Genomic DNA, 144179 nt, shown 5'->3' on the forward strand with positions numbered 1-144179 from the left:
CAGACAGAATGAAGTAATATAGACTAAAGCAGAAATTGAGTCAGGATTGACTCGATGGCAACGGGTTTGGGGTTTTGTGGGGTTTAGAAAAGCAATTGCAAAAATTAATAAAACTAAAACTTGGTTCTTTAAAGAGATAAACAAAACTAACAAGGCTTTAGCTAAACAGATGAAGAAAATCAGTTGAGAAGACTCAAATTACTAACATTAGAAACGAAAAAGGAGGCATCATTTTTGTACTTTACAGGACACCATCAAAAAGTGAGAAGATAATCCACAAAACTGGGTTTGCAAATCATACATCTGATAAGGGAGTTGTCTGATAAAGAAGGTAATAATAAAAATACAAATATCCACATTTAAAAAATGGGTTAAGGATGTGAACAGACACTTCTCCAAAAAAGATATACAAATGACCAATTAGCAAGTGAAATGTTGTTTAATATCATTAGCCACCTGGAAAATGCAAATCAAAATTGCCATGAGATATCACTTCACTTGTACTTTGTTGTTGTTAGGTGCCATCGTGTCAGTTCTGGCTCATAGCAACCTTACGTACAATAGAACAAAACACTGCCCAGTCCTGCACCATCCTCGCAATCATTATGCTTCAGCCCATTGTTAAAGCCACTGTGTCATTGAGGGTCTTTCTCTTCTTCAGGGGCTGATTCCTCCTGATAACATGTCCAAAGTACATGAGATACAGTCTTGCCATCCTTGCTTCTAAGGAGCATTCTGGCTGTATTTCTTCCAAGACAAATTTGTTCATTTTTCTGGCAGCCCATGGTATTTTCAATATTCTTCACCAACACCATGATTCAAAGACGTCAATTCTTCAGTCTTCCTTATTCATTGTCCAGCTTTCTCATGCATGTGAGGTGATTGAAAATACCATGGCTTGGGTCAGGTGCAGCTTAGTCTTCAAGGTGACATCTTTGCTTTTTAACACTTTAAAGAGATCTTTTGCAGCAGATTTGTTTGATTTCTTGACTGCAAATTCCGTGGGTGTTAATTATGGACCCAAGTAAAATGAAATCCTTGACAACTTCAACTTTTCTCCATTTATCATGATGTTGCTTACTGGTTCAGTTGTGGAGATGTATGTTTTCTTTATGTTGAAGTGTAATCCATACTGAAGGCGGTGGTCTTTGGTCTTCATTAGTAAGTACTTTAAGTCCTCTTTACTTTCAGGAAGCCCTCACAGTACAACAAACAGGTGAGTGGGGGTCATAAGTACTAGGATGACTATAATCAAAAAGGTGGACAAAAACAGATGTTGACAAAGAGAAATTCAACCCTTACACAATGCTGGTGGAAGTGTAAAATGGTACAGTACCTTTGAACACAGCCTGGAAGTTCCTCAAAAAATTAAACATAGATTTATCATTTTATCCAGAAATCTCATTCCTAAGTTTTTACCAAAAAGAAGCAAAAACGCATGTCTACACAAAAATCTGAACACAAATAATTGCAGCATTTTGCATAATAGGCAAAAGGAGGAAACAACCCAAGTGTCCCTCAACTGATAAGTGGATTAATATGGTATAACCTTACAATAAAACATTATTTGGCATCAAAAAATGAAGTTCTGATACATGGTATAATATGGATGAACTTGAAAGCGTTATGTTAAGTAAAACAAGCCAGACATAAAAGGCCACATGCTGTAGAACTCCATTTATGTGAAATGTACAGACTACAGAAAGTAGATTAGTGGTTGCCTAGGACTGGAGTAGTTAGGGAGACTTGGGAGTGACTGATAATAGGTACCAGGGATTTCTTGTGGGTGTGACTAAACATTATAAAATTAATTGTGTGGTAGTTGCAAAACTCTGTGAATTTACCAAAAACCATTTAATTGTATACTTTAAATGGGTGAATGCTATGGTATATGGATTATACCTCAATAAAACTGTTATGAACAAGAAGAGGAAGAAGAGGAGAACGAAAGGAAAAAGAGGGAATAAAGAGGAGGAGGCAAAGAAGCAGCAGCCGCTGCCCAGGCTCCTTAGCCTGGCATGTTTACTGCTGAGTCCATTTATAGAAAATCTATGGATCCCCTAAATCATGGAAGTTTCTAAATGGGGATGTAATTTACATTAGTCTCCTTTACAGCTTTGGCCACATGGATAGATTGGAATAGGTGCTCCATTATGCAACTTGTGAGGATAGGTAATATATTTTTCCCAGAAAATCTCCTGGGAAGTCAATGAGTTGCCTTTGGAAACCCATTTCAACTTAATCCTGTGAGATTATAGAAGATCTGTAGCTATTCTATCAAAACAGTTGTACCCTGTACAACTGTTTTGAGAGAATAGCTCATGGTCTTTGGTTGGTATCCACGTATACAACAAAATCTTGTATCTGAGAAGAGGTTATTTCTGTTGGGAAAGGGAAATGAATACAACAGTCATATTTTTTTATTTGTTGAAATAAAAGCCAAACAAAATGTAATTTTTTTTAATAAGAATTTACTTTGGTTATGTAATAATGTGATTTCTATTAGTTTTCCAATTACTAATGTTATTTGTAATTTACTAGACTGTCACTTATGTATTATTATCTTAACCTTAGTCATATTAGAGGAAATGCCTTTGAAATAGTTTTATCCACCCACTAGTTTCGAACCATGCTGGAGATGGCATGATAGAATTTTGCAATACCAACAACTTATTCATTGCAAATACCTTTTCTCAACAACATAAATGGCTGCTATACACATGGACCTTGCCGGATGAAATACCCAGGAATCAAATCGACATCTATGGAAAGAGACAATGGAGAAACTCAATATCATCAGTCAGAACAAGGCTAGGGGCTGACTATGGAACAGACCAGCAATTGCTCAAACGCAAGTTCAAGTTGAAGCAGAAAAAAAATTAAAACAAGTCTACGAGAACCAAAATATGACCTTGAGTATACATCACCTGAATTTAGAGACCATCTCAAGAATACACTAGTCATGTGGAACACTAACAGCCAAAGACCAGATGAGTTGTGGTATGATATCAAGGACATCATTCATGAAGAAAGCAAAAGGTCATTTAAAAGACAGGAAAGAAAGAAAGAAAAGACCAAAATGGATGTCAGAAGAGATTCTTAAACTTGCTCTTGATCACAGCGTAGTTAAAGCAAACTGAAGAAATGATGAGGTAAAAGAACTGAATAGAAGATTTCAAAGGGCAGCTCGAGAAGACAAAGTAAGGTATTATAAACAAATATTCAATGACCTGGAGTTAGAAAACCAAAAGGAAAGAACACATCTGGCATTTCTCAAGTTGAAAGAATTGGAGAAAATATCGAAGCCTCAAGTTGGAATTTTGAAGGATTCTATGGCCAAAATCTTGAATGATGCAGAAAGCATCAAAAGAAGATGGAAAGAATACAGAGAGTCACTGCAACAAAAAGATCTAGTCAACGTTCAACCATTTCAGGAGGTAGCAACTATCAGGAACCGATGGTATTGAAAGAAGAATTTCAAGCTGCACTGAAGGCATTGGCAAAAAACAAGTTTTCAGGAATTGACAGAGTACTAATTGAGATGTTTCCACAAATGGGTGCAGCACTGCAGGTGATGGCTTATCTATGCCAAGAAATTTGGAAAACAGCTACCTAGCCAACCGACTGGGAGAAATTCATATTTGTTCCCATTCCAAAAAAAAGTGATAAAACAGAATGTGAAAATTATCAAACACTGTCATAATATCACACACAAGTAAAGTTTTGCTGAAGATAACTCAAAAATGGTTGCAGCAGTACATCTACAGGGAACTGCCAGAAGTTCGAGCCAGATTCAGAAGAGGACATGGAAAGAGGAATATCATTGTTGATGTCAGATGAATCTTGGTTGAAGGCAGAGAATACCAGAAAGATGTTTACCTGTGTTTTATTGGCTATGCAGATGCATTTAACTGTGTGGAGTATAACAAATTATGAATAACATCATGAAGAATGGAAATTCCAGAACACTTAACTGTGCTCATGCGGAAGCTGTATGTAGACCAAGAGGCAGTCATTTGAACAGAACAAGGGAATACTGCATGGTTTAAAATCAGAAAAGGTGTGTGTCAGGGTTGTATCGTTTCACCATACTTATTCAATCTTTATGCTGAGCAAATAATCCGAGAAGTTGGGCTATATGAAAAGAATGTGGCATCAGGATCAGAGGAAGACTCATTAAAAACCCGTAATATGTAAATGACACAATTTTGCTTGCGGAAAGGGAAGAGGACATGAAGTACTTATTGACGAAGATCAAAGACTACAGCCTTCAATATGGATTGCAACTCAACATAAAGAAAACAAAAATTCCCACAACTGGACCAATAAGCAATATCATGTTAAAGGGAGAAAAGATTGAAGTCATAGAGGATTTCATTTTATTTAAGTCCACAATCAGCGCCCATGGAATTAGCAGTCAAGAAATCAAACAATGAATTGCATTGGGGAAATCTGCTGCAAAAGATCTCTTTAAAGCTTTCCAAAACAAAGATGTCACTTTGAGGACTAAGGTGCCCCTGACCCAAGCCATGATATTTTCAATCACCTCATATGCAAAGAAAAGCTAGGCAATGAATAAGGAAGACCAAAGCAGAATTGATGCCTTTGAATTATGCTGTTGGCAAAGAATATTGAATGTACCATGGACTGCCAGTAAAACAAACAAGTCTATCTTGGAAGAAATACAGCTAGAATCCTCCTTAGAAGTGATTATGGAGAGACTTTATCTCACATACTTTGGACATGTTATCAGGAGGGACCAGTCCCTGGAGAAGGATATCATGCTTGGTAAAGTAGAGGGTCAGTGAAAAAGAAGAAGCCCCTCAATGAGATGAATTAACACAGCTCCTGCAACAATGGGCTCAAACATAGCGAAAATTGTGAGAATGGCGCAGGACTGGGCAATGTTCCGTAGTTGTGCATAGGGTCACTGTGAGTTCGAAATGACTTGGTGGTACCTAACAACAACAACAACAACAAGTTTCAGACAGGCTTATAAAAATGTGAAATATGTCATTGTATACAAATTAAAACATGTAATTGGAATGAGATTTTTTTTTTTTGGAAAAAATTGAACAGAGAAAAATTTGTTGAGCAGAGAAAAATTTAGGACACCAGAAATGTCAAAGCCAGTGTAATCCATTTAGAAATGTGACTTCAGAAAAATACACTTTCCTTAGTCAAATTCTCTGAATCGCCCTTTAAAATGCACTTTTTTTTTTTTTTTTTTTGAGATCTCTCTCAAATAACTCTCTCAGGAACAACCAAGGCACTTCTTACCACATGAGGGAATGTTATTTTGGTATCTTGGTAAATCTTGGTAAGGTATCTTAAATTAGTGAGGTAAGGAAGTGTTTCAGTACTTTCTAACTAAATAGCATTTTCTTATTTTGAAAAGTCCATTTAAATGCCACCGTGCATCCAGTTTTCATTCTAAAACTTCAGTTGAGCAAAAAAAGAAAAAAAAAAATAAGAAAGTTTGCAACTCGGAACACTTGGCCTGAATGCAAAACTGGTAAACAGCCTGCTAGGTATCTCTCAAAGATAAGCAGGGTTATAATTGACTGGAAGTATGTAGCTCCCAAGAATCTCATTTGAATTCATATTTCACGTTTAATAGAATCACCTTAATGTGATCTAGGTTCCCCCTCTTGCAGCATATGACTGCAAGGCCTTCCATTTAAGTAAACGAGTAGGCTTAGTTTTCAACAGACGAAGATATTTTAATTTTCAAATGTTATAGACTAGAAAGAAGAAACATTATCTTTAAAATCAGTATAAAAGAGGGATTGAATAAATCTATACAACCCCTTGATATGGCATCAGCACTCTGCAATGAGAAACAGTACTATCTTTGTTATTAACCCTAACATCCTTATTTTTTCTGACAATGGAATTTGACAATTCAATATTGTGTGTCTCACTAGCGCCACCTACTGAGTGCTAGTCACATTTCATACACTGCAGTTGGCAATTCAAGGGTTGTAAACACAAAAGGAGCAACATCAAAGCAACAAATAACCAAAAATACAAAAATAAAACGATTGTGTTTCCAGAACTTTCTTTTAACCCATCCTGTTTGAGTGCAGTGACCAACGAATGAATGTCAAGCAGGGAAAAAAGTTAGTTTTAAGCTTTATCTCGAAAACTCACAGCCATCGAGTTGATTCGTATTCATAGGACCCTGTAGGACTGAGTAGAACTGCCCCATAGTGTTTCCAAGGCGGTAATCTTTAAGGAAGCTGGCTGCCACATCCTTTTCCCTTGGAGTGACTGGTGGGTTCAAACTGCTGACCTTCTGGTTAGCAGCCCAGCGCTTTAACCACTGTGCAACCAGGGCTCCTCAAACGTTATTTACATAAACATAATTTGATTAAAAGAGGTTTTACCCGGACAAAAGCAAATATCACTACAGTCATACCTGCCTTATCTATCTCACAGATTTACAATAAAAATTACATAAAATAATGCCTCTCAAAAAAAGCTTTATAAAACACTAAAACGGAAAAAAAATTATACAATTCAACCTAAAAACAAATATGACTCGAGCAAAGCCGCTGATTAGGTTCAACTGATCTAAGCATTTGGAAAAGCTTTGTTACATAATCTCACTGAAAGGAGATTTTCTCCAGTTGATGGTTTAGAACCTTCTTTCTTATTGTCTTCTCATTTGTGTAAGTTAAGGGGTAATTTTTATACCCTAAAATCACTTATTTTTCTGTTCTGAGAAGGGACTGAATCATACACACTGCACATGGCATACGAAGACTTCATTCACGAAAGTAGAGTTGGTCCAAACTCCTGATATTTCTGAAACTACTGAAAGATTTCATAAAGTTTCCAAGGAATTTAAGGTGGTGAAGTATCAAGTTCATTGACATTCAGCTGCTGATGAATTTTATAAAACCAAATTATTCTGCATTAAAAAACTCCTCTCACAAACTTTAGATCTTTCACCACCTTTCTTCAGATCTTCTCTGAATAAAATAATAATAAATGAGAAAACAACTTAAAATGATAATAAAATTAAAAATATTAAATTCCAAATATCTGACTAAACACATTCATTGCACTTATTTTTTTCTACCATACATATCATGCAAGTAGAACTCCAGTTTTGAAGGACAAATCAATGTTCATATTGCATGTTTTCTTATCCATGGTATTAAATTGTATAACAGATTAAATTTGTAAGCATTTACAAAAAAACACTGAATATATAAAAATGTTTAAATATTTGTTATAAACATAAAAAATTGCTGCTTAAGATACCTCCCTTTCACATGGAGGCTTTGTTATTTTGTAGATGTAAACGTAGTTAAAATACTGAAGTCAACTACACTCTCCATATGCAAATATATTAATGTTTAACGGAAATCACCCTCTGGCGCAATTCCCTCCTACATTTGCGTCTTCGTGGTTGTTCTTGCTGATCCCCCAGAGATTTCTCGGCATGAAGAGCCCAACTAAGAAATAGGAAAAGCCTCGTTCAAAGCCGAGACATGCAGTTGCAAAGTGCTCTGAAGAGGTTAAAAGACTGATATGAGTTTGGTCCACTGAATATAACCTGCAGCGATACTGCCAGAGAAGACAAGAATTTGAATGAGCCTAGGTTGGAGAAATAAATTACCTTGTCGCTTCTGAAGACAATCTCCATGGGTCAGAGCTAAGCAGTTTTTCTTTGATATTGTGTGGAGAATCATCTCGCTGTTTTTTTCCCAGGTAACTAGGCGAATTTGACATTTTTGTGGTCGGTAATCTGATATTTTATCAAAAATTGTCTCACAAAATGGAAATTGTCCTCATTTAATTGAATGGGAGTAATTGATCATACTAACAAATGTCTCTGTTAAAATCCATCATAACAGTCAATCAATGTCAGGATGTTAATAAGACGACCGCCTTCCTTATATTTATTTTCTCTCTCTGGGTTCATATGTCTGTGTGTGTCTAGCTAATAATACCAACATGAAAATATCCACATGGTTCAAGAAATGCAGTGCTGCTAATATTTACTTAAGAGGTACAGCCTTGATAACGATTAACAGTAAACGTTTCATTCAAAAAACAAAAAAATGCATTCGTGTCTGCAAAGATATATAATTTCCACGCCAGAAGTTTTAACTCAAGGAGAAAAACAGACCAGACTTGAGTGTAAGGGTGGTAACATAATGCATGATAGTTAGAGGGGCCAGCACAATTTACTGATTGGGATTTATGGGCTAGCTATCTGGCTAGGCAAATTGCATCCATTACCTCATGTGACATTCGTAGAATGCTATGAACTCCATATTATTATTACTGTTTTATAGGTGAGAAATCTAAATCTAAAGAAGTGAAATAACATTTTCTAGGTCACCCAGTTAGATAGTGGCAGGAAAGTACTGAAATCTAGCTGATACATAATTTGGTAAACCCTGTACTGTGGCAAGGAACCACATCTGCAAGGATTAAGGGCATTTTTTCTCTAATTCAGAAGTTCCCTGAGTGGTGCAAATGGTTTGTATTGGACTGCTAGTGAAAGGTTGGTCTTTCCAACCCACCCAAAGGCACCATAAAAGAAAGGCCTGGCAATCTGCAACCCAGAAAGATTACAGCCAAGAAAATCCTATGAAGTAATTCTATTCTTTGATGTTTACCTGAGTTTTATTGACTATGCAAAGGCATTTGACTGTGTGGATCGTAACAAATTACAGATAACATTTCAAAGAATGGGAATTCCAGAGGTCTTAATTGTGCTCATGTGGGCCTGTACATAGATTAAGATGCAGTCACTGGAACAGAACAAGGGGACACTGCCTGGTTTAAAGTTAGGAAAGGTGTGCATCAGGGTTATATGCTTTCACCATACTTATTCAATATGTATGCTAAGCAAATAATCCAAGAAGCTAGACTACATGAAGAATGGGGCATCAGGATTGAAGGAAGACTCATTAACAACCTGTGATATGCAGGTGACACAGCCTTGCTTGCTGAAAGTAAAAAGGACTTGAAGCATTTAGTGACGAAGATCGAAGCACAGCCTTCAGTATGGATTACTCCTCAACATAAAGAAAACAAAAATCTTTTCACAACTGGACCAATAAACAACATCACGGTAAATGGAGAAAAGATTGGCGATGTCAAGGATTTCATTGTATTTGGGTCCACAATCAACATCCATGGAAGCAGCGTCAAATCAAATGACGTATTGCATTTGTGCAAATCTGCTGCAAAAGGCTTCTTTAAAGTGTTAAAAAGCAAAGATGTCATCTTGAAGACTAAGGTGTGCCTGACCCAAGCCATGGTGTTTTTAATTGCCTTATATGGATGTGAAAGCTGGACATGAATAAGGAAGACTGAAGAAGAATCAATGTTTTTGAATTACAGTGTTGGTGAAGAGTATTGAAAATACCATGGACTGCCAGAAGAACGAACAAATCTGTCTCGGAAGAAGTACAGCCAGAATGCACATTAGAAGCAGATGGCAAGACTTTGTCTCACATACTTTGGACATGTTATCAGGAGGTACAAGTCCCTAGAGAAGGACATCATGCTTGGTAAAGTAGAGGGTCAGCAAAAAAAGAGGAAGACCCTCAGTGAGATGGATTGACTCAGCAGCTGCAACAATGGGATTAAACATAGCAACTATTGTGAGAATAGCACAGAACCAGCAGTGTTTCATTCTCTTGTACCTAGGGTCACTATGAGTTGGAACCCACTTGATGGCACCTAACAGCAACAATTCTATCCTGTAACACCTGGGGTTTCCATGAGTCAGAATTGGGTCCATGGTAATGTTTTTTTTTGTTTGTTTGTTTTTTCCTCTAATTCACCCAAAGTCATAGTTTGTTCACCAAGCTGGGTACCTATGGGACTATCTGCCCCAATGGAGTGACATTTTTTTAATTTATACAAAAGTGTCAAGTGCACTGGTATTACCCTATGTGTTGCCAAGTGCTCCAAAAATTCAGAGAGAAAAGTTTGCTTTTAGTTCACTTAATCAGAGATCAGATCATAGTGATAAGAAATTAAAGTTTAGCCTGGATAATGGGTAGGATTTTAATAGGGAAGATGGGAGTATAATAGAAAAGATCCATGTATGGGAAATAAAAGTCACATTTGAGGAACAGGATATAGTCTGGAGAGACTATCTGGAAGGATGAAAGAAACAGGAGATAGCCTGAACAGATTATCTAGAAGGAAGACAGAAACGGGAGATAGTTTGGACAGTCTATCTAGAAGGATGTGAGATGAGACTGAAAAAGACAAAAAAGATGACTTGTGGAATATTCGGGATGCTAAATTAAGGCCTGGGGTCTGTGGTCATCAAGCCTTAGGGAGCCAAAGAAGATTTTTTAGTGAAACAACAAAGCCGTACATAGAATTATTATTCTAGCACGGGGTGCAGAAGTTTTTGAGCAGCTAATATGACTATAAGAAGTAGACAATTGAGAAGTTACTAGGACCAAAGAAATTATTCCAGTGCAGAAGTAACAGAAATGGAGAGAAGGGGAAACTATCAGTGGAAATATATTTATCGTTTTTTCTTCCTGTGTACATTAGTTGTTTTTCAGTTCATACATCTAATATTTGTCCGTATGGGCATCAAAACACTAAAATTGCTTGGAATTTGCCATGGAGTAGAACTGTCCCATAGGGTTGTAAGGCTGTAATCTTTATGGAAGCAGGCTGCCACATCTTTCTCCCACAGAGTGGCTGGTGGGTTTGAAACACTGACCTCTTGGTTAGCAGTCGAGTGCTTAACCACTGTGTCACCATCACACCTTATAGAGATAATAATTGTGAAGAAAAAAATCTTAAAGACCTTAAATTGCGATTTTAATAGAAATATTAAATTAAAAAAGGAACTTTGATGTCCAATGCTCTTAGCTTCAAAAAAAAAAAAAAAGATACATGTATCCAAATGCACATAACAATACCTACACAAAAATCTCTTCAGCCCATGGGATGTGTACAAGTTATTAAAGTCTTATTTGGACACAAAGGCCTTCAAGGAGTTCTATTTTCAGAGTCTTTTTATGAAAGATTCGAGGACAAATTATTAGAGCTACGCTTTCACTAATAACAGTTTTGAAACCCTACTAGGATGCTTTTGAGTCCTGACGTATCAAGAATCAAGGGAAGGACCCTTTGTCATATCTATGATACCATTCAATTCCAAATTGTTCTGTCCATCAGCACCAGAGGATTCATTCCAGCAGGATCTTGTCATTTTACAAGATCCCTTTGTGTCGTTTGACAACTGATAAGCAATTTTCAGCCAGCTTTCATTTAGACACATTCTTTATATTTTCTTAGCCATTCAGGTTTACATTCATAGTTGAGTTACATATTATTTTCTAACATAACTAACTATTGGCATAAAATCGTCTTTCAGCTTATTATTACTATAAATTTTATTTACTTCCAAATAACCCACAGCTATTATCTTCAAAATTAATATAATTGTGTTTAACCAGCTATGAATAACTACTAGTAAGTACCACCATGATTAATAACATCATCGTGATTAATATCATTAGAAAGCTGCTGCCTTACCTAAAATAAGTTAAGTTTTATATACTTCTTATAGATTGAAAAAAAAGGAGCCCTGGTGGCACAGTGGTTAAAGCACTCAGCTGCTAACCAAAAAGTCAGCAGTTTGAACCCCCCAGCTACTCCTCGGGAGAAAGACATGGCAGTCTACTTCGATGAAGATTTACAGCCTTGGACATCCTATGGGCAGTTCTACTCTCTGTCCAGTAGGATTACTATGAGTTGGCATCAACCCAACAGCAGTGGGTTATAGGTAAAAAGTGTCATTAGAAACTTGTAACACATAAACTCAAGTGTTAAACTTACCTACATGCATATATATTAAATATATATATTTTATCAATTCTAGTTCTCTGAAGAGCCCTGAGGGATTCATATCCATAACATATAAAGCTGGAAAAATCATTTCTTCTGAAACTAGTAGAACATATGTGGTGGTTTGAGTTCATATGATTCATAAAACTCAAATTATAGTCAGTAGCAGATTAACGTAATCATCTCACATATGGCTTCGTATTTTACCAGCTTCAGTACATTTGCATCTTGGATCTATAGTAACATTTTGAAGATAAATTAGCACATCCTAATACTTATTAAATAGGAATTCATAGAAAAATGGACATTAAATTTTTCTTATAAAAGGGAGCAAACGTGGTTTATAAATTAGGTGTTCATAACAGGAAAAGGCATTAACCAGGTTTAAAAAGCTAAATTTGTCTCAAACTCATTGTTATTCAAAGCAGTGAATTTTCCCTAGTAACATGTGACAAAGGGAATAAGAAATGAAATTTCTAATGATAGCCCAGCAATTAGCATGGTGTTTTAATTCAGTAATCTGGAGTTTATGCACATAAAACTGATTATATGTGCTAAAGTTCAATTCTACAAGCATTTCTTAAAACAATGTTATGTATTTCAATAGTACAAAACATGGTTTGATATTGTCTTAGTTATCTAGTGCTGCTATAACAGAAATACCGCAAGCGGATGGCTTCAACAAACAGAAGTTTGTTCTCTCATAGTCTAGTAGGCTAGAAGCTCAAATTCAGGGCTCCAGCTCCAGGGAAGACTTTCTCTGTCAGATCTGGAGGAAGGTCCTTGTCATCAATCTTCCCATGGTCTAGGAGCTTCTCCACGTAGGAACCCCAGGTTCAAAGGACACACTCTGCTCCCAGCAGCTTTCTCGATGGCATGAGGTCCCCCCGTCCCCCTGCTCTCTTCTCTGTTTAATACCTCAAAAGAGATTGACATAAGACACGACCAGTCTTGTAGATTGAGTCCTGCCTCAGTAACATAACCGCTGCTAATTCCACCTTATTAACATCATAGAGATAGGATTTACAACACATAGGACAATCCTGTCAGATTACAAAATGGTAGACAATCACACAATACTGGAATTATGGCCTAGCCAAGTTGACACATATTTTTAGGGGATACAATTCAATCCATGAAAAATATATACTGAAATTAAGAAGTAGTTAAAGTATACTGCTTTAATAAACATGCAACAACCATTACTTTTTCCTACACTAACATGTAACAGAAGTATTTACAATTTCTCATTATGTCCAACATTGTAAAGCTACAACAAAGTGATGAATTATAGAACTTGTATTGATAAAAGTTGGAATGAAGTCAAGGATAAGCACTGACAAAAAGGAGTACCAAGCATGGGTTTTCTGAGTTTAACTCTATAATGAGTAATTTCACAAAAACCATTGCTACTGCTGCTAGCCAAAAGGTCAGCAGTTTGAATCCCCTAGCAGCTTCTTGGAAACTCTATAGGGCAAATCTACTGTCTTGTAGGGTCACTATGAGTCAGAATCAAGTTGATGGCAACGGTTTTGGTTCTTTTCATACAGATATTTCAACGTCCCTGAGTGATGGAAACAGTTAACATGCTCATTGCTAACCAAAATGTTGGAGGTTAGAGTCCACCCAGAGACACCTCAGAAGAAAGGTTGGTGTGGTGATCTACTTCCAAAAGATCAGCTATTGAAAATCCCATGGAACACAGCTCTACTCTGAAACACATGGGGTCACCATGAGCCAGAATCGACTAAATGGCAATTGGTGGTTACAGATACTTGGTTCCTAGGAAAAAAATAGAACTGGGCACATAAAGTTAAACATTCAGTATTTTTTGAAAGATGACTATAATCTTCTAACCCCAAAATATAAAGATCCCAGTTATGGTGGCATAATGTTCAGTTACTCCTTTGGTGTTGATGTAACTTGAAATAACATGAAGACTTGAGCACGCTGAACTGCATATGCTAAAGCCCAATTTCTTATATACTCATATTTCTGTTATTGATAGTTGCTATTGAGTCAATTCCAACTTGAGGCAACTCCATGTATGCAGAGTAGAACTGTGACATAGGTTTTCAAGCCTGTGACCTTTTGGAAGCAGAACACCAGACCTGTTTTCCAAGGTACCTCTAGGTGGGTTGGAACAGCCAGCCTTTCAACTAGTAGTCAAGTGCCTAACCATCTGTGCCACCCAGGGACTCCTCCTCATACATGGTCTTCACTAAATTACTACCAGGAATATTAAACATGTATACACAGCCAACCCTAATGTCTAAATTCCTCATTTGCTAATCATGGTTTGTGAAAACTTCAGAAAAGAGGCCCACAAAGTTAGGTTTATACGATGCAGGTTGTTCCTAACAGAAGAATTTAATTGTTAATTGAATAATTACCGTAATACCTCTTCAGGTTTGCCTAGAAAGCACTTTTAGCAGACATGTCCATCTCTGAAGATCTTTTAGAATATGTGGACTGTTCAAAAAGTGTGAAAGTCAAGAATTATTCCATCTCTGATACACCTGAAGGACAAACCTCTTGGCTGGCTCCTAGAGCTATATCATCTCTTGGCCTTCAGAAGGAAATGTACTAGTTGGCCTATTTCTTCCCTTTCTATACTTTCTATATATTTTCCCTTCCTCTTTAAGCTTATGAGCAGCAGACATGAAATGGATTCAGGAACAGATACACCATAAAGGTATTTCAGTTTAAAATTATAAAATATTTTCAGATTCATTTACGTGATAGAAGTCTGTTAAGAAACAAAGGAATGGAGGTATGTGCATAGGAAATAATCTTAGCAGTTATACAACAACTCTTGATCATAGTGCTTCTAATTCTGTCTTGGGAAGAGTAAAAGCAATGGATTGTCTTCATTCAAAACACAACATCCTCTCAAGTAACCTTCTCATTTGTGAATGGTTCATTTTCTTGCTCCCAAAGCCTCTTAGATTGGGTTCCATGGAAACAGATTCTGAGATGATGAGCTGTGTGCAGAAGGTTTATTGAAGAGAACTCTCAGAAGCTAATCCTATAAGTGAAAAAGGCAGAACTGGCAGAGAAAGAAGCTGACTTTCAATGTGTTTGCAAATGAAACTGTAGTCAATCTCAAGGAGAGCTCTGGAGCTCGGATAGCCCTTTAGAGTTGTTCCAAATTGGGGTGCGGGACATCTTTTAGTACTGCATCAGCTTAGTACTGGCCACATGTTACCTTCTTAGAAGAAACATAACCTTGGCTAAGACTGCAGGGCTATCCTCAGCGAAGGATGTAGTTGTGAACTGTCAGCAGCCAATATTCCCAGTAGCTGGGGGATGGTGTATAGGCAAGACACCAAAGCATTCATCACACTAAGAAGGGAGATCTGACAGGGTTAGGTTATCACCCTCCTAGCTAGGAGCAGTTCATTAGGCTTGGCCAACTGCATAAAGTCTAATCATGGCTGCCATTTTAAGAGCTGGTCCAGTCAGTTGCGACCAGGTAAATTTTCTGTTTCTCTCCCAAAACATAAAGCACAAATAATCATCAAGGATGCTTGGCATGGAAGGTACTTAAAGATTTGTAGACGTACATCAGTACAGCAAATGACCAACTTCTCAATAACAATCACAACAACAATATAATATTTTATGCTTATTTGGTGTTTACAGTGCTGGGTACTCTGTTAAATACTGTATGTGATCTATATCATTTAACCCGAAAAGCAACCCTACCGGGTAGTGTTATTATCTTCATGTTGTAGATGGGAAATTGAAACTCAGAAGAATTAGGCAATGTATCCAATATGTACACAACTATTACATTGTACAACAGAGTTTCAGAGTACTTCCTCTTATGCACTACAGTAAACTACCTACATAACCTGACTTAGTACTGGTCATGTACTACCTTACACTTGGATAGAACTCTGTTAACTTGTCAATTTCAAGCATAAAGTTTGATGTACTGCATTACAAATGTTGCTACATTGACATTATATTTATTTGGAGGTCAAATATCCCATGATCTTAACTCTTCAGAAAATTTTTGAGAGCTATGAAACAAGTTTAAAGGAATTTTGGGTTCTGACAGAAAAGGAATAACAGGGATTGGATGATCTCTTTTGCTTTAAACAACTAGAAGCTGAACTAAAAATATTGGAATACAAGCAGCACAAGACTACAATCCCTCAGAAAAGGAAAATAAATCAGGTGAACTCTGACTGCATCCTCTCACTGCCTGGAGGCAGTTTTCAGGCCATCAGTGGGAAAAGGAAAACCCTAATAGAGTCTCGTTGAATTGGGAGTCAGAGTTTCAGGAGGCAAGTTGACTAGAATTTGCAGGCAGAGTACTGGAGAGGAGAGAGCTAAACAGAGACAACTCCCAAGTTTTTCAGAAGGGTCCACTCAAGGTTTTGGCTGAGGACTCATCTGCTGATGCGTGAGAAGAAACTGCCCAAGGCAAGAGAAAGGACTCGTGGACAAACAGGGATGGCAATAGTTCGTGTCTTCACAACCAGAATGGGAAGATAATGTAACACATTTGCGTCTCATAGGCTCTTCAGAAGTGTATCATTTTATCAGGTTAATTTTACCACATACTACGAGCTGCTTTAAACTCACCCCAAAAAAGCTTAAAACAAGTCTCCAATTTAATCATTGGAGATTTGTAGACTTACATCAGTACAGCAAATGACCAACTTCTCAATAACAATCACAACAACAATATAATATTTGTTGTTTACAGTGCTGGGTACTCTGTTAAATACTGGCACCATACAAACTGCAAAAGTAAACCTCAAAACTAGTACAATAGCTCCAAGTACGGTTATAAGACTTAGAATCATAAAACAGAATTGTGAAATAATTTACAGATTGTAGACTCCAATCCTTTCCTTTTGATAAATGGAAACATAACCCAGAAGGTTAAATTATTTGCCTAAAATAACATTATTGGTTATTGACCCTTCTACTGAGCCATCCCCAATCCCATTCCATAAAATATAAATTATTTATGCAGAAAGACAAACCCAATTCTGCTTGGCAAGACAGAGATTTCAGTGAGATGAAAATTGGTTAAGAGTTGTGATTTATGAATCTAGGCAGCTATCCAGATTGCCTTATCCCAGCTGTTCTTCTGTGAAACATAATACGGTGAATACCTAAATTGACTTCTATTCCATTCCATTCAACAGCCATTGGGTTTCTCTTGGGGAGAAGTGTATATTACTGTGACACAATACAAAATACTGAGAATAAATGAAAGTTAGAGAGAAAACCTGTATTAAAGTCATTTCCCCTTGTTTTCCAGATGTAAAATAAACCAAGATAGTTCATGATTCTAATCTGAAAGATTAATTATAGCTTGCCTCACTTTAAAAAAATTCTTAGCCAATATACACCTCAACCACAAACATACATATATATGTACACACATACCAAAAAAAACAAACAGTGCCGTCGAGTCGATTCCGACTCATAGCAACCCTATAGGACAGAGTAGAACCGCCCCATAGAGTTTCCAAGGAGCCCCTGGCGGATTCGAACTGCCGACACTTTGGTTAGCCGTAGCACTTAAGCACTACCTCACCAGGGTTTCCATGTACACACATATGTACATGTATATACATATACAAACAGCACACTTGGTTCTGTGAGCCCCATGAGATTAAATGTGTTTAATCCTAACACATTCCCAGCACCTTGCCCAGTAGCTGGTATAGTAGGTACTCAATACATATTGAGTGAATCAAAAAAAAAAAAAAAAGGATAAGCTCACATCCATAGAAAAGCATAGCTTTACAGCAGTACATGTAATGCACTTTTGAAATACTAAATTTAGAGCAGGTGCTAAGTACTAATAATAATGAAAAAATTATGGGTTCATTTTCATGTATGTAGCAGTCATTTTGTGCGTGCCCTTTCCGCACTTTCGTTTCATTCAATCATGTCTTGAGTTCTGCACAAAATTCAGGGTGTATTCTCTCTCTGGGTTAGATTACACAGATTAAAATATTTTTCACCTCAGGTAGAAAGGTTAGGACCCCAAAAATATCTGTCAAAAGATTATACAGGACATTCATGGCTTAGATTAGTAAGAGCACATAATGATGGTCAATTAACGTCAGTACCTTCTCTTCTGCTTAATCTGTAGTGGTGGTAGTGGCCGTGGTGGTGGTGGCAACACGAGCAGTGGCAGGAATATTAACGGTTGTAGTAGATCTGAGCTTACCTTCACTTGTCTCTCTGATGTTGAAAACTTTAAGAAAGCTTGCACCAGCAAACTGGTACTCTTGTTTCCAATTTTAGGCTGTTTACCCAGGAAATTGGTGGAGACGTCCTGGTCCATTTTTTAAATATTTGAAGCAACTTCCGTTTTTCAGTCCAGCATGTAAATAGCTTGAAAGTCATCGCTCCCATCCTCACAACAAGACAAATGCTGAAAAACTGAAAAATCTACAACTCTTTTTAGATCTATCAGAGAATTGAGGTCACTGGGCAAACCAGCATCCCCAAATCTGGAGATACAGATAGATACAGAAAATCACAGCATACCAAGATCAGAAACAGTCACTGGACCCAGCATCAGATAGAAATACTTAAAGATCAATTGACTAGTTGCTAGAGACTGAGCATGGACTAGCTTGAGAGGCAGACATTCCTGGAGGCTCAGACTTAGGTGCTAACTGCTTGCCCCACTCAGGGACTCCCAGGTTCCCTAAATTGACCGTTTTTATTTTTTCAATCCAATACAGCATTCACATTCAACAAGGCCTCCACCCCTTGTCTACTGGTTACAATTATATGTGTTATGCAGTCACTTCTCCACTTGCTGGAGAACAATGAAGTTGTTTGGAGTTACAATGTTCAACAAAATCACAGGCAAAGGAAAGATGAGAAAGGCAGGTGAAGAAAGCAGATATGACCCAACAGTGACTGTATGGCATTATAGGTGGATGAAAGATAGCAGAGGTATCAGTTAGAAGGGAGTTACTTGTCTGTCTTGGTTGTCTCTGTTGATCCTCAGCACTCATAACAATGCCTAGAAGGTAATGTATTTATTGAAGGACAGAAAGGTAGGGGAAGAAAGGGCTGTTTATATGATCTATGCTTGGTCCTCATCTTATCTTGAATAGCAGTCCTCCATCTCTTTCTTTAGAACAGTAGACCTAACTTCAAATTTTTCCATGCCTGTGGCAAGCATTCAGCAAAAAGTTATAGTTAAACATCGGTACTATCCAATGATGTAATAACCATCATAGCCAGCGTTATAATTTCCTAGACTTAGCTCCCCCTTGCTGTCAAGTCAATTCTGACTCATAGTGACCCCATGGGACAGAGTAGAGCAGGATACACCTAAATGGAAGCAAAATAAAAATAGGAAAGGGGAGAACAAGAAGTCTTCACTTAGGTGGCAGTGAGCTTCTGCTAAGGGTGATGGAAAAATTTGGAAATGGATAGTAGTGACAGTTGCCAAGCATGACGAATATAATTAATGTCACTGAATTGTGCATGTAAAAGTGTTGAAACGGCAAATGTTTTGTTATATATATACATGTATATATATATAGATATATATGTTTAAAAAACCAAAACCAAACCCATTGCCGTCGGGTAGATTCTGACTCATAGTGACCCTTTAGAACAGAATAGAACTGCCCCATAGAGTTTCCAAGGAGTGCCTGGTGGGTTGGAACTGCCAGACTTTTGGTTAGCAGCCGTAGCTCTTAACCGCTACGCCACCAGGGTTTCCATATATATATTTATATAACTGGGATATTTTAAGAGAAAATTCCAAGCTGAAGAGTCCACTGGTTTAGGCAATTCTCATATGGGCAATTCTCAGGTAATTTCAGAGACATTGAGTGCTCAGGGCCTGTGTCAGGCTGGCCTCTTGCTTTGCTGGCACTCTTGTCTGGCTGTCTGCTTGCCATGCTGACAGTGTAAGTTAAGGGATTATTAGGTTGGCTACATGCCCTCTGCTTTTGTTTCTTTGTTTTTGTTTTCTTTGGGGACAGAAATTGGAAAGTTGACTGGGGCCCCAGAGATTTACAAAAGAAAAAAAAATGTCAGGAAGAAAAGTAGGAGGGGAGAGAAATTTGCAGCAATAAGTGTTTTCTGCTATAAGAGCTATTAGAGAATAGAAGATTCCGGTGAGCAAATTGGCAATGTGGGTCAAGAAAGAACCCACAGTGATGCCAGGATAACATCTCCTGAGACATGTCTCTGAATTACATCAAGAACTTCTATGAAGGATGTGTAAGTATTATACAGATAAATCAATTGTATGAGTCTTGTCCGTGTATTTTAGACTGACTTGAATGAAACACTTATGCACTCTACATCTATGGACTATAATGTAAATATCAACTATATACTTCAAAATATTCAGAGTTTAAAACTATAAATAAAAGAATTCAGGAAGTACTTTGGTACTTTAAAGTAGCTTCCTCTCTCAAGTCCATGAATAAGATGCAGAAAATGCGCTGTAGTGACAGGTAATACTAGAGAAATATCACTATGTATATACTAATGGGTTTAACATTGGGTTTGTTATGTAATCTTCCAAAACAGTTACTAGATAATCTAAGATTCTTATGATTTTATTGCAAAAGGATTACACAGACACCCACACCCTATTGCCATCGAGTCGATTCTGACTCATAGTGACAGGGGATATTAATTGGATTAAAATTTTTTCAGATTTTTCCAAAATTACATAGTTGATTAGAAAGATGTCCCTTGTGACTGTTGCATTTTATATTTTATGAGTGAAAAGAGGGATGAGAAATCTCTTAATGCAGGAATTGCATTTGGTTTGAAGATCTCTAAGGGTCTATCTTGCTTTAAAATTTCATGAATTCTAAATTTTTTAAATATAATAATGAATACCTGGTTTAAAAATGGCCTTCTGAAATGCTTGTTTTCATTCCCCACCCCCCCCCCAAACCGTAACAGGTAAAGCCTCCAACAGTGATTGGTCAATTCCACACCCTTTTCTTTGGATCCGTCCGAATGTTCTTCCTTGGGGTGCTGGGCTTTGCAGTCTATGGGAATGAGGCTTTACACTTCAGCTGTGATCCAGACAAGAGGGAAATAAATCTCTTCTGTTACAATCAGTTCAGGCCAATCACTCTACAAGTAAGTTTTCGATACACACTGAAACTTTACAACCGATTTTTTTTTCTTTTTAAATGTAAAATAATGTCATAATAAGGTGAGGAACACCCTAACAGATATTATTTCACAAATTATTTTAATTTTCCTCTAATTAGCTGGATATACCAGGTAAATGAATCTGATTTGGTCAAGAGTTTCTTCCAACACCAGCATCCTATGATATATTCATGTTAGTAATTACATAAGTTTAATAAATAATAGTTGACATTACTATCTTCACTAACTTTATTGCTTATTAGAATTGTATTAAACTTAAACAGTTTAGGTTAACCTCTTTGAGAGTGCGTAAATTTTTTATTGTATTTTTTGTTACATGTTGATTGATTCGACTAACATATTTCTGACATATGTTAGGTGTTCTGGGCATTACAACTAGTGATCGTCCTGGTTCCTGGAGCTATTTTCCATCTTTATGCTGCAGGTAAAAGCATCAGTCAAGAATGCATTCTTCAAAAGCCCATTTATACTGTGATTTATATCCTTTCTGTTTTACTAAGAATTAGTCTAGAGGTCATAGCATTTTGGCTTCAGATTCGCCTCTTTGGTTTCCAAGTAAAATCTCTTTACCTGTGTGATGCTAGATCTCTTAAGGGAAGAAATAATATCATAACATGCATGGTGCCAGAACACTTTGAAAAGACCATTTTTCTCGTTGCAATGTATACATTTACTGTCATCACAATGGTATTATGTGTTGCTGAGATTTTTGAGATCATATTTAGAAGATTATGCTCTCTAATTTAGAAATGACCAGAGTTGATTACCTGCTGTCATGCTGCTGTTATTTATCAATATCTTTTGCTTAAAGCAAAAACCAAACTCTCTGCCATCAAGTTGATTCCTATGGGACAGAGTTGAACTGTCCCATAGGGTTTCCAAGGCTGTAAATTTTTACAGAAGCAGACTGCCACATCTTTCTCCTTTGGAGCAGCTGGTGGGCTTGAACCTTTTGATTAGCAGCTGATCGCTTTAACCAGTGTGTCACCAGGGCTCTTATTTTTTTGTTTCTTTTTATCTTACTCAGTAAGAACCTCAAATTCAAATGTATATGTCTGTTTTTTAAGCTACTTCAGTGTGTCCAAAATTTATATCTAGTACTAAGTTCTAAGGCAGATTATGGAACGAACATTTCATTCTATTTTGCATTTGTCATTTACTTCATCAGAAAATACATATGGAACTAATGTTAACTCATGTTTGAATAGCACTTTTACAGAGTTTTCTCACTTACAACATCTTTCTTGATCATAGCATTTTGTGGCCAGAGAAGCTTTTAATATCTCTTTTTCAGAGTGGAAAATTGAGGCTCAGGGAGGTTAATTCCTGTGCCCAAAGTCACACAACTGGGACTCAAATCTCCTGACTATAAAATCATTTCTCTTTCCACTGCACCATACAGCCTTAACTTTGTGGATGGAGTTATTAATAAAAAAAAAAAAAGAATTCTTTTTTTTATAACTTAAGCACAACAGTTGTGAATTAATTGTTAAGTCATTCTACAGTTGGATCACTAATTTGAAGAAATAGAGCAACACATTTTTAATATTTTACTCATTTATACTGTTTCTTTGAAAATTTTAGTATTAAATGATATGGAAATAAACAATGTTTTAGAAAATATTATGCTTGCTTCTTGTTGAAATAAAGAATCCTCTGTGCCCAGGGAGATCTTATCATTACAGCTTCTGTATTCAAGATTACTGAAATGGAAAATTACATTTCAAACTAGACTTCCTCAATATCTGTGAAATTATTTCAAAGACATTTTAAATAAATCCAGTGCATTACTTTTTATCAGTCTGCCATGCCAAAAATCATCTTGATTTGTTATCATTTTGAATCCTCATATTTTAACCGTCTTATACAGTTAAAAAAATTTTTTTTTTTTTTATACAGGTGCCTTATTAGGGAGCTAAGTATAAAACAAAAAACAAAACCCACTGCCATCTAACTCATACCAGCCGTATAGGACAGGGTAGAACCGCCCCATAGGGTTATCCAAGGAGTACCTAGTGGATTCGAACTGCCGAATTTTTGATTAGCAGCTGTAGCTCTTAACCACTATATCACCAAGGCTTTCAACTTCTCCTTACGTTTTTTTCAGCCTATGTTTTATATGATGACTTTCTGGATTTACGATTTTGAAAATCACTGAGGATTTGTCCATATGAAAGCACAGGAGAAAATCCAATTGTAAATTGTTAATCACTGTACACATATGAAACCAATAGATTATTCTTTCACTAAAATGTAACTAGTCAGTTCAAAAGAAACTTTCAGTTTTCTTTAAAGATAATGTGGTTAGTGTTTATGCTTAGAAAACGCTTGGTTACTTTATCCAATGTGTCAATATAGAAAAATGTCATTTAAAAATTCAAACCTATCATTCTCACCGCAGGCAAGAATTGAATTTAAAATTTCTAAGATCAAAAAGGCATCTATGGACACGATTAATATCAGTTGGGGGAACTGTAACTGACAATTCCTGAATGCTGCGAAAAGCAATTCACGCCTTCACCATTCCTCCCAGTTACCAGACATTCATTATTTCCTTCTTGCCCTTCATTTTTTTACTCTTTTGCCACAAAAGGGGGGAGGAGGGGAGCAAAACAATACGCTCTTCTTCCTCCAACCAGCAGAGAGCGCTGGTGCCATATGCGGCAAAAATGCCAACTAGCTCGGCTTTCTCCGGGGTCTAAATGCCACGGGGCAAGCAAGCTGAGGTTGTTCCTACTCGGAACCCGTAGTTGGCTTTCTGTCGCCAAGCAACGAATAGTGGGCGGGATTTGCCGTGCGCGCTCTTGTGCGCGACCTCGCAGAAGGAAGCGGAAGTGTCGGTGGCGCGCGAGTAGGAAGTGGTATTCCTAGTGCAGAGATGGCCGCGCTAGCTCCGCTGCCCCCGCTCCCCCCCCAGTTTAAGAGCATACAGCATCATCTGAGGACGGCGCAGGAGCATGACAAGAGGGACCCTGTGGTGGCCTATTACTGTGAGTCTTTCCGAGTTGCCGGGTCCCTTCTTACCCAGTTACACTCCGGGGCCCACACACCATCCCCTGGGTTCGTGAGGCCGCCCCGCCCCCCGGGTTTACACCTGAGCTTTGACCTCTGCCCCGCCCTGGGAACTCCCTAGGTCCCCGCCCTGCTCTGGGCACGGACCCTCTCCTCCCCCTCGGAGGTTTCAAGAAGGCAAAAATCCAAAAGCACCATGGTGGCCGCTGCTTCTCTTGTCTTGTGCTTATGTATTCCTGAACTCCATGAACGCAAGAATTCGGAAACAAACTGCTGAAGGTTTTCCTTCTATGTGTATAAAATAAGAGCCTCCTCTCTCCACAAGGGATTCTTGAAAATAACCTGGGTAGTTGAGTAATTGAGTTGTAGCCAAAACGAAGGTGAATGTCTGAAAGATGTTAATGCTGTGGACAAAAGGAAGACTATTTGAAAAATCTTAAGTGCGGGTTAATTATGACAACATGTAGTCCCATTCAGAAACGCAAATGGAGATCATTTATTACTAAAGAAGCAGTTGAAGACTGCTATTCCCTCTTCTGTACTCAAACTGCTGTCTCCCACCAGTAAGAGTTTTAGTCTTGACTTCTTTGAATAATACCTGGGGTTAAGACATTTCAGAGCAGTATTCCCACTTTGGTCAATTAAGATACATAATCCACAGCTGGTAGAAAGCACCGTTTAAATTTGTTAAGATTTTGTTTCCTTCGAGATGACAGCAGCAGTTCCAGTAGTTTTAAATAAATTTTATATTCCATAATATTATATCTCTAACTTTACTGCAAATAAAACAAGTGAAAGAACAACTATAACTTTTCTAAAAAGGATTTGTAGAGTTGAGAAGCCCAATATAGTGTGCCCTCTGGGGTGGATGTTGAAAGATTAGCTAAAGCCTGGTCCACAGCCTCTTCAGTGTCATTCTTGACATATTCTGCATGCCCCCCATTTTCATTTATCAAATGTGCAAAACCCTTTCACATCTCCACGTTCTTCACTCTTTGGGAATGTTCACCTCTTTTCACCACCTGGCAACTTACTATTCAAGATCCAGCTCAAATGTCACCTCTTCTGTAGCAGGATGTTGAACTGGAGAGAAGCAGTTTGAAGCCTTGTTCTGTAGACAATAGTTTCCTTTGTGCATTTACTTCATTTTGTTCAAACCGAAGAGCATTATTTCCATTATCCCTCTTCAGGTTCATCAAGTAGAGACCAACTAATCATTTATTAAGTATATATCGCTCTTCTACCATTACTAGGCACTGGGGCTACAGTTCCCGCGTTCATGGAGCTTACATATAATATCACGGATGGGGCTAAACAATAATAAGTGTATACTGTGTAGAATATTGGAAGATTATTGCTATGAAGAAAAGTAAAGCAGAGAAAGGGATAGCGAATACCAGGACTAGTGGTGATAGGGAGTGCAGAGGACGTTTCAGAATCATAGTGGTCAAGGGAGACCTCACTGAGTTGACATTTGAGTAAAAACTTGAAAGGTGAAAGGCCTTGCTGTCAACTGGGGAATAGTACTGTAGATAGAGGGAATAACAAATATAAAGTCTTGAGTCAGGAACTTTCTTGAAATACTCAAGGAGGGTCAAGGAGGCCATCGTGGCTGGAGTGAATAGAGCAAGAAAGTGATGAAATAAGGAAAAACAATGCAAGAGGAACCCATGCCCCTCTCTATTAACTTATACCTATTCATGGGCACTGTATTCTGTAGACCCTTCCTGACTGCTCAGGGACCAAGCTATGTCAGTTATTCCTTTCTTTCCTGTGCCATTATCTTCTCCTAGCTATTTCCTTCTAAACTTCCACCAGTCTCATTTATGTTAAAAAAAAAAAAAAAAAAAGTTTCTCACTAAAATATTCCCCTAAAGTTGCACCCGTCTGCCCAATTTGGTAGGTACATTTGAACTAGTGTGTAGTTGACTTCCGTGTATCTTAGAGCCTCATACCTGTTGATAACACTGAACTTGCTCTCACCAGAGTCATAAACACTTCCATTGTTAAATCCAGTTGGCCCTTTAAAAACATACTTTTTACCAACAAATACAACAAAATTTTTTTAAAAACCTAAAATATATGCATATTTTTTATGAGACATGCATATAAAAACTTGATGTATGTGCAGAGTTTAAAGAAGAAAAATGAATTCTAATGACACCACCACATTGGATATTTTTAGGCTTTTTAAGTTTTTGCTTATCTGATGGGCGTGAAATGGTGTCTTTGGAGTGAAATTTGCAATTCCCTGATTCTTAATGAGGTTGAGTGCTTTTTCATATGTTAATTAACCATTTGATTCCCTTTTTAAATGCATATTAATTTCTTTTGTCTGTTTTTCTATTGCACTGTTTTTTTCTTAATCTAGATACTAATCCTTTGTTTTGAATGCCTTCTTCCAATTCATCGTTTGATTTTTCACTCAGTGAGTCTTTTGATGTTCAAGTATTCTGAATTTTAAAATGCAGCCACTTTAATCAGTCTCTTCTTTAACGATTTACATTCGGATTTGTCCAGACCTTGATTTCTTTTTGTGTACCTTGCTTGACATTTGGGCTTCCTGAATCCATAGATGGGTGTCTTTCATCAGTTCTGGAAAATTCTCTACTACTACCTTTTCAAGTATTATTTCCATTTTATCTCTGTTCTTTTCTGAAATTTTTATTACACCTGTATGACACCTTTCCCCTGTAAAGTCATTCTCTCTCATTCCTTTCACATACTTCACCTCTTTGTTTCTCTGTACTACTTTCTATGTAATTTCCTTAGGACTATCTTCACCCTTGTGTATTCTGTTGTTCAACCCATTTGTTGAGTTTCCACTTTCAGTTTTTATTGCTGGGTGTTTTCTGTTTTCATTTTCAAATGGGTCTGGCCATTTCTGATAGTCTCTTGTTACTAGTGATATTTTTTAAACATTCCTTTCTTTAAGCATTTTGAATATATTTATATTCTCTACCTGATAATTCCTGCAGCTGCTGCATTTGTGGGTCTCTGTTTAACAGAAGATTGCTCATGGTAATTTCTTTCTCTGTATATCAGCTCTAGTCATATTGAAGCAGTGCTCTTCAAACTGGGGTACGCAAGTGATTCCAGATCTCACCTTTCATATGTTTTCATTGCTAAAATTGGTCTTCCTGACAAAGCTCCTGTGGTGTCAGGGTGGTAAATTAATGTGTTGCTTCTTGTTTCTCACCATCCTTTCCTCAGTTGCCTTTCTCCTACTTTAAAAAAAGAATACTCTCACCCATCATGAATATTTTTACGGTGTTTTGCTATGGAGGAGAAGGTGGAAAACCCCCCAGGATGTCCAGAAAAAAGGGACAGTTCAAATTACTGGTGTTAGTGAAGCCTCCTTTAATTACGGTATTAGGCAGAGCTTCATGTCTTTACCTGTCTTACAGGGAAGAAAATTAAAGCAAAGAATAAGCCTTTATTTGAAAATCCCAGGCTTGGGGAAGGAGGGTGCAGTTTTTTGAAAGGGGCAGGGAGAGCTTGTGGAGTTTGTCTCCTTTCAGGAATAATTGGTCATGAGTGGCTCTCAGAAGAAGGAGGAATTGTTCTTGGAGCTTAGCAGCCATTGTTTGATCTGCTTGGATTTTATCAAGAGGAATGCAGAAGGACAGTTTGGGGCTGAGGTCAAGTGCGGGCGAGGGGGATAGGGAGGACTAGCTGTGGGGACAAGGACATGGAAGGGGCACATGGAACATTCTGTCTTTCAGTGCCTTCTACATATATCTGTTAAGGGTAATGCCAGGTTTTAAAAACTGACCTGTGTTGCAGTGTTTTGAATTCCCAAAAGGATAAAAGTTTTCATTAAAGCAATAAGCTCGTGCATGACTCAGTGTCTTATGTCAGTTTTATGATTAGAATACAGAAATGAGATAGGTTATAGGGCAAAATAGATTAACAAGTTTATTTGAATTGGAAAATCATAGTTTTCTGGAAAAAAAAAATGTGGTTTGGCTGATTGGTTTAGAATTAATACTTACTTTTGCCGGTTATTTAATATGGTAGACATTCTCCTTAAATGAACTAAATCTTCAGCTAAGAGGTGTTTTGTTTTGTTTTTTAGAAGTATATTTAAAACACATGGTAATGTTTAAACAATTTTTTTTTTTTTTTGCAAAGGGGTGTTACAATTAATATTTCAGTTTTTCCGATCCTTTCCCATTATCTTATGATAAACAACCCCCCCCGCCAAAAGAAAACATTGCTGTCGAGTTGATTCCAACTTATAGTGACTCTATAGGACACAGTAGAACCGTTCTGTAAGGTTTCCAAGGGTGTGAATCTTTGCAGAAGCAGACTGCCACATCTTTCTGCCATGGAGCGTCTTTGGGGTTCAAGTCACCACACCTTTTGGTTAGCAGCCAAGCACTTAACCACTGCGTCACCAGGGCTCCTTTATGATAAACGAGAAACTTCTATTTGAAACAAAATGATGAATCTTGGTAAGACCTTTTCTATACTTCAAAAGAATGGCGAAAATGAATGACTAATAACAAATCTGTAGTTTTTAAGCAAATTTTGAAGTAGACCTAAGTGAATTGTCAGCCAAGAGATTATTAAAAATATTATTGGATGATAGGTAATATATGATATTTTAGCCTATAACCCAGAAGGAATTTAATGAACTCAGTGATTTTGCTGCGACAGAGCTCCATCCATTGTTATATACTACTTTATGCGAATGAAGTTTCTCTAGCTTTTAATTCATAAAAATGAAAGGCATAGAATTGACACTCTACCCCAGCCCATCATGACGGTAAATCATACTGACTCATGGATGTGTGATCTAACTCATTATAAGGTGTATTTCCAAAAAAAAAATTTAGTTTTTATATTTAATGGTTATTAAAATATATGTTACTTAAGATGGCGTGATCAATTGTGTGTTAACAATAATTGCGTTAATAATAATTTCAGAAGAAACATTTTAACAGAAGTTTCATAAAAATTTAAATTTCAATTGTCATAGACTTTTTGTTGCAGAGAAGTATGGTAGGATAAATCAAGTGAGGATTTTTGAGCATACAGATGTATCCTTTCATGATCAAATTCTAAGAAAATGGAAGTATGAGTTAAAGAACAATGTAAAATGTCTGGCTGTTAATTATATTTTAAAATAAATTATCATAGATACTAAATTGCTATGGTATTAGCATATACCACATGAAATGTCAGTTTTTCAAAGGAAAGTAAAAACATCATACCTTGAGATGAAACGAATTTATGTAATAAAAATATGCTCCTTTATGTTTAATTGTCTTGTGCCACCGTGCTGTTACAGTATATATTCCTCTTTTTAAAAACTTCATTTTTTGAGATTGTAAACTGCTCAAATGCTTCAACTGCAGTGTCTTGATTTGTGAAAGTTTATAATGTCTGAACAATTTCAAGCGTTTGAAAAGGTGATAATCCCTTGGGGAGATGTCAGATGAGTAGGGTGATTACAGCAAAATCTAATAACCCAGCTCCCTTAATTTTCAAAGAGTGGTTTGAAGAAGTGTGTGGTTGTGAGTTGTTGTGCAGCAGACTTAGTCCGTTTCTGTTGAACAGTCTTGGCTGTTTTGATCTCAGGTTTTCGTGCATACTATCAATTTCTTGACAGTATGAGTTTGCCCTGGTGATTGTCCTTGTTACGTAAGAACAATGATTATGCCTTTTGCAAACCACCATACAATCACCATAACCTGTTTTTGGGTGCAGTGGTTGTTTTGGGTAATGGAGACTGCTCTGCCTCTAACCATTGCCCAGATCGTTTATTATTGCCAAACAGTATCCGTTTCTCCTCACAAATAATGATACATTGTTTAAAAAAAAAAAAAAAAAAAGGCTCACATTTGTTGCAGGCTAGCAGTGCTAAGCGCATCTCTAGATGTCACCATTTCTGATTTTCTGTCAATTTGGCCAGAACCCATGTATCCAACTTTTTCACATTTCCGATGGCATTCAAATGGCAGGAAGTAGTCGTAGGAGATACTCCCAACTCTGCTGCAAAATTTTAAACTGTTGTTTGAAGGTTGATTGCCACCAGTTCTTTCAGATGGTTTTTGTTTATGATGGATTCTGGTTTTCCTCGAGGCTCATTTTGAAGGCTCTCGTCTCCAGAGCAAAATTCTTGAAACCACCCCTGTATCATCCGCTAGTTACTAACACCTTCTCCAGATGCCAAGTTGATGTATTTCTCGGCCTCAGTTGCATTTCATGTGTTAACTTGAACTTATATAAAAAAAGTAGTTGTGATTGTTCAACAGTCACCATATTATTGAGGAGCAAAAAGTCAGTGCTTACAGAACAAGAACCACCTAGAACATGAAGTTAAATGATTATGAAAGGAAGCCTAGTAATACGAAGTAGTGTAACCTAATAGCCACTTAGCCTAACATGTCTAATCAGGATTCAAAAACGTCTCCTCTCAAATCCAGCGTCTCATGCCATATACCCTAATATTTACGTTTGATTGGGTGAGATAATTTTAAGATGCCAATATTTGCTGTAGTAGAGAAATCACATTTTTGTACCTGTTTAAACTTCTAATGAAAAGTTGTAAATATGAACCTGAAAATGTGGGACTTATGGGAAGGGCTGTGTCTCTGTTATCTTAGAGCAAGCAATTTCTTCAATTCCCAAAGAATTTTTTTCTCAGCAAAAAAATATATTCGGTATTTTTTTTACTAGACCACTTGCTGATTAATAAAAGTACCATATTCTCTTTCACTTCTGGGACGTTCGGTGCACTGCTCTCTGCCTGGGATTCCCTTCTGATTTCCTCTTAACTTGGTAAGGCAGATCAGTCAATCAATCCAACTCAATTCTATTCCGTCCTACTTCCTCTCTGACACCAGCTGTTCAGTAATTTTTCCTCTGACCTTAACATCAGAGGTAGGTCAGACCTTACAAGTTAAAGGATACAATCTTCTGGACTGCCAGGTCTGCCTAAGACTTCAGGGCTTGTAGGGAAAAAAACATTCACAAAGTTTAGCAAAGCAAAAAGAAAGTTTTATTTGGCATATATTCAGAAAGGCAAAAGTGGGAAGCCGACAAGAGTGCCACCAGAGCTAATGTCTGCCCGAATCTGAGGGAGGATACAGAATCATCAGTATATATTAACATCACAAAAATGGGTGAAAGCTTCACTTTTTTACAGATTGGCTAGAAACTGTGGCCTTATATAACTTTGAATTGCCTTTCTTAAGGATCATTGGTATAGGTTTCAGGAACCCGACAGTCAGGAGGGTCTTCACTGGTGTAGTTTTAAGTAACCCAACAATCAAGAGGGTCTTCATTCGTCCAACAAATTTCTATTCACTAAATGTTAATAGAAAAAGATAGGGGCGAAAAAAGTCATTTGTTTGGCTTTATGTGAAAAGTTTCCTAAAAATATTTTTTCTTCCTTAAAAGATAATTTCTAAGATTGTCCCATCTATTGTCTTTATCTCAGGGCCCAGTCAATGTGTCCTTTTGAGTCTTTGTGGGCCCAGCATCAGCTGGGTCACATCTCTCTTTGCTCAAGGACAGGCAATAATAATTCCAATATTATTTTCTAAATCACACGTCAGCCACAAGCTTGGGAGCCCCCAATCTTCTGTTACTTCTGACCTACTGGCTTCGACTGCTTCATAGGGTTTGGTGATTCTCTGGGACAACTCAAGACCTCAGGAAAGTGCTACACTTATGATTACAGTTATAATATAGCAAAAAGGATACAAATGAAGAGGTGCATTAGGCAAGGTCTGCCAATAACAGTTTCTCTCTGGCCTTAATGGGGATCACTGCAGTGTAGTCTTTAGAGATTGCCACCTTCATATTCCTATACGTTTCTAAGTTTTTGGTCCTTCGGTCTGTTGTTTTCTTTGTAAATCAGGGATGGATGTTGAAATATATCAGATAACTTGTTGACTATCTATGGAAGTGATAGTATGCGTTTTCTTTTATTTCTTTGAACCTTTTAATGTAGTAAGTAATAAAATGGTTAATTTCCTCATTTTTGAAACATCTCTTCTGGAAAGATTCCCACAAGTTTTTTTTTTTTTTTTTTAAATGCTCTTATTTTGAGATAATTACAGATCCACATGCAGTTGTAAGAAATTATGTGGAGATATCCTGTGTGCTTTTTACCTGGTTTCACCCAGTAATAACATTTTGAAAAACTAGTTCATCATTACAATCAGAATATTGACGTTGACACAGTATACCAATCTTATTCAGAGTTCCCCAGCTTTACATGTGCTCATTTGTGTGTGTTTGTGTATTTAGTTCTTTAAGCACTTACCCCATGTTTAGGTTCCTGTATCCACCAGTCAGGATGCAAAACTTCCATAAGAATAATCCCTCATGTTGTCCTGTTATAACCATGTGGCATTTCTCCCTCCTCTCCCTTTCCTTATCTTCTAGCAGCCATTAACCTGTTCTCCATTTCTAAAGTTTTCTCATTTTTTAAATGTTATGTAAAGAAAATATGTAATTTTTTAAGATTGGATTTTTTTGCAGTAACAACCAAAAAATATGTGAGTGGTTACATAGATGGATATGTATGCATATATGTGTATAGGAAGGCGATATATATGTGTGCATGTACAGGTGTGTCTGTAGGTGTATGCATATACATGTTTGCATGTGCAACATATACAGGTATTCCCCAACTTACGTCGAAATTCTGTTCCAATGACTATCTTAAGTCAGTTCTGAGATAATTGGAACACCTCATCTTTTTTTTTTTTTTTTAAGTTTTCACAGTTATTGCTTTTTATTATCAATATTGATGCCTTTGAATTATGGTGTTGGCAAAGAATATTGAATATACCACAGGCTGTCAGAAGAACGAACAAGTCTGTCTTGGAAGAAGTACAGCCAGAATGCTCCTTGGAACAAGAATGGTGTGACTTCGTTTCACAGTTCAGACATGTTATCAGTCCCTGGAGAAAGACATCATGCTTGCTCAAGCAGAGGGTCACCGAAAGAGAGGAAGACCCTCAGTGACATGGATTAACAAGATAGCAGCAACGATGGACTCAGGCGTGGCAGTGATTGTGAGGATGGTGCAGTACCAGGCAGTGTTTTGTTCTGTTGTACATAGGGCCATTATGAGTCGGAACTGACTCCATGGCACCTGACAACAACAACATTATCAGTAGTTTTAGAACTCTTATTTATATATGTCTTTGGGGGTTGGAAACATTACATAAAAACTTATATATATATTTTAATATATACATACAAAAAAATACACATCCACAAAAAAATGAATGATGTTGGCATTTTGTCAGTTGCGGTAATAACTTCACTTGTGGAAGGTTCTAGATCATCAGATTATCTATTCCTGAGGATAGGGATGCCATTTCCAGTCAGAAAATTAGAGTTGTCTGCATATGGTCCCTTTACGAACTGCAACATTGTACACAGTACGTACTAGTAATAAGATAATCAAAAAAAGAAGTCATAATTGTGGTTCATTATAAAAAAAATATGTTGTAAGTTGGGGAGTACCCGTATATTCATATATGTAATAAAGCACATAGGGGGCAGAGTCACAGATACTTCCCAGACATAACTGGGTTTGAAGGCTTAGGACTATAGTCTCGTGGGACAACTTGGTCAGTTGGCACAACATAGTCCATAAAGTCTATGTTCTATGTCATAATTTGGTAAGTAGCGTCTGGGGCCTTAAAAGCTTACACGCAGCCATCTAAAATAAAATTATTAGCCTCTACTCATCTGGAGCAAAAGAAAGAGGGAAACCAAAGACTCAGAAGAAACTAGTCTGCAGGACTAATTGCCTACATGAACCATGGCCTCATCTGTTCTTAGATCAGAAGAACTAGATGGTACCCAGGTATCACTGCTGACCTTTCTGACATGGTCCCACATAGAATGGGAGAAAAATGTAGAACAATACTTGAATTCTTAACAAAAAAGGTCAGTTGTCAATTGTTCCTTTTTTATTGCTGAGTAGTATTCCATGGTGTGGATGTACCACAGTCTGTTTAACCATTTACCCACTGAAGAACAGTTTTGGCTATTACAAATAAAGCCTCTGTGAACACAAGTTTTCATTTCTCCAGATAAATGCCCAAGAGTGTAATTGCCAGATCGTATGGTAATTGCATATTGCATATTTAGTTTTATAAGAGACTGCCAAATTGTTTGCCAGAGTGGCTGTACCATTTTATTCCTGCCAGCAGTGTATGAGAGATTCATACTCTCCACACCCTCACCAGCTTTTACTGTGTCGCTGCTTCTTATTTTACATATTCTGATGAGTGTGGTGATATCTCATTGTGGTTTTAATTTTTATTTCCTTTTTTTTGATGATTAATAAGTTGCATACCGCTCCACATGGTTATGAAATTTCTGGTCACAGCTTTTGCCTTTATCTTATGGGCATGACTTCCTGTCTTTTGTTTGATTTTTATTATTGAGTTTGAGAGGTTTTGATATATTCTAGCTCTTAGCCCTTTGTCAGATAAGTGATTTGCAAATATTTTTTCCCAGTCTGTGACTTGTCTTTTCATCCTCATAACAGGGTCTTTTACAGAAAAAAAGTTTTTAATGTTGATGATACCCACTTTATCAGTTTTCCCTTTTTTGCTTTGTGCTTTTGGTGTCAAGTCTTTATATTGTACTGTATTATTATTTTAATGTCCTAGTTTATTGTGCTTTCTCTGTTTGTTTTTTTCCAAAAAAAATTTCTAAGTGCAAGTAAAACCAAACCAAATCTGTTGCAGTCAAGTCTCTTCTGTCTCATAGTGACCCTATAGGACAGAGTAGAGCTGCCCCTAGGGTTTCCAAGGAGCGCCTGCCAGACTTGAACAGCCAGCCTTTTGGTTAGCAGCGGAACTCTTAACCACTGCTCCACCAGGGCTTCCTTCCAAGTGAGAGTAGTCAAGCCTTTTTTTTTTTTTAAGTGTTACCGTTTTTAATAACAGTGTTATGCTTTAACATTGTTGAGAAGATTCCTTCTCTTTATCTTATGTCTGAGATGGTTCAAAAGCAGCAGATTTCTTTCTTTTTTTAGATTTCAAGGGGGAAAAAGTCCTTGATAAAGCAAAACCTTGTGCTTTTTCTTGAAGGTCTTCTATATATTTCTCAGTTTCTTCCATTATTAAAAATTTTTATGTGAGCCATTGTTGATATGTTTTCTGGAATATCTGCCACTTCTGCCAGATTTTCAGATTTGTTAGTGAGAAATTAGAATTTCAACTTCCCTTCCTTCTCTCACTTATAATCAGCCAGCCATCAAGTTTTTTGTTTTACCTCCTTGATTTTTCTGAAATCACTCTCTGACTTTACACCTAAGCTGTTGTTAGAACGTTCTAGCTCCTGCTTCACATATAATCTTTGTTGCCACGAGGAAGATCTGCTTAAAATGCTTAGTGGAAAAAAAAGAAAAACTCAAAGTAAGAGTGATAGATTTGACTCTTTGAACATTCAGAAATTCTGTGTGACACAGTGTAAATTAATTTAGCAAACATTACACTAGGGAAAAACATTTCCGATAGATGAGAGACACAGGGCCAATATCCATGATATATAAAACACACGTACAGATCCATTAAAAAAAATAAATGGACAAAGAACATGAACGTACAACTATTGAAGGAGGGAGTATTGTTAACATTCAGCCTAGTTAGTAATAAAATGGTATACTATTTTTTTACTGTAAAATTATAAATTGGTTCAAATGCGTATTGTGGTGAAATCTTTATTGAAATGACTGTGGATTGGTACAAAGTTTTAGAAAGGATTTTGGCAAAATGTATAGAATTGTGAAAGTATAATCCAGTAATTCCAGTTTTGGAAAACTTGTGTTGAGCCAAGAGTCACAGATATGGTAAGAGCTTTATGCATTTTAAGAAACTCAAAACAGCCTAAATATACCTTATCATGGAAATGGTTAAGTAAATTATGGTACATTAATGGATGGAGAGTAATGTACTTGTTTAAAAATTATAAACCTTTTATAACATGGGCAAAAGCTTACATGAAAATGCAGAGTCCAAAATTATATCTGTACTATCATCTGAATTTTTTGAGTATATGTGGTTGGAGAAAAAGATCGTGGTTTTTAGGTTCATGAATAGTGTTTTTTCTCTTATTTGCCTTTTTTTTTTTTTTAATGTTGCAGTGGGTTTATTTTTTATACATGGGTGTATTTCAGAGAAGTCCTTGTGCAGTGGTTAAAGTGCTTGGCTGCTAACTGAAAGGTTGGAGGCTCAAACCCACCAGCCACCACTCCACAGGAGAAAGGTAGCAGTCTGCTTCCGTAATGATTTATAGCCTTGGAAACCTTATGGGGCAGTTCTGCATTCTCCTACAGGGTCACTATGAGTTGGAATCGACTCAGTAGCGGGTTCTGGTGTATTTCGCACCAGTATTTCATACCAGTAAATAAATAAGGAGCCCTGGTGGCTCACCAGTTAAGAGCTTAGCTGCTAACCAAAAGGTCGGAGATTCAGACCCATCTGGCAGCACTGAGAGAGGAAGACCTAGTGATCTACTCCCTTAAAGATTACAGCCTGGGAAACCCTATAGGGCAGTTATACTCTGTCCAATGGCGCCGCTGAGTTGAAAATTGACTTAACAACACCGAATAACAAGAACAGGTAGGCAAATAACTAGTAAAAGCTTTATTAAAAGAAAAAATCCTACCTGTAGTAGGTCCATATGTCTTATCAGATAAAATTTAAATATTGTTTGTGGCCTCTAATGATTTGAACTCTGAATCATCTTTTGTGGCATCAAATTGAATTTCATCCCATTGCTGGAACATTACTCACTGTTTTTGTCTCCAAGCGTTTCAGCATTTTATTCTCTCTGCTTTAATACCACTTCTCTCTTTCCCATCCCGAATCTATTTTTATCGTTAAAGTACTAGCTGGAGTCTCACTTTTTCTGGGAGACCTTCTCTTAAACTCCCTGGTGTTTAGATGCTCATTTTCTGTGTTATTATCGTATCTTGTACAGCTTTACCCTAATTTTTTCTCCTTTCGAGTCTTTTAGACTGTAAACTTAACGGCGGCATGGCTGCTTTTGAGAGCTCTTTATTCATCTATTGTGACAGGTAGTGCTTCAAAACCTGTTGTTATCAAGTTGATTCCGACTTGTAGCAACCCTGTAGTACAGAGTAGAACTGTCTTATTGGATTTCCAAGGCTGAAGTCTTACGGAAGCAGACTGCCACATCTTTCTTCCACAGAGTAGCTGGTGGGTTCAAACCACCAGCCTTTTGATTAGCAGTCAAGCGCTTAACCACTGCACTACCAGGACGTCTTACAATAAAGATAGATGTTCAAAAAAGTTTGTCAAATTGACCTGAATTTAGGCAGTAGTGGTCCTTAGAACTGTGGCGATGCAGTTGTCACTGAATAAAGGGGCCCAGACAATTAACATTTCTGTAGCTCTTTGGACTGGTAAAAATGCTTTCTTTCAGGATCTCTGATTTGATCCTCACAGTCAATCCTGACCCTTCTGTTAGTAAGAGATGAAACCAGGACCTGAATGCCTGAGGCCAGGGGAAAAATAGCTGGAGATGGTTGAATAAAGTGTTGTTGGCTTAAAAAAAAAAAAAACCATTGCCATCGAGTTGATTCTGACTCATAGTGACCCTATAGGACTGCCCCATAGGGTTTCCAACGAGCAGCTGGTGGATTTGAACTGCTAAACTTTTGGTTGGCAGCCAAGCACTTAACCACGGCAGCACCAGGGCTCCAGTATTGTTGGTACCGAAAAACCAAACCAAACCGGCTGTGGTCGAGTTGGTTCTGACTCATAGTGACCCCATAGGAAAGAGTAGAACTGCCCCATAGAGCTTCCAGAGAGCACCTTGTGGATTCAAACTGTTGACCTTTTGGTTAGCAGCTGTAGCTCTTAACCACTACACCACCAGGGTTTCCATATTGTTGGTAGAAGGTAGTAATTAACGAGCCAGTTGTAGAGTGAGTGAGGGTAAACGGACAAGTGAAATTGGTGACAAATGAGGGGAGATCAGTAAAATAGTCTGGTAGATTCTTAAGTAAAAAAGTAGAGGGCACAAATAGAAGAAGACTATGTTATAAACCTGTCTCTGAGCTTCTTATAAGGCTCTTTTTATTTTTTTTTTCTTTAATGAAACGAACATATTTTAGTCCTTACTAAGAGCAGGACACTGTATGATAAAGATTTTGACTCTACTAGGTTTGGGACTGTAGGTAAAGCTAAATTGAGAAAGATCTTTCCTTAATAAGGTTGCTGTAAGTAACCGGATATAGTTTCAAATTTAGTTTTTTGTTTTTTTAATTTCCTCTAGGGGGTGACATTGTAAAATTAATAGACTTTCAGTGAAAGCGTTTAAATGTTCTTAAGATTTTTTCATTTATTTTTATGATCATAGAAAGATTATGTTTGTTTAGGAAGTTGCAAATATGAACGGTTATTTCCCCCAATTCTGAGGTGTTACAGAACACATAGTTAGAAAATTTTAATTTAGTATAAGTAAAAGGTAAATAAATGCTACAATAAGAATGGAACTGGAAACATCCCAAGTAAAATTAGTCAGTCATAAAAGGACAAGTATTGTATGACCTCACTTATATAAAAAGACAAGAAAAGATAAATGTATAGAGAGTAAAGTTTATCAGTGATTACCAGGGGTAGGAGCAAGGGGGAAAGTGGGGACGAATGGTGAAGGAAAGAGCACGCTGAATAAGGGTAGGATTGCACAGCCAACTCTTACAATTGATGTCAATAAGTCATACACCTATAAAAAGCCGAATTGGCAAATGTTGTGTATAGATACATTTACAACAATAAAAAAAAAAAGTAAAAGCAGTTACTAAGGCTACTTATGTGCAACCAAAAACCTCATGGATTTTATTTCTTGGTTTGGAGATTCAGGGTCATGGTTTCATGAGACATCCTAGTTAATTGGCCTAATAACATGTTTAATGCTTCTGTTCTACCTCCTAGTTCATTGGCTAGTGCCTTAAAAGCTTGCAAGTAGCCACCTAAGGCACAACAATTGGTCTCTATTCGCCTGGAGTAGCAGAGGAAGGAGAGTCAGGAATAGGAGGAGAATATGGAATGTGTAGCTGATTGCCTCCATGAACAATTGCCTCCTTTGCCATGAGACCAGAAGAACTGGATGGTGCCTGGCTACCATTACTGAACGTTATGCTCAAAGATTCTGTAGAAGAATCCTAAGCAAAAAGGACCAAATGCGGAACAGAATTTAAAATTCTCATGGATTCCAGACTTCCTAGAGCCATGAAAGTTGGATGAACTCCTGAAACTATTGCCCTGAGATAATCTTTAAACCTTAAACCAAAAATATCCCCTGAAGTCTCCTTAAAACCAAACAATAGTTTAGCTTAACTAGTAAAAAATGTCTGAGCATTATGCTTCTTTACGAACTATACCTATATATATGAAGATCAAAGACTACAGTCATCAGTATGCATTACACCTCAACATAAAACTCCTCAGTAATGGACCAATAAGCAACATCACGATAAGTAAAGAAAAGATTGAAGTTGTCAAGGATTTCATTTTACTTGGATCCACAATCAGCACTCACAGAAGAGGCAGTCAAGAAATCAAATGACGTTATTACATTGGGCACATTCGCAAAAGACCTCTTTAAAATGGTAAAAGCAAAGCTGTCACTTTGAGGACTGAGGTGCAACTGACCCAAGCCATATATGCACTTAATGCATGCAAAAGCTGAACAATGACTAAAGAGACCGAAGAACTGATGCCTTTGAATGATGGTGTTGGTAAAGAATATTAAACATACCATGGACTGCTGGAAGATTGAACAAATCTGTCTTGGAAGTATAGCCAGAGTGCTGCTTAGAAGCGAGGATGGTGAGACTTTGTCTCACATACTTTAGACATGTTGTCAGGAGGGACCAGTCCCTGGAGAAAGACATCATGCTTGGAAAAGTAGAGGGTCAGCGAAAAAGAGGAAGCCCCTCAATGAGATGGGTTGACACAGTGGCTGCAACAGTGGGCTCAAGCATAGCAGTGATTGTGAGGATGGCACAGGACTGGGCAGTTTTCTGTTCTGTTTTCTTATACATAGGGTCGCTGTGAGTCGGAACCAACTGGACGGCACCTAACAACAGCAGCAACTTGGAAGATGAGATAGCAACATTAGGGGGCAGTGAAATTATGTTAATGGGGGAGGAACAGCTCACAAAAGGAGAGTGAGAATGGTAGCACAACTCTTAAGAATGTAATCAGTGTCACTAAATTGTACATGTAGAGACTTGAATTGGTGTATGTTTTGTATATTCTCAACAACAACAAAATTAATTTTTTTTGAAAACTAAATGGTACTGGTTTTTGTTGGCTGGTGAGCTACATGGATATTAGCACTAAAAATTAGTTGCCTGTTTTTGTTTGTTTTGCTTTTGTTAATTATACAGAAATTGGATTGTTTTTTAAACCAAACAATCTTAGCTAAGCCAATAAAAAGAAGCAGTTGTTTTCATTCTCTGCTGGTTTCTCAATCTGTACCATGAATTGGAATCTGTAATACTATTGTCTAAGTTTTGGGCATTTTTTTTTTTTTTAATTTTAATCTGACTTGGGACACTTGACCATAGCAATGGCAAGTTAATAATAAAAATACACAAAGTTGGGCCACTGGTTTATCCATTTGCATTTGATTTATTTATGTTTGTTTTTGCAAACTTATATACAAATATATTTTATTCCATGAAAATACTGATTTTAATAGTTACACTTATTTCGAATAAAGTAAATCATTTCATATTGTAAAATTATTTCACACAGTTTTTTTCCTGAAAGATTGTAGCTTTTTAGGAAAAAAATATGTGGTTGAAGGGACAGGGTCTGTGGAGTCAAGTAACACTTCTTTCTATTGACACTCATCCAAGTTTAAGCATCTTTAGTAAGTCGTGGTGGCACAGTGGTTAAAGTGCTCAGCAGATAACCACATGGTCAGTGATTCTAACCCACCAGCTGCTTTGCAGGAGAAAGATGGGGCAGCCTGCTTCCATAAAGATCTACAGCCTTCGAGACCCCGTGGGACAGTTCTACTGTGTCCTAAAAGGCCACTATGAGTTGGAATTGACTTGATAACAGTGGGTTTGGTTTTGGTTTTATTTTTTATAACAATGATGTCTGATTGCTCAAAGCATAGGCTTCCCTTCTCTCAAGCAGCACAGGATTATATATACTAGGTTTCAATAAACATGCTTAATAAGTTCCTGCCTTCATTCAGAGTTCTCATTGGGCTGTTATGTCTACATTTTTTGTTTTTCTCTGGCTCGGCAAGTTTGTTTTTTTGTTTTCTTTTTTGTTGCTGATTTTTTGGGTGGCTTTGTTTTAATCTCAGTTAATTATTCTTAGTTTTTAGAAGCGCTATTGGCATTTTGGCAGGGCAGTTCTTTGTTTTCAGGACTGCCCGTTGCATTTCAGGATATCATGTTCTAAATGCTGATAGTGTCTGCAGATGTTGTATTAACAAAAAACAAATAACAACAAAAACGGTAAAAAAGTAAGCCTCTACATTTTTCCAGCTCCCCCAAGGGCCTGTATTGTTGCTCTCTCTTGAGGAGCATTGGTGTGAATGATACACGTTCATGATGGAAAAGTTGGTAGAATAGCAAAGGATAAAGAAGGGAAGCATACATTTTCTCATTTGAAATCACAGCTGTTAACATTGTGTCATATTTCCATTCAGTTTTCTTCGGTGAGCATCATTTTCTTGAAGTAATTAAAATTACATGAAAATTAAAGTCATATTTGCTATCTATTATTTTATGACTTCAGTTGCCACTTCGTCTTCTTGGGCCTTAGTTTCTTGTTTTGAAAAAAGTAAATAAACTAACAAAGGATTGGATAGATAAGGCTCCTGTCAGATTAAAATCTTGTTAATCCAAGATCACAAATTGATTAAACAGCCTCCGTATGAAGAGAATATTAGACTTTTTAATGTGGTGTTCTAATTTATTAGAATTTACCAGAGGTAGTGACACACACACACAAAATAGGCACAGGAATATATTCTAAACACGTTTTATTTAATAGATAAAATTGAAAATCCCCTAAATGCCCATTAATATGAGTAAGTTCAAGCCTGTTATGGTGCATAAGTATGATGGAATATTATGTAACTGTGAAATGAGTTACATTTATTACGGAAGAAGATGTCTGTAGCCCATAGAATATTGTAAAAAGGAGGGTGCAAACCTGTTAAATTGTCCTATAAATGTAGAATCTGTGGATATGTATAATTGTATATATGTAGATATACCTCCTTCTTAAGAGACATTGGTGGTTCAGCAGTAGAATTCTCATCTTCCATGCAGGAGGCCCAGGTTCAGTGCCAGACAGTCACCTCCTGCCTGTCTGTCAGTGGAGGATCACGTGTTGCTCTGATGGAGAACAGGTTTAGAAGAACTTCATGACTGAGATGGACTAGGAAGAAAGGCCTGGTGCTCTACTTCCAAAAATCAGCTAATGAAAGCGCTGGGGATCTCAATTGTCTGATCCACAACTGTGTTGTGCATGAGGTCACCGTGAATCAGGGGGCTGACTCCAGGGTAGCTAACAGCAACAAAGAATCTTACTTTGTCAATTTGTTTTTTCTTTAAGCACTTTCTTGCCTTTTCTGATAACAAAACCAAAAAACCAAAACCAAACCCAGTGCCGTCGAGTCGATTCCAACTCACAGCAACCCTATATAGAGAGTTACATACATGTTCGATAGTTACAGTTCCGACTCGTAGTTACCCTGTGTACTACAGAACGAAACACTACCCAGTCCTGTGCCGTCCTCACAATCCTTGCTATGCTTGAGCCAAATGTTGCAGCAACTGTGTCAATCCATCTCTTGAGGTGCTTCCTCTTTTTCACTGACCCACTGCTTTTCCAAGATTGGTCATCTTCTCCAGGGAGTGGTCTTTCTGATAATATGTCCAAAGCACTTGACAGGAAGCCTTGCCGTCCTCACTTCTAAGGAGCATTGTGGCTGTATTTCTTCCAAGACAGACTTGTTCGTTCTTCTGGCAGTCCACGTATATTCAGTGTTCATCCCCAAAGCCGTAATTCAAAGGCATCAGTTCTTCTTTGATCTTCCTTATTCATTGCCCAGCTTTCACATGCATATAAGGTCATTGAAAATACCATGGCTAGGGTCAGGCACACCTTAATCCTTAAAATGACATCTTTAATTTTTAACACTTGGAAGAGGTCTTTTGCAGCAGATATGCCCAGTGAAATATGTCATCTGATTTCTTGACCGCTGCTTCCATGGATGTTGATTTTGAAACCAAATAAAACAAAATCCTTAACAATTTCAATTTTTTCTTAATGAGACTTCCTCAAATCCTGATGCCATGTTCTTCATATAGCCCAGTTTCTCAGATTATTTGCTCAGCATACAGATTGAATAAGTATAGTGAAAGAATACAACCCTGATGCACACCTTTCCTGATTTTAAACCAGGCAGTAACCCCTTGTGTTCAAATGACTGCCTGCTGGTATATGTACAGGTTCCTCCTGAGCATAATTGTGTTCTAGAATTTCCATTCTTTACAATGTTATCCATAGTTTGTTATGATTGACACAGTCAGATTCCTTTGCTTAGTCAATAAAACACAGATAAACATCTTTCTGGTGTTCTCTGCTTTCAGCCATGATCCTTCTGACATCAGTAATGATGTCCCTCATTCCACGTCTTCTGCTGAATCCTGCTTGAATTTCTGGCACTTCCCTGTCAATGTTCTGCTGCTACAACTGTCTTTGAATGATCTTCAGCAAAATTTTACTTTCATGTGATATTAATGATACTGTTCGATAATTTCCTCATCTCTTGGATCATCTTTCTTTGGATTGGGCACAAATACGGATCTCTTCCAGTCAGCTGCCCAGGTAGCTGTCTTCCAAATTTATTGCATAGATGAGTGACTGCTTCCAGTGTTGCCTCTGTTGAAACATGTTCTGTCAGTTCCTGGAGCTCTGTTTTTTGTCAGTACCCTCAGTGTAGCTTGAACTTCTTCCTTCAGTACCATTGGTTCTTGATTGTATACTATGTCCTGAACTGACTGAACCTTGACAAATTCTTTTTGGTACGGTGATTCTGCGTACTCATTCCATTTTCTTTGGGTGTTTCCTGTGTATTTCAATATTTTGCCCATAGAATCCTTCAACATTGCAGCTCAAGGCATGAATTATATTAGAACACTTGATATTTTGCCAGAACTCACTGAGGCTGTTTATTTTTTTCCAATCCTTTTTCTCCTTTATTTAGTTTGTTTCTGTCTAGTTTAATAGTTTATATAGCTGTGTCCTCAAATTCACTGATCTTTTCTTCTGTGATGCTTAATGCTTAAAGTATTAGTCCTGTCCAGTGAATTTTCATTTCAGATATTATTTTTTTTTATAACTCTAAAATTTATGTTTCGGTTCCTATTCCTTTCCTCATTTTATTTATCTTTTCCTGTATTTCATAATAGTTCCCTGGAATTTTAATGTCATTGTTTGCTATTTATATTAGTAACTTTTTTTTTTCTGCTATATTTATGGGTCACATTTTCTTGCTTTGTGACATATTTAATGATTTTTGATTGGATGCAAGACATTGCAAATTTTACACTCTTGAATGTCTGGATTTTGCAGTCTTTTTGAAGGCATTAGAGCTGGTCAGTAACTAAGGTATTTGCAGTTTACTTTGATCCTTTTGGGCTTTATTTCTTTTTGTTTGTTTCTTTGTTTTTAGCTTTTAGGGGACAGTCTAGAGTAGCCTTTGCTCTGAAGACAAGTTAGTGCCTCTACATGTTCCTTTTGCAGCCTCTATTAACATCCCTGTGTAAGCATGTAGGACTGTCCACTCTGCCTGATAAGAACGCGAATACATCCCTGCACTTTGTATGCTTTGGGAACAGCTTAGCTCGCAGCTCTTGGTCGTTCTTTATCTGGCCTTGTGGAGTTTCCCCCTGTACTTGTGCATCGTAGCATTCAGCTGAACCTCAAGGTTACCCTTATGCAGATAACTGGAGCTCTTTTCTGCAGAGCTCCCTCCTCTTCTGAACGCTGCCTGTGAACTTCCAGCTGCCTCAGGCTTCCTGAACTCCAATCTGTTTTCTCAATTTAGGGAGACCAGTGTGCTCCATGGTTTGGAGTATACCTCCATGCAGCATGCTGAGCTGATCATTGCTGTCACTTCATTTGTTTTCTTTCTCCCAGACATCATGGTCTTCCACTGATTTTCCAGTGTCTGAAAACTTGTTTTATACGTTTTGCCCAGTTTTTTAGTTTTTTAAAGTGCAGTGGTAAATCTAGTCCCAGCTATTCCATCATGGCGAGAAGTAGAATTTAGGGCCCAATTTTAATACTCAAAAGGTCAGACACTTAAGTATCTGCTATGTATCAGCACAATGCTGGCATCCCGGAACCTATGGATAATAAAAACATTGGATAGTCTTACCTTTTATGTTGATTTTCAGTACATTTTTCGGTACAAGTCCAGGAATAGCTAACTTTTTCTTAAGAGTGCTATGTTATGATAGGAGCTTCAAGAATATTTGTTTAATGAAAGAATGAGTAAATACTCTTTATTAGTAGATGTTCATTCGTGCTTTTTTGTTTGTTTTTTGGTCAAACTATGAACACAAATTATTTTTGTGTATTTAGAAAATAACAAAATACATTTAGTATAAAAACTGATACAATTTAATCTTTGTTTCAGAAGTTCCTTTGTAAAGGATAGTTCTAACCAGATAGGAGATATTTACAGTGTGCTTAGAAATACAGTAATATATTCAGTTCTGATTTTTGTAATAAAATCTGATTTTTAAACATCATTATATATCATAATGATTTCTACTCCGATGCCACAATTATTTAAACTATTAAAATGTCACGTCTCAGAATAGATTTTGTATATCATTTTCTGTATGCTTATTAGATTGAATTAGTGAATGAAATATGGAAAAGTCTCTAATTTTGTATGAAGAATTTCAGCTGTTTGAATTTTTTTAAATCTGATGCTGTGAACTACATTAAAAACAGTTAAGCACTCAGCTTCTAACTGAAAGGTCAGCAGTTCGAACTCACTAGCCACCCTGTGGGAGAAAAGACCTGGCGAACTGCTCTTGTAAGGATTACAGCCTAGGAAACTGTGGGGCAGTGTTATTGTGTCCTGTAGGGTCACTGTGAGTCAGAATCCACTCGCTGGTACACAACAGGAACAACAAAATAAATTTTATAATACCTTTTTCATGCTGACTTTATTGTTGAATGTTCATATGAATTTCCAGAATTGACAGTAGTGTAGTACAGCAGTTAATAGTATGGCCTCTGATGTCAGACACATTTAAACTTAGTTTTCCCTCTTCTGTTAAAATGAAGATATTTCTACCTACCATTGATGCAAAGATGAAATACTGTATTGTTTTTAAACTACATACTGTAATGTTTGTCATCAGTAGGCATTAATATGTAGTAGCTATTTATCTCGTTAGGTGCTGTTGAGTCAGTTCCAACTCAAAGAGACCCTGCGCACAACAGAACGAAACACTGTCTAGTCCTGCGCCATTCTCACAATTGTTGCTATGCTTGAGACCATTTTTGCAGCCGCTGTGTCAATCCATCTCGTTGAGGGTCTTCTTTTTCACTGACCCTTTACTTTACCAAGGATGATGTCCCACTTTGGGGACTGATCCCTCCTGAAACATGTCCAAAGTATGTGAGACGTAGTCTCGCCCATCCTCCTAAGGAGCACTCTGGTTGTATGTCTTCCAAGACAGATTTGTTTTAGAAATTCTTCGCCAACACCACCACTCAAAGGCGTCAGTTCTTGTTTGGTCTTCTTTATTCACTGTCCAGCTTGTGCATATATATGAGGCAACTGAAAACCTCATGACTTGGGTCAGGTGCACCTTAGTCCTCAAGGTGACATCTTAGCTTTTGAACACTTGAAAGAGCTCCTTTACAGCCGATTTGCCTGATGCTGATGTAGTACATCTTTTGATTTCTGGACTGCTGCTTCCGTGGGTATTGATTGTGGATCCGAGCAAAATGAAATCCTTCACAATCTCGACCTTTTCTCCATCGATCATGATGTTGCTCATTGGTCCAGTTGGGAGGATTTTTGTCTTCTTTATGTTGAGATGTAATCCATACTGAAGGCTGTGCTCTTTGATCTTCTTCAGTAAGTGCTTCAAGCTCTCTCACTTTTAGCAAGCAAGATTGTGTCATCTGCATAACACAAGTTGTTAATGAATCTTCCTCCAATCCTGATGCCCCATTCTTCTTCATATATCCAGGTTCTCAGTTTATTTGCCCAGCATACAGACTGAATAGGTATGGTGAAAGGATACAACCTTGACGCACACCATTCCTTACTTTAAGCCATGCAGTATCCCCTTGTTCTGTCCAAACAACTGCCTCTTGATCCACGTACAGATCCCTCGAGCACAATTAAGTGTTCCGGAATTTCCGTGCTCTGCAGTGTTATCCATAATTTGTTATGATCCACACAGTCAAGTGCCTTAGAATAGTCAGTAAAGCAGACGTAAACATCTTTCTGGTATTCTCTGCTTTCAGCCAGGATCCATCTGACACCAGCAATGATGATACCCCTGGTTCCACGTCCTCTTCTAAATCCAGCTTCAATTTCTGACAGTTCCCTGTTAGTATACTGCTGCGGCCACTTTTGAATGATCTTCAGCAAAATATTGCTTGCATGTGTTATTAATGATATTGTTCGATAATTTCCACATTCAGCCAGATCACCTTTCTTGGAAATAGGCATAAATATGGCCAGGTAGCTGTCTTCCAAATTTCTTGGCATAGACGAATGAGCACTTCCAGCCCTGCATCTGTTTGGTGACAGTTATGGTTATATAAATTTATGAAACAGTGCTGGTAATTTCCATAAATAGAAACCATGACTTAGATTACTACTGATGAAATTAGCTTGTACCAATACCAGTTGCCATGGAGTCAGTTCTGACTCATGGTGACCCCATGTGTTATAAAGCGGAACAGGGCGCCATAAGGTTTTCAAGCTTGTGACTTTTAGGAGGCAGATTATTGTTGTTGTCAGTTCCAGCTCATAGCTACCCTGTGTACAACAGAAAGAAATGCTGCCCAGTCCTGTGCCCTTCTCTCACAGTCGTTGCTGTTTGAGCCCGTTGCGGCAGCCACTATGTCAGTTCATCTTGTTGAGGATCTTCCTCTATGTCACTGACCCTCTACTTTACCAAGCATGATATCCTTTTCCAGGGACTGGTCCCTCCTGATGACATGTCTAAAGTACGTAAGACAAAGTCTCGCCATCCTAGGAAGCAGATTACCTGGCCTTTCTTCTGAGGTGCCAGTGGGTGGGTTTGAACCACCCTGAAAACTTGCTACAAAATATTATACATTATATTGCAGTCTTTATGTTTTTTATGTAATTATGTAACGTAGGAACATTCCATTATTTTCAAAATTTACTTGCAACAAGACCATTCTCTTTTTCCTTGCTTTTGGCTAAGACTTGTGGTAACCATGCGTTGCTGTGGTTTGGACTATGAAATTTTTTTCTTGGCTTTGATGCATATTTAGTGTCCTAACATATATAATTGATTACCAGGAAAAGGATGCGGAGATGCATTGAGAAAGCACTGAAAGAAAAACTTGTAAAAAAAAAAAAGAACATGATGCTATAAAAAGCCACAATGGATGGATGGATGAGAGAAAATGAAGGAAGGTTCAACAGAGAAGGGAAGAAAGGGAGGAAGGCAGGAAGATTTTACAATGTAAATGATATGCCGATAGCTTGAAGCTAGGAGAAGCAAAATGACTTTTGTAAAGTCATATGGTTATGTTTTCCTGAATTTCAGTCCTTTGGATTGATTTGTTTTGTTTTGTTGGAAACCCAGGTGGCGTAGTGGTTAAGCGCTAAAGCTGTTAACCAAGAGATTGGCAGTTCAAATTCGCCAGGTGCTCCTTTGAAACTCTGTGGGGGCAGATCTACTGTGTTCTATAGGGTCGCTATGAGTCAGAATCGACTGGGCGGCAGTGGGTTTGTTTTTTTGGTTTTTGTTTTGTTTGTTTTTCTTTGTATCCCTGCAACTATTTTAAAGTCTATAAGGCAAAACCCATCGCAGCCCAGGCGATTCTGACTCAAAGCAACTCTATGGGGTAGAGTAGAACTGCCGCATGGGGTTTCCAAGGCTGTAAATCCTATGCAAGCAGACTGCCACATCTTTCTTCCACAGAGCAGCTGGTGGGTTCAAACCGCTGACCTTTCAGTTAGAGCCGAGTGCTTAACTACTGTGCCACCAGGCCTTTTTTTCTGTAAAGAGAGTAGTTCATTAAATAAAACATAGGTTTTTAAATCTGTCTTACGGAATTTTTTAAAAAACAGGTTGGGTTGTTGTCAATATATTTTAAAGTTATAATTAATTTATATATTGGCAGATGTTTAATAAATACCTTCTGTGTGCTGAGGATATACTAATGAAACAGAAAAGTTTCTGGTTTTATGAAGCTTGATATTCCAAAATTTTGAGTTCAAAATTTAACAATCTCTTAGAAATTTAAAATAGAAAATTATCTACACATGTGTCATGGATTAAATTGTGTTGTTCCCCCCAGCCCCCCCCCCCCCAAAATATGTGTCAATTTGGTTAGGCCATGATTCCCAGTATTGTGTAGTGGTTCTCCATTTTGTGATCTGATACAATTTCCCTCTATCTTGTAAATGCTAATCTCTGCCTGTGGTTAATGAGGCAAGATTAGGTTATGTTAAAGAGGGTTAAGGTGGGATGCAGCACTCTTACTCAGATCACATCCCTGATCAGATGTTGGACAATTTCTCTGGGGTGTGGTCTGCGTCACCTTTTATCATACAGGAGATAAATGGAGACAGAAATGAGCAGAGAGAGGGACCTCACTGCCACCATGTAAATAGAGGCAGTGTTGAGAAGCTACTAGACCAGGGGAAGATTAATGACAAGGGCCTTCCCCCAGAGCCCACAGAGAGAGAAAGCCTTCTTCTAGAGCTGGTACCCTGAGTCTAGACTTCTGGCCTCCTAAACTGTGAGAGAATACATTTCTCTCTGTTAAAGCCATCCACTTGTGTGTCTGTTTACAGCAGCACTAGGTAACGAAGACACCATGTTTGGAGTGTCAGTGGTGTAAGACGTGCTTTACTCTAATCTTTTATTTGTCCTATAAACCCACTGCTGTCGAGTCGATTAATGTTTATGTTATGCATTTCAAATTTTTATATTGCTCAAGAATATCCAAGAGTGGGTTAGAATGTTAATGTTCAGATTTTATGGAACTTTAAATTACGCATACCTTCAGGATTAGTAAATGTTTGTCTTCTAAATGCCTAAAATCAAATTAAAGTTTGGTAGGAAAGTATTTAATCCTTTGACAAATATGCTTTATTACTCATCATCAAGTAATATTTATTCATAAAAATAAACACATTTACTTGATGAAATAAATCAGATTTTTTAATAGATGACTTTAGCTACGTTTATTTGTTCAGTCTTAGCAAGTATTTTTCCATGCTAGACATTAATTTTTCATCATACTGCTTCTTCCACAGTGAATTCCTTGTCTTGAACAGAGTTCTATATGAAAGAAGTCCTTTTTTCCATCCTTTATGACAAAAAGTCTTTTAGTGTACTATTAATTTTCATAAGTAGATTTAAGGTCTTTTTACTTTTATTAATACAAGATATTGTGTCTTGTGATACATTTTCTATACTTAAGAATCATAAGCCATGGAAGATATTCAGAAATATAAAAGCCAGGGCTATTTTTATCCCAAATCTTTACAGTTCTAAGATGGTCCAGTTCCTCAGTTAAAGGCATCCCTACTACTAATGTCCTTATAACCTCAAAGACTAAATATGCATCCAAATCAACAAAAAAATACATGTAGGCCAGGCCATAAAACAGTATTATCATTACGCCGTATTTCAATTAGTGGCCATCTGTATTAAGGACAAAGGACAAAAAGTTGATATTTGTTTATATTTGTGTTCTGGGGGAGTATGATAATGGTTGTGGTGACAGTGGAGTGGAAATGATTTTAAATTTTGCTTCAACGGGGGGGCATCCATTTTTATTATAAGCAGAAGTAGAAGTAACTGTAACAATTAGAAGCTGAAAATTAAACTTTGACATAGGAATAAATCCCTTTTTGCATATTAGCAGAAAGCTCTGGGTTAATCATCTGCATGTCTGCTTAATGGTTAAGTCCTGAGGTGGCTGTCATTATCCGGGCTGGTGCCAATGTAGCCTCTGGAGTTAAAAGAATTTTCCAAGCTTAGAATTGATAGGCCAAAAAAGAAAAATCACAAATGATAGTTTTCAGTAAGTAAACATGTTTAAATTTCTGTGTTGTAAAACAACATTCAAAAATTAAAAATCTGGGGAAAATATTTGGGGCTGGTATGTTTATTATCCAAAGAGTTCATGTGAGGCACTTAAAAAAAGGAAATGCAACAGAACCCCTTAAACAGTAGACCTGGACGACTCACAAAGAAGAAGTGATAGAGGGAGTTCAATCACAGTTTTAAGGGGGAAAAAAAAAAAGAACTAACTAAAACAGGCATAGAACTTGGACAACTCAAAAAAACCGTGATTGATGGAAAGGGTAAGCGTATTTCAATCCTGCTTTGAAAAGGAAGGGTACATATTAACACTTAGCAGAAATGGGAAACAGCCCTGAACAACTTTTTAAAGAAATATGACTGATCAAAGGAAAGAAAGAGCATTTGATCACGTTTGTGATCAAAGCAATGGATTTTTAAACTAAAATAAAGTGGGATTTTTCCTTCTAAAATTAGTATCTGTTTTTTGTAGCGTAGTGGTTAATTAAGCCCTCAGTTGCTGACCAAAAGGTCAGTGGTTCAAATCCATCAGCTGTTCAGTGGGAGAAAGATGTAGCAGTCTGCTTCTGGAAAGATTTACAGCCTTGGAACACCTATGGGGCAGTTCTACTCTGTCCGATACGGTGGCTAGGCAAAACATATTTTAAATATTCAGTCATTGGAAAGGATGTTGAAATGAAATTGTTCAAGTCATCTTTTCTTTTCTTTGTAGGTCGTTTATATGCAATGCAAACTGGAATGAAGATTGATAGTAAAACTCCTGAATGTCGTAAATTTTTATCAAAACTAATGGATCAGTTAGAAGCTGTAAGTTAAACATTGATAATTTATTTTCTGATTAATGTTTCAAATGCCATTGTATTTCATTCGTGTATGATTGTCTGTGTTATGATTTTAGTTCTTACCTTGACAGCAATCAGCAGTATCAATACAGCTGAGGAAAAGAATAGTTTTTTTTTTTTTACATTATACCACTAGAAAATTTTACGTATAAATGCAGTAGATTCAAACATTTTTATACGCTTACATCTTGTTCCATGTTACTGTAGATGGCTCTTGAGTCATCCTTTTGTAAGTGATGAATCCTTTCTAACCTTCCCTCACGCAGTCACATGGATGATTGATTTAAGAGTTCTTAAACAGCTCTTGATAAAGAGGTAGACTACAGTAGTCCCTCCCTTATCCTTGGGGGATATGCTCCAAGACCTTCCATGGATGCTTGAAACCACGGGTATATATTACAATATGATTTGTCCTGTATATACATAACGTACAATAAAGTGTAATTTATAAATTAGTCACAGTAAGGGATTAACAACAATAATAATAAAATAGAACAATTATAACATACTGTAATAAAAGTTATGTGAACGATGGAGCCGGACAGTGTTAGACTTCATCATGCTGCATACTCATTTAACATTTTCAAACCTCATGTAACTGAAACCAAGGAAAACTAAACTGCATGTAAGGTTGGGGGTGGGGCTACTGTATTTACATAAGTAAAGTGACAAAGGGAATGATGCCAATTGTTTGTCCTCTGTTCCTCCCACTGTTGATCCAGGTGTTCTCCCTTCCCTGTAAAAGCACAGTGGTAGGCAACTAATGCAGCCACCTTCTTGAACTGTGATGCACAGGGCACTGCAGAGGCAGCCACCTAGGGGACATTGAGTGGATTGGATTAGGTATCAGTGTGTCAGGGACGCAGTGGCAACCAGTATATTTTCACCCAGTGACCAGAGCTCCGCCCTGTGTCGCCTGTGCCCAGTTCTCCCTTTGTCTTTTAACAGTTAGTCTACTCGTCATTAACTTACCTCCTCCAAGGTGGTTTTACACTAATATCTGTGGCTTACTTTTACTTGATTATTCAGTTATGTGACCTGTTCAGGAGAGTTAGAAACCTAAGTATTTATTGGATCAATTGCATTATCTGGCTTAGAGAGACAACATTTAGACAGACTAAAAATAAAAGCATTTGTATTAATCAACTCAGAGCCTTTATTAATGTTGGAAAATTATTTATTCAGGTCACAGCCTATCCCAAGACAGAATGTCCCTTCCTAATTGTATCAAGCAGCCATGGGCTATAGTGTTCTCTCTAACTTGGTGTAGCTCTCTAGCCTCCTGGCCCCCTACCAAGAAAAAAACCCAAATCCATTGCCGTCAAGTCCTTAGGTTTCCAAGGAGCAGCTGGTGGATTTAAACTGCTGATCTTTTTGTTGGCAGCCAAGCTCTTAACCACTGTACCACCAAGGTCCCTTGGAAGCAAGGATGGTGAAACTACATCTCACATACTTTGGACATGTTGTCAGGAGGGATCAGTCCCTGGAGAAGGACATCACGCTTGGTAAAGTAGAGGGTCAGGGAAACAGAGAAAGATCCTCAGCAAAATGGACTGGCACAGTGGGTGCAACGATGGGCTCAAGCATAGCAGCTGGCCGGTGTTGCATTCTGTTGTGTACAGGGTGGATGTGAGTCAGAGCCAGCTCATCAGCACCTAACAAGAACAACATACTTGAAGCATATTATGTCTTTGTTGCCAGTTATTTTATGTCCAAGATGAGATTGCATACTCCCGCTTAAAAAAAAAAAATCTAGAACTAAATCTGCCTTTATAAATTATTTCACAGTAAACTATTATATCTGGGTTTTTTTTTTTTTTAGGTTAAACATAGCCAAAATTTCCTTAAATTCTAACATTAAATCTCTCTGTCCTTAAATTAATTTGTTGTAATTATGAACATGTTATTTACTTTGCTAATTTTATGAGAAATCCTGAGGCCTTTCTTTAGTTTTTTACTTTATAATGTCTCATAGAGTCATTGTAGTCCAATAAGACAGTCTGAGTCTGGCAAAAAGAACTTAGTTTGCTGTTTTTAAAAATACTTTATTATATTTCGGATTTGCAGACCGAAATTGTACATTGTGTTGACTTGAGGTATATGTTTGTCTAAATTTTAAAAAGTTGCCATAATCTAATCTGATTTCTGAGTTTGTTCTTTTCTATCTTAGAATTAGATCTCTTTTGTCACACATTGTGCTCTGGGAGATACAATTTTGGGAAGTAATGCTCCTCCAAGTCTTACGATATATGTATATATTTGATAGAAGAAACTGAAATATTGGAATAAATAATTTTTTTAATTATTTATGGTTAGGAAGAATTTTCTAATTCCAATTTTAGAATACCAGATAGTGCATTGGATAATACAGTATTATTTCAAAACATTGATACTTTGTATGCTTTTATTCTTGGTTATTTTGATTTTTAGAGCTAAATTATACTTTCAGGTTACCTGCAGTGTGTTTTAACAAAGTTTTGTAAACATTGGATTTTGTTCTAAATACATCAGGCTTAAGCAGAACAACTTCGTTTTTGCCAGATTTCAGTGACACATCTTTTACTGAAATGAATGTAAAATAATTTACTTAAAATCATTACTGGAATTATTTGTGCTTAAGCAGATATCTCTGTGAGTCAAAACCATAACCCTTGTATCTGATTTTATTTTAGCTTAAGAAACAGTTGGGTGATAATGAAGCTATTACTCAAGAAATAGTTGGTTCTGCCCATTTGGAAAATTATGCTTTGAAAATGTTTTTGTATGCAGACAATGAAGATCGTGCGGGGCGATTTCACAAGTAAGCAAAGATAGAGGAAAATAAAAATTACTTTATGTGTTCGGTTAGTATATAACCAGAATTATTACCCAGTTTTCTCTTGCACACTTTCTGACTTCCTAATTAAAATTGAGATGTATTTTTTGCAAAATTACTTGTACCTCAGAATGATTTTGGGTTACAAGTGCAGTCCTTCCTTTTTAGAGAAAATAGCAGAAAGAAGAAATACCCAGGACAGATTTATTTTCTCAGTAAATATACTCTAACTAGCCATTCTTTAACATTAGTAAACATTAAGAGTTGATTTTTGCCAAAACCACAGCCTGATTCAATGATGTTTACTTTAAAAGTACTCTTCCCCGCCAGTTAATTCAAGCGATTTATTGTTGTTATTATTATTATTGTTATAATTAAATGCAAAGATGTAATAACTGTATGACTAATTCTACATTTTAATGTTTTTCATTTACATCAGACCAGCTCTCTTTTCTCTTCCAGAAACATGATCAAGTCCTTCTATACTGCAAGTCTTTTAATAGATGTCATGACAGTATTTGGAGAACTCACCGATGAAGTGAGTATGCTTTCTTTATTGTCTCATTAGCCGAAGATCAATGATGTTGCTATGTATCAGTTTCGTTATTGCACTGGTAGAGTGGCATGTCCAGCAGAAATACAATGCAAGCCACAATGTATTTTGAAATTTTCTTGTAGCCACATTTAAAAAAGTAAAAAAGATCAAGTGATTTTACTTTTAAGAACATAATTTATTCTTTTACTAAGTTCTTTAAATCCAGCGTGTATTTTATACCTCAGCATTTGTGCAGCTACTGTATTAGACAACACAGGTTTAGGGATTAATTTTATTAAGTGTTCAAACATTGCTAATCATGTCTGTTATTGAATTTGTATACTGTTATTTGATAGACATACTGGAGGAAGACTTTTCAGAACTGATTTTTCCTGTTTCATTTTCAGTCAGAACTGTTATGATTTGTTTCTATTATATGTGTGTGTGTATATATATATTTATATGAGACTTGATAATTTACAAGGTATTGTATATCCATTTTATCAGTTGGACTTCCATAACAACCCCGTAAGTGGAGCTTTTATACATGAGTACTTGAGGCTAAGTGACAAACTTATTGCTGTGAGTTCCGTGTTGTTTTCACTGTAGTAGGCTTCCGTAAAGATTATAGCCAAGAAAACCCTATAGGGCAGTTCTGCTCTGTCACATGGGGCTACTAAAAGTTGAAATTGACTCGATGGCACCTAACATAGCAACAACAGCCACCGCCACTGGCATAAAAAAAATTGTTTCCTGAGAGGGTAGGAGTTAATCTAGAGAGAGAGAGAGACTGATGCAAGTATATTGTATTAGCTGTTCAGATACCATGAGGAGCATTGCTTTCTGTGGTGTGATTTTTTTCAGAATGGTGAGCAGTTCATAGTGAAATTCCGAACAAAACAAGGTACCATTTTTGTATGAGTTATTTGTATTCCTGTAAAACAAGGCATATCAAAACTGCACAAAAAAGTGTTTATGTATTAAATGAAGTTCAGCTCTAGGCTCGATAATTTTAAGCAGTGTTTTCACCAACATGAAAGTTGTATAGAATGTAGGACAATTTTTTTTATTGTGTGTGGCTGTCCCTTTATATCAAGATATCAAGCATCTCTACTGCTTCCCCACACAACGCCTGTAGCGTTCCCTAATCATCGAGATAATCAAAACCATCCCGATTCCTTGAAGAGTTTATAGAGTCTTAAATGTATGAATATTACACTATGAATGTATTGACTTGATTTTTCTGTATTATACTTTGAATTAAATTGTACTTAAATCCTTGAAGGTAGAGGTTTATCTCATTCTACTCTTGTGTCTTCTTTGGCATAAAGTACAGATTTGCACACTGAGTGAAATCTTGGAATAAGAAAGGTGGCTCATTAGTTTTTTCAAAAGTTTGGTATACTTAGGTTTTCATCTTTCTGTCTGTTCATGGAAAATGGTGTTCAGACTTCTTTAAACAGAGCTTCTTTCATAGCTCTTCTAAAATGCAATAGATCTCTTTACTCACAACATTTTTCTTGGTCAATTGCCTGATTTTATTTTTTCCCTTTTAATTTCATGTCGTTACTCGTAGTTGTACAAAACTAAAGTCTATATTTTCTTTAGTCCTCAAATACTTTTTAAAAATATTGTACCTGCCACTGTCGTGTTTCTGAACTCTTCAGTCGCTGTTTACGTATACATATTTAACGCTTTGAGCTGTTGCTTATATAATGCCATCTCAATATTTAATTAAATTTGTAGTTATGTAAACATCTAGCATTCCTATAGCTCTCTCAGAGTCAGTGTCTCAGTTTCAGGTATAGGGTCACCAGAATATATATTAAAAAATTTAAGCATAACTTTTATTTTCCTACTATGGCACCTTGTATAATCAAATTGTGGACAGTATTTTGATAAACTTTCTTTTATTAAATTTTAGATATATTTCACTGTTACCAGTGTTTGAGGAGCAAAAGATAATATTATTCCTATCGAGTTTCAACTAATTTGGCTGATTCAAAATGAATGTGGTATTTTTTTTGCCCTCCAGGAGCTTGTTTTCTAACTCAAAAAGAGAAGCAGAATGACTATAATAATACATGGTGTGTTAATGATAAATTGCGGGGAGAAGATTTACTTCTATTTCCTATTATTTGCTTGATATTGTGCTTAGGTACTTTAGCTGTATCTGTTTTCACCTTTAATAACTCTGAATTGTAGTTGAGAAAACTGAGGATTAAAAAATATGAGTACCTTGTCCCCAGTTGATATAGCCCAGGACAGTGTTTCTTAGAATCTCTGTGGTAAAGCTCTGGCTTTTTGTTTTTAAATTCTAATCCATTGCAGACTGCTCAATTTGTAAAATACAAATAAAAATGAATTACTTAAAAAAATGTCACTTAGGAAAGACATATAAAATATAAGCCGAATTTGCTATAACTTTTTAAAACATTCTCGATTTCTGAGTATCTTGTCACGAACTGGTAACAGTTTGCAGGTCAGCACTGGTTCTTGGACTGCACTTTGATTGGCACTTATCTAGATCTCTTAGTGGAAGCCCCTGGGGGATCCTGTTGGCATCCTACCCTGGATCTCTCCCTCCTTGAAAAACAGGGCTGCAGAATTACTAGGGTGAGAATGCATAGGAGTAATTGGCTGCAAAGAAGGTAGTCTGCTGAAGGGTATCTGTTTGTACCACAGGGTTCTGAACTAAGCAACATCTATAGACAATATTACCCAAAGCACTGTCTGTGGGAACCAAACTTAATGTAGTGCTAACCTGGTAATCAACAGTAGAACAGAAGACATCTAATTACAAAAGTGTGGTATCTGTACCTACACCATATCTTATGTTTTCATGCTCTCGCTATACCCTGAACATCTCGTTCTTAGCACTTAGCACAATAACAAACAAATAGATAAATAAGAGAACATTGTTCTCTTTCACTAGAGTAGAAACCACTCGTATCTTGTTGTATTTGGTTTCGAGGACTGCCTTAATGAAGTGCTGCAAACTGAGTGGCTTAAAACAATAGACATGTATTCTCTTACATTTCTGGAGACTAGACGTCAGAATTCAGGGTGTCCGCAGTGCTGTGCCCTCTCTGGAGGCTCTGGGGGAAGATCCTTCCTTGTCTCTTCCAGCTTCCGGTAGCCCCAGGCATTCCATGACTTCATGCAACATAACTCCAATCTCTGCCTCCTCCTTCACATGGCCATCTTCCTTCTGTCTCTCACTGTTTCACTTCTCTTCTTACTGGAACATCAGTCATTTGGATTAGGACCCAACCTGCTCCAGTATGACCTCATGTTTACTTTACTAATTATATCTGCAAAGATGCTATTCTAAATACGTTCAGTTACCAGGGGTTAGTAACTGAACATATCTTTTTGGGGGACACAAATCAACCCTTAACTCTTGTATTCACTTCATTATTATTGCCAAGAATAGTTCCTGCACATAAGAATTATTCAATTACAGGCAATCCCTGGATTACGAACAATTCCTGTTTCTAAATCTTTCTTTAAGTCGAATTTGTATATAAGTTGTCAATTAAATGTTTGTCTTGGTGTATAGTGTATATATACCTTTCTGTGTATAAGAAACAAAGAAATACTTCCATATATATAAAACATCTTTAACATAATAATACAGTAATAATAACGTTTTGATGTGCGTGGCAAAGTAGCACCTGTTTGTTATTATGAAACATTGTATATACTTCGAATTTTTAATATAACAGGCTTTACAGGGATTGGTTCATAACTGAGGACTGTATATAAGTCAGAAATTCGTAACCCAGGGACTGTTGTAATCAGGAATGAGTGGACTATTTTTTTAATTTAGCGTAATATAACATTAAGAGTACAGTCATCAGCACCAGAATCCCATTAGACCTCTTGATAACTGTGTGACTTTGGGCAACTAATTGAACTTCTATAGCCTGTTTCCACATCTGTAAGAGGAGGAAAATTATACTTTTATCAGATTATTGTGGGGATCAAATGAGAAAATGCATATAAAACCTTTAAGGAAGTACCTAGCCATATGGTAAGTGTTTAAAAAAATCATCTCTTGCTTTTATTAGGAGACCCAGACAGCAGTGTAGCAGATGAATTGAGAAGGCTAGGAGGTTTTTGTGATCTAAGGTTAAAAGATGAAAACCTGAGTTGAAATTTTGAAGAAAATTAGGGAGTAGGGTTGAATTTAAGAAAATATGTTGGTTTTTCTACTAGTAAATTAATGAGTGTATTGTTGTTAGTAGTCATCAAGTCATCCCCAACTCACGTTAACCTTGCTGACAACGGAGCTCATGCTTGTAATCCGTAGGATTTTCACTGGCTCATTTCCAGAAGTAGATCGCCAGACCTTGCTTCCTAGTCCATCTTTTTCTGGAATCTCCGCTGAAACCTGTTCAGCATCGTAGTAACACACAAGCCTCCACTGAGAGAAGGGTGGTGGCTGTGTAAATATATTAGATTGAATCATGTAAAATTGCCGATATTGGATTATTTTTACCTCTACAAAGGTAATTTCATATGGGCCAATCTGAATACCATGGATCAAGAGGCAGTTGTTCAAACAGAACAAGGGGCTACTTTGTGGTTCGTTACTGGAAAAGGTTTATGGCAGGGTTGTATCCCTTTACCTTGCTGTATGCTGAACAAATAATCCTAGAAACCAGACTTAATAAAGACTATGGTATCAGGATTGAGGGAAGATTCGTTAACAACCTGGGATACAAAAATGACATGACCTTGCTTGACCAAAACAAAGATGATTTTAAGCACTTACTGGTGGGGAAAAACTACAGCTGTCATTATGTATTACATTGAAGAAAATAAAAATCCTCACAACCAGATCAATAAACATCATGATAAATAAGAAATGGAAATTGTCAATGATTTCCTTCTACTTGGATCAACAATCAGCATCCATGGAAACAGCAGTCAAGAAATTAAACAACATATTACATTTGGCAAATATGCTGCAAAAGACCTCTTTAAATTTTAAAAAGCAAAGATGTCACTTTGATGACTAAGTTGCACCTGACTCAAGTGATGCTCTTTTCACTTGCTTCATATACATGCAAAAGCTGGATGGTGAAAAAGGAAGACAGAAGAATTGATGCATTCAAACTGTGGTAGTAACAAAGAATATTGAATATACCATGACCTGCCAGAACAATGAATAAATCAGTCTTAGAAGACATATAATCAGAATGCTCCTGAGAAATGAGGATGGCAAGACTCTGGCTCACTTTCTTTGGACACATCACCAGGAAAGATCAGTCACTGGAAAAGGATATCATGATTGGTAAAGCAGCAGAAGGCCAACAAAAACAAGGGAAATCCTCAGTGAGGTGGATTGACAAAATAGCCAAAGCAATGGACTCAAGCACACTGTCGTAGTCATCTAGTGCCGCCATAACAAAAATACCACAAATGGATGGCTTCAACAAAGGGAAATTTATTCTCTCACAGTCTAGGAGGTTACAAGTCCAAATTCAGGGCGCCAGGTCTAGGGGAAGGCTTTCTCTCTCTGTCAGCTATGGAGGAAAGTCCTTGTCAGTTAGTCTTCCCTTGGTCTGGACGCATCTCAGTGCAGGAACCTCAGGTCCAAAGGACACACTCCGTTCCCAGCACTGCTTTCTTGGTAGTATGTGGTCCTCATGTCTCTCAGCTTACTTCTCTCTTTTATACCTCGAACGAGATTGGCTTAAGACACTAATCTTGTAGACCTCATCAGTATAAAAAAATCTATCTTATTACATCATAGTGATAGGATTTACAACAACCAAAACCCATTTACAACACATAGGGAAATCACATCAGATGACCAAATGGTGGACAATCATACAAGGGAATCAGCCAAGCCAAGTTGACAGATATTTTGGGGGGACACAATTCGACCCGTGACATATACCAATAATCATGAAGATGGCATAGAACCGGGCATGGTTTCATTCTGTTATACGTAAGGTTGCTATGAATTGGCTCCAACTCTACAGCAACCAACAACCATCTAAGTATATACGAATTAATCTGTATCTGTTCCTAATTTCTGCCTTGTGTCTGAAGTGTTGCTGTATTATATAATAATTTGTTTAAATAATGTTCACGTATACTGTATTTAGAATGTATGTCAGCAAATGCATGGAAATTTTAATGGGGACAATCCTAAATTGATCCATCTTATATATTTGTTTTATATATTGGTTACATTTATTCAGCTGTAGATAGTCCTGGGTATTATTAGAACTGTACATATGATCTGATGTGTAATTGGAGTCCCAAAAGGAAAGTAGAAAAAGAATGTGAAAGAAAAGATATTTGAAGAAGTTTTCCAGATTCGGTAAAAATCAGTTATAGATCCAAGAAGTTCACTGAGCCCCAAGTAAGATAAATACAAAGAAAACCACACCTAAGAACATCATAGACTTCTGAAGTCCAGTGATAAAGAGAAAATCTTGAAATCAGTCAAGGGAAACTACGCATACACAAAGTAGCAATGATATGAAGGACAGTTGACTTATTTTTTAAAAAAATGGAATACAGTAACATATATAAAGTACTGCAAAGACTTGAAGGTAAAATAAAAGGCATTTTCAGCCAAATTATTCACTGTTGGCAGATCTGCACTAAAGATCTGAAGAACAGCTAAAATGGAGTTTTTTTAGGCTGGAGGAAAATGATACCAGCTGGAACCTTTAATTCCAGGAAGGATTTAAGACCACTGTAAATAATAAAATGTGGTTAAATATAAAAGAGTATATATTTTTCATTTCTGCAGAGATATAACTATGTAATTAAAAATTGTAACTGTACATGTATTTTTGGTAAACCCAAAAGAAAACAGGAAAAGGGGAACAAAAACAGATGTGACATATAGAAAAAAACAGATTTTAAGCATACACACAGTTATGTCAGTAAACATTTTAAGTGTAAATTGAGTAAACACTCCAATTTAAAGGTAGAGGTTTTCAGGATAGAAAAGCAAGCCCTAACTCTATGCTGTTTTCCAATTAAAAAAAAAAAAATCAAGCCCACCACCATAGAGTTGATTTTGACTCATAGCAACCCCATAGGGTTTCCAAAGCTGTAAATATCTACAGAAGCAGACTGGTATATCTTTCTCCAGCGGAGCCACTGGTGGTTTCAAACTGCTGACCTTTCAGTTAGTAGACAGTCACTTTTACCACTGTGCCACCAGGGCTCCCTTAAACACTCTTTAAATACAAAGACACAGCTATTTTGAAAATGAAAGCATGGAAAAAGATTCCATGGAGATATTAAGTAAACAAAAACCCAAGTGGCCAAGTTAATGTCAGACAAGATAAACTTTAGGAAGATGTATTGTCAGAGCTAAAATGGCGCATTTCATAATGGTAAAAGGATCAGTGCATCACGAAGTCATTGTAATTATGTCTGTGTACCTAGTAACAGAATTTCAAACCGTGTGAAACAAAAACTGATTGAAATAAAAGAAAAATTCATAATCATAGTTGGGGATTTTAATACCACTCAGTAGTTGATAAAATAAGTAGTTTTTTAAAAATTGATACAATTAAACAAGACTGATCAGACCAAATAAATGTTGGTTAAAATATGTAATAAGAAGAACTCTTTTATATTGCTTTGTGGAATGTTAGATGTCATAACCACTTTGGGAAAAGATTTGGTGGATGTTTATAAACATGTATCTGCCCTTTTTTACCCAGCAATTTCTTCTCTAGATGCTTATCCAAGAGATGACAACCATATGTCCAGAAGAAGATTTGTTCAAAAGTACTTATAGCAACTTTATTTGAAATAGCCCAAAGCTGGTGTCTTAGGCTGGGTTCTCTAGAGAAGTAAAACCAGTGAAACATATTTATATATGTATCTAGAGAGATTTATCTCAAGGAAATGGCTCACAGTCTGTGGAAGCTGACAAATCCAAAATTGGCTGGTAAGACGATAGGCTGCTGACTCACTGGCTGGGGTGGCTGACGGATCCCAAGATCGGCAGACAATATGGCAGGCCACTGGCTGAAGTCCCAAGAACCAGAGGTTAGATGATGATGAGCATATGCAAGATCTAGAGCAAGCAAGAACCAGTAAGCTTTGTCAGAACATCCATATATATTGGATGCAGGCCACACTCCTGAGGAAGTTCCCTTTACAACTGATTGACAGATCACATCATGGAGGTGATTGCAATATATCACAAAAATGAAGAATAGTTACATCATTACATAACTGCCAAACCACTGAGAATCATGGCTCAGACAGGTTGATACACAACCTTAACCATCACAGCTGCAAACAAATGAGGTGTGTACCACAGAGGAATAGATAAATTGTGGTTGTAACTCAGACATGAAAAGGAGTTGGCTACTCCTGATAAACCTTACAGCGTGGTTGAGTCTCATGAACATTGTACTGAGCAAAAGAAAAAACAACAATACATACTGTATGATTCCCTTCATATAAAGTGCTACAATAGAGAAAAATAATCTAGTAAAAAAAAAAAAAATTATGCAAGTAGTCTCTTTGCAGTGAGGGAAAATTGACCTGAGAAGGGACATAAAGGAACTTTCTTAAAAAATAGAAATGTTAAACATCTTGATGGGAAAATGGTTTACAAGGTCAAAACTCATCAAATCAGGTGCTTAAGATTTATGCATTTCAAGGTATATTCATTTTACCTTAAAAAAAAAAAAAAACTTGTTAAAGATATTGAGCTATAGTTAGTAGTTTTGTTTTTTCTTGGTGATATAGATTGGCAATCCTGAAAGTACTCTGTATTCCAGGATTGAGTAACTATATTGAGGATAATTGGAAACCAGGTTTCTCACTACTGGTGAAGGGAACAGCAAATATGTAACAGAGAAAAGACTAGAATGTACTGTGATCTTGGATTGGAATTGTAGGTGTCATTATTAACTCACATTCTTAAATAAAAAAATAGCAAAATAGAGTTGTATATAATGTGTGTATATATTTGCATATATATATATGTGTACACACACACAACATAGTTCCTATCTCTGTACTGAGCGGTGATACACCAGTGAGCACACTTACTGCCTGATTTGTGCTTCTAAATACCATTCTCTTCTAAAAGAAACTAGAACTCTTATAGTAAAGGCTGAATGTAGGTCAAGGAAAGCACTAGATAAAATTGTGCCAGAAAGTAAGGAAGTACATACATAATCACGGGGGCATGTTAGAAGGACCAGAAGCCAGCTTGAAAGTGCCAAATCAGAGGCAACATGAGCATTAAAATAAGAATGATTAATAGTGGATGATAGTACATCAAATAAAACAATAAAAGAAGAATCCATGAGTCCATATTGATATATATAATAAAATGAATGAATGATGGAAGATCAGAAAAGGCTGTTTTCATCAGAATATGAAATAAATATAGAAAGAATGATGAAGTTCGAATATCAGTGGGTGTTAAAACTGGTAGGCGAAGGTTTGATGAAGACCAGGATATTTATATATCTTTAAATGTCTCCCCCCCCAAATTGTTATTAATTCAGAGGGGCAAATTGTAACTCTAAGAGAGAATTTTAACTGTTGTGTTTGAAATTGTCCTTGATCTTAGGAAATACGCATTGAAAGTGTCTCCAGATTTCTCTCAAATAGTACAGAAAAAAATATGCATAAGTATAAAAACAGAATGGTAAAGCAAATACAGCAAAATGGAAATAGTTGAGGAATCTGGGTAAAAGATATATGGGAATATCTTGTATTACTATTAAAACTTTTTTGTAAGTTTGAAATTATATAAAATAATTTCACAAAGCTATATTTAGTTAGTTTGTTTTTGAATGATATTGTTGGGTTTCTTTTCTTACCCCCAGTGACTTAACTATGAAACGGTCAGTCTCCGTATCATTTTTGGAAATCTTTTAACTAATTGGAATGTACATTCCAACTATTATAATAAAAATAGCATAGTTAAGTTTACGTATTTGTATATTAAATTATAGTTATGATTTTTGATACAGTTTTATTCTCATTTTAAAACTTCATGAAATTCTTGTTGCTTTGAGAAGTACAAAAATTATGTAAGCATAAAATTATTCAATAAGTCTCCACCAAGAAATATATGTAATTTGTTATTATAAATACTTCAGTATTTGAATCATTGTTGTCATGGATTGAATTGTGTACCCCCAAAAATGTGTATATTAACTTGGTTAGGCCATGATTCCCAGTATTCTGTGGTTGTCCTCCATTTTGTGATTGTAATTTTATGTTAAAAGGATTAGGGTGGGATTGTAACACCCTTACCAGGCCACATCCTTGATCCAATGTAAAGGGAGTTTCCCTGGGATGTGGCCTGCACCATCTTTTCTCTCTCAAGAGATGAAAGAGGGTTAAGCAAGCAGAGAGTTGGGAATCACCAAGAAAGCACCAGGAGCAGAGCGCGTCCTTTGGACCTGAGGTTCCTGTGCTGAGATGCTCCCAGACCAAGGGAAGACTGATGACAAGGACCTACCTCCAGAGCCAACAGAGAGAGAAAAGCCTTCCCCTGGAGCCGGTGCCCTGAATTCGGACTTCTAGCCTACCGGACTGTGAGAGAATAAGTTTCTCTTTGTTAAAACCATCTACTTGTGGTATTTCTGTTACAGCAGCACTAGATGACTAGGACAATTGCGATGATATATTTGTTTAATATCTGTTTCCCAAGCATTTCTCATATCATGTCCTACTATTCGTGGGAGTTACGTAGAGCCCTTGTTGTTATTATAATATACTTGGCAGAATTGAGGGACTTAAAGTATAGATGTATCACCTAAGCTTACTGGGAATAAGTGAGAGACTGTATGCTGTTATTTCCAAGAAATGATGTTACCACCAAGCTTATTAATCCCTTTGAACCTATTTTGAAAGTGTTATGAAAGCTCTAGATTATCTCCTGTGTACATGAGTATGCATTTTTCATATAGTTCGGGGAATTTCACAGACATCCTCAACCCTGTCCGTTGATTCTTCTCTGCAAACCTAAGTGAAACTGGATACTCAAGTTTAATACATTTATTCATGAGCAAAAAATATTTTACTCTCGCTCAGTGTCTTTCATCGTGTGGTTCTAGGACTGCCGGTTTCAGGATCGTTTGGAGTAATTGATAAAAAGTATGGATACAAGAATCTACTAACAATTCATTCAACAAGTATTTCTTAAACTCTATTATGTGCCCCTCGCTACTCTAGGCGCTAATAATATAGCAGTGAATAAAATCCCTGCCCTCTTAGGAATAACATTCTCATGCTGGCTTGGACCAGAATTTGTAGTTCAGGTTGTGGTTGATTCTGGATACATTTAATGTAGAGTTAACAGAATTTAAGAGATTTATTAGTAGATTGTGACAGAAATTGAGGACTCAAAGATGACTCTATGGTTTGATGAACTTCAAGAATGCATTTGCCATTTATTGAAGTTGGGAAAACTGGAGGAACAGATTTGCTAGGGGGAAGATCAGGAATTGGTTTTGAACAGGTTACACCTTGAAAGGCCTATTAAATATGCGATCAGAAACGTTGAGTCAAGTGTACAAGTCTGGGGTTCAGAAGAGAAATATGAGCAGAAGATATAAATTTGGGAGTTGGCATCATAGGATGATACTTAAAGCCATTAAACTGGATGAGATCAGAAAAGAAAAAAATAAATAAATCTATGAACAGAATCCTGACACTCCCAACTCTGGGAGATGAGAAAGAACCAATAAAAAGGACAGAAAGGAAGCACTCGGTGAGGTAAAGGGAAAACCAGGAAACTAAGTGAAAAAAGAGGACTTCAAGGAAGGAGTAGTGATCAACTTCTCATGCTGATAGGGTCAAGTAAGATAACATCTGAGCATTGGATTTAGCAGTATAGAAGTAATCAGTAACCTTGACACTAGCAATTGTGAGTGGTGGGGGTAAAAAATTCACTAGAATGGGTTCTTGACTTCCTTTTGGGTGCCATCAAGTAGATTCAGACTTAAAGCAACCCTATATGACAGAGTAGTACTGCACTATAGGGTTTCCTAGGCTGTAATCTTTACGGGAGCAGATTACTAGGTTTTTTCTCCCAAGGAGCTGCAGGTGGGCTCAAACCGCTGACCTCTCGGATAACAGCCCAGCTCCTAACCAGTATGCCACCAGGGTTCCTTGGGATCTTGACTAGAATTATTAATAAAGAATAAAATGGGGAAGAATTGGAGACAGTTAATACAAAGCAATCTCTTTCAAGGTGGCTTTTCTAGTATGCTAATGGAGAGTGTTTTATATCCGAATTTCTGTAGTTTTGTCCAGAAGTTTTTATACTTCTTTTATTGCACCCTCTGATGATTCTCCTATGCACTGAAGTTTGAGAATCTCTGCTGCAGCCCACATTAGATAACTTCGAACCAGTCTTTTCAGTGCAGCAAGCACAAATTATTTAAAAATTAAATGAAAATTCTTGTTGCTGCTTGTGGTGCAGTATATTACTTAATATGGCCCTTCTAGCCCCTTGTTTTTTTTTAGCCATAGTCTTTGTGACTCCCACACAATGATTGGGCGGAACTTTGCAAATATGGTGCTTGTCACCCACCAATGGGATTGGACAGCTTGCTAATAATGCAGATAAGGTTCATTGAACCCTGTGGGGGTTGGACCATGCAAATATAGTTTATAGAACCCTAACGAGGGGATTGGTCAGTTTTTCCCTCCTCTTAGCCTTAAAAGAGATCCATTTTCAGAGCAGAGGGGGACCTCACTACCACCAGGAGACAAGAGCTAGCAGTGGAATGTGTCCTTTGACCTGGAACCCCTGCACTTAGAACCTTCTACACCCAGGAGACATGGCTGTGACAGTGGAGACAGCAAGAGCCTGCAAGAAGCAGTGTCAGAGAAATGGGGGCAGCAGAAGCGGTGGAACCAGGAGACCACAAGAGATGGCACAATGAGCTTCTTGGCCCACGGAGAGAAAAAGCTGAGTGACTTTGGGCAGGAGGCTTGCTGGCGGAGTCGGTGCCACCTGGCACTTGGTGAAGCTAGGTTCACCGACCCAGGGAGCTAGAGAGCTGAGCACTTCGGGCCAAGCCTTACTGGTGGAGCCGGGTGCCTCTGGGCACTTACTGGTGGAGCTGAGGAGCTCTGTACCACTTGTCCGACCAGAGCAGAGGCCAGGCCAGACCAAGAGGGCTGAGGGCCAAGAGGCCAAGCACCAGGGAAAGCCTTGCCTGTGGACACAGCTGAGAAGAGGCTGTCCTGATCAAAGAACATTTTCCTGAGTCAACTCTGATCCTAAATTGTAACCTGCTACTTCCCTAATAAACCCCATAAGTGAGTATGATCTGTGAGTTCTATGCGGCCATTGCAACAAGTTATCAAACCCAGCAGAGAAGTAGACAGTGCTAGGGGAGAGACAACTGGTATCAGAATTGGTAAAAGGTTAAAGGGTGGAGGTATGTCTGACCTCCACCTCATAGGAATCAGCTTTGGGCTGTTGATGCTGGTAATGATTCTCCCCCCTCCCCACCTTGTGAAGTTAGACAAGAAGGTCTCATGCCGCAGCCATGCCATTTTTCATTGCTGCTGACTCTTAGTGGCCAAAATTTGCAGTTGTCAGTCATCTCATCACCAAATTCAGGGCCATCGAGTCCATTCCGACTTATAGCAACCCTATAGGGCAGAATAGAACTGCCCCTTAGAATTTCCAAGGCTGCAAATCATTGCAGAACCAACTGTCACATTTTTCTCCTCTGAGGCAACTGGTAAACTTGAACCGCCAACCTTTCGGTTAGCAGCTGAGTGCTTTAACAATCCTGATTCTCATCAACCCAGTTACAAAACAGGAACTTAGAGGCCAAGGACAAAAGTAAAAGTTATTTTTTGTAATTTCTGTTTCCCAGAAAGGACATCTAATCAGCCAAAAGGAGGTAAGAGATTTCAAAAATACTGACATCTTGAAAACTTTCTCCTACAATATCGTTTTGTATTTGTGACGTTTATATTTAGCATCCTTTATTTTAAAGAAAAAAGAATTGAAAAGTGATTTAGTTTTGAGTTGCAACTGCCAAAAACTTCTGCTAAATATTATGAGTACTAGTTGCATGGTAAGTAGGGGGTTGGAAACAATGTGGACTAAAAATCAAACAGATGTGGCTTTATCTGCTCTGGAAAAATTTATTAAAAACGTATTTACTAAAATAATGCATCTCAGCTTAATGTTTTGAAACTTCACATGCTATTGAAGGAATCCAAGGTGGTTTAAACTTTTCTGCACTGTTTGTATTGTGAAATTAAGACCAGAAATAATTTCTAAAGTTACAATATAGTACAGCTTCCCAACAGTCTTTAGACAAGATTAAATTATTTTAGATGAAGGAAAATTTGTCCAATTTTTGTCCCAAAAGAAGGCAATTTAAACTTAACTAAGTACTTACTGGAATCCTTCAGTGGTACAAATGTTTAACGTATTCAGCTGCTAACCGAAAGGCTGGTGGTTCGAGTCCACCCACAGGCACCTTGGAAAAAAGCCTGGCAATCTGCTCCCCCAAAAATCAGCCATTAAAAATCCTGTGGAGCACAGTTCTTTTCTGACAGACACGGAGTGACCATAAGTTGGAATTGACTTGATGGCAACTGGTAAACCAATTTATCAGTTTACATTCAAAGTGGTCATCTTTTTATCTACTATTGTGTATCCTGCATTAATACCCAATAAATAGCTGAACTTTGAAAGCCCATTTTCCCTTATTTCATGTATTTTCATCTGAATTGTAGTTTGCAGTATGGTAATTGTAGCTTATCAAAGCAGCCTTGATTTGAGTGGCTGGTATCACTAGCAATAATATGACCTTGAGTAAGTCAGTTCACTTTTGCAGTACCATTTTTTATCCCTATAATGATGGGATTGTAGAATCCTAAAATAGAAAGATGAAGAAAATATTTCAGGATTTCAGATAAGACAGGTGCTGCGTTCAGTGGTGGAATTTAATGCCTGTCTTTCTCATTGGACCCGAAAGTTCATGCCTGGCTTGTGCTTCCTGTTATCCCAGCACTTATGACACTACCTGATGTGAGTAAATGATAAATAACTGTACATTTATAGAAATCAGGGAGGCTCATTAAGGAATATGTATGTATATATTAGATTTGAGCCTTGGAGAAGAGACTTTTGACAGAAGAGGAGACCATCCCAGGTAGGGAGAATAGCATGAGAAAAGACTGCAGGTAAAACAATGCATCATAAGATTGAAGAATCCATAATGTCCAAGGCCTTGAATACCAGGTTTAACTGTATTTACGTTGAACCAGTTTTTAATGCCCAGAGCCTCAGTTTTCCCCATCAGATAAACGAGGAAAACCTGACCCACCTAAGTTTCAAGGTTATTGTGAGCTCAAGTAAGAGAAAAATATGTGGAAGTCCATTATACTACTTCCTGTATAGTATTATAGAGATGTTAGCATAAGACTCTAATCTTATCTTGGAATTATCTTACTTAGGGTAGTGGGATGGCAAATTGGTTTCTCTACCTTCATTACCGAAACACTTCATTCATTTATCATCCTGACTTTGCTCATACTTTTCATTCTCCCTAAAATAATTCTTTTGTCTTAGTTTTTTAGGGCTGCGATAAAAAATTTTTTAAGAAACATAAAGTGAGTGGTCTTAAAAATGAGAAATTTGTTTTCTCACAGTTCTGGTACTAACCCATTGCTGTTGAGTCAATTCCAAGTCAGAGCGACCCTGTAGGACAGTAGAACTGCCCTGTAGAGTTTCCACAGAGAGCTTGGTGGATTCAACCTGCTGACCTTTCTGTTAGCAGCCGTAGCACTTAACCACTACGGGACCAGGGTTTCCACCGGATTCAGGGCATCAGCAGGGCCATGCTCTTTCTCTGGGAGCTCTAGGGGAAGATCTTTACCAGCAGCCCTGGGCATTTTCTTAGCATTGCTTGGCTTGCAAATGAGTTCTTGTATGGTGTCTTCTCTGTGTGTGACTCCCTGTCACCATGCGTAGTCCCCCCCCCCTTTTATAAGACACACTTATAAGGGATTATTACTCACCCTACTCTAGTATGTGTTGGCAAAGAATATTGAATGTTCCATGGACTGCCAGAAGAATGAACATATCTGTCTTAGAAGAAGTACAGCAAGAATACTCCTTAAAGTGAGAATGGCGAGATTTCATCACACATACTTTGGATATGTTGTCAAGAGGGACCAGTCCCCAGAGAAAGACATTGTGCTTGGTAAAGTAGAGGATCAGCGAAAGACAGGAAAACCTTCAAAAAGATGGATTGACACGGTGGCTGCAACAGTGGGCTCAAGCTTAGCAACGATTGCGAGGATGACACAAGACTGCGCAGTATTTCATTCTGTTACTATATATAGGGTCACTATGAGTCGGAACTGACTCAACAGCACCTCACAACAACTGCAATCTAGTATGACCTACTTAATTGATAACATCTGCCAAGAAAAAGCCTATTTCCAAACAAGGGCAGATTCACAGATACAGACATTAAGACCTCAACATATCTTTTGGGGAAACACAATTCAATCCATAACACTATTTTGTCTACCTTTTCACATCATACCCATCCTGCGAGACCAAACGACAATACCGTTTTCTTTGCCACTTATCCTTTATTCTCTTTATTGTTTGTGCTGTAGACTGTTCACGCATTCACTATAAGAAGAGAGTTTAATACTTATTACTGTCTAGTAATAATTTTTGTATTTTAGCTCTCTATATTTCTATATCCTTTTTTTTATATATCCGAAGAAAGATGATCAGCTCTCTAAGGGCAGAAGTAATGAGTTGACTCATATCTGCTGTATCATCTAATTAAGGTCTTAATAACACATATTTACTGAACTTAAAATCTTAATATTAACTGTATCTAGATTTTTTTCTGCAAGAGAAAGACTTTAGATCACTAAAAATGTAAGATAAGTAATTATCTTCATTTGTTTTCATTGCTCTAGTATAGGTTAATAATGAACATTTTAAAATAAGATGGTGTCTTGATGATCCAGTGCTGCTATAACAGAAATACTACAAATGGATGGCTTTAACAAAGAGAAGTTTATTCTCTTACAGCTGAGTAGGCTCCAAGTCCAAATTCAGGGCATCAGCTCCAGGGGAAGGCTTTCTGTATCGATTCTGAAGGAAGGTCCTTGTCATCAGTCTTCTCTTGGTCTGGGAGCATCTCGGCACAGGAACCTCAGGTCCAAAGTACACACTCTGCTCCTGGAGCTGATTTCTTGGTAGTATGAGGTCCCCAGCTCTCCACTTCCTTCCTTTCCTTTTATCTCTTGGGAGATAAAAGGTGGTGCAGGCCGCTCCAGGGAAACACCAGGGATGTGACCTGGTAAGGGTGTTACAATCCCAGCCTAATACTTTTAACATAAAATTACAGTCACAAAATGGAGGACCACCACAGAATACTGGGAATCATGGCCTAATCAAGTTGATAAACACATTTTTGGGGGGACATTATTCAATCCATGACTCATGGTTTTGCAGATACCAAATTCAAATGGACATGTAAATCTGGAACCTGCAAATCTTATAAGCCAGCATTTATAAACCTGCCAGCCCAACTGTTGAGGATTTTGAAAAATTAAAAACAACCTGAAAAACCTGTACTTTAGCACATGTTCTTTTCTCTCAAGGAATGGAAGGAAAGGAAGGGGGGAAAAAAAGTTGAACTGTATGATATTGCTATATTGGAAATTTCATATCCTTCTACCTAATTATATATTAAGCTTACTAAGCCCACTAATCATTAAAAAAAAAAAAAAAATCATTATACTGCTACAGAAATAACAAATCTATTTATGGAACAGAATAACTCGCACCAAAACCTTCCACTTCTTCTCTGACCCCTTTACTTTACCAAGCATGATGTCCTTCTCCAGCGACTGATCCTTCTTGATAACATGTCCAAAGTACATGAGACGAAGTCTCGCCATTCTGCCTTCTAAGGAGCATTCTGGCTTAACTTCTTCCAAGACAGATTTGTTCTTTCTTGTGACAATCCATGGCATATTTGATATTCTTAGCCAACACCATAATTCAAATACATCAATTATTCAGTCTTCCTTACTCATTGTCCAGCTTTCACATACATATGAGGCAATAGAAAATACCATGACTTGGGTCAGATGCACATTCGTCCTCAAAGTGACACCTTTGCTTTTTAACACTTTGAAGAGGTCTTTTGCAGCAGATTTGCCCAATGCAATGCTTCTTTTGATTTCTTGATTTCTGCTTCCGTGGGCATTGATTGTGGCTCCAAGTAAAATGAAATCCTTGGCAACTTCAATATTTTTTTCGTCTATCATGATATTGCTTATTGGTCCAGTTGTGAGGACTTTTGTTTTCTTTATGTTCAGGTATAATTCATACAGAAGGCTGTAGACTTTGATCTTCATCATTCGGTGCTTCAAATTCTTTTCAATTTCAGCAAGCAAGCTTGTGTCATCTGCGTATTGCAGATTGTTAATGAGTCTTCCTCCATACCTGGTCCCGCGTTCCCCTTTATATAGTCCATCTTCTCTGATTATTTGCTTAGCATACAGATTGAGTAACTATGGTGAAAGTATACAACCCTGATGCACACCTTTCCTGATTTTAAACCGTGCAATATCCCCTCGTTCTGTTCGAACAACTGTGTCTTGGTCTGTGTACAGGTTCCACGTGAATACAATTAAGTGTTCGGAATTCCCATTCTTCACAAAGTTAACCATAATTTGCTGTGGTCCACACAGTCGAATGCCTTTGTATTGTCAGCAAAACACAAGTAAACATCTTTCTGGTATCTGCTTTCAGCCAGGATCCATTTGACATCACCAATGATATCCCTCGTTCCACATCCTTTACTGAATCCAACTTGAATTTCTGGCAGTTCCCTATCAATATATCGCTGCAACTGCTTTTGAATGATCTTCAGCAAAATTTTACTTGTGTGTAATATTAGTGGTATTGTTCAATAATTTCTATATTCAGTTGGATCACCTTTTTTAGAGAATATGCATAAATATGAATCTCTTCCATTGGTTTGGCCAGGTAGCTGTCTTCCAAATTTTTTGGCATAGGCAAGTGAGTGCTTTCAGTGCCATATCCGTTTGTTGAAACGTCTCAATTGGTATTCTGTCAATTCCTGGAGCCTTGTTTTTCGCCACTTTCCTAATCATATGCTATGTCTTCAAATGGTTGAATGTCGACCAATTCTTTTTGGTATAGTGACTTTGTGTATTCCTTCTATCTTTTTTTTTTTTTTTTTAACTTTTATTAAGCTTCAAGTGAATGTTTACAAATCCAATCAGTCTGTCACATATAAGTTTACATACATCTTACTCCGTACTCCCACTTGCTCTCCCCCTATTGAGTCAGCCCTTTCAGTCTCTCCTTTCGTGACAATTTTGCCAGCTTCCCTCTCTCTCTATCCTCCCATCCCCTCTCCAGACAAGAGTTGCCAACACACTCTCAAGTGTCCACCTGATATAATTAGCTCACTCTTCATCAGCATCTCTCTCCCCTCCGCTGACCAGTCCCTTTCATGTCTGATGAGTTGTCTTCGGGGATGGTTCCTGTCCTGTGCCAACAGAAGGTCTGGGGGGCATGGCCGCTGGGATTCCTCTAGTCTCAGTCAGACCATTAAGTATGGTCTTTTTATGAGAATTTGGGGTCTGCATCCCACTGATCTCCTGTTCCCTCAGGAGTTCTCTGCTGTACTCCCTGTCAGGGCAGTCATCGATTGTGGCCGGGCACCAACTAGTTCTTCTGGTCTCAGGATGATGTAGGTCTCTGGTTCATGTGGCCGTTTCTGTCTCTTGGGCTCTTAGTTGTCGTGTGACCTTGCTGTTCTTCATTTTCCTTTGCTCCAGGTGGGTTGAGACCAATTGATGCATCTTAGATGGCCGCTTGTTAGCATTTAAGACCCCAGACGCCACATTTCAAAGTGGGATGCAGAATGTTTTCATAATAGAATTATTTTGCCAGTTGACTTAGAAGTCCCCTTAAGCCATAGTCCCCAAACCCCCGCCCCTGCTCTGCTGACCTTTGAAGCATTCATTTTATCCCGGAAACTTCTTTGCTTTTGGTCCATTCCACTTGAGCTGACCTTCCATGTATTGAGTGTTGTCTTTCCCTTCACCCAAAGCAGTTCTTATCTACTGATTAATCAATAAAAAACCCTCTCCCTCCCTCCCTCCCTTCCCCTTCATAACCACAAAAGTATGTGTTCTTCTCAGTTTTTACTATTTCTCAAAATCTTATAATAGTGGTCTTATACAATATTTGTCCTTTTGCCTCTGACTAATTTCACTCAGCATAATGCCTTCCAGGTTCCTCCTTGTTATGAAATGTTTCACAGATGCATCACTGTTCTTTATCGATGTGTAGGATTCCATTGTGTGAATATACCACAGTTTACCCATTCATCTGTTGATGGACACCTTGGTTGCTTCCAGATTTTTGCTATTGTAAGCAGAGCTGCGTAAACATGGGTGTGCATATATCTGTTAGTGTGAAGGCTCTTGTATCTCTAGGGTATATTCCGAGGAGTGGGATTTCTGGGTTGTATGGTAGTTCTATTTCTAACTGTTTAAGATAACGCCAGATAGATTTCCAAAGTGGTTGTACCATTTTACATTCCCACCAGCAGTGTATAAGAGTTCCAATCTCTCCGCAGCCTCTCCAACATTTATTATTTTGTGTTTTTTGGATTAATGCCAGCCTTGTTGGTGTGAGATGGAATCTCATCGTAGTTTTAATTTGCATTTCTCTAATGGCTAATGATCGAGAGCATTTTCTCATGTATCTCTTGGCTGCCTGAATATCTTCTTTAGTGAAATGTGTGTTCATATCCTTTGCCCACTTCTTGATTGGGTTGTTTGTCTTTTTGTGGTTGAGTTTTGAGAGAATCATGTAGATTTTAGAGATCAGGCGCTGGTGGGAGATGTCATAGCTGAAAATTCTTTCCCAATCTGTAGGTGGTCTTTTTACTCTTTTGGTGAAGTCTTTAGATGAGCATAGGTGTTTGATTTTTAGGAGCTCCCAGTTATCGGGTTTCTCTTCCTCATTTTTGGTAATGTTTTGTATTCTGTTTATGCCTTGTATTAGGGCTCCTAGGGTTGATCCTATTTTTTCTTCCATGATCTTTATCGTTTTAGTCTTTATGTTTAGGTCTTTGATCCACTTGGAGTTAGTTTTTGTGCATGGTGTGAGGTATGGGTCCTGTTTCATTCTTTTGCAAATGGATATCCAGTTATGCCAGCACCATTTGTTAAAAAGACTATCTTTTCCCCAATTAACTGACACTGGTCCTTTGTCAAATATCAGCTGCTCATATGTGGATGGATTTATATCTGGGTTCTCAATTCTGCTCCATTGGTCTATGTGCCTGTTGTTGTACCAATACCAGGCTGTTTTGACTACTGTGGCTGTATAATAGGTTCTGAAATCAGGTAGAGTGAGGCCTCCCACTTTCTTCTTCTTTTTCAGTAACGCTTTGCTTATCCGAGGCTTCTTTCCCTTCCATATGAAATTGGTGATTTGTTTCTCTATCCCCTTAAAATATGACATTGGAATTTGGATCGGAAGTCCGTTATATGTATAGATGGCTTTTGGTAGAATCGACATTTTTACTATGTTAAGTCTTTCTATCCATGAGCAAGGTATGTTTTTCCACTTAAGTATGTCCTTTTGAATTTCTTGTAGTAGAGCTTTGTAGTTTTCTTTGTATAGGTCTTTTACATCCTTGGTAAGATTTATTCCTAAGTATTTTATCTTCTTGGGGGCTACTGTGAATGGTATTGATTTGGTTATTTCCTCTTTGGTGTTCTTTTTGTTGATGTAGAGGAATCCAAGTGATTTTTGTATGTTTATTTTATATCCTGAGACTCTTCCAAACTCTTCTATTAGTTTCAGTAGTTTTCTGGAGGATTCCTTAGGGTTTTCCATGTATATGATCATGTCATCTGCAAATAGTGATAGCTTTACTTCCTCCTTGCCAATCTGGATACCCTTTATTTCTTTGTCTAGCCTAATTGCCCTGGCTAGGACTTCAAGTACGATGTTGAATAAGAGCGGTGATAAAGGGCATCCTCGTCTGGTTCCCGTTCTCAAGGGAAATGCTTTCAGGTTCTCTCCATTTAGAGTGATATTGGCTGTTGGCTTTGCATAGATGCCCTTTATTATGTTGAGGAATTTTCCTTCTATTCCTATTTTGGTAAGAGTTTTTATCATAAGTGGGTGTTGAACTTTGTCAAATGCCTTTTCTGCATCAATTGATAAGATCATGTGGTTTTTATCTTTTGTTGTATTTATGTGATGGATTACATTAATGGCTTTTCTGATATTAAACCAGCCTTGCATACCTGGTATAAATCCCACTTGATCAGGGTGAATTATTTTTTTGATATGTTGTTGGATTCTATTGGCTAGAATTTTGTTGAGGATTTTTGCATCTATGTTCATGAGGGATATAGGTCTGTAATTTTCTTTTTTTGTAATGTCTTTACCTGGTTTTGGTATCAGGGAGATGGTGGCTTCATAGAATGAGTTGGGTAGTATTCCGTCATTTTCTATGCTTTGAAATACCTTCAGTAGTAGTGGTGTTAACTCTTCTCTGAAGGTTTGGTAGAACTCTGCAGTGAAGCCGTGCGGGCCAGGGGTTTTTTTGTTGGAAGTTTTTTGATTACCGTTTCAATCTGTTTTTTTGTTATGGGTCTATTTAGTTGTTCTACTTCTGAATGTGTTAGTTTAGGTAGGTAGTGTTTTTCCAAGAATTCATCCATTTCTTCTAGGTTTTCAAATTTGTTAGAGTACAATTTTTCCTAGTAATCTGAAATGATTCTTTTAATTTCATTTGGTTCTGTTGTGATGTAGTCCTTCTCTTTTCTTATTCGGGTTATTTGTTTCCTGTATTTCTTTAGTCAATCTAGCCAATGGTTTATCAATTTTGTTAATTTTTTCAAAGAACCAGCTTTTGGCTTTGTTAATTCTTTCAATTGTTTTTCTGTTCTCTAATTCATTTAGTTCAGCTCTAATTTTTATTATTTGTTTTCTTCTGGTGCCTGATGGGTTCTTTTGTTGCTCACTTTCTATTTGTTCAAGTTGTAGGGACAGTTCTCTGCTTTTGGCTCTTTCTTCTTTTTGTTTGTGTGCATTTATCGATATGAATTGGCCTCTGAGCACTGCTTTTGCTGTGTCCCAGAGGTTTTGATAGGAAGTATTTTCATTCTCGTTGCATTCTATGAATTTCCTTATTCCCTCCTTGATGTCTTCTATAACCCAGTCTTTTTTCAGGAAGGTATTGTTCATTTTCCAAGTACTTGATTTCTTTTCCCTAGTTTTTCTGTTATTGATTTCTAGTTTTATTGCCTTGTGGTCTGAGAAGATGCTTTGTAATATTTCGATGTTTTGGACTCTTCAAAGGTTTGTTTTATGACCTAATATGTGGTCTATTCTAGAGAATGTTCCATGTGCGCTAGAAAAAAAAGTATACTTTGCAGCAGTTGGGTGGAGAGTTCTGTATAAGTCAATGAGGTCAAGTTGGTTGATTGTTGTAAGTAGGTCTTCCGTGTCTCTATTGAGCTTCGTACTGGATGTCCTGTCCTTCTCCGAAAGTGGTGTGTTGAAGTCTCCTACTATAATTGTGGAGGTGTCTATCTCACTTTTCAATTCTGTTAAAATTTGATTTATGTATCTTGCAGCCCTGTCATTGGGTGCATAAATATTTAATATGGTTATGTCTTCCTGATCAATTGTCCCTTTTATCATTATATAGTGTCCTTCTTTATCCTTTGTGGTGGATTTAAGTCTAAAGTCTATTTTGTCAGAAATTAATATTGCTACTCCTTTTTTGCTTATTGTTTGCTTGATATATTTTTTCCATCCTTGGAGTTTTAGTTTGTTTGTGTCTCTAAGTCTAAAGTGTGTCTCTTGTAGGCAGCATATAGATGGATCGTGTTTCTTTATCCAGTCCGTGACTCTCTGTATCTTTATTGGTGCATTTAGTCCATTTACATTCAGCGTAATTATAGATAAATAAGTTCTTAGTGCTGTCATTTTGATGCCTTTTCATGTGTGTTGTTGGCAATTTCATTTTTCCACATTTTTGTGCTGAGACGTTTTTCTTTGTAAATTGTGAGATCCTCATTTTCATGGTGTTTGACTTTATGTTAGTTGAGTCGTTACATTTTTCTTGGCTTTTATCTTGAGTTATAGAGTTGTTATACCTTTTTGTGGTTACCTTATTATTTACCCCTATTTTTCTAAGTAAAAACCTAACTTGTATCGTTCTATATCGCCTTGTATCACTCTCCATCTGGCAGTTCAATGCCTCCTGTATTTAGTCCCTCTTTTTGATTATTGTGATCTTTTACCTATTGACTTCCATGATTCCCTGTTATGTGTATTATTTTTTTTTTTAATTAATCTTAATTTGTTTGTTTTTGTGATTTCCCTATTTGAGTTGATATCAGGACGTTCCGTTTTGTGACCTTGTATTGTGCTGGTATCTGATATTATTGGTTTTCTGACCAAACAATATCCTTTAGTATTTCTTGTAGCTTTGGTTTGGTTTTTGCAAATTCTCTAAACTTGTGTTTATCTGTAAATATCTTAATTTTGCCTTCATATTTCAGGGAGAGTTTTGCTGGATATATGATCCTTGGCTGGCAGTTTTTCTCCTTCAGTGCTCTGTATATGTCGTCCCATTCCCTTCTTGCCTGCATGGTTTCTGCTGAGTAGTCTGAACTTATTCTTATTGATTCTCCCTTGAAGGAAACCTTTCTTTTCTCCCTGGCTGCTTTTAAAATTTTCTGTTTATCTTTGGTTTTGGCGAGTTTGATGATAATATGTCTTGGTGTTTTTCTTTTCGGATCAATCTTAAATGGGGTTCGATGAGCATCTTGGATAGATATCCTTTCGTCTTTCATGATGTCAGGGAAGTTTTTTGTCAGGAGTTCTTCAACTATTTTCTCTGTGTTTTCTGTCCCCCCTCCCTGTTCTGGGAGTCCAATCACACGCAAGTTATCCTTCTTGATAGAGTCCCACATGATTCTTAGGGTTTCTTCATTTTTTTAAATTCTTTTATCTGATTTTTTTTAGCTATGTTGGTGTTGATTCCCTGGTCCTCCAAATGTCCCAGTCTGCATTCTAATTGTTCAAGTCTGCTCCTCTGACTTCCTATTGCGTTGTCTAATTCTGTAATTTTATTGTTAATCTTTTGGATTTCTACATGCTGTCTCTCTATGGATTCTTGCAACTTATTAATTTTTCCACTATGTTCTTGAATAATCTTTTTGAGTTCTTCAACAGTTTTATTGGTGTGTTCCTTGGCTTTTTCTGCAGTTTGGCTTATTTCATTTGTGATGTCTTGAAGCATTCTGTAAATTAGTTTTTTATATTCTGTATCTGATAATTCCAGGATTGTATCTTCATTTGGGAAAGATTTTGATTCTTTTGTTTGGGGGGTTGGAGAAGCTGTCATGGTCTGCTTCTTTATGTGGTTTGATATGGACTGCTGTCTCCGAGCCATCACTGGGAAAGTAGTTTTTGCAGAAAATCCACTAAAAAAAAAATGCAGTCAGACGCCTATCAGAGTTCTCCCTCTGGCTCAGGCTATTCGGATGTTAATGAAGGGGCCTAACTGGTATGCTGGCTCCAGGCTCTGAAAACAATCGCTGCCTCCCCGTATTTGTTCGTTCTCCGTCTTTAAATCTGTGTTTGTTGTTCAGGGTTCGTAGGTTGTTATGTATGTGATCGATTCACTTGTTTTTCTGAGTCTTTGTTGCAAGAGGGATCCACGGTAGTGTCCACCTAGTCCGCCATCTTGGCCCCGCCTCCCTTCTGTCTTCTTTTGATGCTTCCTGCGTCATTTAAGATTTTGCCCATAGAATCATTCAGAATTGCAACTTGAGCCTTAAATTTTTTCTTCAATTCTTTCAGCTTGAGAAATGGCGAGCATATTCTTCCCTTTTGGTTTTCTAACTGTAGGTCTTTGCACATTTCGATACTTTGTCTTCTCAAGCCAGCCTTCGAACTGTTCTGTTTAGCTCTTTTTCGTCATCACTTCTTCCATTTGCTTTAGCTGCTCTGTTTTCAAGAGCAAGTTTCCGAGTCTCTTCTGACATCCATTTTGGTCTTTTCTTTCTTTCCTATCTTTTTAACGACCTTTTCCTTTCTTCATGTATAATGTCCTTGATGTCATCCCACAACTCCTCTGGTCTTTGGTCATTAGTGTTCAGTGTATCAGATGTATTTTTGAGATGGTCTCCAAATTCAAGTGGGATATACTCAAGGTTATACTTTTGCTCTCATGGACTTGTTTTAATTTTCTTCAGCTTCATCTTGAACTTGCATATGAACTTTGATGATCTTTTCCACTGTCAGCCCTTGGCCTTGCTCTGACTGATGATATTGTGCTTCTCCATCATCTCTTTCCACAGATACAGTCCATTTGATCTCTGTGTATTCTTACAGGTGAGATTCACATGTATAGTCGCTATTTATGTTGTTTAAAAAAGGTAATTATGATAAATATGTCATTGGCCTTGCAAAGTTCCATAATGCAACCTCTGGCATCGTTTTTATCACCAAGGCCATATTTTACAACCACTGATCCTTCTTTTTTCTGCCTTTTGCATTCCAGTTACCAGTAATTATCAAAGCAACTTGATTGCATGTTTGATCAATTTCAGACTGCAGTAGTTGGTAAAGACCTTCAATTTCTTCGTCTTTGGCCTTAATGGTTGTCGATAAACTTGAATAATAGTCATATTAACTCATCTTCCTTGTAGGTGTATGAATATTATCCTGTCACTGACAGCGTTGTACTTCAGGACAGATCTTGATGTATTCTTTTGGATGACAAATGCAATGCCATTCCTCTTCAATTTTTCATTCCCGGCATAGTAGATCATATGATTTTCCCCTTCAGAATGGCCAATACCAGTGCATTTCAGCTCACTTAACACCTAGGATACTGATCTTAATGCATTCCATTTTATTTTTGACCACTTCCAATTTCCCTAGATTCATATTTCACATATTTCAATTTTTAATTGATGTTTGCAACTGTTTCTTTTATTTTGAGTCATACCACATCAACAAATGAAGGTCCTGAAAGCTTTACTCCATGTCATTAAGGTCGACTCTACTTTGAGGTGACAGCCCTTCCCAGTTGTATTTTGAGTGCCTTCAAGCCTGAGGGGCTCACCTTCCAGCACTATATGAGATAGTGTTTCTCTACTATTTATAAGGTTTTCATTGGCCGGTTATTTTAGAAGTAGATCACCAGTTCTTCTTCCTGGGCTGTCTCAGTCTGGAAGCTCTGCTGAAACCTGGCTATCATGAGTGACCCTGCTGGTATTTGAATACCAGTGGCACAGCTTTCAGCATCACAGCAGCACACAAGCCACCACAGTATGACAGACTGACAGATAAGTAGTGGAGGCAGACATAGACCCTGCCTTTAATGAACTTATATTTTTAACAAGTATTTGTTATAAGCATACATATATACATAATTTCAAATTATACTAAATATTATGAAAGAAAAGATTAGATCTTGATGAGAGAGGATTACTGGGTAGTCTTGCCTTAGATTGGGAAAGTCAGGAAAACCTCTTTGAGGAAGTAACATTTGATCTGAGATATGAGGGGTAAGTTGAGTAGGAGTTAACTAGGAGAAGAAAACAGTCAAAGGAAAGAGAGAGGAGTAGAAAAGAGGTGCCAGTATAAGTGGATGGTAGTGAATGGGTGGGATAAGCACATGAGATCTAGTTAGGCAGTTAAGAACCTGTTAGAACAGTGTTTTATTTTAAGTGCATTGGGAAGCCATTGAAAAAAATGTAACAAGTGTGACAGAATTGGCCTTACATTTTAGAATGATCACTTTGCTCTGAGTACTGAATGAGGAAGGTATGGTGGAAGAGTGGGACAAGAATGTAAATAAAGAGAAGGATTAGGGGACCACTGCAGTGAAAATATGAAGACCAACTCAAAATATGTTTTGGAGGCAAAATCAACTGAATTCCTGGATGATTAAATGAGAGAATGAGAGGAGAGACAATGGATAAAAAAGAGGTGCTAAAAATAACTCACATTTCTGACTTAAAAGCTAGGAAAATGACATTTTCTGGGGTAAGGAGGAGTGGTGGGAAAATAAAGAGTATAGTTTGGAAGAATTAGAGTTGTATGTGGGACACCCAAGTACAGATGTCACAGTCAGTTGGATATTTGCCAGAAGTGAGTTGTGGCTGGATATATAAATTTAAGAATAATAAAGGATAAATTTAGTAACACTGAAGGATCAGTAGATGATATTTAAAGCCATGGGAATGAGTTTAAAGATGAAAGAAAACAGTCTGTGTGACAGAAGTTGTCATGCTTGTAGGAATCTGGCAGGTAGTATAATGAGTGAATATAACCCCCTATGTGATAATAAATGGTAACTGATATGATGTGCGAACTAGAGAGGAGGGTGGGAAGGCAGAGGAGAAAGAGAATGAATTAGTTTGAATAAATACATGTCATCTGAAGGAGACTTCCTCTACTCAGCTCAGATAATTATTACCAATAAATGTGGACCCAGTACTTACAGATCATCCATTGTTGAGGAGAAGTTAGAAATGTGGCTATTTCTGTAGCCAAATTTGGAAAACAATTCACATTTAAAATCTCTTAGTTGGTATTGATTGGGCCCTCCAGCTTGCAATCTCTGTCAGGGAAAGGTACTATGACATTTGAAAGTTGGAGAGAGAATTAATAGCCAGAGGAGATAGGAAGCAAACAAGAAGAATATAGTGTCACAAAAACCAGGAATAGAAAATGTTTCACTAAGTTGGAATGGCCCAGTGTTTAGTATGCTGTTGACAGGTTTGGTAAAATGAGGCCTGAAAAGGGCCCACCAGATTTGCCAATGCGGAGTAGGCTGTTGGTGACGTTACCAATAGCAGTTCTGGGAATGAACTGAAGAGTGAGGTACTGGCTGACACATATGGGCTCACACTGCCCTTACAAGACATGGGCACATACAAGTTCTCTGACCTCTTGTGTGACATGGAAAAAAGAACTAAAAAGAGCAGAAATAAAGAGGAACTCTCCCATCTCCCAAGAGAAGTAAAGACTTTAACTGTGTACATTTTTTTTTTAAAAAAAAAGCTTCTTTGTGAAGTGAAACAAAACGATTGTACATGGAAGGAAATGGGAGTCAGTATATATAGATAAAGATAAAATATATTTAAGGAATGTTTAATAAGAAAGGAGAAATGTAATGTGATACAAATTCAGTAATTGAGGGGTTACTTTTTTATTTGTTTCTATATACTAGTTATTCTTAGAATATTGGAAAATCTCACAGTATAAAATATTCAACCAAGTGTTTGGACCATGTGATGTATTTGTATTTATTGATGTCTTAGTGTATTATTGCAGTACCTATTGCCGTCTAGTTGATGCCAACTCATAGCGACCCTATAGGGCAAAGTAGAACTGCCCCATAGGTCTTCCAGGGCTGTAAATCTTTACAGAAGCAGACTGTCACATCTTTCTCCCACATAAGGGCTGGTGGGTTCAAAGTACTGACCCTTCTGTTAGCTGCCGAGTGCTTTAACCACTGCACCACCAGCGCTTCAGTTATTGCGGTGGGCAATTTTGTTTTCAACATAATAAAAATCATATGCTCTCAAGCTTTTAATGTGCACACAAATCACCTGGGGATCTTGTTACAGTTCCAGTTTTGGTGCAGTAGATTTAGGGTGGGCTTAGAAATTCTGCATTTATAATAAGCTTCCAGGTGATGCCATTGCCACTGCTCCATGAGTATTATAATGGTCAATAGAAAATATAAATTAAAAATCCTTAGCACATCTAAAATTTTAAGAGAGTTTTCTCTTGTGTCTTTTAAAGGAAGATTTTTGTCTTATTTTATAGCATATAGCAGAAATTTTAAGTCAGGGAAGAGGAGGCGTAGTAGGTTCTTTAGTGATATATTTCCTTACAACAACCCAAGGAGGGTATTATTTTCCCCTTTTTAAAACAGATAAGTGAGGCTCAGAGTTATTAAATAGCATACTGTAGGTTAAATGGTCAGGTATGCTTAGCTGTCAGGCCCTAGTGTTTGTTATTTTTCGTTTGCTTTAACTACTACATTGTCTTAGGTTTCCTTTTATTTTCAGAGATTCGAACATGGCATTTTTTACTCCTTAGCAAGAGTAGTTCAGTTATGTTTACTTTTAATATTCCGTTTAGCCAAGTTCTCCCCTATGCATAAGAGTTGCACTTTTTTTTGGAAAGACACTTCCATATTTGCCATTTTGTACCTTTTCTGAAAGATGAAACCATAAAAAGATAATTGCTCATATGTTTTCAGGAAGGTAGTTTTTCATGAAGGCTAACTAGCAGTGCTGTGGTGGAATCCAGGGATGGGGTGGGGAGACCGCCAGAGTCGTTCAGAGCTCCATTATGAAAAACAGGTTTTATCTGAGAAATACGGGACAGGTCATCATAAATTTATATTTTCCTTTGACTACCACAAACTAGTGTTCAAGTGTAAAACTATTCTCTTTTAGAATGTGAAACACAGAAAATATGCACGATGGAAGGCAACATATATCCATAATTGTTTAAAGAATGGTGAGACTCCTCAAGCAGGACCTGTTGGAATTGATGAAGATAATGGTATGCGTTTATTTGTTCTAAGTATAATGAGTCAATAGAATCATAATTGTTCAGTATATTCTTACTCAAAATGTTTGGAAGGGACAATACAACTTTGTTTCCTCCATCAGGTCCAGAACCCATGAAAGCCAGGTGTAAATTATAAATTTAGGAATGGCGAGAGATTAAGACCAAACTCTGTAATATCTGTGCATATGACCAAAAGGCTTGGATATCTACTACTTTTAATCAGTTTTCATTCCTACATGAGAAAGGCAGTCCATTTATTATTTGTAAAATGTCTCCAAACCACAAATACCTGAGGGTTTTTTTGTTGTTGTTGTTTTTTCCTTTAAGTAATAGATTCTAATGTCTTAACAATTAAAGATGATACAAAAATGTGAAATTATTATTTCTACCCCATCTTTCCACATCTTCCCAGCACCCAAATAAGTAATTACTGTTTTTAGATTTTTCTGTATTCTTCTAGAAATTATTTTTTATGAACTTAAAAGCAAATGAAAATACTGTCTTCCCTTTTCTACACAATCATTTACACACTGTTCTATACCTGCGTTTTTCTTCTTTTGATGTAAACCAGAAAATATCGTGACCACATAGTGGGTTTTACAGAATTTAATCATGAAAAAAAGAGGGTCACATTACTGTTGGCCTTCCAGTTAACATTGATGGAAAGGAGAAGCATAAACATTTTTCACTTTCTATCAGTTCCATCTGTTAAAAAAAAAAAATACTATTAATAATATTCGGAAACCCTAGTGGCGTAGTAGTTAAAAGCTACAGCTGCTAACCAAAAGGTTGGCAGTTTGAATCCACCAGGAGTTCCTTGGAAACCCTTTGGGGCAGTTCTGCTCTGTCCTTTGGGGTCGCTATGAGTCGGAATCGACTCGACAGCAATGGGTTTGGTTATTTTGGTTTTATTAATAATATTCAAAAAATTTACAGATTTGAAAAAGCGCTAACCTGAAAGAAATGATAATGTTATTGTTAGGAACAATTAAAATGTTCACGAAAAGAAAACAAAAGTGTTATTTGAAGAGATAGGGCCTACTTATCAACTGGCATTAAATAGAATTGCATTTAAGGTTCTGTTTGTGGTGCGTGTATGTAGCAGAGTAAGAATATTGATTTTTTTTACTTCGGAATACCTACTTTAACATTGTGTCTCTATCGAGTAATAGATGTTGAAGAAAATGAAGATGCTGGAGCAACCTCTCTACCCACTCCACCACCTCAGCCATCATCTTCAACTTTCGACCCAAGCAACATGCCGTCAAGCAGCTATACTGGGATACAGATTCCTCCCGGTGCCCATGCTCCTGCTAACACACCAGCAGAAGTGCCTCATAGCACAGGTAGGGAATGAAAGCTTAAGTTTTGAACTGCACTATCATAAATAAGAACTGTACTTTTTATCATGTTTATGCCTCACAACAGTGGTCATGAAGCATGGTAAGATACTTAAATTCCATTCGAACCCACATGAAACATTAAATTCTGTTCATTGAAGTTTTAATATTAGTTATATAATAGTTTTTTGAGATATGGAAAAGCACTTATGTATATGTGATTACTGTTGGCATATTATTTTATTAATAAGAATAGTTTCTGTGCTTTTTGTGTGTATTGCTATTTCCCAAGAAAAGCACTGAGATGAGCGGGGCTTATTACAGGATGTGTCAATCTGAGTCTCACTGTGATAACAACAGTGGATTTTTCTTGCTTCATTCCCTTAACATTCTGCGTCTGTCCTTGAGTATTATTAATGACGGAAAGAGTAGGGTTTCAGAAGCAAAATCCTAGTTGTAATGGAGTCAGAGACAAGGTATTTCTTTAACATTACAAATATGTGACTCAAAAAACCAGAAGGGAAAAGATACCTACTATCTTTGAATAAATCAGCACTGTACATCTATGTTTTCATAGGGAAAAGATCTGTCAACTCTAATCTCCAATAAAAAGTAAATGTCAGTGAATTAATATACTTTCACAAAGTTGCAGATATTCGTTCATTTACATCTAAATAGAAGTGCATTTAAAAATCATAATTTAAATCTACCATGTAATTTTTTTTTTTTTCAAGAAATGTTCTTAAAATTTTACTTTTATCCCAGCATAAAGGTGATCTGTGCTGCTAAACAAGGAGTGTAGTGGTTAAGTGCTCAGCTGCTAACCAAAAGGTCGTCACTTTGAACCCACCAGCTGCTCCACAGGAGAAGGATGTGGCAGTCTGCTTCAGTAAAGATTTACAGCCCTAGAAGCCATTTGGGGCAGTTCTGCTCTGTCGTACAGGGTTGCTATGAGTCAGTATCGACTCAATAGCAGTGGGTTTGGTTTGGGTTTATGGTGCTAAACTGCACAAGCATTTCAAAATATTTAAATGATAGAATGAGGATCATTCTCTGAGGGTTATAATACAGTTGAGGTTATAGCAAGGGTCATAATACATAACATGCTATTACTTCCTTGACTTTCAGTTGTCATGAAATTAATCATACTTTCTCCTCATGGTTGTTTTAATTATTAAAGGGGAAAGATCTCAAAGTTGACTAATACTATGCTGTTGTGGATTGAATTGTGTCTCCCCAAAATGTGTGTCAACTTGGCTAGGCCACGATTCCCAGTATTTTGTGATTGTCTAACATTTTGTCATCTGATATTATTGTCCTATGTGTTGTAAATCCTACTTCTATGATGTTAATGAGGCAGGACTCAATCTACAAGATTAGATTGTATTGTGAGTCAATCTCTTTTGAGATTTAAAAGAGAAGAGCAAGCAGAGAGAGAAGGACCTCATACCGCCAAGAAAGGAGTGCCATGAGCAGAGTACATCCTTTGGACCCAGGGTTCTCACACTGAGAAGCTCCTAGACCAAGAGAAGATTGATGTCAAGAAACTTCCCCCAGAACCAACAGAGGGAGAAAGCCTTCCCCTGGAGCTGGTACCCTGAATTCTGACTGCTAGCCTACTAGACAGAGAATAAATTTCTGTTCGTTAAAGCCATCCACTTGTGGTATTTCTTTTATAGCAGCACTAGATAACTAAGACATATGCCTAACACAAAATGTGTCTTGTCCAGCAAATTAGCTTTCTTTTCCTTTTTTTCCCCCTCTTCTTTCCTGTTTCTGTGTGAAAGAAAAACAGGGCATTTAATGGCAAATTAATGAAAACTTAAAATCATTTTGTGAATCAAGGGGGTAGGATATTGATCTCAAAGAAAGGTTGCTTTGGACAGTATGTCTTAGGGCAGGTTTGTGATATAGGCACAGCCACATTTATCTCATATGTAGACATACTGTATGTATATATGAAAAATAGAATATACTTCTAGTAAACCAAAAAAAAAAAAAAAAAAACCAATACTGTTGAGTCAGTTCCAACTCATGGCAACCCTATAGGACAGAGTAGAACTGCCCCATACGGTTTTCAAGGCTATAATCTTTACAGAAGCAGACTGCCACATCTTTCTTCCATGGAACAGCTGGTGGGTTTGAACCACTGATCTTTTGGTTAGCAGCTGAGTGCTTTAACCACTGCATCACCAGGGGTCCTATACTTCTAATAGGAGGGCTGTATTAGGTTGAACCATATGAAATTGCTGTTTGTAAGCAAAAGTGGCAAACAGTTGGTAGGTTAGTATGTTCACACTGATAAGTAGTATCTCCTGGTGATGGATATTAATTTTTCTGGCATAAGCAAATCGTTTTGATCCAGTTAACTCTGTAGCATGAGCCTTTCTCTTTTTTTGTTCCTCAGAAAAGGGAGTGGGGCTGAATTTAAAACCTTAGGACTTTTTTAGGATAAGGTCCTATCTTGTTTTATACACTCTTTTTGACTTAGTATTGAAGTAATTACCATGGCTAATTTTTGCACATAATTCTTACAGCCACTATATTATATGTGGTTGTCCGTCATTTATAAGCTCTGAAGAGGTTACGCTAGCATCTCAAGAAAACAAAGGTACAAATATACCTACTAAGTAACAGAACCAGAATTTGAACCCAAATCTCTTTGACTTCGCGTTTTTACCACTTCTCTTCTATGTGCCTTCTCCAAGGAATTGAAGTCCTAGCAAGTCAAAACCTACTTTTCTGATGATATATTTCTCCTCAAGATTGGTTTACTTGAAATTGTTGGAATCTCCTCCTCTTAGCTTTCAGATTTTTTTCTATTATATTTAAGACAGTTTAAAAAAAAAAAAGTTCATAGTTCCCTAATAGAAAATGAAATAACATTTTTAGTTTATAAATATAGCAGATGTTTCCCCTCTTACTCACTTTAAAAATGATTTACTTTCTCTCATATAAAGGTCAGGATACAGTTTTATCAAAGGGAAATCCTTAAGATAGCTGAAAAGAATAGTGCATACTAATACACAGTTTTTAGTTCTTCCACAGAAAAGCAAAGGAGGTACAAAGAGGTTAGGGATGGTGATTGTTTAAACAAGCAACTCTTTGCCTCTTGTGCTTCATCCACAGTGTAAATGTTAGATGTAGACCATGCAGTACATGATTTTTTCTTTCTCTTGAAGTAAGCTTTTTATAGTCAGAATATTAAGGAAAAATCTCAGTTATAAATCAAAATATATTACCTAGGGGAATTATTTTATTATTAATGCTAGACTTATAAATGCAGCTCTACCTCATACATAAATTGAAAACTTACCAGTTTGTTGTTGTTAGTGTGTCATAGTACTACGTTTCAGTTCTTCTGTAAGGCTTTTAAGGTTGTTCATATTCTGGCCTAACCATTTCCTCTGATGCCATTTTCCATGAATGTACTAAGGTTTCAGTTCATCCAGCCTCCCATTTGTCTTCCCTTTGCTTATGCTATTCCTCAAAGATAGCATGTCTTTCTCCCTTCCTCTCCACTACCATCTTCCAGAGTTCTGTTTAATTACAATTCTTGGATAAGTCTATAGTTTTCTAACCAACACGCATTTCTCCTTATTCCGAATCCCCACACAGTTTAGTCAATAGAACAATTTAGTACCTAACTAGAAATCATTTGATGTTTAATTCTAATATGCTAGGGAAAAAAATTAACCAGAAATTACTTATAAGCACTTTGTTGTTGTTAAATAGTGGAAGGATAGAAATTTCTCACACAGTTTTGCTTTCCCCCAGCAGTGTCTTTATAGTCATATTACTCCAACATATTTTTTACGACCGGGCAGCAACCCATTTGCAAACTGACAAATGAGACCTGTCGAAACCAAGAAAGAAAGAAGAATAACTAGACATAGGCCATCTCAAGAAATAAATAACAAATCAGAAATTCTTTTACTAACATAAAAGCTATGTGTCAGCTCATTTTGAGCTAGTAGACCTGGTGATAACATACTCATGATAGCTGCCAAGAAGACAGTCCTTCTTTAGACAAACTGAGCAGCACCATCTTCTCACTGTGCTGCCTCAGGCACGTTGAGCAGCCTCTGTTTTCGTTCAAGTTGTTAGTTGAATGACTGTGACCACAAGTACTTAAGAAGATGCAGGCCACCTTTTTTTTTTTTAAATACAGCTCAAATAAAATTTTACTAAATAACTAAACTTTCTCCGTGTAAATTCTATGTGTTATTCTTGTTAATATTGCTTATTTAGTTAACCATATGAAAATTTACCAAAAAAGCATTTAGATATTAATGCAGGATGCTGACCAAAGTAGTACACTTTCTCCATGGAAAAAAAGGTTTGGAGGGTTTTATTTAGGCCAAAGCACAGATTACGTAGCAAGGAGCAGCACTGATAAATATAAATTCGTCTGGACTTACACATGCTTGTCTGTGCCTGAAAGGGTGCCCTAGAAATTAGGAATAGCCTCAGAATTGCCTGGGCAGGAATGTAAAGCAGGCCTTTCACCTGTGGGTTTTTTTGTTTTTAATTTTTATTAGTTAAATTTTAGATTAAAAAAGGAAGATGTTCAGCTTTTAATAGTTCCAAAGACTGGAAAACGAAACTAGTTTGCCATAGAACACAATTAAATGAGATAAGATAGGTTATATTTAAACCATTTTCTTCCTTGGGTTGAGGGTGGGGAGGTCCTTCAGAGTCAAAATTTTATGCCTCTAAAAATATATTTTAGAGCTTCAGTCAACCTTTGTAAAATCATCATTTTAGATCTCTCATTAAATATGTTCTTGTGTCCTTAAAAAGTCCCGTTTTCTCTCTTTTGTCCGTTCCTTGCTTCTTATCTCAGTGTCATTTCCTCTCTATCTTTACTACAAATTGACTGTGGAAATGTAATCTACTAGCTTGAAGCGCATGAACCCTGTTTTGAAGAGACTGTTTGACTGCATTGTTTTGGAATAAGCAACTTTTCTTGTTCATTTGCTTTTCTTGCTTATTGACTCATTAAGTGTCTTTGAGGAAGTCTCAAGACTTCTTTTTTTGTTAATTTTTTAGAGCATTAATAATCTTTAACTGTATTCTTAGCATTAGTCAATTCAACGTCTGTTAAATGCTAGTTATTCACTGAGTATGATAGTTACGACAAGTTCTAACAAGAAGTCAAAACTAATTGCTTATTTGATGTGAAAATATTGTCTTAAAAATTTGTAATCTGGAAAATTTGAAATAAACAATTTGTAATTTCATTCAGATTGATGAAATGGCACTCACGCTGTAAGTTAAAATATAAGATACTTATATCCCACATTGTCCCCAAAATTATTTACTTGGCTAAGAAGTTAAACGACCACCAGTCTATCAGTTTGTTGTACTGTTGTGGCTTGCATGTTGGTGTAATGGTTAAAACTTTAGCACTGGTATTTCAGATACCATCATGTACAGGTTTCAGCAGAGCTTCCAGACTAAGACAAACTAAGAAGAAAGATGTGGTGATCTACTTCCAAAGATTAGCCAATAAAAACATTACGGATCACAAGAGAACATGGTCTGACTTGCTTGCTTTGGGTATGTCATCAGGAAGGATCAGTCATTGGGGGAGGCATCCTGTTTGGTGAAGTAGAGGGCCAGCGAGCCTGAGGGAGATGACCATCAATGACATAGGTTGTCACAATAGCCACAACAATGGACTCAAACATGCTGAGATTGTGAGGAAGATGTAGGACCAGAAAATGTTTCCTTCTACTGTATGTAAGATCACATGAGTCAGAGACCGTTCGGTGGCAGCTATCTGTCTTTAAGAAGTTGAAAGGTATTAAGAGAGTCTATTCCTTCTACAGAAATTTGGTAAGCTTTAATTCAGAAGCAAGTTGAAGAATGAGGCATGGCCAACAAAACTGTTGTTGTTAGTTGTCTTTGAGTCGGTTCTGCCACACAGCAACCCTGTGTACAACAGAACAAAACACTGCCCAGTCCTGTGCCATCCTCACGATCATTGCTATGCTTGAGCCCATCATTGCAGCCACTGTGCCACTCCATCTCATTGAGGGTCTTCCTCTCTTTCACTGACCCTCAGCATTCCCAATCATGATGTACTTCTCCAGGGACTGGCCCCTTTTAATAACATGTCCAAAGTATGTGAGACAAAGTCTTGCCATCCTCATTTCTAAGGAGCATTCTGGATGTACTTCTTCCACAACAGATTTGTTCGTTTTTCTGGCAGTTCATGGTATATTCAGTATTCTTTGCCAACACCATACTTCAAAGGCATCAATTCTTTGGTCTTCCTTATTCATCGTCCAGCTTTCACATGCCTATGAGGCGACTGGAAATAGAATGGCTTGGGTCAAGCACACCTTAGTGACTCTTTGCTTTTGAACACTTTAAAGAGGCCTTTTGCAGCAGATTTGCCCAGTGCAGTATGTCCTTCGATTTCTTGATTACTGCTTCCATAGGCATTGATTGTGGATCCAGTACAACAAAATCCTTAACAACTTCAGTATTTTCTCTATTTATCATGATGTTGCCTATTAGTCCAGTTGTGAGGATTTTTGTTTTCTTTATGTTGAGGTATAATCCATACTAAAGGCTGTAGTCTTTGATCTTCATCAATAAGTGCTTTGAGTCCTCTTCACTTTCAGCAGACAAGGTTGTGTCATCTGCATATTGCAGGTTGTTAATGAGTCTTCCTCCAAACCTGATGCCCCATTATTCTTCATATAGTCTAACTTCTTGAATTTGTTCAGCATACAAATTGAATAAGTATGGTGAAAGAATATAGCCCTGACACACACTTTTTCTGATTTTAAACCATGCAGTATCTCCTTGTTCTCTTCGAACAACTACCTCTTGGTCTATATCCGGGTTCCTCATGAGCACAATTAAGTGTTCTGAAATTGCCATTCTTCGCACTGTTACCCATAATTTGTTATGATCCACACAGTCAAATGCCTTTTCATAGTCAGTAAGACACAAGTAAACATCTTCCTGGTATTCTCTGCTTTCAGCCAAGAAAGATCCTTCTGACATCATTAATGATGTCCCTCATTCCATGTCCTCTTCTGAATCCAGCTTGAATTTCTGGCAGTTTTCTGTCGAAGTATTGCTGCAACCACTTTTGAATGATCTTCAGCAAAATTTTACTTGCATGTGATATTAATTATACCGTTTGATAATTTCAGCATTCTTTTGGATCACCTTTTTTCGGAGTAGGAACAACTATGGATCTCTTCCAGTCAGTCAGATGAGTTAGCACCTCCAGCACTGAGTCCGTTTCTTGAAACATCTGAATTGGTATTCCACCAATACTCAGAGGCCTCTTTTTCACCAGTGTGTTCAGTGCAGCTTGGACTTCTTTGAGTACCACCAGGTCTTGATCATATGCTACTTTCTGAAATGGTTGAACATGGACCAGTTCTTTTTGGTGTAGTGACTCTGTATATTCTATCCATCTTCTTTTGATGCTTCCTGCATCATTTAACATTTTCCCTGTAGAATCCTTCAGTATTAACACTCGTGGCTTGAATATTTCTTCAGTTCTTTTAGCTTGAGAAATGCTGAGCGTGTTTTTCCCTTTCGGTTTTTTATCTCCAGGCCTTTGCACGTGTCATTATAATACTTTGTCTTTTGAGCCGCCGTTTGAAATCTTCTGTTGAGCTTTTTTACTTCATCGTTTCTTCCTTTTGCTTTAGCAGCTCTGTGTTCAAGAGCAAGTTTCAGAGTCTCTTCTGACATCCAATTTGATCTTTTCTTTCTTGTCTTTTTAATGACCTTTTGCTTTCTTCAAGTATGATGTCCTTTATGTCATCCACAACTCGCCTTCAATCATTAGTTCAGTGTGTCAAATCTATTCTTAAGATTGTCTCTAAATTCAGGTAGAATATTCTAAAGGTTTTATTTTGGCTCTCATAGACTGGTTTTAATTTTCTTCAGCTTCAGTCTGAACTTGCATATAAGAAATTGATTGTTCCGCAGTTAGCCAGCCCCTGGCCTTGTTCTGACAGATGATGCCAAGTGTCTCCATCGTCTCTTTCTACAGACGTAGTCAGTTTGATTTCTTTATATTCCATCTGGCGTGGTCCACATACATAATCGCTGTTTATGTTGTTGGAAATGGTGTTTGCAATGAAGAAGTCCTTGGTCATGCAAAACTCTATCATGTGATCTCTGGCATCATCTCTATCACCAAGGCCATGTTTTCCAACTACCAATCCTTCGTTTCTGGCTTTCTCATTCCAGTCACCAATATTTATCAATGCATCTCGATTGCGTGTTTGATCAATTCCAGACTGCAGAAGTTGGTAAAAACTTCAAATTTCTTTACCTGTGACATTAGTGGTTGGTGTGTAAATTTGAATAACAGTCATATTAACTGGTCTTCTTGTAGGCATAAGGATATTATCCTATCACTGACAGTGTTGTACTTCAGGATAGATCTTGAAATGTTCTTTTTGAGGAAGAATGTAACACAATTCCTCTTCAGTTTGTCATTCCCAGTATAGTAGACCATATGATTTTCTGATTCAAATAGGCCAATACCAGCCCATTTCAGTTCACTAATATTATATATGTAGCCAGTACGTGTATGTAAATGCTCAAAATCAATTTTCTTGCTTATTTTCCCTGCCAGTCTTCAATATCAAATAATTATGTTAAATAGAATCCATTAAGTTTTCAAGAAAATAATTAAATGAAGTAATGACATTTCTCCATGATCCGTTACATGCTCTCTTAGTATATAATTAAAAGGTATATCACTTTTCTACCTATTTGTGTTTTTCTGATTTGCAGGTGTGACAAGCAATACTATCCAACCTACGCCACAGACGATTCCAACCATTGATCCCACACTTTTCAATATAGTTTCCCAGGGTAAGTCTGCTGACTGTTTTGTGAGATATATTATTTCTCTTGTTTTGGAATGTTAGTTTGTAACATTACCCAAGGGATGCCATATATTTAAATGTTTTTATTTAAATTTGAATATTTAGGTAATTTAAGATATTTCCTTGAATGCTTGTGTTTAGTGGATTCTCAAATGAACCAAGATTTTCATACTATTAAAATTGCCAAAAACCCAGAGGCATTCCTATTTTTGTTGATTTATTTACAGTTTCTTCTTTTGTATACTGCTAGATATTATGGCCCAAACATGTAACCAAAGCTATCGTGGAAGCTTTTGCCAGAACATTAGTTTAGAAGTTCATAGTTACTGTGTGCTGTGATTATGGGATCTTCCTTAGCTGCGCTGTTATTAGATGAGCCAAGAAGAGAGGTATGGACCATTGTTGAAAATAAAGATCTCCGAGAATAATTATTTTGCTTGTATCATAGGTTAGGTGATTGTTTATTGATTTTAATGTTTCTTACTTTTCTGACCTATCTCTGTTTTCTTCCCCAAGTCAGTTGTTGTGTTTATCTCGTTCAGAAAGGTTGTTTTCTTCATATATCTGGTGAGAAGTAGCCTTTTTATGTTTAGAATGAAGAACTTGATTATTTTAGTAGCTGTTGTGGGTTTCCTTCAGAGAAAATAGCATTGTGTCTTCAAGTTTGGCTCCCAGAACTCACACTAGCTACCTGCCTCTCAGGCATGGAATGAGGAAGGCTTTTTGGGGGAACGTACCACTTACCTTGGGAGAGTCACCCTATCTACGCAGTTCACTCCACAGTTGTAGAGACACGCTGCATCTTTTTTGTCTAGAGGCAAACTCGATAGATGGGAAGCAGTTAAGGGGGGAGGGTGATAGAGTAGGCAAGGATATGAAACTGGTGCGGTTTTTTCTTAGACCCAGTAAAGACCCCCACCACCCACTCTTCTATCTTTCCGAGGTTCCTTTGGACAGATAAGCTCCATAGCCTCCCCCTGTATACATGTTCTGAGATGAGATTTCTTCCAGTCTGTGTTACCTAATAGCATCTTTCCACTCAATTTTCACTTTTCCAGAAATTTCATTATCTCTCATCTCTGAATCCTCCTCCCTTTCCCATTTCTCCAGTCTTTCTCTTCTCCTTTTCAACTTTATGCATTTACTTCCTTTTATATTACCTTACTTTAATATGGTTTCAGTAGGAAGAGTAGTTAATCATGTATGCTTAATTTACCATCTAGAACCAAAGCCTTAGGATTCTTTGTTCAACTAAAATGTCAGTCTGATGTGAAGACAAAATAATTATTTCTACATATATAAAGACTTTGCAAATTTGCCCACCACATACCTTTTCTAAGGAAGTTATGTTACCTGAGGGTATATTCCATCAAGATGAGAGCAATAACCAAGAAAAAGAGAAATATGAGATATAAGAAATAGTGAAATTAACCTAGGTAGTCTAAAGAGAAAAAATCCATTAATATCTGTCCTATAGGCTTAGGAAGCAATTGCTCTGAAATTAGAACAGGTAATCAGAGTGCTTCCTTGCTTTAAGGAAAATGGGATGGATTCCATGCAGTGTATAAATAAGAAGCTATAGAGTATTAAAGACATGCTTAAGAAATGATCGATGTCTTCTCCCAACAAGAAGAAAAGAGATTAAAAGATCCAAGAAAAATTAGAAATTGTACAAGAAATTTCAAGTAAGAAACAAACTAAAGTATGCTGTGATTTTGAACAGTAATGGAATTTTTTTAAACTTTTACAGATTTGTATTAACTGTTGCTTAAGTTTATTATGTAAAGAGCACTGCGCTAGATGCTTCAAGCCAAATATACTTTGCCACCCAAAAAAATAATCAGCCTGATAGAAAAGATGGGAGAATGGAAAATACGGGTGCATGCCAGAGAACCAAAAAGCAAAGCAAAACCATACAAAACAGAATTTTCATACTATCTAAACAATCAATTTCAATTGTAAAGTGCACCAGATTCTTGAAGAAGTTGAGAATGTTTTTATTAGTGGCCAAATCAAAATCTGTGACCATTTTATAAATGATCTTATTTGCCATTCTTTATGAAAGGGCAGGGAATATAAAGTTCTAAGTTTGTTGTACTTTTTTATATTATTGTTATACACTAGAGCAAATTAGTTTCTACTCAGTAGTTTGTACATAAAGTGTTCCATGACACTGGTTTCATTCCTCACAGTATGTCAGCATTCTCCCCATTTCTGCCCAAAGTTCCACACAGTAATGGAATTTTGAATTATAAGAAAAGGAATTTCATTTGACTTGGACACAAGAACATTGTCCTTGAAGTGGCACAAGACTTACCACAGAGCACAGATAACTTCATTCAAGACAATATAAATATTATCAGCACTGGCAAGTGAGAGTAGAGATAATATATTCTGAAAGTTGAAAGGTAGGATGGGTGAAAGAAAGGTGTTAGGAGAAGTGTCCAGAAGTGGAATGTTAAGAGATTTTTCTTCTAAAGTTGATGAGAAAAGAAACAAGTTAAAATACATTATTTAACCTGCACAATAATACTAAGCAACTCAGGAATTTAAAATAACTAACAAGCATTAGAGATAGAACAAGAAAGGAGAGAAGATTGTAGTGTAAATTTGTTAAATCCTTATTTTTGAGAGTATGGTTTAGACAGTAGATAATGTCTAAAAAATTGTAAACCAAGAACCAGTGGTATGAGGTTATCAGTTGGGCTTGGAGAAATACCCTAGAGAAGAACAGAAGGTAAAAATAGTTTAAAATGGGGTGGGGAGAGGCAAGGTAGATGACTGCGGGGTAGATGATTTCACTTATGATTTAAACCCTTAAATACTGTCCTGATTTTCAAATTGTTTGGGAGCTCTGGTGGCACAGTGGTTAAAGCGCTTGTCTGCTAACTGAAAGGTTGCCATTTCAAACCCACCAGCCGCTCCATGAGAAAAGATGTGGCAGGCTGCTTCTATAAAGGTTATAGTCTTAGAAACCACGTGTGGCAGTGACTCCAGGGTCACGATGAGTTGGAATCTACTAGACAGCAGTGGAATGGGTACAAATATTACTCTGAAAGGAATAGAACTGCCCAACATGATTCCTGTCAGGCTGGTCAAGTGATGTCATTTTGAAAGTAACATAAATTGCTTAAATGTATTCTTTGAATTTTGTATTCAGCTGTCTCACTGGTCTGACAGCAGAAAGATTTGTCTATAGTTGGTTCCGAGTCTAAAATCATTTGAAGGGGAGGAGTTTGAACATATGTACTGACTGAAGTGGATCACGGTGCACTCACTCCTTTGCTGGTTAGGTGATGGTATCCCCAAGCACTTGGGACTATGTTGGTCGCTGTGTTTAAATGTAGTACATTGTTCACTTATATTTACATTATGAGTGACATTTAAATTTATTCTACTTTTCCCAGTTTTATCTAAAGCAGAATTAGCTACGAAGCCTAAAATCAAGAGCTAGGACGATCTTTGATTCCTCATTGTCTAGTAGAGAACTATTTGTGTGTTTCATGGGGGAAAGCAGTGCTAAGGTAAGAAGAGTAGATAAAGAAGCTAAAACAAACTGTGGCAAATTACTGAAGAATACAGTGGAAAATGATAGAGCCCTGGTGGTGCAGTGGTTAAAAGCGCTTGGCTGCTAACGAAAACGTGTGCGGTTTGAACCCACCAGCCACACCAAGGGAGAATGATGTGGCAGACTGCTTCCATAAAAATTTATAGCCTTGGAAACCCATGGGACGGTTCTAATCTGTCCTATAGGGTCCCTACGGGTTGGAATCAACTTGACAGCAATGAGTTTGTTTTTTGTTTGTTTTTTTATAGTGGAAAATATTTATCTGTTAGTAGACAGATACCTGCCCAACTAATACTATATTTGTCTGTTAAACTTGGTTTCCAGATTCCCCTCTATATTCCCACCCACTCATAAAAATTCTGTCTAAAATTTAATAGAGAGAAAACATCTAAGAGAGACTAGATGAATAGATCAAAGAAACAAAATAAGAAATCCAGATATTGGGCCACACGGTGTGGGAATTAAGTTAAGGATAAAGGTGACATTTAGATCAGTGTGGCAAGAATATATATTCAAAAGTGATGTTAGAACAATTGGATATCAAGAAAAAATTACATCAGATGCTTATCTTAAAATTCTTGGGTCTCATTTGGTTGTGTCTTAACAAGTTTAACAAATGAAAAGTAGTAAATTTCATGCAAGGAAAGAACCCCCTCACTCCACTGCATTACATTGTTAAAATGCAGTTGACAGACTGGAGGAAAATACTGTTACTTTAAAAATAAAGAATTAATGTCCAGAGCATATACATAGACAGCTCCTAAAATGAGTAAGTAAAATTCAACTCAGTAGGAAAAATTGGTAGAAAATGTAAACAGATTATGCAAATGTCCAATGGCCATGTGAAAAGATGTCCAAGCTTATTAATAATGAGGAAAATCGAGAATTAAAGTGAGTTTAGTTTTATGAGTGTCTTAGTCATCTAGTGCTGCCATAACAGAAATACAAGTGGATGGCTTTAACAAAGAGAAATGTATTTTCTCACAGTCCATTAGATTACAAGTCCAAATGCAGGGTGTTAGCTCTGGAGGAAGATTCTTTGTCATCAGTCTTACCCTGGTTGAGGAGCTTCTCAGGCGCAGGGACCCCAGGTCCAAAGGACGTGCTCTGCTCCCTGTGCTACTTTCTTGGTGATACGAGGTTCCCCAGTCTCTGCTTGCTTCTCTTTCCTTTTATCTCTTAAGAGATAAAAGGTAGTGCAGGCCACACTCCAGGGAAACTCCCTTTACCTTGGATCAGGGAGGTGACCTGAGTAAGGGTGGTGTTCCAATCCCACCCTAATCCTCTTAACATAAAATTATAATCACAAAATGGAGGACAACCACAGAATACTGGGAATCATGGCCTAACCAGGTTGATAAACACATTTTTGGGGGGATGTAATTCAACCCATGACAGTGACAATAGGTGCAAAAATATCAAAAACACCGATAATCTGCAGTGTTAATGAAGGCAGAGAGAAATAAACACTTTGCATGCTGTTGGTGGAAATATAAATTGGTAAAACTTCTCATTAGCATTGTCACTATGAAAATTGCAAATGCATATACTTTTTGACCCAGTTATTCCACTTCTAGGAATCTATCCTAAAGAAATACTTAGACATGGGCACAAAATATATAGTTTATTTCAGTATTGTTCATAGTGGGGATAAAAAAGAATCTCAGTGTTTCATTAATGGGAAAGTGGGTTAATTATGGTACATCCATACTATGAGTACTGTATACACATTAAAAAGAATATTGTAGCTCTCACATGAAAAGATCTCTTAGACATATTTAAGTATAAAAGCAAGTTGTAGAACATTATAGTATAATTCTGTTTAGGAAATAAAAAGAAACATTTCAAACAAAACTCTGTGTCTCTACGTGTACATTTGTGTGTAAATGCATAGGGAAAGTGCACAAACTACAAAACCACAGCTATTTACCATCGCCACCCCCTCTAGTACTCTCTGTAGTCTATTCCTGCTACATTTTTCCCCTTAATGCTTCGTACTCATCACCTTTTAATATACTTTGAGCTCCATAAGGACATTGTTTTGTTCACTGTTACATCCCTAGTGCCTGAAACAGTGCCTGGTGTATAGTAGGCATCCATTAGATGTTTTTGTAATGAATTTGTAGCTGACTCTGGGGAGGAGAGGTAGCATGACTTAGAGTATTTTAAGCACAGTATTTACTTTCATACCTTGCATATCTCTGGGTGTGAATTATAATAACTTAGCTTCTAAAGTTTTTTGAGAATTAAATGGAATAATATCTGAAAAGTATTTAGCACAGTGCCTAACATCATAAAACTCTCTAGCTGTAATTATTACTAACGTTGCTGCCATTACAAGTCATGTATCGTAGCAATGCGTGAACATAAGGAGTCAGTACAATGTTTTATATTTACCTCCAAAATTTATTGTACATCTTATAGTTCCCTTACAGTTCTGCCTATATCCTGTGCATTCCACTCAGATCAGAGGATATAGAGTACACTAGGATCAGGTTATCCAAGGTTTTTGGCATAAAAACTTCAGAACTACTGAGTTAAATAGAAAAGAGTCTCTAAAGACCATGACATTAGATAAATCAATCTTGGAAACAGAAGCATGCAGGGATTCCTCTTTACAATGAGTAATGTTATCTTTGATCCAGTGTTGACCCAGGTTCTCTTTGCTCGTATTTATCCTGCTGCTGCAGTGTGGACCTTGACTAATGGCTGTAGCTCTTTTCTTCCCTGTTCTTGTCCCGCCCTCTGAGGGGAAGAAGCTCTTGGATAAAGACAGTCTTATCCATAGCCCATTCTGGAACTTACAAGCACAGATTTCAGAAGAGATGTATTAGACAACCTTTCTAATCCTTTAAACAGCGTTTAGGTCCACCTTATGCTTTCTTTGGTTCTGATTATGGCTTCTAGTAAATTTTCATGTTAGGCGAAAATTTTTTATTTTGATAGAGTAAGCCTGAATTTATTATTATAAAATCATCTGAACTAAAATTGAATAATTCTTCTTTTCCAGAAATGTGTTTTTTCTACTTTATGTCTTTTCCGCTTTCTCTATTGAATTGTAAAATGCTAATTTAAAAGGGTCATAATCAAGAGACGGACTTATTTTTATTCAATTTGAAATTTTAACTCACATATTTTATTATTATGCCTTATCCACTATATTTTTTTTAATGGAAAAAAGCCTGATATGTTACAAACAGCAGAAGTATAGCTATTTGACATAGTTTTTAAAATTCTTTATATATTTTAGAAAATAATTCTAATATCTCTAGAAGTCTATAATTTATATTATCTAAATTTGTAACTTGGTTATTATCTAATATATGTGAGTTATTAATTTGTTATAGATGTCTATAAGCTAAATATGTTTGTATATATGTAATTATATTTTCCTGTTAAGATATTTTCTTTCATTTACATTTTATAAATATTGAAATAATTTCAAGTTAAAATGCAATATTTGTGTTTTAAAATAGTTCTGTCACTGGCAGATAAGTTTAGTTTATAAAAACTAAAGTAGTAACAGAGTTCTTACCACAATACACATTCCGTCTTATTGATAGATGAGTGATCTGTCAGTAAAACAGTGCTAAAGCTAATGCTGTAAAGATAAGATGAACCTTGATCATTAGGGCTTTCTTCCAGCAAGTCTGGTAAAATCTGGACTCATGCCTTGTGTGAGACTGGAGGGTAGACTATTAAAACACAAAATGAGCAATACTGAGCTGCTCTTGATTTTTAAAAGTATCTCGCCCACCTTGGTAGTGCTGTATATCTATGCGACTACAGCTTCTTATAAATATTTTAAATAACCTTTAAAATATTCTGATAGGTATTTTCAAGAAAAAAATCCGTGCCTAAGTTGTCCATAAAGCTGGAGGGCAGTTGTTTTTTATGTTTAATGGAGAACAGATGCCAAGTCACCAAAATACAGAAAGTGAATTGGAAAGAAACTTTTTTTAACATAATTAATTTTAACTAGTTTTTTGACTTGCATTGCTTGCTTTTTATTAGCAAGACAGAAATTCAAGGAAGTTAAAATACTTTGTTAAAATTGGGCTGTGTAATTTAACCTCTCATTCATAACAGTTTTTTTTGTTATTGCTAGGTGCCGTCCATATGGCTCTGACTCATAGCCACCCTTATGTACAACAGAACGAAACACTGCCTAGTCCTACATCATCCCCGTGGTCATTCCTATGCTCCAGCCCATGTTGCATCCATTGTGTCAGTCCATCTCGTTGAGGGTCTTCTTTTCCCTGACCCTCTACCAAGCATGGTGATCTTCTCCAGGGACTCCTGATAACATGTCCAAAGAATGTGAGATGAAGCCTCACCGTTCATTGCTTCTAAAGAGCATTTTGGTTGTACTTTGTCCAAGACAGATTTGTTCATTCTTCTGTGACTCTGTGATATATTCAGTATTCTTCACCAATACCATAATTCAAAGGCATCACCTCTTCTTTGGTCTTCATTATTCTTGTCTGGTTTTCACATTCGATGAGGCGATTGAAACCACCATGGCTTGGGTCAGGTGCACCTTAGTCCCTCAAAGAGACATTTTTGCTTTTTAATACTTTAAAGAGATCTTTTGCAGGAGATTTACTCAATGCAATACACCATGCTTCCATGGGTATTGATCGTGGACCCAAGTGAAATGAAATCCTTGACAACTTACAGTATTTTCTCCGTTTATATGATGCTTACTGGTACAGTTGTGAGGATTTTTGTTTTCTTTATGTTGAGGCATAATTCATACCAAAAGCTGTAGTCTTTGATTTTCATCAATAAGTGCTTCAAGTTCTTCTCACTTTCTGCAAGCAAGGTTGCGTCATCTGTATATTGCAGGTTGTTAATGAGTCTTCCTCCAACATTCCTCTTCATATAGTCCAACTGTTTGGATTATTTGCTCAGCTTGCAGATTGAATAGATAATGGTGAAAGAATACAGCCCTGGCGCACACCTTTCCTTACTTTAAACCACAAAGTGTGCCTCTTGGTCTATGTACAGATTCCTCATGAGCACAATTAAGAGTTCTGGAATTCCCATTTGTCACATGTTACCCATAATTTGTTATGATCCACACAGTCGAATGCCTTTGCATAGTCAGTAAAACACAAGTAAACATCTTTCTGGTATTCTCTGCTTTCATTCAGGATCTATCTGACATTAGCAGTGATACCTCTCATACCACATCCTTTTTTGCATCTGGCTTAAAGTTCTGGCAGTTCCCTGTCGATGTATCGCTGCAACCACCTTGTATAATCTTCAGCAAAATTTTACCTGAGTGTGATATTAACGGTAATGTTTGAAAACTTCCGCATTCTGTTGAATCACCTTTCTTTGGAATAGGTACATAATGGACCTCTTCCAGTTGATTGGCCAGGTAGCTCTCATCCAAATTTCATGGCATAGATGAATGAGCACTTCTGGTGCTACATCTGTTTGTTGAAACATCTCAACTGGTATTCCATCAATTCCTGGAGGCTTGTGGCTTCAATGCAGCATGGACTTCTTCCTTCATTACCATTGGTTCTTGGTCATATGCTGCCTACTGAAATGGTTGAACATGGACCAACTGTTTTTGGTACAGTGACTTTGTGTATTCCTTCCATCTTCTTTTGATACCTGCTGTGTTGGTTAATAATTTTCCCATAGAGTCCTTCAGTATTGCAACTCAAGGCTTGAATGTTTTCTTCAGTTCTTCCATTTTGGTTTTCTAACTACAGTTTTTGCACATTTCATTATGATACTTTGAAATCTCTAGACATGCTTTGAAATCTTCTGTTCAGCTCTTCATCATTTTTTTCAGTTTAGTTACTTGACGTTCAAGAGCAAGTTTCATAGTTTCTTCTGACATCCATTTTGATCTTTTCCATCTTTTTAATGACCTCTTGCTTTCTGTATATAATGTCATTGATGTCATTCCACATCTCTTCTGGTCTTCGATCATTAGTGTTCAATATGTCAAATCTGTTCTTGAGATGGTATCTAAATTCAGGTGGGTTGTATTCAAGGTCGTACTTTGGCTCTCATGTACTTGTTATAATTTTCTTCAACTTAAATTATATTTTCATATGAGCAGTTGTTGGCCTGTCCTGTAATCGGTCCCTTTGCCTTGTTCTGACTATTGATACTAAGCTTTTCTATCGTCCCTTTCCACAGACATAGTCAATTTGATTCTTGCATGTTCCAGATGGCAAGGTCCACATGTATAGTCCCTGTTTATGTTGTTGAAAAAAGATATTTGCAGTGAAGAAGTCCCTGGTCTTGTAAAATTATATCATCTGATCTCTGGCATCGTTTCCATCACCAAGGCCATATTTTCCAACTGTCCTTCTTCTTTGTTTCCTACTTTCACATTCTAGTTGCCATCTTGATTGCATATTTAATCGGTTTCAGACTGTAGAAGTTGGTAAAAATCTTCAATTTCTTCATCTTTGGCGTTGGTGTGTAAATTTAAATAATCGTCATATTAACTGGTCTTCCTTGTGGGCGTATGGATAATATCCTATCACTGACAGCATTTTACTTCAGGATAGATCTTGAAATGTTCTTCTCGACAATGAATGCAATGCCATTCCTCTTCAATTTGTCATTGCCAGCATAGTAGACTGTACGATTGTCTGGTTTAAAATGACCAGTACCAGTCCATCTCAGTTCACTAATGCCTAGGATATCCTAATGCCTAGTATATTGACATTTATGTGTTCCATTTCATTTTCCATGTTTTCCAGTTTTGTCAGATTCATACTTTGTGCATTCCACATTCTGGTTGTTAATAGATGTTTGCAGCTGTTTCTTCTCATTTTGAGTCATGCCACATCAGCAAATGAAGTTTCTAAAAGCTTGACTCTGTCCATGTCATTAAGGCCAATTTTACTTTGAGAAGTTAGCTCTTACCCAGTCATATTTTGAGTGCCTTCCAACCAGAGGCTCATCTTCTGTCACTATAGCAGACAATGTTCCACTGTTATTCATAAGGTTTTCACTGGCTAATTTTTTCAAAGTAGACTGCCAGGTCCTTTTTTCTAGCCTGTCTTATTCTGGAAGTTCAGCTGAAACCTGTCCACCATGGGTGACCCTGCTGGTATTTGAAATACTGATGGCAGAGTTTCTGGCATCACAGCAGCACACAAGCCACCACAAAATAACAAAATGAGAGACTAGTTACTTTTAACTAGTTTATTGATTTGTATCGCTTGCTTTTTAACAGGGCAACAATTCAAGGAAATTAAAATACTTTGTGTTAAAATTGGAGTATGTAATTTGACCTTGTAATTCATAACAGTAAGGATACAGATATTCATGTTGTTTAATAATAATAATTCAACATATATTTGAAGTCTTATTTTTACATGCTGTACTTGTTACTGTATGTAGAGACATGAATATATTATCTTTAAGTCTGAAATATAATTAATATTTAATTATAAAGGAACTTCATTTATTTTAAGATGTAGGGAATGATTTAAGATATAAGCAGTTTTTTCATACTCATTCAGTAAAGTTATTGAGCTCCTAATGTATGCCTGTCCCTGGACTAGATGCTTTAAGATACATTGTTTCTATAGTCTTCTTGAAAATTCTGAAAATATTCATTTGTACCATAATTTATTATCATAATACCTGATATTGCTACCGACTTTGAAGCCCTTACCTAAATGCTGTCAAAGTTTTCATTTTATGCTTTATATCTCCAGCATACTTAAAAGCAACTAAGCAGACTCATTCTGTTTGTAAGCACAGGTTTCTAGAATCAAAATATATTGTCTGTTCATGATATTCTGTGCCCCAGCCTTCTAATCCGTTCTGATAATCCTCATAGAAATATCCAAAGAAAGTGTTTATTTCGGCGGGGGGGGAAGGGGGGTCAGTTTCTTCTTTCATCTTTGTAAGTGTATATTCAAGAATATTCAGATCTTAAATGAACTGTCTTTAGAGTGATTTTTTGACCCAAATTATTTAGTTGAACTCTGCATGTGATAACCATATGTATAATTAGAAAACTTGGTGAGGAAAAATTTTGGAGAAATAATCTGCAAAAGTTGTTTACATGTTTAATTTTGTATTTTAATCTTTTGAAATTGAAATCTTAGTACTAAGCCTTAGGGTCTTTTAATCTGGATGACACAAAAATGTAGAATGTTTTTAAGTTAAAAACAAACAAAGTAAAATGGCTTACGTAATTTTTTTGCATAAAGTTTGTTATTCATTTTATTTTGTTATTGAGTAATATTTCTATTTTAGTTCAAATGAGGGTTGAACAGTTTAGTCTGTGTGTATTGTCCCATGAAGAGAAATGTGCAGTGTTTCTGACATAAACACCAAAGCTACTGTCCTTGTTTCACAGAGAATGTTTTTTTTTGCAATTAATTTTCTGAAGTATAAAAGCTTTTAGCTTATTGCTTAGTTTATTGGAAAGATTTAAAGGAAAATCCTACTTATACAAATTACCATGTACTGGCATGTCTGTGGTTTACGTTAGTGATAACAAAAAATTGAAAAGCGTGAAGAAATTATCTGAATACAGCTAGGAGTGAAAAAAAAACCTTCATAATGTTTTAACAAAACCTAAAATATTTTCTTAAATCTTGAATGTAAACATTTGCCTGACCTCACAGAAAACTTCCCCGTGTTCTTATTAATATCTTAATTATCCTTTCATTCTAGGGGACGTTCGTCTAACACCAGAGGACTTTGCTAGAGCTCAGAAATACTGCAAATACGCTGGCAGTGCTTTGCAGTATGAAGATGTAAGCACTGCTGTGCAGAATCTACAGAAGGCTCTCAAGTTACTGACTACAGGCCGAGAGTGAAGAATGAAGTCTTTGTACAACAGATTCGTGTATTTGGGGCCTAAAGAACTAACAGTCCATTGCTCTGTCTCCAGCCTATCAGGAGCACAATTTTAAGGAAGAATTCCGTTCCACTGAATATGACAATGAAATCTGTGTCTGTGTGTCAGATTCCTGTCGAAGTATTAATCAGCAGCCTCAGCCAGTTTTCATTGTCCATTTAGTGGATCCAGTAATATCTGGGCATATAGGGCTGATGTTAGTAAGACCCTAAAAACACCCATTGAACCCTTCTTCAAAAAATGAAAACACACGTCTGAAAAATGTATATTGGGAATAAGTTTTGTACCTTAATTTACATACAATAAGGGAGTTTGCTTTTTTTTCTTTCTTATAGTCTATAATGTTTGAATAAACAGTCCATTCTTGCTTTGCTATAGAATTCTAAATTTTAATTTTAATAATTATTGCCAGAATATTCTAGATTAGGGGTCATGTTTCTGTTTTTCTGAGAATATCTGAAACAGATACGAATGTCCTAAACTGTTAAATGAATCTGTAAGAAATTATGTTCAAAACTCAATTTATATTCATGTTAAATATAACTGCGTTGAAAGTTAAAACTATCATGGAAGGAAGTAAAACAGTAAAGAGGTAGAATCACCACCTTAGGCTTAAGAATAATGCTGGTTTCCCAACTGCTTTGCCTTATACATCGAAGCTTAAGGCGAATTGGTATTTGCTTCATAGGTGGCTTGACTGCATGTTTTAGAGAATGGGAAAAGAAGACATTTGTAGTAATGCCCAGACACTTGGTGCTTTAAGTTAAGGTTCTCCTCTGCTGCTAATGGATTCGATAGAGTGTATACTTACCGAATGATCAGAAGATTGTAAGAATTTAGGTTCTCAGTTGTTAACTTGATAAGTTTCGTGGAGATTATGGACTTACTGTGTCATCCGCATTTGTGCTGTGTAAAAAATAAATATAAGAATTCGTTTAACTAGTTCAATTTACTACAGAGCTAGACGTCTGTTTTGACACATATACTAAAATTGTCTTTTTTTTTTAAGTTACAGGAATATGGATGTTTCTGTAATAAGAGATAAACAACTAAAAAGAAAAAAAAGATGGCAGATTTCCCTAAAATTGACCTGGTCCCTTTTATTCATTCCACTAAGACTATAGAATTCCTTTAACACAGAGGGCAATAAATTATGGCCCACGGGCTAGCCACCTGTTAATGTAAGTAAAGTTTTACAGGAACACACCACACCCATTGATTTATGTTTGTCTGTGGCCGATTTCAACAACAACAGAGTTCTATGGCCCCCAAATCTAAAGTATTTACTATCTGGCCCTTGAGGGAAAAGTTTGTTGACTCGTGTTCTAACAACATGTTTAAAAGAAAATGAATCATTAACTTACAATCATTTGTGTTTGTGTTTTCAAATATTCTTTGCAGAAATGTAATGCTCTTTTACAGCATTTAATAGAATGTGTGTTCAGACAGAATAAGCTATTGTAAATTATTGCAAAAAAAAAGCCCCCTCCCCCGCAAAGACATGCTTCCTGAAAAACATTTTCATATCTACACAGCTAAATTCTTACAACATATGTAAGATTCAACATTCGCATCTAGAAATCCAGTACTCTGGTAGAGTTCTCTAGAACCTTACTGTAGAAAAAATGGCTAGGGTGATCTTTAGTGTTACAAGGTAAATACAGTTCAGCAAATTTTAATGCAAACCTTAATATTTCTGGACACCAAAAAGGTAAACCTACCACCTCCTTTTTCACAGACTCCTAGTTGAGAAAGGACACAGGGAAGAAGATAATGTGGCAACCAAGGAATCCACTGATGAAGTTGGCTACATGCTGTAACAGAGAGCCTTCCCGATAAAATGGAAGTGACACCACCAGCCACCTCAGAGTTTCTTATGAAAACCGATGAGATAATACACATGACATGCTTAGTACATGTTAGTTGTTAGTAGTAATGTTATGGGCTCAAGCGTAACAATTGTGAGCATGGCGCAGGACTGGGCAGTTTTTCGTTCTGTGGTACGTAGGGTCACTGTGAGTTGGAACTGACTCGACGGCACCTAACAACACAACAGCAGTGTTACAGTGAGGAGCCCTGGTGGCTGACGCAGTGATTAAGCGCGAAAGGTCAGCGTTTCAAACCCCCTAACCGCTTCATGGGAGAAAGTCATGGCAGTCTGCTTTTGTAAAGATTACAGCGTTGGAAATCCTATGAGGCATTCTACTCTGTCCTATAGGATCACTGTGAGTCAGAATCAACTCAGTTGTAATGGGTTTGGTTTTCAGTGTTACAGTAATAATTATTTCCCAAGTATCAGGAAATTGCAGTTGTCTGTTGAACAGTTCTTAAAAACACTTTCTCTCATGAGGAGAGTGAGTTATATGATGTTTTGTAACTTGGTATTTCTTCGTATAAAATCTATCAAGATAAATTCAAAAGACAGTCTGATATAACACTGGGATAAGCAACTTTCATTTATTCATTCAACATATTTTTATTGAATAGCTATTATGTGCCTGGCATTGTTCTTTGCATAGGATACAGCAGAAAATAAGAAAAAAATCTCTGCCTTACAGAGTTTACATTCTAATGGAGGAAAACAGATAAACTTAATAAAAAGCATATATTTTATTCTATCAGTGGTTAAGGGATATTATTAGAAATGCAAATCCCAAACCCTACCCTAGTCCTGTCCAATCAGAAAGTCTGAGAGTGGGGCCCAGCATTCTGTGTTTTAACAAACTCTACAGGTGGTTGTGATGGTCCCTAAGCTTGAAGTGGTTTAACTTCACCCAAATCGGAAGGATTGGGAGTCTGGGAGGAGAGGTTCCCCTGAAGAAGTGGGCTTCAGGGTGTGGTCCCTAGACCATCAGCATCAGCATCACCTGGAAGTTGTTAGAAAGTTCTGGGGACCACACTTTGGGAACTGCTGTATTGAATAATGATAAACACTATGGAGAAAACCAGACTAGGAGATAGGGAACGCTCGGGTGTGTGTAGGTGTGTGCATATTTAAGTGAAACAGGATAGGCCTTACAGAGGCAACATTTTAGCCAAGACTTGAAGGAGGGAGGGAGCAAGTAGCCACGCAGGTATTTGACCAAAGTGCACCACTGGCAGAGGGTGGTAAACAGAGGTCAGAGGGAAAGTGGGAGGGGTACTGGGGAGAGGACTGGAAGCCTTGGAGCCTTATAAGCTTTTTGCAAATGACTTTTACTGGGTAAAATGGGGAGTTGCTGAAGGATTTTGGGCAGAAGAGTGCCCTGATATGAGGTTCCCCATGTCTCCCTGCTCACTTCTATCTTTTATATCTCAAAAGAGATTGGCTTAAAACACTAATCTTATAGGTCCCATCAATATGACTGCTACAAATCCATCTTATTACATCATAGTGATAGGATTTACAACACATAGGAAAATCACATCAGATGACAAAATGGTAGACAGTCATGCAATACTGAGAATCATGACCTAGCCAAGTTGACGGATATTTTGGGGGAACACAATGCAATCCATGACAATCAGCATGAAAGAAAACAATGTAGGAAATTCAGGGAATTCGAGTAATTTCATATTGCTATGGCAGGTGGCCTGTAGAGAGTGAGAACTGTATATGTGAAACTGCATAGGTGGGGAGGCCAGGGCGTGAAGGCACATTTCCACCCTGAAATTGATGGAAAGTGGAAGAATTTCAATCCTGAATTTCTTCCCAAGACTATGGCTCCATTTTCACTGTAAGAAACCATCTATGTATCTGGAGGAAGAATATGATCCCCTCAAATATGCTCTTAACCCTATTGGTTGCCTAGATTATTGGTAACGCATGGGCTTGTTTTTGTCTCTTGACCCCTCAGCTTTCTCACTAACCTAAGCATTGTGGCCTGCCTATGTTATTTCTTTGTGATATAAGGGACATTCAGAGTCCTTTGATAAAGAAGAAGAGCTTTTGGATATGGCCATTGTACATTTTTATAACATTTTGGTTATATATAACAGAAAATATATATAACACTTTGTGTATAAAACACTTTATACAATTATATAACACTTTGTGTATAAAACCAATAATACCCTTCTAGCATCAGTAACTCAGAAAAGTTACTATTTCCCTCTTCACCTTATAAATCACGTAATTTAAACGTTATTTATTTATTTGCATATACTTTTCCCATTAGACCCTGAGGCCCTTGGTTAACATGCTCCTTGGTGGTAAGAGCACTTGGTACCTCTTTATATAACCCCTAGTACTTCAAATGATGCCTGTGCACACTCAGCATCCCTAATTTGTGAAATTAAGAAATGAATGGGTCAAAGAGGAAAGAATTACACAGAACTCATCAAATAAAGGTTACTTATGTTGACAAAACTCTGTTCTCTGATATAGTATGAGATAAACTTATAATTTTGTCAAGAAATTTTCAAGTGTAGAAATAATTGTTAATCAGTTGTTATCCAATAAAACCACATTCCAAAATATCAGAATATCAAATAGAGCCCATGCCAGCACAGCAATCTTGATTCCTAACTTAAATGTGTGGTTCTTTATTGAAATCATGAACGGTAACAGTAAATCAGAACATTCTTACAACATACACTTGCTAACATCCTAGCCACCACATAATGCATCTTCTCTGCTGGCAGTTTACATGTTCTTGATCCACCCATACCCTGGAAGAGATTAATATCTTCAAGCCCACTGGAGTTACTTTTTAAAACCTCTGTGTGTATGTATGCATGTGTATAAAATGGAAATATTCAGACCAGGTTGAAGACTGAAAGCAGTTATGGTGTTTGAGGAAACTGTAGCTGAAAGATTATTTTTACAGGTGAATGGACAAAGGGAGATTTAAAATTACAGAAGCTGCTCCTGAGGCCTGTATTTTGGGGGAAAGTCAGACTCAATGTGGATTTCTCCCTCCCCCCCCCCCCGCCCGCTATGTATACGCTCTTCTTTCCTTTGCTCCAAAGAAAAGCAACTGAAGAAAAGTGTGAAGAGTACAAAACCCCGAGACAAAGAGTGTTCTCTTCTCAGTCAGGAAATAGGATCTGGTTCCCTCACTGCCACAGCCTGTTTTGTCCATCAACTAAAGAAAATGTGCCCTCCATGAGCCTCCTTCATCCTTAGTTCTCCTGCAGGTATGAGCAGGTATGGCTAGATACGGAAGGTTCTTTGAGGACCTAAGATTCTTCAACCCTATGAATAATCCTTAGACTTGTGCAGGCAACGTTTGGGGTTAGGTTTTTGGTCTTTGAATCATTCAACATTTGAACCAGACACATTGTACTATGTTTTCAAAACTTAAATCCTGACATCCTTCCTATTTAATGAGTAAATATCCCCTGAACATCTTACGTTAATATGCCAAAAATTTAGTAAATAAATCCCTTTGAACAAAGTAGAAACAGGATTAAGACAGCAAAATAATTGCTGTTCCTTGGAGCAGGGAGGTTTTGTTTGTTTATTTTTGTTTTCCCTGCCAATGTGAAGATTACTAGTAAACAAAAATCTGACAAGACTTCAGAGCAAAGACTATCACCAGGAATAAAGAGAGTCATTTCATAATGATAAAGTTGTCAGTTTATCAAGGGAACAAAGTAATCCTCAAGGTTCAGGCAATTCATTCCTGTTCTAATCCCTGCTAAGAATCTGCATTTCTAACAAGTTTAAAGGCCTCTTTAAAGTGTTGAAAACTAACAATGTCACCTTGAAAACTAAGGTTCACCTGGCCCAAGCTATGGTGTGTTCAATCGTCTCCTACACAGGTGAAAGCTGGATGATGAATAAGGAAGACCAAAGAAGAATTGACACCTTTGAATTGTGGTGTTGGCAAAGAATATTGACTATACCATGAACTGCCAAAAGAATGAACAAATCTGTTTTGGAATATGTACAACCAGAATTGTCCTTAGAAGCAAGGATGGCTTTGGACATGCTATCAGGAGGGATAAGGCCATCATGCTTGGTCAAGGACAGGGTCATCAAAAAAGAGGAAGACCCTCAACAAGATGGGTTGACACAGTGGCTGCAACAATGGGTTGAAGCATAACAACTACTGTGAGGATGGCACAGGACTGGGCAGTGTTTCATTCTGTTGTACATAGGGTCGCTATGAGTCAGAACCAATTCGAGGGCACCCAACAACAACATGGAAACCCTGGTGGCATAATGGCTAAGTGCTATGGCTGTGAACCAAAGGGTCGGCAGTTCCAATCTAACAGGCGCTCCTTGGAAACTCTATAGGGTGGTTCTACTCTGTCCTATAGGGTCGCTATGAGTCGGAATCGACGGCACTGGGAACAACATGTTAGTTGGCCCTTGACCCATGGGGACCCTGTGCCCAATGGAACAAAAAACTGCCTGATCCTGCACCGTCTGCATGATCAATTGCAAATTGGACTGTTTTTATCCACAGGGTTGTCACTAGCTGATTTTCGGAAGTAGATCACCAGGCCCTTCTTCCTAGTCTGAAAGATTTGCTGAACTTGTTCAGCATCATAGAGACACAAAAGCCTCCACTGACAGATGACTGGTGATTGTGCGTGAGGTGCATTAGCTGGGAATCAAACCTAGGTCTCCCATATGGAGGTAAGAATTCTACCACCGATAACTAGTATACTAGACCCTTAAAGTTGGCCCTTATGACTCTGAATAAAACCAGTCCATCCTCTTAATATTCATTGGGTTTCTTTTTTGAGGGGAGACTCTGTAGGATGGTGTGAGAGTGATGCTTACTGACCCTGTGTTTCTTGTAATTAAAGACTTTATTTCTACATTACAAAGACTATAAACAACATGTCTGCCTTTTTGGTGCTGAATTTGAAAGAGAAACACATGGGTATGTTTAATTATTTACAAGTGAGTATCTATACTAAGACACTTAACTGTTCTTTTTTTTTTCAGTACCCTCTTGAAGTAATGTTTATCAACATTCCCTGATATTCAAGTATAAGTATTTCCAAAAGTCTGCCAACCAAGCAGCTTGGAAACAATTTGTCCCAAGTTACTCTCACACAAGTTCTCAAACTAGTTCATTATTTGTTGGTGTAATTTATGAGAAAAATCCCAGGATTGCTGGTAAAATGACAAAGAATCCTGTTAGTATGTATATGCATATGGATGCTTTTTGTTTGTTTTGAAATCATGTGCAATGAAAAGTAAAGCAAATCTGAAAATAATTTATTTTATATTATAGTCTCCTCATCTGTTAAGGTTGGAATGTTTTCTTTGTTCCTGCCCTGCTCGGTAGTTATTTTCTCCCCAAATTGGACTGCAAAAGAAGGTCAGAGTATTTCTAATGAATGCTCATCGAGCTGATGAGTGGAGACAGGAGGTATTCAATCCAGCTCAGATCAACACGCATTGGTTGAGAAGTTACTAAATGCAACCTGAGGGCGTGAAGTTGCATTAGTAGTGCCTGTCATTCAGGAGCTTCAAATCTATTTAAAAAATATAAATGGGAAGCTGATATGTACAGATTAGCATAAATGGGGGCATAGTTTTGTGACAAAAAGAAAACACAGATAAATTGCTATTGAAAACTTAAGATTTTTCTCCAAATTGGGGGCTCTGGAGCAGGACATTTCACCAGGAAGGTGGCATCTGAGCTTCTCCTTATAGAATGAGCTGAATTCCACTGAGAAAGTGAAGTGGGTATTTAAGATGAAAGTGTAAGGGGGAGAAAAAGAAATGGGGTGGTGACATTCCTCAATAGGATGGTCCCTGCAGGGGTCCCTGACTTGGCAGTTAAACGTTAAGCCATCAAAGCGTTCCAGCCCATAGAAAGTCAACAAAAGGGAAGGTGGCTCCATGAGAAAGATGTGAGGGAGAGGTAAAAGAAAAGGGAATAAAGCTCTAAGAAAACCGTATGGGGCTCTCAGACTCTCCCTCTAAGTAGCTGGCTTGACACTCCCTGGTCAAGTGTGCTTTTGCTACTAACCCTCTGTTAGCTAATAAAACCCCTTGCTTGCTTGGCACTCTGTCTCAGTGTTTGAATTCTTTCCTACACCGAAGACAAGAACCGAGGCTATTCTCCGGTAACAAAAGGGAAGCCTAAGAGAAAAAATATAGTTGTGGAGAGTGCATGATAACTTTTTTTCAATTATAGCGAAATAGCCATGCTAGTCATAAGGAGAAACTGCACAACAGGACAGGTGCAGTGACATCTTCCTAGTGGCAGGCAGCAATCTCTTAAAGATGGAATAGATACATTCAAGTCTACATCCCTTCCTCTATTTTCCCTCTTCCTGAAGTTGAATGCGTATCTACCTGTAGATCTGAACTTTGAATAAACTCCAGTCCTCTTTACGATCTTCACGGTCCCTGCCCTAATCTAACCTTAATGCCTTACATTGCTCAGATACCTAAAGATCAAAGTGAGGAATGGGCTCACTAAGGGGCTGTGGACAGACAGAGCTGGTCAGGGCTAGGAGGAGAGTGAGGTGGAGGGGTAGAATGTCCTACCCAGAGTTTTAAAAGACAAAAATAGAGTGCAACTCAATCTCAACAATCTCCAGAAAATACCACTAAATTTTTTCTTGAAGAATCACTGACAGTTATTGTTGCCGTGACCTTCTTTCCAGCAGGTACTTAGGATAAGTCATCAGGATGCTATAGTTTCTGTAAGAAAATTTTTACAAGAGGTTCACCTCATGCTTTCCTAAAAAGTTTCCCAGGACCTCACAAACTAATCCTTCTTTCATGTGGGTGTGAAAGGATTTGAATAGGATTGGAGGTAGCAAATCACTTCCAATGAGTATTTTACAAGAAGGAATGTAATTTATTAGGGGTGTGTTGATATAGTCACAATTTACCTTCTCAAGGAAGTCTTCAATTTAAATTCTTAAACTACTTTGGGAAGCAGAATAATCCTGGAAACTTCAATTCTGTCCTAATGAAGTGTTAAAAGCTTTAGTAATGTTGATGAAGGTAAAGTACTCCTTGATTCAGGAACTCCTAAAACTGTAAGGGACCCTAGAGATGATCTAATACAATCCCTCTGTTTTATAATGGATAGAATTGAGCCTTCGGAAAGAGGGTTACTTGATCAGGGTCACGAAGCTGGTTAAGGGAAGAGAAAAAAAAAACTCCAGCTCCCAGACCAAAGATCTTTCCACATAATATGTCTTATTCTGGAACTTAGTTCCAAAATACTCTCAACTAACCACATTCTTGAAATGTGCCATTTTCACCAAAATATATGTAAGTACACTAAAAAAAATAAAACCACTGCAGTTGAGTGCAACCCTAAAAAAAAACCCAGTGCCATCGACAGCAACCCTAGGGATCATTAATTGGTTAATTGGTAAATCATTTCATAAATATTCACTCATGCTTATCCTAAATTGCCCTCCAAACTCCACTAAAGAACAATGATTTCTATCACCTCAAGGGTCTGTGCCCTGGAGCACTCAAGCCAATGAAACGTACCCCAGGTCAGAAAGAGTGAGAAAGTTTGCTTAGGAGGTGTCCACCAACAAAAACCCAACAGCAAAACGAAGACTGTCTCTAAAAAAAAGTCTGTATGGAGTCCCAAAAGGCAATTTTACATTAGAGCTTATCTAGGATTTTTACCAGGGTTAGAAGTGTCTTTGTAGCCTGCAGATGGCATGGCTGGAGGAGTTATTCATTGTAAGATAATGACTAGAGCCTCTTTATCAGACTACAGAGATACATGCCAGACATCTCCTTGTCAAGCTAAAGATATACACATCAGACCCCTGGTATTTAATCTCCTTGTGGGGGATTGTAAATCACAGGTGGTCAGATGGAACAAAACGACGTTATTAGCATCAGATCAAAAACAAAGAATAAAGCTATTTGCATCAGATGGAAACAAAGTCATTAACAAAGGTATGTGGAAAAGAGAAGGCAGGCAGAGGAAGGAGAAAAACTTAGAAGTTCACCGTGGTGTTAGTTAGGTCAAGCTCTCAGTTGCCCGTTTTGAAAAGGAGAAAACATGCTGGGGAGTATTAGGGTCACAACTTCTACTTACATGGCTTCCAATCTAGTCAGGACAGCAAGATACAAATGTAAAGATTACTAGCATCCCAAGGCAATGTTTGATAAAGTGCCAAATTAATGACAGAGAAAAGAGTGAGGTTTAGGCTGTTGGTGTGTGTGGAAAAAACATCCGATCAGAGACGGGAGGGAGTCCCAAATGAGCCAGAAATGTCTAAGGAGACTTTGTGGAAAAAGACCTTGAAGATAATTGGGTTTTTCCGGTATCATTGAAACTCTCCTGTACCTGCTATCTTCTTTGAGGCTTGCTGTCCAGGATAATTTGTGTGAGTGGTATAAAAGGGTCTGTACTCTTGTCACTGCCAGGATACACTGACATCAGTTTTTCATTTCTTGATATCTCCATAGAGAAGGGGTTCTTAACTTCAAAGGGGTCTGTGATCTTCAATGGAGAAAAATATACATCTTTATTTTTATTAGCCTCTAGCTGAAATTTAATGTTTCTTTTAGTTACATATATAAACAACAAATTAAAATTTCTGTGATCCTGTCATCCATAGCAACTACAGATATTTCATACTTCATTACAGTTGCTGCAGTTATTACTGATATATTGAAAAATCATTTATGCTCATTACTGTTTGAATATGGACATTATTAGACCTGCTGCTCTAGATCTTGTTATTTAATGTGTTAGTGAAGACATGTATTACTATAACTCAAATTTGTTTTCTTAATATATTTTTATTACTGATTTCCAGTTATTTTATTTATAATCCTATGAGCAGAATAATGCCCCCAAGGATATCTACACCCTAATCCTCCAGAATCTGTGAATATAATATTTTACATGACAAAAGAGACTTTGTAGATATGATTACTATTAAATACCTTCAGATGGGGAGGTTATCCAAGTGGGCTTAATCTAATCACATTAGTTCTCAAAAGCAGAGAACCTTTCCCAGCTGTAGTCAGAGAGACACCTGTGAAAGGGACTCCACTGCTTTGCAGGCTTTGAAGATAGTGCAAAGGGGCCATGAGTCAAGGAACGCAGGTGGCCTTTAGAAACTGGAAGAGGCAAGAAAATAAATTCTTCTCAAAAGCCCAGTGATACCTATCAGCCTTCTTATCTCCAAAACTGTAAGGTAAAAAAATGAGTTGTTTAAGCCACTAAGTTTATGCTAGTTTGTTATGGCACCAATACAAAACTAATACAATATTCATTTTATTTATTTTTTTAAAAAATACTGAGAAACTTCAACAGGTAAAGTTATTCATGCACAAAAATAGGTTAAAAACTCTTGCCTTGTAGTATCTGTAGCTACAGTTGAAAGGAAAACCTTAGATAGTAAGAAAGCCAAGTCAATCAATATCCACTGGGGTCCAAAAGGAAAAGCCATATATATGTATGTGTGTATACATAGGAATACATGTATATTCTTTCCACAATTATCCAAATGTTCCAGTAAAAATTCTGTGGCACGATCAGAAGTATACTTCTCGATCAAGCTTGACTTTTTCCTCCACTTTCTTTTTCAGTGGTTATTTTTTCTGGCTGCCACCATTTTCAAATCTGGAGTACATTCATACTTGCAACTCATTCACGCAGGAACGAGAGCCAAGGGGAGAGTGATTTTAATCCTTTTAATCAACATAATTACTTTATGAGCTTGCAAATAGACCCAGCACCTACTAAAATATCATGCTAGGGGATTGTTGTAGGAAAACAAAAATCCAGTAAAAAGGAAATAGGCCAAAGAGATGTGTTCCTCATTCCCAATGCTGACAGGGTCTCTGGTGATTCATTTATTGGAATTCTTGGAATCAATTCCTAATCCTATAATAATGTGTTAACGCAAAACCTTTTTTTTAAGTTTCCATTTTCCTATATATTAAGTGGAAATAGCACTTTTTGAAGTACCTAGCTAATAAAAATTGGTAGTGAGATTTCAGTTTTGTAAAGCTCTGGAGCAATGCCATATATAATTTTACCAGTGAATTCTTATCTGTTATTTTGTAATTTCCTGGGGGGTAAAAATCATTTTCTGTAAATCCAAAAAAGATGTGTTTCTTCTCTTGTGGAAGTGAACAACAACAAGTGTTAAGTACTCAAACTTGAGCTTGTCTTTGTCAATAGGTCTGTCAGCTGTTAGGCACAATTTGCAATACACTTAGCAGCAAAGTGTCCACATCCTTTTATCACAAGCAGTCTTGTTAACGTGTGCATTTGAATGTTAAGGAAGTAAAAACTGTCAATGCAAGCTTTATAAAATTGTACATTGTTGATCAATTTGCTTTTGAAACTATTCATAAAACAGTCTCATAGTTCTTTTGCCAAGAGTAGCTCCTCTGGGTAATGAAAGACAGACGTGCTAGTTTTCAATATATATTGAAGTATATATATAAGTATAATATATATACTTCAATATATATTATACACTATATATTGAAGTATGATACCTAGAGCTCAGACAAAATTGTATGCCAAAACTAGAATGTTGCCAGCTTTTCCACTGTGCAAAGTCTAATTCAGTTGATAAATCCGCTTTGTACACTTCATGAACCTTGACGTGTTTTCTGGAATTCAAAACTAATATTTCTCTTGTTACTGAGGCCGCATAGTCATTCAAACCTGAGGTATTAATGCAGTTTTAAAAGACAGCTATTTTTAACTGGGAGGTTTTCAGAATGTTTTAGAGTTTTCTAAAACATGAAATAGTGAACTGATGCTAAAATACAGCTGAAAATTACTTAAAAATTTAAATTGTAATTCATAGAGTTTTAAACTGTGTTTTAACTACAGCAGTTGCATAATCCCACACCTGAAAAAACATTCCATGCCTCTAACGTTGTTGTTGTTAGGTGTTCTAGAGTCAGTTCCAACTCATAGCAACCGTATGTACAGCAGAAGGAAACACTGCCCGATTCTGCACCATCCTCACAATCATTGTTATGCTTGAGCCCATTGTTGCAGCCACTGTGTCAATCCATCTTGTTGAGGGTCTTCCCCTTTTTCACTGACCCTCTACTTTACCAAGCATCATGTCCTTCTCCAGGGAGTGGTCCCTCCTGATAACATGTCTGAAGCATGTAAGACACAATCTCGCCATCCTCTCGTCTAAGGAGCATTTCGGTTGTACTTCTTCCAAGACAGATTTGTTCGATCTTGTGTCAGTCCACGGTATATTCAATATTCTTCTCCAACACCACAATTCAAAGTCATCAATTCTTCCATCTTCCACCCAGCTTTCACATGCATCTGAGGGATTGAAAAACTATGGGTTGGGTCAGGAGCACCTTAGTCTTCAGGGTGACATCTTTCCTTTTCAAACCTTTAAAGAGGTCTTTTGCAGCAGATTTGCCCAACGCAATGAATCTTTTGATTTCTTGACTGATGCTCCCATGGGTGTTGGTCATGGATCCAAGTGAAATGAAATTCTTGACAACTGCTATTTTTTTTCTATTTATCGTGATGTTGCTTATTGGTCCAGTTGTGAGGATTTTTGTTTTCTTTGTGTTGAGGTGTAATCCATACCTAAGGCTGAGGTCTTTGATCTTCATCAGTAAGTGCTTCAGGTCCTCTTCGTTTTCAGCAAGTAAGGTTGTATCATCTGCATAACACAGGTTGTTAATGATTCTTCCTCCAATCCTGATTCCTTGTTCTTCTTCATATAGTCCAGCTTCCTGGATTATTTGCTCAGTTTATAGAGATTGAATAGGTATGGTGAAAGGCTACAGCCCTGACACATACCACTCCTGACTTTAAAACCACCCAGTATTCCCTTGTTCTATTTGAATGACTGTCTCTTGATCTATGTATAGGTTCCTCATGAGCACAATTAAGTGTTCTGGAATTTCCATTCTTCGCAATGTTGGCCAAAATTTGTTATGATCCACACAGTTGAATGCCTTTGTATAGTCGGTAAAACACTGGTGAACATCTTTCTGATATTCTCTGCTTTCAGCCAGGATTCATCTGACGTCAGCAATGATATTCCTTGTTCCACAGTCCTCTTCTGAACCCAGCTTGAGTTTCTGGCAGTTTCCTATAGATACACTGCTGTAATTGCTTTAGAATGATCTTCAGCAAAATTTTACTTGTGTGTGATATTAATGATATCATTTGATAATTTCCACTTTCAGTTGGATCACCTTTCTTGGGAATAGGCATAAATATGGATCCCTTTCTGTCGGTTGGCCAGGTAGCTGCCTTACGAATTTCTTGGCATACACAAGTAAGCACTTCCAGTGCTGTATCTGTTTGTTGACATAACTCATGATGGGATGTGACACAGGTGCACTGGTACCCGTTGTCACATCGCCCCCTTCAGAGGGCACGGGAAGGTCAAACAGCAGAGCGTTTACTTCTTTTGCGCATGCTCCCTCCGCACCTGTGGAAACCTGCAAGATCTACATCAACAGTTTATATGCAACATCTTAGAACATTTCAGTTTGTTTCACCCCACAGCGGGAACATTTTGCCCCACAGGGCCTGTGTATTCTGTTCTTATCTCCAGGAGGTGGGTTATAGTTGCACCACTGCCATTAGGTTGTTTATTCTACTCTCTGTCTGTTTGACCTTTTCCGGGCCTCTATGCTGGGGGCCTAACCGGCCCTGCTCCAGCCCAATCCTGTCTCAAAACTACACGTGCCCCACTGAAGCTTGTGACTGCATTGGATCTTCTTTTCTCCCTCCACTGTCTGGTTCCCTGACATTGTGGCTAGATGGAAAAAGCTACCCACACTGTGCACTGTGCACTACTATCCAGACTCCTCCCAATGATGCTTCTGTCACCCTCATCCCCTCAATGCAGTAACTGGAAGGATGACAACCCTGATCATATATAACGGCTACTTTCTGCAATGTGTCTTGAGAATTGAGATCTGACAGGACGTATAAGGAAAAGAAGTAAAATAGGAAAAGAGCACTCAGCAGTCTCAAGAAGCAATACTTTCTGAGTAGAGAGAGAGAAATCTATTTCTGTAGTTAGTTCAGACCTTTGTTGACCATCTATTGTCAGATGCCTTCCTACTCCATGAAGCATGGACTTGTCTCTTTTCTTCATGGCTCTATTTCCAGGGCCTGCAATGGCCGCTGACACAGTGGAAGTATTCAATACATACTGAGTAAAGTAATTTTTTTCTCAAGACCTTACCAGGGATCCTCAGCAGGCCCCTGCTCTACCAGCCATTAAAAGTGGGGTCCCTCACAGCACTGCTCTGAGCTTTCTTTTACTCTCCTCCTGCTCAATATTGTCTGCCAGCCAAGCTTCAATTAACACCATCTACCTACTGTTGACTTCTAATTTTATTACTCAAACCAGCCTTTCCTCTGTATTCCAGACTTTACTTGTTATTTCTTTTGGGATGTCACTAAATGTATGCTAACTCGACAGGTCAAAAAATGAACCTTCTCTCACACCCCCACATCCTCCAACTTCTGATCCTCCACCAATGTCTCAGAGAATGGCCACATCTACCCAATTAATCCAAATGTAAAATATAGGGGTCATATTTGACTCTGCTTTCTACTATTCTCCACATTCAATTCATTAAACTCCTAAATAGCTTTCTAATACGTGCATAAAATGTTTTTCAATCCCCACTACCACAACTCTAGTTCAAGCTACCAGTCTCTCTCACCTGGACTATTCAGTGGCATCCAATATTGTCCTTCCTTACCTGTCCAGTCTACTCTTCACCAGAATCAGTCACATTGTAAACCCTGAATCTGATTTTTCTGTGCCACTGTTTAAATTCCCTCAATATGATCCCATTGCCCTCTTGATAAAGATCAAAATCCTTTACATTGCCTCTTTGGTGATCCATTACCTGTTCCACCCCACCTCTCCTTTGTTTACTGCACTTAAGCCACCCTGGGGTTCTTTCTGGCCCCCCAAAGTCGTTGCTTCTACCTGTCCAGGACCTTTGTACACGTTGTGGCTCTTCCTGGAATTATTCTCTTCCTCAATCTCATTCCAGACTTTATCCTGTACAGTCTTACTCATCTTTTGACATCAGATCTATTCCATAATGAAACATATTTGCTCTTGTTACACTTTTGTTAGTAGAGATCCTCCAGTTTTACATTCTTAATATGCAAAAAAAAAAAAAAAAAGAGTTAATATTGAGTCCTTTGTGGGGAAAAATAAACATACAATAAAAATATACACCTTAAGTTCAGATTGCCAGAATCAAATCAGCCTCTGCCAATTACTGGCTGTTATGGATTGAATTTTGCCCCCCAAAATGTGTGTCAACTTGGCTAGGCCGTGATTCCTAGTATTGTGTTATTGTCCAGGATTTTGTGAGCTGATGTGATTTTCCTATGTGTTGTAAATCCTGCCCCTATGGTGTTAATGAGGCAACATTAGAGGCAGTTAGGTGTTAATGAGGTGGGATTCAATCTACAAGATTAGACTGTGTTTTAAATTCATCTCTTTTGAGTTATAAAAGAAAGAAGCAAGCAGAGTGACAGGGGGACCTCATACCACCAAGAAGGGAGAAGAGTACATCCTTTGGACCTAAGGTTCCTGTGCTGGGAGGGTCCTAGGCCAGGGGAATATTGATGACAAGGACCTTCCTCCAGAGCAGACAGAGAGCAAAAAACATCCTCTGGAGCTGAAGCCATGTATTCAGATTTATAGCCAATTAGACTGTAAGAGACTAAGTCCCTGTTTGTAAAGCCATCTGCTTGTGGTATTTCTGTTATAGCAGCCTTGGAGAACCGGGACACTGGCCGTATTACCATGAGCAAGTTTCTTAAAACTGTCTAATTTCCATTCTCTTATATAAATGGAGGAATTAATAGTATCAATCACATTTTTACCACATGAGGTTTGCTTAATAAAATAGAATATTTGTGAAGAGCTTAATATATTATCTACTGTAGAGTAAAATATAAGTAGAAGTGTTTTTTTGTTTTTCCCTATATTTCTATTAGAAAGGGCTGGTTTAGAATATAGGCCACTTATTTATTTACCTTACAGGGGATATCGATTGGTTTAAAGTCAGGAAACGTGTACGTCAGGGTTGTATTCTTTCACCATACCTATTCAATCTGTATGCTGAGCAAATAATAGGAGAAGCTGGACTATATGAAGAAGAACAGGGCATCAGGATTGGAGGAAGTCTCATTAACAACCTGCGTTATGCAGATGACACAACCTTGCTTGCTGAAAGGGAAGAGGACTTGAAGCACTTATTAATGAAGATTAAAGACCACAGCCTTCAGTATGGATTGCACCTCAACATAAAGAAAACAAAAATCCTCACAACTGGACCAATGACCAACATCATGATAAATGGAAACAAGATTGAAGTTGTCAATTACTTGGATCCACAATCAAGCCATGGAACAGCAGTCAAGAAATCAAAAGACGCATTGCATTAGGTAAATCTGCTACAAAAGACCTCTTTAAAGTGTTGAAGAGCAAAGATGTCGCCTTGAAGACTAAGGTGCGCCTGACCCAAGCCGTGGTATTTTCAATTGCATCATATGCATGTGAAAGCTGGACAATGAATAAGGAAGACTGAAGAAGAATTGATGTCTTTGAATTGTGGTGTTGGTGAAGAATATTGAATATACCACGGACTGCCAGAAGAACAAATAAATCTGTCTTGGAAGAACCACAACCAGAATGCTCCTTAGAGACAAGGATGGCAAGACTGCATCTTACATACTTTGGACATGTTATCAGGAGGGATCAGTCTCTGGAGAAGGACATCATGCTTGACAAAGTACAGGGACAGCAGAAAAGAGGAAGACCCTCAACAAGGTGGATTGATACAGTGCTTGCAGCAATGGGCTCAAGCATAACAACAATTGTAATGATGGCACAGGACCGGGCAGTGTTTCGTTCTGTTGTGCATAGGGTCGCTGTGAGTTGGTACCAACTCGATGGCACCTAACAACAACATTTATCTACCCATTTATTTATTTACCATGAGCATTCAACATTTAATACCTGGGCTTATAAAACCTATGAAGAAAGGAACCAGATTTAATTGATTTTATATCCCCAGTATCTAATAAGGAGCTCTCATGGCACAGTAGTTAAGTGTTTCACTACTAACCAAAATGTTGGCAGTTCAAATCTACCAGCCACTCCGTGGAAACCCTATAGGGCAGTTCTACTCTATCCTGTAGGGTAGATATGAGTCAGAATGGACTGGATAGCAACGGGCTTTGGTTTTTTTAGTATCTAATAATTATTGTTCATTCATAACTGTCATCTCTTGAGCACTTACTATGTTCTAGCTACTGTGCTTTCCTAAATTCCTAAATTCTATGTATTCAAATATAATTAACCTTTAAAATAGCCCATTGACATACTACCTTCACCTTACATATAAGAAAACTGAAGTACATAAAGGAAAAATAACTCTCTAATGGTCATATTTCTAGTAAGTGATACAGCCCAGGTTTCCAACCCTAAATGATAATTCTTATCAAGATGACTGACACATTTCAGCTCAGGTATGATCAAACCCAGTTCTGCATGGGCATTTATGGGGCTGGGGTTTATATTAAAACACAGGAACAGAGTGGGAAGACAGAGATTGGGTCATCTACCAGATGCTTCCAACAAGTAAAGGTAAATAATCAAGGCAGTCAACATGTTTTGTTTTTTTTTTTTAATTTTGAAAGTTTACAGCTCAAGTTAATTTCTCAATCAAAAATTTATACACATATTGTTTTGTGACATTAGTTGCAATTCCCACCATGTCACAGCACACTCCCCCTTTCCACCCCCAGTTCTCTGTGTCCATTGGAACAGTTCCTGTCCCTTCCTGCCTTCTCATCCTGCCTTCAGACAGGAACCGCCCATTTGTTCTCCTGTATCTGATTGAACTAAGAAGCACATTCCTTGTGTGCATTTTATTTTTTGTTTTATAGTCCTGTTTGATCTTTGTCTGAAGAGTGGTTTTTGGGAATGGTTTCAGTACTGGGTTAACAGTGCGTCCAGGGGCCATAGTTTCAGAAGTTCCTCCACTCTCTTTCAGGCCATTAACGCTGGTCTTTTTACGTGAATTTGAGTTCTGGTCTACATTTTTCTTCTGCTGTTTCCAGGACTCTGTATTGTGTTCCGTGTCAGGGCAGTCATTGGTGATAGCCGGGAAGTGGAAGTGCTTTTGATGGTTATGATAAATCGTGCAGGTAGGCCTATAGACCTTTCCCATCTGGGCATTAAAGTTAATGGTAAATCATTGAATGTTGCAGTATTACATCATTCTGAATCTGTTTCTCAGTGAGAAGAAAGAATATGGTAATGATCACTAGAGGGAGAGCTACATCTAAAATCTGATTCTCCCGCATTCATTCATTCATTCCTTATGCTGAATTGGCATATCCAGAACCGTAGTATCTTAAGAAAAAGAAGTTAAAATATAAAGAAATGTTAAATAAAGTGGGTGGCATAATTAGTAAAAGACAAAGGGTTACTTTTCTTTGAAAATCAAATTAGAGCAATGCTTCTCAGATTTTCTTCTCCTGAAGACAAATGAAAATGAATGGAAACTTGCTGAGTATTCAGAAGAAGAGCAGAAACACAAACAACCTCTGAAATCATGAGTTATTTCTAGTGATTCATGCAAATGTTATATCTTCCATTATGTGTTTTTCCTCTCTGTGACATTGTTTTCCCTTAATGTTTCCTCAGTAAAAAATGCACCTTGTGTGTTTGAAGGCTTCCCGCCACAATGCTATTTATCAATTAAGAGAGTTTATCGACAGTGTGTATATAGGTCGAGGGAACTATCTCTGAGAAATTAGGACAGAAAAGAACCTATCAGCTTGAGCAGCATCTAGGTAGTTATAATAATTTTTCCCCTCAACCGTTATAGAGTTGAAGAGATGTTGGAGGCTCGCTAAACAATCCTTTGGGAAAATTGTTAGCTATCTCCTTATCTTAGTCATCTAGTGCTGCTATAACAGAATTACCACAAGTGAGTTGCTTTAAAACAAAGACAAGTTTATTCTCTCACAGTCTAGTAGGATGAAGTCTGAATTCAGGGTGCCAGCTCTAGGGGAAGGCTTTCTCTCTCTGTTGGCTCTGGAGGAAGGTCCTTGTCATCAATCTTCCCCTGGTCGAGGAGTTTCTCCACAAGGGACCTCAGGTCCAAAAGATGGGCTATTCTCCTGGCTCTTGTTTCTTGGCGGTATGAGGTCCCCATGTCTCTCTGCTTACTTCTCTTTTTTATATCTCAAAAGAGATTGGTTTAAAACACAATCTAATCTTGTAGATTTGAGTCCTGCCTCATTGACGTAACTGCCGCTAATCCCATAAAAAAAAAAAACTAAATACACATGCTAAAATCACATCAGATAACAAAATGGTGGACAATCACACAATGCTGGGAATCATGGCCTAGCCAAGTTGACACACATTTTGGGGGGACACAATTCAATCCATAACACTGCTGTAAGATTTTTATTCATGAGAACCAGAAGTACCCTTGAATTTAGGAGACTGGTAATTTAATGGAAATAATAAGGATTTTGCAGTCAGTGTACTTGAAACCTGAGTCTGTCCTTTACTTTCTGAAGGAAAGCTACTTAAGCTCACTGAGCCTCTAATTCTTCACCTGTAAATGGAGATAACAATGAAGGGTTTTAAATAAAAAAAAAAAATTTTTTTTTTTTTTTTAGCATGTATAAAATGTGTAGTTCAGTTACTATGTGGAGTGAATGCTCAGTGTAATAGATATGACAACATTTTGTAAGGTCTTATTCATTCATTCATGTGTTCATTCATTCATTTTGGTGGAACCGTGTGCACTGAAACAAGGTGAAAAGCAATAGTCTGAATACTATCCTTGCAACATATTGTACTGATATCTACACGCAGAAGTTGCTCAAGATGTTAAGAGCCTGGAGCAGCTTGGACAACATGTTTATCTAAAAAACAATCAGGTCACACTTCCATTAGGGTAAGCGGCATGTAACTCTGTAGAAACCTATTGCCATCAAGTCAATTCCAATTCATGGCCACCCTATTGTGTTAGAGTAAAACTGTGCTCCACAGGATTTTCAATGTTTGATTTTTTGGAAGTAGCTCACCAGGCCCTTCTTCTGAGGCACCTCTGTGTGGACTCGATTATCCAACCTTTTGGTTAGCAGTCAAGGGCATTGTCTTACTTATCTAGAGCTGCTATAACAGAAATACCATAAGCATGTGGCTTAACACAGAAATTTATTTCCTTACAGGTTCAGAGGTGAGAAGTCCGAATTCAGGGCACTGCCTCTAGGGGAAGGCTTTCTCTCTCTGGCAGCTCTGGAAGAAGGTCCTTGTCTCTTTTGAGCTTCTGTTCCTGGGCAATCTTCATATGGCTTGACATCACTCTCCATCATCTCTCCTCTGCTTGCTTGTTTAATCTCTTTTATATCTCAGAAGAGATTGACTCAAGATACACCATATACTAATCTTATCTCATCAACACAATAAAGACAATCCATTCCCAAATGGGATTATAACTACAGGCCTAGAGGTTAGGGTTTTCCACACATCTTTTGGGGGTACACAATTCAATCCATAACAGACATTAACCATTTGCACCACTCAGGGTCTCCTGAGTGTGCATATCAAAAAACCCAAATCAAACCATTGCTGTCAAGTTGATTCCAACTCATAGTGACCCTATAGGACAGAATAGAACTGTCCCATGGAGTTTCCAAGGAGCGCCTGGTGGATTCGAACTGCTGACATTTTGGTTAGTAGCCGTAGATCTTAACCACTATGCAACCAGGGTTCCAAGTGTGCTTATAGTTCCACTTAAAAATACTTATTGTGCTTTCACCATGCAAAAGCATCTAATTAGCCATAAAATGCAAAGGGATGACATTAAATGAAACAATAAATTATAAAGGGAGCAAAAAATGCCTTTCCTAACTTCTAAGGAGCTCACCCCTAAAAAAGAATAAAATGATAAACATGTGATAACTCCAGTGTATTTGTTCTTGAAAAATACAACAAATCTAGGCTGTAAGAATATATATTCTCAAATCTTATGAGTGAAATTTTATCATATTTGGAATACTTGCTAAATGAAACTCAGCAGTGGCAGCTCCAAAATTGTTATGAAGGAGGAGCTTAAGGACCATTCAAAAGAAGTCAAGAAGTTTCATATAATGGGGTAGATGGGAACTTTCTGTACTATTTTTACATTTTTTGTAAATGTAAAACTATTCTAAAATTAAATTTTTATTTTAAAATATGAAATTGTCATTTTTCCTGGGTCACTATGAGTCGGAATCGACTCGACGGGACTGCGTTTGGTTTTGGTTATCCACATACATAGGCTCACAGATTTCAGTGAACTATGTTTTATTAATTTTGAAATTTAATATCTGAGTTTAGCACCTACATAGCAAGAAAAATTAGTTAAAATAGGAAACTTCCAGATAGGCCTTATTGTTAATGACTCATATATGGGCACCAAACATGAAATACAAAGTTGATTTGAGGAAATTTGTACTGGAGAACTTAAAATGGGCCCACTTTCACTCAGCGTCAGGAAACTGTAAAATTCTTTTTCTAGAACTCAACTAAACTTCCTCATAAGAACCACCCCCACAGGACCTTGTAATTTTTCTACTGAAAAATTAAGTACCTTAATTTTTCCAATTTAAATTTATTCCAGTTTTTTCCAGTTTAAATCCTAGACCCATCTCCCTGGTTAAATCAGTATCTTATGAGTGAATACTCATTTCTTCTATTTTTCTCCTTCCTCTCCCTTTTCCTTTCTATTTTTTCAGAGAAGATTTTGTTTTTATTAATAGACCTGATGTATTTTAGAGCAATTTACATTTACAGAAACATTGATCAGAAAGTATACAGACTTCCCACATACCCCTCTCTCCTCAAGTTTACTTTATTATTAACCTCTTGTGTTAGCATGATACATTTACTACAATTGATGAACCCATCATGATAAATCACTACTAATTAGGCCTGTAGTCCATGAGAGCCAAAGTAAGATCTTGAGTATATCCCATCTGAGTTTAGAGACCATCTCAAGAATGGATTTGACATGTTGAACACTAATGACTGAAGACAGAGGAGTTGTGGAATGACATCAAGGACATCATACGTGAAGAAAGCAAGAGGGTCATTAAAAAGACAGGAAAGAAAGAAAAGGCCAAAATGGGTGTCAGAAGAGACTCTGAAACTTGCTCTTTAATGTTGAGTAGCTAAAGCAAAATGATGAAATAAAAGAGCTGAGCAACAGATTCCAAAGGGCAATTTGAAAAGACAAAGTATATATTATAATGACATGTGCAAAGACCAGGAGATAGAAAACCAAAAGGGAAGAACACACTTGGCATTTCTCAAGCTGAAAAGAACTGAAGAAAAAATTTAAGCCTTGAGTTGCAATAGTGAAGGATTCTTTTGGGAAAATATTGAACGATGCAGAAAGCATCAAAAGGAAATTGAAGGAATACACAGAGTCACTATACCAAAAAGAATTGGTCAACGTTCAACCATTTCAGGAGGTAGCATATGATCAGGAATTAAAACTAAAAGAAGAAGTCCAAACTACAGTGAAGACATTGGTGAAAAACAAGGCTCCGGGAATTGACAGAATACCAAATGAGATGTTTCAACAAATGGATGCAGTGCTGGAAGTGCTCACTCATCTATGCCAAGAAATTTGGAAGACAGCCCCCTGGTCAACCAACTGGAAGAGATCCATATTTATGCCTACTCCCAAGAAAGAAAGGTGATCCAACTGAATGTGGAAATTATCAAACAATATCATTACTATCACACAAATGGTGTTGGAACAACCTGACATTCACCCACAAAAAAAAAAAAAAGTGAGCAGAGAGACATGGGGACCTCATACCACCTAGAAAGCAGTGCTGTAAGTAGAGTGCATCCTTTGGACCTGAGGTTCCTGTGCAAAAAAGCTCCTAGAAAAAGTAAAGATTGATGATAAGGGCCTTCCTCCAGAACCCACAGAAAGAGAAAGCCTTCCCTTAGAGCTGGTGCTCTGAATTTGGAGCTAGCCTCCCAAACAGTGAGACAATAAATTTCTCTTTGTTAAAGACACCCACTTGTGGTATTTATGTTATAGCAGCACTAAATAACCAAAACATCTAGTTTTGGAAATTCTGAGAAAACCCTTTTAACTCCCATAAAGCAAGGACTTCAACAACTCAAACTTCTTTCAAACTATCATATGAACATGAACTTCAAAAATCTGTATTTTGAAACTGAAAGCAGAACATTGATTTCTTTTGTCTAGGCAATATCTGCACTCTGCATTAAGATCAGGGCTGCCAGGGACAAATCTCAATTGCCCAGAAAAAATATACATAAGGTGATATTTAAAACACCCCAAAATAAATGTTTTTGCTCTGCTTGCCTCAGATGCCAACAATACAGGCTATGGCTTGCATAGAGCCACCATTTACGCTAATCACCAAAGCTTGTCACAGTGGCATTTCTTTTGGCTTCTTTGTCCTCATATTCAATCAATTGTCCAGTGTCATCAATTTTATCATTGTAATTTTTATACCACATGTTTTCTCTTCTCATTCCCACTAATTCAGCCCTCAACTCTCACCTAGATTATTTCTGAAAAGTTCTATTTCACTGCCTGAAGTCTCTCCTCCTTCTGTTTCTTTCTGATATTCTTTTTTTAGGTTGGGGTGATGGAAACAGGAGATGTAATTCTAGCTCTGTAATTTCTCATTTATGTATTTGAGGGCGTTTTCAAAACTCTATTTCTTCAAACTTATAAAGCCGTCAAGAGGGTTAAATAAGATCATATGCGTACTGGTATGTAGAACACACTGTATCGCATCTGACTAATGCAGAACAGGTGCTCAAAGCAAGTGGTCGGTGCCAATATGTTATTATTACTAATTACTATAATTATTACTTGTTGTTGTTAGTTGTCATCGAGTTGGCTTTGCCTCAAGATGACCTTATATATAACAGAATGAAGAGTTGCCAAATCCTGGGCCATCTTCATGATTGTTGGTATGTTTGAGTCCTTTGTTTTGGCTCTTGCGTCAGTCTGTCTTACTGAGGATTTCTCTCATTTTCACTGACCCTCTACTTTACCAAACATGATGTCCTTTGCCAGTGACCTGTCTCTGCTGATGATGTGTTCAAACTGAGCAAGTGAAAGTCTGACCATCCTTATTTCTAAGGAACATTCTGGAAGCATTTCTTCTAAGAAATTCCTATGAGTTACAACACAATATTGTTATTATTACTGATTATTATTATTTATTATAATTCTGTTCAAAGGTCTAAAATGCTTTGTAAGGCTTCCTGGTGTGGTGGAGGAAGGGGGAGAAATGTTGGAGAAATGGGTTATGGAAAAGTCATGATTGACCATGATTTCTAGGACTAAAATTATACTGTTATTTCATGGGCATTGTAAAAGTTTTTGCATTAGACGTACAACAAGGTCATGCATGTGCACTCATGTATGTATGTGAGTGTGTAAAAATTCTACAATCAACAAACAAAAGCAGAAAGTACAAAAGATAATATAGCAAGAAGTAAAGGATCCATCTCTTAAACATGCTTATATTTTCTGGAAACTTCCTTCAGTTTTTTTTTTTTTAGTAAGAAATAAATTTTTACAGATGAAGTTGAAGTATCATGCCCTCCTCTTCCCATCAAATACATAATTTGGTGTGTTTATAGTGTCTTTTAAAGGTTTTAACTTTTTTTAACCTTAGTTTCAGCATTGCAGTATTTTCTCCTGCCTTCAAATATATTTAAAAAACCAGTTGCTGTGGGGTCAATTCTGACTCATGGTGACCCCATGTGTGTAAGAGTAGAACTGTACTCCATAGGATTTTCAATGGCTGATTGTTTCTGAAGTAAATCTCTAGGCCTTTTTTTCCCAAGGCACCTCTAGGGGGATTGAACTTCCAAACTTTCAGTTAGAGGCTGAGCATGTTAACTGTTTTCACAACCTAGGAATTCTTCAAATGTGTTTACTCTTAGTAAAAAAAAAAAAAAAAAAGATACAGAAACATGTCAAGACTAGAGAGAAAGGGGAAAAGAACTGGGACAACTTACTAATAGAGCAAAATTTGAGAAACAAAACACAGGGATAACACATTAAGGATGAGATGCATGGGAAGAAATGTTGCTTCAGTAAAATGGCAATAAATGCACTCACATACTTAGAATAAGTATCAAATAACCCCCCCCCATTCAAATAGGGAAATAGAAGTTAAATTAGGCATATAAAAAAACAAATCCATTTTATCCTCAGAAGAGAAAGGCTCCATGTGAATCTAGCCACACTGACAGCCAAGTTGGGAGGAATTCATGATTACTCTGGAAATGTGACGAATTAATTGCCAAGCTCTTAGCAGGAAGAAACCATGCCTATTTACTGTATTAGTTCTTGTTACTAACACATAACTGGACTTCAATAAATCTGTTGAACTAAACTAAACCAAACACCTGAAAACCGGAGAATATGAGCTGTCACTGTGGGATGAGGCTAAACCTGCAGAAGAAGCTCTGTATTAGCTTCTCTCAGCTAAATAATGTCTGACTTGTAGAACTGGTTCAGGCAAGTCTTTAATTTTACCTTCTGACTTAGGAAAGTTTAATTTTTTTTTTTTCCTTACTGGTCCTTCAGTATAAAGAGAACTTATCATGACTTCAAATAAGTTCTCGGACTTTCACAGAATAAGCCAGTCTTTGGATCACTATGTGGTTCCAGAAAGTTGATAATCAAAGTACGATCCTTATTAAATCCATTCTTCTTCCCATTATGTCCTTCCTAAAATGTTATCAGAAGTCCCTGGGTGGTGCGAATGGCAAAGCACTCAACTACTAGCTGAAAGGTTGACTGTTTGAACCCACCCAGGGGTGCCTTGGAAGACAGGCTTGCCTATCGACTTTTGAAAGGTCACAGCCTTGAAAACCCTAAGGAGCAGTTCTGATCTGTACACATGCGGTCGCCCTGAGTTGGAATTGACTCAACAGCAACTAACTACAATAAAAGGGCATCAGGTGCTCTTCAAGAAGTTCAGAATTCCCAAAGATAACTGAGGAAAGGATATAGGATAAGAAGGCTAGAATAGGGGATTAATAAGAAATAAATACTTGAAATAATGTTCCATATGTTCTTTCCCATGTTCTTCTGGCCATTAATTACCTTGCTTCAGTGTACAAGAAAAATAAGATTTTAACTCCCGGTGGATGAGAATTCTTTAAACCTTTATGGTACACTAGAATTACAGCTACTAATAGTGAGATCATGGAAGAATGAGTAAGACATTCCTGCTCATTGAAGTTCTGCTCCCAAATGATACATTCAAAGTCCCTTAAGTGGCTGTAACTTTCCACTAATAATGAAGAAAGTTTCCTCACTTTAAAGTTTCTGGGAAATGGAGTCTTGAAATACATCTCATCTAAAAGGTCAATTTGTTTATTGTGAATTATCTAGTTTATTTTTTCCTTTTTCTTCCTTCTCTCATATTATTAGGGTAGAAGCAAGAGTGTGAGTAGAATCATTTCTCTTGTTTCTAGGCCTTACCATGAGGTTATAGTATATTGTGTGGATCAGTGGATATCATATTATGGAAAAGACATCAAAAAGTCTTATGCTGTAAAAAAAAAAAAAAAGTGGATCGTATTATCATTTACATTTTTGTTATCGTTATTACCTTGCTAACTTCCACTTCATGTATTTACTTTCCATTCCTAGTCAGTGGTTTTATCCTGCTAAAAAAAAGTCTTCATTTCTATCAATGTTCACTTCTTTTAAAAATCAGGTAAATAATGAAATTTCCCCTTATATTTAGATACAACCCAACACATTGCCATCAAGTTGATTCCTACTCATAGCAACCCTGTAGGACAGATTGGAACTGTCCCATAAGGGTTCCAAATTTGTTAATCTTTACAGAAGCCAACTGTCACATCTTTCTCCAGCAGAGCAGCTGGTGGGTTTGAACAATTGACAGCTCAGTTAGCAGCCAAGTACTTAACCACTGCACCACCAGGGCTCCCTTAAATTTAGATAGGAACAGAAATAAAATAGTAAAGCTCCTCAAAGACCTGTAAACACACTTTTTGGACAACTGTTAACTTGAAGTCCCAGTTCAACATTTTTGCCATGTAGATGAGATGGTACAGAGTTGCATTGGGAAGAAGATGAAGGTGAACTGAGAAAGTTGTTGATTTGAAAGAACTTTCCAATTTTATTTGTATTCAAAGTCCTGACTGATTAGGTGGCAACAAAATTTGGAAGGGGGAGGAGGTGAAGTTGATCACCCTGTAGGTTGAAAAAAATCTTCATAAGAATTGAGTAAAAATCAGAGACAAACCAAATACATGCGTCTATACACTATTCCCCATGAGTCTTAAAAACATAAAACACAGGAAAAAAGTAAATGAGTAGCTATAAATTCCATCATAAAAGTTTTCCAGTGGGATTAGGCAATGAGTCCATTAAAAATAAACTGCAGCAGCCATTGTAGATGGTGGAAAACATTAGAAATAACTTGTCAGCTAGCAAAAAATTACAACAAATAAATGAGTTCTAAGAATAGCAGCCCCCACTCATCTGTCAGTTTGTTGTACTTTGGTGGCTTGCGTGTTGCTGTGATGCTGGAAGCTATGCCACTAGTATTTCAAATGGCAGCAGGGTCACACATGGTGGACAGGTTTCAGTGGAGCTTCCAGGCTAAGACAGTCTGGGAAGAAGGACCTGGAGATCTACTTCTGAAAAAACTGGCCAGCGAAAACCCTATGAATAGCAGCAGAATGTTGTCTGATATAAGATGGGTCCCTTGGGTTGAAAGTCACTTACAATACAACTGGGGAAGATCTATTGCCTCAAAGTAGAATGATATGAATGGAGTAAAGCTGTTGAAACCTTCTGGTGCTGATGTGGCATGACTCAAAATGAGAAGAAACAGCTGAAAACATCCACTAATAATCAGAATGTGGAATGTAAGAAGTATGAAACTAGGAAAACGGAAAGTTGTCAAAAATGAAAAGGAACACTTGAAGATTGATATCTTAGGCATTTAGTGAGCTGAAATGGACTGGTATTGGACATTTTGAATCGGAAAATCATATGGTCTACTATGCCAGGGATGACAAATTGAAGAGGAATGATGTCACAGTCATTGTCAAAAGGAATATTTCGATATCTATCCCGAAGTACAATGCTGTTAGTGATAGGATAATATCCGCATGCCTACAAGAAAGACAAGTTAATACGACTAGTATTCAGACTTATGCATCAACCACTAATGCTAAAGTTGAAGAACTTGAAGATTTTTACCAACTTCTACAACCTGAAACTGATCAAACATGTAATCAAGATACACTGGTAATTACTGGTGAATGGAATGTAAAAGTTTGAAACAAAGAAGAATGACCGGTAGTGGCCTTGGTGGTAGAAACAATGCCAGATATCACATGATGGAATTTTGCCAGACCAACAACTTATTCGTTGCAAATACCTTTCTTCAACAACATAAACAGCACCTATACATGTAGACCTGGCCAGATGGAATGCACAGGAATCAAATCAACTACATCAGTGGAAAGATACAATGGAGAAGCACACTATCATTGGTCAGAACAAGGCCGGGGGCCAATGGCAGAGCAGACCATCAACTGCTCATGTGCAAGTTCAAATTGAAGCTGAAAAAAAATTAAAACAGGTGCACGAGAGCCGAAGTATGACCTTTAATATATCCCACCCAAATTTAGAGACCATCTCAAGAATAGATTTGACAGGTTGAACACTAATGACTGAAGACCAGGGGAATTGTGGAATAACATCAAGGACATCATACGTGAAGAAAGCAAGAGGTCGTTAAAAAGACAGGAAAGAAAGAAAAGACCGAAATGGATGTCAGAAGAGACTCCGAAACTTGCTCTTGAACATCGAGTATCTAAAGCAAATGGAAGAAATGACGAAGTAAAAGAGCTGAACAGAAGACTTCAAAGGGCAGTTCCAGAAGACAAAGTAAAGTATTACAATGAAATGTGCAAAGACCTGGAATTAGAAAACAAAAAGGGAAGAACATACTCAGCATTTCTCAAGCTGAAACAGCCAAAGAAAAAAATTCAGATTTTAAGTTGCAATATCGAAGGATTCTCTGGGCAAAAAATTGAACAACACATGAAGCATCAAAAGAAGATGGAAAGAATACACAGAGTCACTGTACCAAAAAGAATTGGTCAAGGTTCAACCAGTTCAAGACGTAGCATAGTAAGAAGTAATGGTACCCAAGGGAGAAGTCCAAGCTGCATTGAAGGCATTGGTGAAAAACAAGGCTCCAGGAATAGACAGAATATCAATTGAGATGTTTCAACAAATGGATGCAGCGCTGGAAGTGCTCACTCATCTATGCCAAGAAATTTGGAAGACAGCTACCTATCCAATTAACTGGAAGACATCCATACCTGTGTCCATTTCAAAGAAAGGTGATCCAACAGAATGCATAAATTATGAACAATGTCATTAATGTCACACGCAAGTAAAATTTCGCCAAAGATAATTAAAAAACGGCTGCAGCACTACATCAACAGGGAACTGCCAGAAAGGCAAGCTGGATTCAGAGGAGGACATGGAACAAGGGATACCACTGCTTACGTCAGATGGATCTTGGCGGAAAGCAAAGAATACCAAAAAGATGTTTACCTGTGTTTTATTGACTATGCAAAGACATTCAACTGTGTGTACCGTAACAAATTACGGATAACATTAAGGGGAATGGGAATTCCAGAACACTTAATTGTGCTCATGGGAAACCAGTGCATAGACCAAAAAACAGTCATTCAAACAGAACAAGGGAATACTACGTGGTTTAAAATCAGGAAAAGTGTGCATCAGAGCTGTATCTTTTCACCATACTTATTCAATCTGTATACTGAGCAAATAACCTGAGAAGCTGGACTATATTAAGAAGAACAGGGCATCAGGATTGCAGGAAGGCTCATTAACAACCTCTCTTGCTGAAAGCAAAGAGGACTTGAAGCACTTACTGATGAAGATCAAAGACTACGGTCTTCTGTATGGATTACACCTCACCATAAAAACAAAAATCCTCACAACTGGACCAATAAGCAACATCATGATAAATGGAGAAAAGATTGAAGTTGTTGAGGATTTCATTTTATGTGGATTCACAATCAACACCCATGGAAGCAGTAGTCAAGAAATCAAAGCACATATTGCACTGAGCAAATCTGTTGCAAAGATTTCTTTAAAGTGTTAAAAAGCACAGATGTCACACTGAGGACTAAGGTGCTCCTGACCCAAGCCATGGTATTTTCAATCACCTCATATGCATGTGAAAGCTGGATGAGGAATAAGGAAGATAGAAAAAAATCGATGCCTTTGAATTATGGTGTTGGGGAATAATATTGAATATACAATGGATGACAGAAGAGTGAACAAATCTATGTCCCTGGAGAAGGAAATCACGCTTGTTAAAGCAGTGGGTCAGCGAAAAAGAGGATGATCCTCGATGAGGTAGATTGACACCGTGGCTGCAAAAATGGGATGGAACTTCGAATGATTGTGAGAATGGTGCAGGATGGGACAGTGTTTCGTTTTGTTGTATATAGGGTTGCGATGAGTCAGAACTGACTCAATGCCACCTAATAATAACACAAAAATAGTAGACTGGTGGAAAGTACCTACGATAAGCAATTTCCAGAGAAATTCCAATTATTTGGAAAAGGCCAACAGAAGAGGCACCAATGCCTGAAATCCAGCCTGCAGACCACAGTGTCTCCCCACTGGATTCAGTGAAGAGGAAGAAGTTATTTTGAACTTCCCCATCACTAGTATTTCCCAGGCTTTCATATAGTCACAAGATTTACATGTTTCCCCCACCACGTAAAGGGGAGCCTCATTGTTTAAGAAAATAACAGGCGTTGAAAACAATCCTTACCATTACCATGTCTAAACCAAAAAAAAAGCCTGTTGTGGTTGACTTGATACTGACTCATGGCAATTCCATGTGTTACAGAGTAAAACTGATCCATAGGGTTTTCTTGTCTATCACCTTTATGAAACCAGAATGCCAGGCCTTTCTTTCACAGCACTGCTGGCTGGGTTCAAACCACCAACCTTTAGGTTAGTAGTTGGGGGCAAACTATTGACTCAACACGGGGACCTTTTATCATGTCTAGAAAGGTTCCAATTTCTATATCTTATGGCACACCAGCTCAGAAGGACAAAAAAAAATGAAATGGGAGTCTTTTAAATCCAGAGCAGATCAGATCTGTTTAAGTGAAAAGTGTGGATTTTCTATATCTACAGAGTTTACAAATGAAGCCAGATGGTGATAATAGGCACCAGTTCCTTAAGAAATGCAGGCATATGAGGAGCACACGGGTGTGGGCTGTCCTCTAGCAGGCAGGCTCCAGGGATTTGTTACATGTGGCACAAAAATGTAGTAAAAGTCTTATAAGGTATTCCACAGAAGTTAATTAATAAAACATGTTTTTTCTGGACTTACTAGTTTGTGGATTCTCACAGTCTTTTTTTGTTTGTTTTTAATTGTAATTTGCCTATTTCTGAAATTTTATTATGTATTTGTTTTGATATATAATATATTCTTTTTCTTACAAAGAATCTCACAAATTATGTAAGAAAAGGGATCCACACACTGGATTTGTCTCGCTCCCAAGTCCATGCTTTTAATTATTCTGGTTGTTAAATAGTGCTTTGGATGATGGCACGCCTTCGTGATGGGGATTTCCTTTTGAAAGATGATAGCTTTAACAGAATGTTCATTGGAAGGGAGACAAAAAAAAAAACCCAAACCCGTTGCCTTCAAGTTGATTCCGACCCACAGTGACCCTATAGGACGGAGTAGAACTGCCCCATAGGATTTCCAAGAAGTAGCTGGTGGATTTGAGTTGCTGACCTTTTGCTTAGCAGCTGTAACTCCTAACCACTGCACCACCAGATAGTAGGCTATAATGGACGGAGTTCTGTCTGGGGATGAGGAGAGCTATGTGCTGGCTTGGTTCTTCCTTGAGGCAGCTGTGTGTCCAGGTACCCCCAGACCTTAAGGCCATCTTTGCAATAGTAGTGACTTTGGCTAAATGGTCCCCAGTGATACTCCCAGTTCTATGCTCCTGTGTCAACAGCATAAAAAATATTCTCTCTCTACTTTTTTCTTAACTTTAGTTTGGCAGATAGGAAATAAATGTGCTTTTCTGAAAAGCAGAAAATAACCAATGACCATCTCTCTTATTGCTTAAATTTGTTTCTAACTCTATTATCTGTATCACCGAAGCTTGTTTATCAATGTCATTAAGTGTATCGGTCAGTTAGACTGAACCTCTAGCAAAAGCAATTACCGTGAGGTAATTAGCAAGTTGCTGGGACCAAAGCAGAGGTTAGGATATAGTTGCAAACATGGCCCAGAGAAGGATGAAGCAATTCTTTCTTTCCTTGTGGAAGGAGAAAGACACCTGAAGTCAGGAGCATGGCTTCACATCTTGGCTCTGGCACTTAAAATCTGAAAAAAGTCACCTGATATTTCTGAGTCACTGTTTTATCATTTATAAAACACAGGTGGTAATACATTAGTGTCTACTTGGTATCATTCAACGTGTCTGATATTTTAGAATCAAATATATATAAATTGAAGCTCATTGGGCACTAAAGGAATCATTGAAATAGTAATGGTTATTACTGTGGGATGACTTGATCCCACTTAATACTGCCCCTTCTAGAGCTATTTCATAAAAAACATCTAAAGACATAAAGGATATAATGTCTAAAGACATCAAGACAGAAAAGAATTTTCTCAGCATAATTTTAGGCCCCATGACAGGGCTTATGGCAGCTGGCCACACCCTGTACACGATTACCTATTCTTATAATTCTGGAAAATGCTTCCAGTTCTTGCTTTATTCCAGGACCGGGAGTTGACCATGTCAATCTCTGAAAAATTGTTTAACTTGACATATGCTTTAAAAGATTCTACTAGTCAAAGAAGGCAAACTTCTCTGGACTTTATACAAATGGAGGGGGAGAATCCCAGGCGTTATCCAGAGAAATTTAGGTTTTATGTGGGGAGGTTTTATACAGACCCTCAAATCAGTTTTTATATTTTTAATGATACTATGGGTCAGCTAAGGTCTAGGCAGCACAAATGGTTTGTAATTGATTACTGACTTGAAGGTTGGCCGTTCAAAACCACCCAGCAGCGCCTTGGAAGAAGGCCCTGGTGATCTGCTTCCATAAAAATTACAGCCAAGAAACCCCTATGGAGCAGTTTGACTCTAACACACAGGTCACTGTGAGTCAGGACCTGCTCTACAGCATTTTTTTTTTAAATGGGTCAACTGCTTTAAAAACAGATGCCAAATATATAATTTATATATATATATATATTTTTTTTTTTGAAAATGGTCACCAGAGACCCTTAGCACATTTTTTTTTTTGCTTAAGGTGAAAGTTTACAGCTCAAGTTAGTTTCTCATACAAAAAGGTATACACATATTGTTTTGTGACATTGGTTGCAATCCCTGTCATGTTACAGTACACACTTTCCACCCAGGGTTTCTTGTGCCCATTCAACTAGTTCCTGTCCCTTCCTGCCTTCTCATCCAGCCTCCAGACAGGAGCCGCCCATTTGGTCTCCTGTATCTGATGGAACTAAGGAGCACGCTCTTCACAAGTATTATTTTATGTTTTATAGTCCTGTTTAATCTTTGTCTCAAGAGTAGGCTTTGGGAGTGGTTTTAGTTCTGGGTTAAAAGAGTATACAGGGGCCATGGCTTCAGGGCTTCCTCCAGTCTCAGTCAGACCATTAAGTCTGGCTTTTTTTTTTTTCTTAATGTGAATTTGATTTCTGCTCGGCACTTTTCTCCCACTCTGTCAGAGACTGTCTGTTGTGTTCCCTGTCAAGGGAGTCTTTGATGATAGCCGGGCACCATCTAGTTCTGCCCTCTGGCTGATGGAGTCTCTGATTTATGGAGTCTTTTGTCTCTTGGGTTCATATTTCTCTTGTGTCTTTGTTGTTTTTCATTCTCCTTTGCTCAAAGTGGGTTGAGACCAATTGATGCGTCTTAGATGGCCACTCACAAGCTTTTAAGGCCCCAGACGCTTTGGCACGCATTTTGACAGAAGGGTAAAAGAGGTTCAGAAGGAGAAAAAAAAGGGGGGGGGGAGGTAAAAGTAATGCTAAAACTTGGAAGACTTGGTTAAGAGTGACAGTGTAACCATTTGCAACACCAAAGAATGTATCTGGCTGCCCTTCACAATTCACCATGAAGAGTTAACACATCTGGCAGTGCGGCGCACCCTCTAGAATACCCCTTCTGCTTTGATTGTGAAGCAGTTCTTCTCTGATTAGGCTTACAAGCCTGGCCCA

The 144179-nt window shown here is 37.4% G+C and overlaps 2 protein-coding genes across 3 annotated transcripts; both read left to right on the plus strand.

Annotated features, from left to right (window-relative positions):
* Positions 1–14290: 14290 nt before the first annotated feature.
* On the plus strand, positions 14291–21750 carry GJE1 (gap junction protein epsilon 1). Its single transcript, XM_023546644.2, has 4 exons — positions 14291–14436; positions 17981–18113; positions 20785–20967; positions 21361–21750. Exons 1-4 carry the CDS (start codon positions 14291–14293, stop codon positions 21748–21750), a joined length of 852 nt encoding a protein of 283 aa, XP_023402412.2.
* A 2096-nt stretch (positions 21751–23846) lies between these two features.
* On the plus strand, positions 23847–109821 carry VTA1 (vesicle trafficking 1). 2 transcript variants are annotated; one of them, XM_003403963.4, is made up of 8 exons: positions 23847–23993; positions 52086–52180; positions 54888–55015; positions 55493–55568; positions 86118–86226; positions 87408–87581; positions 96360–96440; positions 108696–109821. In XM_003403963.4, exons 1-8 carry the CDS (start codon positions 23882–23884, stop codon positions 108839–108841), a joined length of 921 nt encoding a protein of 306 aa, XP_003404011.1. In that variant the 5' UTR covers positions 23847–23881; the 3' UTR covers positions 108842–109821. The 2 variants fall into 2 exon arrangements, with proteins under 2 accessions (XP_003404011.1, XP_023409083.1); XM_023553315.2 differs by lacking the exon at positions 23847–23993 and adding an exon at positions 53600–53720.
* The last annotated feature ends 34358 nt before the right edge of the window (positions 109822–144179 follow it).

This window comes from Loxodonta africana, chromosome 1 (genome assembly GCF_030014295.1).
Source record: "Loxodonta africana isolate mLoxAfr1 chromosome 1, mLoxAfr1.hap2, whole genome shotgun sequence".
Lineage (NCBI taxonomy): Eukaryota > Metazoa > Chordata > Mammalia > Proboscidea > Elephantidae > Loxodonta > Loxodonta africana.

What these genes read in the sequence shown, in the direction of transcription:
- GJE1 (XM_023546644.2), top strand. Translation starts at nt 14,291, where the DNA reads ATGTCCATCTCTGAAGATCTTTTAGAATATGTGGACTGTTCAAAAAGT. An exon ending in AAGCTTGCACCAGCAAACTG is followed by an intron (nt 18,114 to 20,784) that starts GTACTCTTGTTT and finishes AAACCGTAACAG; the next exon opens with GTAAAGCCTCCAACAGTGAT. An exon ending in TCAGGCCAATCACTCTACAA is followed by an intron (nt 20,968 to 21,360) that starts GTAAGTTTTCGA and finishes GACATATGTTAG; the next exon opens with GTGTTCTGGGCATTACAACT.
- VTA1 (XM_003403963.4), top strand. Translation starts at nt 23,882, where the DNA reads ATGGCCGCGCTAGCTCCGCTGCCCCCGCTCCCCCCCCAGTTTAAGAGC. An exon ending in TTGGAGAACTCACCGATGAA is followed by an intron (nt 55,569 to 86,117) that starts GTGAGTATGCTT and finishes ATTCTCTTTTAG; the next exon opens with AATGTGAAACACAGAAAATA. An exon ending in AGAAGTGCCTCATAGCACAG is followed by an intron (nt 87,582 to 96,359) that starts GTAGGGAATGAA and finishes TCTGATTTGCAG; the next exon opens with GTGTGACAAGCAATACTATC.